General features: G+C 42.3%; 1 long non-coding RNA gene across 1 annotated transcript; it reads left to right on the top strand.

The window, feature by feature from the left end:
• The first annotated feature begins 33950 nt into the window (after positions 1-33950).
• LOC307199866 lies at positions 33951-97834 on the top strand. Its single transcript, XR_013832251.1, has 3 exons — positions 33951-34016; positions 96988-97128; positions 97757-97834. It is a non-coding gene; the product is annotated as an uncharacterized lncRNA (long non-coding RNA).
• The last annotated feature ends 46345 nt before the right edge of the window (positions 97835-144179 follow it).

Genomic DNA, 144179 nt, shown 5'->3' with positions numbered 1-144179 from the left:
AGTGGATTCACTTCTGCATGCAGTATTTCATTGAATATGGATGCCCAATGCAGCTAAGGAGTTTTTTATGCTGGACTTCACTCACTGCACTAGGACCCATAGGTAGAATCCTGATATGCATTCAGATGTGCATTCAAGTGCTGACACCGTTGGTCCCTATTGTGTTGTGTCTAATGGAACATGCATACAACCATACATCTTGAGCCACATTCTATTGTAACTTGACGCGCATAAATACTTTTTGAAAGGCTCATGGAGCTGGACTGGGATGCTTCTGTGTACAATTTAATCCCACAGATCTGTAGGCTGTGGAATATACTGACTGACTGAGAAGAATAATTCAAATAACAGGGATCAAAGTTTCTAAGACAGATAACCCATAATGGTTTAATGTTCCATCCCACGCTAATGCTAACGCAGCTCAAGTCAGATTTACAGGAACCTGAAATTGCTTTAACTGCTTTGCTAAATATTGTGCCTATTATAGAACAAACTGGAGGAAAGATTTATCACATTTTTAGCAACCGTCTAAAAAGGCTTCATTGATCTCCTCCCTGCACTTTAGCTTTCCAGCACTTGTTTTCAGGCATTATAATATAGAAAGCTAGAAATTAAGAACTGCCAAAAACAAAATGAGGAAATTAGGTCAGAGGGAGAGAGAGAGAGAGAGAGAGAGAGAGAGAGAGAGAGAGGACGACAATTTTGGATCCTATATGCCTCTCCTTAGGATTCTGCTTTTGGATAATTTCAAAAAACTTGGTGCAATTTACAGTCCTTCTCTGCTGGCACAAGCTTTCCTGGGAAAATTCTCTGCTCTGTTTTCATTGGTCCTTATAGCTCCCATGAAAGCAAACAAGAGGCTCAGGCTCATGGGAGCTATTTGGCTTCATCTTTTTTTGTTTTGTATCTGTTGGGTACAAGCAACCTTGCATGCCTCCAGCCAGAAGAGGGCATGTTTAAGACTAACAGATAGTCAGGGAAAATACATTTTGTGGTGTTTCCTGCCAAACTCCCAAGCTCCATCCTTCCTCTTCCTTGCTCTCTCTATCTTCCCTCATGCAAGAGGCAGCCCTAGGAAACTAGCTCTCAGCCATGTAGGGAGCAGCGTGCAATGATTGAAAAAGAATGATTAAATAAAGCACAAGTTCAAACATTCATGAAAACCATACTTAAACCGTTCCAATCGGCATACAGTGCTGCAGAAGGAGGGGACAGTTGACCTAATATGTTGCTCATTGATCCCTGAAAGCCAGGCCAAAGAGGAATTTCTTAATCTGCTGTTGAAAAGCAGAAAGCAAGGGGCTTTGATGCATCTTGGAAGGGAGGGAATCCCATAACCTGGTGCCCATCAAAGGTGTCACCAGTGCCGGATTTACATATAAGCTAAACAAGCTATAGCTTAGGACCCCACTCTCTTGCAGGACCCTCCAAAAAAATAAAGAAGAAAATTGGAAATGGCCTTAGATACCTGTTAGGTCCATAAATTACCATACAGCATATATTCAACACAAAAAACAGCGACAATTTGTTGTTGACAAATGACAGCTGGACATATAAAGGGCCCCATTACCTTCAGTAGCTTAGGGCCTTATCAAACCTAAATCCAGCCCTGGGTGTCACAGATAAATTTTGTTGTCCAGGAGTGCTACACTTGGGAGAATGGCACCTTCTAAATTGGGTTGATGCCCTCCTCTTAGCATGCAAAACCAATTGTAAAATTCACCCACATTTTGATTTGCGGAGAAGGAGGACAGCTCCTGACAGACGTTGCTCCGTACTGTATATGCAAGCATAACATATGCTCCCAGATTGACAAGGGAAGATTCAAAATAAGCTTCAAGCACTTCCCTCTGGGCTGTCTTGTCTATTTCGCTCTCTGGGATAGACGAACACTGCCAGAACTGGCAGCCTCAGCTTGGCACCTTCCAGTGTAGTAACAGCGAAAATGTTACAATTCACAAAACAAACTCCACACATCTCAAACTGATATTGTATAACTCAGCACATCACCAGCAGCATGTGCAGCAGAGAGGTGTTGTGTATCATGCTGTAGATGCCTAGAAAAGCTGTCTCTCTCCTCTTCTTATTCTCCCCCAACCAAGAAAGCCCTTGGAAAAATCTCGCAACTGATTTGGTAGACCTGGGCCTTTGCTTATTTTCAGGTTCTGGGGCATTCTGCGCTTAGTGGAGGGCAAGGTACAGGCACACTTTTAGGGGACTTTTTCCAGTTCTTCAAGGAATAATTACTATTATTTGATAGCTTGCATTGAGTTGGAAGGTGGTGAGCAGCGGAGATGACTGCATCTGTCAGTTTTGTTTCCTCCCTGTTTCTTGTTTTTCCAACCTTCAGTTCACTTCATCACATCACTTCGTCACCATCTTAATATGCCTTTCTCCTTAAAGTCACATTTTTGAACGCAGTTTGCCCCAATACATACATTTTTATGCACACTTTCCCTTAATATTTTGGCATTTACTTCTGCTTGGAGAACTGCACCTCCAAATTCAGAGAAGTGTGAATTTGGAAAGGTAGCTCTTTTTTTGGTTTGTGTATTGTTTGAGGGTGTGTGGATTAGGTAGGGTCATATTCAGATGCAAACAATTTCTCCCTCACCTCTAGTGAGCCATGGACACACCTGTAAACTAGATACCTTAAGGATTGCTGCAGCCCTTATATTACAGTTCCACCACTGAGATCATCTAGTGGAATGCTGTCAGTTGCCCCCTGCCAATTTATAGAGGCCTAACTGGCCTGAAACAAAATTTGGTGGAGATTTAGGGCAGATCTGCACCATACAGTGAAAACATCCACAGCACATATTTAAATCACTCCCCCCAAAGAATTGTGGGAATTGTAGTTCGTTAAGCATACTGGAAACTGTAACTCTGTGAGAGGGAACTACATTTCCTATTTATTTATTTTTTTTAGTGTTTATAGAGAAAAAACAAAAATTAATATAAAATACATTTCCCTTCTTTTTTGTCGAAACTAAGGCTTTGATCTCAAGACAATAAAAACATGGGTGGGAGAGAAAGGAATAAAGAAAGAGAAATAAAGAAATAAAGTAATAGAAATAGGAAACAGGTTAAAAGAAATAAGAAAAAAGAAAAAAGAAGGTAAAGGACTTCCGATTCTTCGCCTACATAAAAACAATATTCAGTACATCCACTCCAAAATAACACCCAACAAAGCCACTTTCTATTCACAGACTATCTTCAATCCTCAAATCCAATTGTCATTATTTCTTTTTCCTTTTCAAGCAAAAACACCCAACTCTATCTGTTAATGGATGGCCATCCTGACTCGGCCCCAGACACACTGACCAGATGTTTGGAAGCTGTGGCTGGATGGTTACGTGGGAGCCGGTTGAAGCTAAATCCTTCAAAGACAGAGGTCCTGTGGCTGTGACGGGACGATATGGGATTGGGGGGGGGGGAACTCCCATCTCTTGCGGGGGGCGCAATTAGTGCCAGCACCGTCCGTTAAGAGTTTGGGTGAAATCTTCGACACCTCCCTTTCCATGGAGGCGCAGATTGCAGCTATAACAAAGGCGGCATTTTTCCATCTCTGCCAAGCTAAGCAGTTGGCTCCTTACCTCTCTCGCCCTGACCTAGCCACTGTGATCCACGCGACGGTCACCTCCAGACTGGATTATTGTAACTCGCTCTACGTGGGGCTGCCCTTGAGACTGACCCAGAAACTCCAGCGGGTGCAGAATGCTGCAGCGAGACTCCTTACGGGGTCTTCGCCGCGAGATCACATTCACCCGGTGCTATACCAGCTGCACTGGCTCCCGGTGGAGTACAGGATCAGGTTTAAGGTGCTGGTTTTAACCTTTAAAGCCCTATATGGCCTAGGACCCTCATACCTATGGGACCGTCTCTCCTGGTATGCCCCACAGAGAAACTTACGGTCTTCAAATAAAAACATCTTGAAGGTCCCAGGCCACAGAGAAGTTAGGCTGGCCTCAACTAGAGCCAGGACTTTTTAGGCTGTGGCTCCAACCTGGTGGAACACTCTGTCACAAGAGACTAGGGCCCTGCGGGACTTGACATCTTTCCGCAGGGCCTGCAAGACAGAGCTGTACCGCCAGGCCTTTGGCCAGGCCACAGCCTGACTCCCCCCCTTGGCAATCTTCGCAGAGCTCTGGCCCAATGGTGGCCAGTGGCTTGAATTTAATTAATTTTATAATGAATGATTTTAGAGTGTTGTTTGTGCTGTACTTTTGTACTGTTTTATTGTTGTTAGCTGCCCTGAGCCCGGCTTCGGCTGGGGAGGGCGGGATATAAATAAAATTTATTATTATTATTATTATTATTATTATTATTATTATTATTATCTACGAGAGGTTTCCAATCTTTAGCACGTGTTAACAATGACTTTTCTCTGACTAAACATGTCAATTTCGCCATCTTAGCTATGCCTGTTAGTTTTAACAGCCATTCTTCCATTGTTGGTCATAATGGGTCCTGCCATCTTTGTGCATACAAAAGTCTCGCAGCCGTAAACTACAGTTCCCAGGATTCTTTGCAGGAAGTCATGTGCTTTAAATGTGTGGTGTGGATCTGCCTATAGCTGGTCCCAGGCTGTGGAACGCTCTTCTAGCAGAGATTCGGTGGACATCTATTGAAGGCGCATGTAGTTGTTAAAAAAATTTCTGGAGCAGCCATTCATTTTTAAGTATTGGTCCATACTCTTTCTAGTGGGTTTGTAAATACAGTGGTACCTCGGTTTACGAACAGTCCTGTTAACGAACAATGCGGTTTACGAACTGCGCAAAACCGGAAGTAGTGTTCCAGTTTGCGAACTTTAACTTGGTTGTTGAATGGAAGCTGCAATGGTGGAAGGGCACCGGTGGCAGGAGGCCTCATTAGGGAAAGCGCGCCTCGGTTTAAGAATGGATTTGGTTTAAGAATGGACTTCAAGAACGGATTAAGTTAGTAAACTGAGGTACCACTGTAATGTTTTCTTTTGCTTTAAACTGACCTGATATTCTATGAGAGAGCAGTATATTGGCACTTCTGTAAACAAATAAGTAGACCAATGACCTGTGGATCTAAACCAACACGCTGGATGGAGAGAGTTCTTAATGCCCTTTATCTATTGAAAATGTGTGCAGTTCAAATTGTAAGCTTCCCCTGTGTCAAAGGGGCAAATGCGACTTTGCAAGGTAAGTCAGCCCTGCATCACACATCCGAGACCATGCTTAATGAGAGAGTTGCAGAAGAGAGAGCGCTGTACGAGTACTTCAGTCAGGATTGATGAAAAAAGCAGCCAGCCAAACCCCTGCCACTATCCTCTCCTCTACTTTGTACCAGCCCACTTCAAGCCTGGCTTGGATTTTTAATGCCTCTCAGCATACGCATGCCATGCAACTTCTTCTGGTTTAATTAGAGATCTGTGAGGAGTGGATTCTCTAGAGATGAAAATCCCGTGCTCACCCCAACCACTAATTATCCGCCTTTACTTTGAACAGGTATTTGATATTAGAAGCTACTGTTCTTGGGGGAGGGAGGGGGAAAATATATATATATATGTGATGACCTTTGATGAAACGTAACACAAAGTGAATGAATGTAGTAGGAGCTAGTGAAAATGCGATTAGCTTGGTCCCAGCAACACTGATCCACAAACCAGTCAGAAAAATAAAAAGAAACGGGGAAGGAATTCACGCTGGCCTAACCTTGTTCTCGTAAGCCCCAATATCAATTATATTTATAAGCCAGGAGAAGCTGTTGTTCATAAACAACGGGGGTTCATAGCTTAGTATGTTTCTGCTAATGAATTAAATGCTGATTGCACTGTTGGCTTAATGGAGCTTCTGAATCAGGCTGAGATTGAACCACTGCATACAACAAATATATTTAATCTTTCTTTTTTCTTTTTTAAAAAGGCATATGCTCCAAAACGATAACAACTTTAAGGGCTGCCAAAAGAGCAAAACAATAGTGTAAAGATGAGTGTGGTATTAAAAATGGGTTTTGCCCATGTTTATTTTGAATATATGCAAGTATATTAATGTGTTTGCCACAATGTATATTCTTTGTATAGAAGGTCTTGTTTTATGTATGCGACTGCAATAATAACATACCCTACAACATTTCTCTGAGAAAAATAAAGACGTCCCATTCTATAATGATAATTTTACTATTTATACCCCACACCTTTTACTGGGTTGCACCAGCCACTCTGGGCAGCTTCCAACATATATTAAAACATAATAAAACATTAAACTTTTTTTTTTAAGCTTACTTATACAGGATTGCCTTCAGATGGTCAGATAACTCCATAACCTCCAACATTTCTCCAATGAAAACAGGGACATCCTACGGAATGGGTCTACTCTGGGGCACTCCAGGATCAAATCTGAAACCAAAATGGCTTCTCTAAATCAGGGACATCCTTGGAAGATAGGGACACTTGGAGGGTCTATAATAAGTTGTATCCACTGTTAGTTTTATTCAGAGTAGACCCATCGGAATTAACAGAGATGAGTAACTTAGATTCATTAATGCTAGATAATGCTTTTTTTTTGCAACTCACCTTAACTAAAGGGGCATTGATGCATGCCTATAATATGGGACACCAAGTGATGTATACAGCTTGGTCAGTTCTGTGTATCACTACAGTTTCCACAATGCCACATGGCTCTGAATCCACCACAGGCATGTAGCAGCACTCAGTGGGGGTTGGGGTTGGGGGGGGGAAGCTAGGACCAGGTTATATGAGGGCCACCAAATCCTTTATGTACCCAGTAGATCACTGTGGGCTGTAGAAGAGTTTCTCCTAAAGGTTCCAAAGAGATCAGAAGTTCTCTTCACAGTAACTCAGAGCAGGGTTTTTAGTGTGGCTGCCCCTGCTGCTGTTGGGATAGGACAAGCACTCACTGTCTGCACTTTCTTGAAACAGCTGAAGACAATTCTGTTCTGACAAGATTTCCCACCGGATGAACATGTCTCTGCCATGGGTGACTCCTTTTATTGTTTTTCAATATATCTGCTCTTATTTTTCTGTGCTATTTTAACTGTTTTTTTTTGTTTTTTTTTAAAAGGCTGTTTTTGTTACTTTGTGTACATTGCCTTGAGACATATATTTAGAAGGATATTAATTGATTAATAATATACAGCCTAATTAACCATGTTCTCTGGGCAGGTCACAAATTTATAATTCAGTAAAATAAAAATAGGCTCACCGTGGGGGGGGGGGACCAACACAAAAGATCGATTTATAGGGTGCCCACAGCTGAATTTTTTACATTTGGCAATACTTGTTGCTGATCTTTATTCTGTAGTTAAGAAAGCTGTGACTTTTAATGCTTAACTTGTGTAAGGCCTTATATCTTCACTCCAGTTGGGAGTATGGATGGCAGTGGGTTTATCTCTGCAGATTCAACAATGACTTTTCCTACAACCATTGAAGATTAAGAAAGAGACAAAAGAGTATTCTTCAATTGTTGTTTTTTCCAATACATGGAGGAAAACCCATCTTCTTTTAACATTGCACCTTTGCTCAAGGGCCTAATGTCTTAACAGGCAGGATGCCAACGGGGTCTGCGCTGCTATACTCTTTCTATATAAACAAGGAACGAAGAAACAATGGTCCTACTGTAGATAGGGCCAAGGCTGCAAGAATCAGAGTTTAGACAGTGACTTTGGTGCGTTGAAAGGCATAATCCTCTCCGGTGGTCAAGTCAGTGCCAAGATGCCAAGCAAGTCAGGCTTGCAGAGACAGGCTTACAGATGGACCAGTTGATGAAGCAGCAGAACAGAAAGCGAGCAGGGAAGCAGGTGTCCTATGGGTTGTATAGAACAGTTGGGGAATGCATGCAGCGTGAAGAACAGAATTGAAAGCTGAAACCAGGGGACGTACTTCTAAGTAGGGGAAGGAAGGATAAAGCAGGTAAGAAAGGTCTCCTAACTAAGGTGATTAAGATGGTTCTCTACCAGAAGAGCTGTCAGAGGACAGCTATCTTATTTGAAAGACCCCTCTGCTGAAAGGGCTGTTGGGTCCAGGTTTGGTTTAAAGGCCATAAGAAGGGAGAGGAAGGGCCTTGAAATTGCATAGCAACAGTTATCACCTGAAGAGCAGCTGAGCAGCAACTCATCTTCCCTATGGTGTATTTCTATTTAAATTATAGTAATTATTTCTTAATTGTGAATATGTATAGATGCAAATTATATACATTTTTTTGTGCAAATCTTCTTTTATAACAGCACAACTGTGGTCACCATATCTCTGACAGTTGTCTTGTTAGGCCTAGGTTTGATTCTAATTCTTTTTGCTAGCCTGGACCATGATTAGTTTTCTTCCTGTTTTGGATAGCACAGCATTAACAGCATAGGGGTGACTTGCTTTTTCTTAATAACTGGATTAAATAAATATGAGGCTCTTCTCCTCGTATGATATAGTTCATATGAGCCTGCTCTAGACGTGGTCACATTCCTTCTCAAAGTGTGGGTTCCAGGTTTGGGGGTCCTCCTGGATCCATGGCTGGCTTTTGAGGCATAGAAGGCCTCGGTGGCGCAAGGTCTCTTCCATCAGCTTTGGCTGGTCTTCAGCTGGTCTGGATAAAATGAAAGGTATTGTTTTTAAATAAAAAAAAAATATTTCACCCCTTACAAAATGTGTTTCTGCTTTTAGTAATTTTTGTACTCATTGGAAGTTTAGAAGTACAGAAAAATATTACCAACAGCCCTCCATATGTTCAAGTAGAAACAATTGAACCATCCCTATCTGAGCAAGTATTTAGGAAGCTGGTAAAAAACAACAACCACCTCCTTGGTTTTTCAAAAAGCTTAGTTCTTGAACGTTTTGGCTCCTGAACGTTGCAAACCCAGAAGTGACCCAGAAGGAGCTTCCTGCAGCCAATCAGAAGCCGCGCTTTGGTTTCTGAATCTTTTGGAAGTCAAATAGACTTCTGGAATGGATTCTGTTCGACTTCTAAGGTACGACTGTACTGGCAATGGCATCAACAGGTGTTCTTGTACACTATTGTACAATTATCCAGATCCAATGAGAGGGAAAGGATCCATTGTCTGTGATCTCCTTTGTGCAGCCAAATCTTCAAATGTGAATTAGAGTCCAGGAGCAGCAGTAGCCAAGCCTTTCACATTTCACATAGTGAATCATCAGATTCACCGGTGGGTGAATCAAACACCAATCTGACCTGAATCTGATGAATCTGTCATTTTCAGTTTCTCATGTTTCCAATCTTCTTTTCATTCATTTTTTAAAATAAGAAATTCAACAAAAAAAGAAAAGCTAAAGAGAGAAAAGTGTGAAAGAACCCCCTCCCCAATCAGCTCACATTAAAAATGCAATAGCCAACAATCCATCCATCTCAATTTAAACATATTGATCAATATAAACCAACTGAAAGACCAAAGTATCCACACAAAGTTTATAAGAAATGTGTTTGTATGTAGCAAGGGCAGTGAGGTCCTTAGACCATTGCAATGGTATTTACCTTCCCTGGCTCGAAAACCACAATGTTTTCAGTTTTAAGGTGAGTTCTCCACAGTTCTGCATCAGTTTGTGATTTATTTATCTATTTTTTAAAAAGCCCTTAAAAACTTTCCCTAACATTACATCTGTAAACTGCTTAGTGGTTTTGGCCAATTAAGCTTTCAATTGTAGAAACTTAGAGGGTTGTGTTCTTGTTTTTGCCAATAAATCTTGACTAATATACAAATAAAATGAAAACACTAATAATAATACACAATTTTGGCTAATATATCTTTTTTTGGCAGCAATTTCCCCAAATATAATGGATCTTGGTATGGTATGTTCAATAACACATGCGTTTTAGGCACACTTTTCCCCAATATACACAATGATTGTACACATTGTGGGTTTGGAGAACTACATCAGCAAATTCAGAGGAGTGTGAATTTCAAAGCACAGTTCTATTCAAAGCATAGTATATGTTTTTGCAGGATTGGACAAATTCATGGAGGTTAAGGCTACTAGCCATGTCTTCCTCCTCCAGTGTTAGGGCATTATGCTTTTGCATGCTAGGCTACTGGGAGTTCCTGGTGGGCAGAATGCTGTTGTCCTCCTGCCCTTCTCCTCCCAAGCATCTGGGGGGCCACTGATGCAGTCAGTTCATCTAATGTTCTTACATTTTGGCTCATGTATTGCTTTAAGAAATACAAATAACCTCAGTTCATATTAAAATGTAAACCGAACCAAAGAATTAGAATTAGAATTAGAATTAGAATTAGAATTAGAATTAGAATTAGAATTAGAATTAGAATTAGAATTTATATACCACCCTATACCCAGAGGTCTCAGGGCGGTTCACAGAATAAAATCAAAATACAAAACCACAAAATACATACAGTCATACCCCATGTTGCATCCGCTTCTGGTTACATGTTTTTGTGTTGTGTCCTGCGGCAACCCGGAAGTACTGGAACGGGTTACTTCCAAGTTTTGTCACTCACGCATGCACAGAAGCTCTAAGTCGCTTGCGTCAGTTCCATGTTATGGACAGGCCTCCGGAATGGATCCCATCCGTAGCACAAGGTTCCACTGTAATCAAAAGAAAAACAGCAACGCAATAACCCCCCACCCCCCAAAAAACACATTTTAAAAGGGCATAGGATCGTCACAACATTTAAAGTAAGACAATTAACAAACCTGTATTTGTTGGAAAGACCATGATCTCAGAAATGTTTGCAGCAATATTTATTGGCAACCAAATTGGGCAGGTGCCTTTCTGATACAAAGGCAAAAATAGATTTGAAATAAGAGTGGGAAAGGGAAAAATTAGCTTTAGTTGTGGAGCTAGTCTGACCCATTCCAAAGAGCCAAGTAGGGCAAAATTACCTCCTTCTTCAACCCATATGGAAGTTTTAAAGCCATGCAGAACTTTTCACCCGTTAACGTGCTGACCAGAGCAAAGAAAGTTAATTCCTTGATAATGCCTCATCCAATTTCCATCTCTTCTCTGAGGTGGAAAAACTCTCGATAAGAAGCTGCAATGAATTTCCAATGTCGGTTAGGGGTGGGCTTCTCTCCCCTCCCCCCACAGAAACACACCAAAAAATGGAAAGCTTAATCAATATTGAAATAGCTTCTTCCAAAACAATGCAGATGTTCTGAATAACTTATCCTTATTTAACCAATCTGCCTTTATTTTCCAAAAGGTTTACCATTCTGAAACCCCCCACTGCCCATGTGTAAATGAATTAGTCATAATGCTAAAGCAAATGCCTCAGCTCACTTTGTGAAAATAGCGAATGGTGGGTTGATGAGTCCCCTTGCAGGGGATGGAGATGTTTGCTAGATATTTGGTTAGATGAGTTATTTGCCTTCAGGCAGAGCTGCCATTTCACTCTTCATGTTCTCACTGGGCAGGTCCATTTAAAGCACACATTAAAAGCACACAATATCCTCCAATGAATCCTGGGAATTGTAGTTTGTTAAGGGTGCCGGGAATCATAGGTTTGTGGGGGGGGGGACGACTACAGTTCCAGTGTTCCCTGTGAAGAGGGATTGTTAAACTACTCTGAGATACGTAGCTCTGGGAGGACAATAAGTTTTGGTTTAAAATATTGCATGATACTGAATGTTAGTCAGAGTAGACTGAAACAAATGGAGTTTAAGAACTAAATCCCAATGATTTTAGTCAGTGTCCCCTGAATGTGACCTAGCTTGATCTCACCCAGTGGTTGACTAAACCTAGCCACCATTTATGGATCTGAAGGTGGATTTTTGCTGTTTGCTTTGGGTAAACAGGATCATTCACTCCTAGCTTGTTCCCTGCCTGCCTCCAATTCACGTTATATTTCATATATTGTCAATTTTTCAAGCACTTACTGTTTTTAATATTTGATTAATCAGGAAGAGTGCATCTATGTTAATGGAATGTTGTGAGTTTGACCCGAGTTCCGATTAGTTTATGGAGTCTAACTTCATTAGAGAAACTTTCAAGGGCAAGTATGGGATCTGGCCTAATTGAAAGAGAAACGCAAGCTTTTCCAAAAGGACCTAGATATTTCCTTCTGCCTTAATTCTAAACCTAAACGAAATGCAATTTTTTAAATATGCAGATTGTTCCATCCAACACGCTCTCTTTCTCTGCCTTGACAATGAACCTTGATTAAAGATCAGACCAAACAATCTTTAAGATGCAGCGGGCTTCGGTGATAGACAGATGGTGGCTTTCATGATGTCAGGAAGTGTCAAATATTATGGTTGGCTGTACAGTGATGGCTACTTTCCAAGCAGATTGAGCAACAGACAGAAAGAGCAAGAATACCATTTGTTGTAGCTAGAACCATTGTGAACAGAAGGAACCGAAGGCATAGCACACTTTGACACATCCCCCTGCCCCATATGCAAAAACAGTTTAGGGTTTGTTATGTTACATTAGCCCTTTCATTATTCAAAAAAACATGTGAAAACTATAGAAGCTGGTTATTTTTTGTTGATGATGTTGTTGCTTCGTTTTGCTTAAGGAAAAGGTTTCTGTTGTGACTCTCTGAGAAATGTGTCTATTTGCATTGCAGAGAGTAATTAGACTGGCTGGCTGGTCCTAGCAAGCTGCTCTTAATTCAAAGTGAAAACTTTTTTTCATTGAATTTTGAGACAGTTTCCTTAACACTGGTTCTCTTTGGCCAAGCAGGGAGATATGGTGAATATGGACAGAGGTGGATTTAGGGAGTGGGAAGACAGAATCATAGAAATGTTGAGTTGGAAGGGGCCCCAAGGATCATCTAGTCCAACCCCCTGCCATGCAGTAATCTCAGCTAAAGCATTCAGAACAGATGGCCATCTACTCTCTGCTTAAAAACCTCCAAGGAAGGAGAGTCCACAACTGCCCAAGGGAGCCCGTTCCACTGTTGAACAGCTCTTACCGTCAGAAAGTTTTTTCTGATTTTTAATTGGAATCTCCTTTCTCGTAACTTGAAGCCATGGGTTCGAGTCCTACCCTCCAGAGATGCACTACAGGTGATGTTGAAAACAGGGTGTTTTGTTCTGATCCAGTGAGGTTCTTTTTAAAAACATTCTTAAGGCCAGCTGTAGCGTTATTGCTTTCCTTGTTGTAAACACATGGCAAATAAGCAAATGAAAGAGGAAAAAGTAATGTAAAGAAGGGGGGAAATGAGAGAATCTCTGGGAGGTAAGAAGCTGGAAACTAGGGCAGATGTCTCGCGTGCTCATTTATATATATATTTTTATTGTACTCATCTCCGCAATCTACATATAGATTTGCACTCCCCTCATGCCTATTTGTTTTCCCAAAGTATTGTCTGTGCTCCCCAAATAGTCTGAGGGAAAGTAATTGTTTACATTTACATGAAATAAACCTCTTTCCATGAGAATGAATGTCTATATCTAGTAAAATTCTTTTCTTCTCTCTTGCCTCTGTCAACTCAATTATGGATTAGCTGGAAGCTTAAACCCACCACGCAAGAGCTATTTACACTTCTAAAGCAAAGCAGCATTTGTAACCAGGACACCATCTTCAGTCCACAAGGAAGGAGTTTTGAAAATAACTCCTTTTGCTGTAGGATGAAGTACCGTCTTGAATTACTGAAATGGAAGACTTGAGAAATGGCATGTACGTGCTTGTGCGCACACACACACATGCACACACACACAGATACACAAATTTGCTAGTTCATTGCTTTTCCTGTGGCTGTTGGGTTCTCGTGGAAAGAGCTGGCTCTTTTTATTGTCTGTCATTCATCTATAGAGTGATTATGTGTCCTCATGTACAGAGGCAGTCCTATTGGAAAGGCTGTCAGGGGACGCTGTTTGAAAGTATCACCTTTTGGAAGGACTGCCTGGTCAAAGTCCGGTTAAAAGGTCACATCCACACAATAGACCACACACAACTGACCACTGTTGCTAAGTGCATCTAGGTGACTGACAGGGAAGGGAGTCCACCTGAGGGCACATTGCCAATGGCCCTACAAACCTTGAGTTGGCCCTGCATGTGCTCTACCACTGGGCTACAGTGGTCCTTACATATCTTATTTCTGAAGGGGCGGAGGAAGGGGGTGCAGTGGCGGTGGACTGCCCGGGTGTCTTCACTGAAGGGGGTGACATTTGGTGCACTGCCCTCCGGCTACTCCCAAGCCTACCCTGAGCTGTCAGGGGAAGGGGTGAGCTGTGCTGCTTTGCCGGCAGCATTCCCCCTTCCTCCTCCAGTTGGGGGAGGCTTGGGAGTTGTGGGCAGGCGGCGTGCCGAATGTCCTCCATTGGCGGCTTGCTCCACCCCCAGCTGCAGGGCGCATGGGGCTATCCCGTGCCTGGAAGGGCACCCTCTGTGCCCCGCCGCCCTTGGGAGCGCGCCTGCCCTGGGCAGCGTGGGCATATGTTCTGCCGCTGTCTAAAGATAAGATATAAAAATAAAGCTGGATAAGAAAACCCTGGTAATTGCTTCCTCACTCCTGTTCCATTACTAAAACCATGTTCTCGCCCTTAACTCCATTCCCCAAGCTGCATCTCACACAGCTCTGTCATGGGGTTAAGAAGGCCGATCCCTTCGTATCCATCCATGCGATTCCTTCTTGGTCATCACCAATTGACACATCCGAGTATAGAAAATTTGGTTGTGGGGAGATGTTCCCAGTAATGCTTTGCTTGGAATTACTCTATGTCATGGACATAGCTTATGTTTAGAGTGTGACCATTTGTCATGCATGAGCTCAGTATGAAATTTTGTTCCAGGTCATATTGGCGGGTGCTCCTACTTTCATTTCTACCTGAAATTTGTGAATTGGTTCCCCTTTCATGAGTCATACATAGCAAGCTGTTTATGCCCTGATCCTCTGTTATTGGGACACTGCAGTTTTCATTGGTGTGTGTGTGTGTGCATTAGCAACACAAACTCAATCCAGCTCACATCTTAAAGTTTATCTCAATTTGTTCTATCATCTACAACGCTTCTGAGATAGTCTCTCTGGAGAAAGCATACACATAGAAAGTGTAGTGTAGTGGTTAAGAGCGATAGACTCATAATCTGGGGAACCAGGTTTGTGTCCTCGCTCCTCCACATGCAGCTGCTGGGTGACCTTGGGCCAGTCACACTTCTTTGAAGTCTCTCAGCCCCACTCACCTCACAGAGTGTTTGTTGTGGGGGAGGAAGGGAAAGGAGAATGTTAGCTGCTTTGAGACTCCTTAAAGGGAGTGAAAGGCGGGATATCAAATCCAAACTCTTCTTCTTCTACTACTTTATGACTGTTTCCTAGTCATCCTTTTGTTTGATTTTATTGCTCTTAATGAAATTAGTTCCACTGCATACTGCTATATTGCTTACGCTAACCCAATCCACTGACTCACGCTAATTTCCATCATTTGTGAATACGTGTTACAACAACATGGACATCGCGAAGTCCCAGATGCTCTTGACAGCCATGAGAATAGTCTGACCTTCAACCTGAACAGAACTGCTGCATACAGTTTTGATTTGTGCTGGGGTGATGATGGAGGAATAAGAACTGGGGGTGGGGAGACCAATATTAAGATAAGCTTACAGGGCTGGCACCTAGAAAGCTCTAAGAAATAAATTACCCTTGTCAAAATTATTAGGTTGCTATCTTGGGCTGCAATCCGAAACACACGTTGGGGGAGGAAGCTCTGTGGGACATAGTGGGAGATACTTCTGAGAAAGCAAGCATAGGATTGCATAGCATACATATGTACAAAAGTATCTGTACATATGTACATATGTATGCTATATGGGATGTGGGTGGGGCTGTGGTCTCAACCACAGAGCCTAGGGCTTGCTAATCAGAAGGTTGAGGGTTCGAATCCCCATGATGGGATGAGCTCCCGTTGCTCGGTCCCTGCTCCTGCCAACTTAGCAGTTTGAAAGCACATCAAAGTGCAAGTAGATAGATAGGTACCACTCCTCAGGAAGGTAAATTGTGTTTCCGTGCACTGCTCTGATTCCCCAGAAGTGGCCTAGTCATGCTGGCCACATGACCCGGAAGCTGCCTGCAGACAAATGCCGGCTCCCTCGGCCTATACAGCGTGATGAGCGCCGCAACCCCAGAGTCGGCCACGACTGGACCTAATATGTGTACATATGTGAATACTTTATTGGGGCACGTTATGCAGGACATTCAAGATGAATGCATTTCTTTCTTTTTTCCCATTATGATGAAAATCAAACACTGTTGCAGAAGCAATGGCCAGATTCTCTTGCAGTCTCTTGCAATGCATTTTTGGATGTTTGCTCCCTTTACACCCTCAATACAAGAACCCCAAAACTATCTTTGGGCAGTGCTTTGCCCTTCCAAATGATCACTTGTCACTGTTGAATTCCCATTATTTTAGAATGAAAAGCATAGCTTCTAGAAAGTGCTGAACTTACAGGAAAATGTTTTCTGATCTTTCAAAGGAAAATATAAGGTTTTCTTTGGCATAGTTTCATTTTAGTTGGGTAAACTAAATCCTGGATGGGCAACTTTAGTGAAGAGACCAAAAATCATTTTGTTATACATTATACATTAGAAAACATATACTGGAAATTATTATTCTATGCTTGGAAAGTACTGGACATTTTTTCAATGATGAATATATCTGACATTTTCAAAGATGATTTAAAGCAAAGTTTACTTGCAAGCTGTAACCTGAGACCACCAGGAGCGATAACACAGTTTTATTATTCTTAATAGCACCGAGTCAGTCCACAGATACTTCATCCCACAAATTTTCTCTGTTATAAAAATGCATAATGTTAATCTCTGCAATCCGTTATAAACTGACCATAAACCAATGTTTATGGTCAGTTAATCATTGTATTACTTTGCTTTAGGTAATTTAGTACATTACCATAATGCAACAATCTACTTAATATAAATTTTAAAGTGAGCCCAGTGAAAGTTGCAGAGCATTAATATATTATGTCTTCTAACCAGAAGCTCAAAAGCACAAACTGAAGTTTGAGTGGAGCTCAGCTCTTCTTTGATGGAACTTTATTTTATTATGATAGGCACAGAGCCAAAGCACTGGGGTTATTTATCATCTGTATTGCAGTACAGCCTACTGGCGTCAACCTGAATTGGATCCCCAATGGATCTGTCCCACTTTAACTTGGTCTGAGCAAGGATGCATTTTTAAATCGCAGCACTGAATTTTGGGAATGGCAGGATCCGCCCTGCAAAAATATTAGTGTGTAAGATACTGGACAAAGTTGTAAAGGTAAAAGGTAAAGGACCCCTGGATGGTTAAGTCCAGTCAAAGGCGATTATGGGGTTGTGGTCTCATCTCACTTTCAGGCCGAGGGAACCAGTGTTTGTCCACAAACAGCTTTCTGGGTCATGTGGCCAGCATGACGAAACTGCTTCTGGTGCAATGGGACACCATGATGGAAACCAGAGTGCACCGAAACTCCATTTACCTGCCCGCTGCAGTGGTACCTATTTATCTACTCGTATTGGCATGCTTTTGAACTGCTAGGTTGGCAGGAGCTGGAACAGAGCAACGGGAGCTCATCCTGTTGTGGGGATTTGAACCGCCAACCTTCTGATTGGCAAGCCCAAGAGGCTCAGTGGTTTAAAATGCATACAAAGAGACTAAGAGCCTGCTGGATCAGGCCAATGGCTCATCTAGTCCTGCCTCCTGTTCTCAGAGTGGCAAACCAGTGGGAAGCCCAGAAGAAGAACCAAAACACAACAGCACTCTCTCCACCTGAGATTCCCAGAAGTGGTATTCAGCGGCATACTGCTTTGAAGAGTGGAGACAGAACATAGCCATTATGGTGAGCATCCACTGATGGGCTTTAACTCCATGAAATTGTTTAATTGTCTTTTGAAGTCAAGTTGGCAGCTATCACTGCTTCTTCCACTGAAAATTGGAGGTGAGATGTTACTCAGGTGACTCCGTGCATTATAAAGCTTAAGTCCAAATGATGTACAGAAGTACCTCTGGTTACAGATGCTTCAGGTTACAGACGCTTCAGGTTACAGATTCCGCTAACCCAGAAATAGTACCTCAGGTTAAGAACGTTGCTTCAGGATGAGAACAAAAATCGTGTGGCGGCAGTAGGAGGCCCCATTAGCTATAGTGGTACCTCAGGTTAAGAACAGTTTCAGGTTAAGAACAGACCTCCAGAGCGAATTAAGTTCTTATCCCAAGGTACCACTGTACCATGAAATTTTCCCTACTTGAGATATTGATCTTGGTCTGAATGGGGAAGGAATTACAAATGTCAACAGATCCACCCTAGACACGTTAACACCACATGGCCTCAACCTGGGATATAGTTCTTGGCTTCAGCGTATGAAGCACTTCTGAGCGTTTCATCCCCAATGTTTTGTAAACTGCTTAGAGTTGTTTTTTTCTTTAACATCCAAGTGGTATATAAATATTGTTAAATAAAAAAACCTAAAAAGCTCTGTAACTGCCACCTTGATTTCCGTTTTTTTACCAGAGCAGCTTATGAAGGTGGAAGCTGAATCCTTTTCCTGCATTAAATAAATCTGTTGTGTTAATCATGTGTGTGCGCGCGCACGTGTACAGTGTATGTACACACACACATCTTGAAAATAAGTAAAATAAATACCCAAACCACTACAAGAATGAATACAACTGTGTTTTCCTTCCTGAGACCCCTTTTCTTTTTCTAACTGGCCTTGTTAGTCCAAAATGTGTCTTTTGGGGGTCTTCAAAAAATAAAAATAAAAAGCTGGAAGAACCAAAAATGTGCAGACCAGGTTTCTGTCCATACGGTTTTATTTGTGTTCTGCTGGTGGGGTTATAGTCATACAGTAACTAACATAATTTTTTAGTTTTATTATCACCTCTAAAAAGAGTCAGAAATGTGAAAATTGAAGCCAGAAGGTTTGTATCACAGGATTAATTAGGCAAGGCCAAGTGGAGTCACACTCCCTCTGGCAGTGAGTGCCTCAAGAAGGTGCCTGCCTTCAATTATAGAGCACACAAAGCAATTAAAAACCCTGTTTCTTTTTCCTGAGGTGTTACTTGTTACTTGATAAATCTTTTTTTTTTTAACCATTCTCTGGAGATCTGAACTGGCTGGAGGTGCAATCTTGGAGGGTAGATATTCATGAAAAATTGATTCAGTGGTAGCCTAAATGCAGTCGGTTCAAAATCAGCTTGAAAGGAATGCGCACCATAATCCTTGACTGACATTTTACTGGCCATTTTTTAAAAAAAATGGTACTCACAGAGAGTCCAAAGGACTAGGCAATCTAAAGTCCAGATATTTTTTATTTTATTTTTTTGAGAATTTGCACCTGGAAGTCCTGCTAATATTGTCTGTTGTGAACCTTTTGCTTAACCTACACACAAAACCAGTCTCTTAGTATCTTGGGAAGAGATGCCTGTCAGTGGCAGAGTATGTGTTTTGCATGGAGAAGGCCTCAGGTACAATCCCTGGAATCTCCCAGATAGGGCTGGGAATGTCCCGTCTGAAACCCTGCTGTGTTGCTGCCTGTGTTGTACAGTGTACAGTATACAGTGTACAAAATACTAAGTTAGATGCAACAATGGCATGAAGCACTGTAAGGCAGAGGAGACTAGGAGCAGATATGATAGCCATCTTCAAATATATCAAGAGCTGTCACATGGATGATGGAACAAGCTTGTTTTCTTCTGCTCTAGAAGGTAGGAACTGAACCAATGGATTCAAGTTACTTTCTGAAAGTCAGAGCTGTACCTTCCTCAGGAGGTAGTGGACTCTCTTTCCTGGGATATTTTTAAGCAGAGGTTAGATGGGCATCTGTTATGGATGCTTTAACTGGGATTCCTGCATTGCAAAGTTGGACTAGATGACTTTGAATTGTGCTTGGAAATGTACTGGGAGCCATTGTAGATCCTTTAGGGCTGGTGTTATATGGTCCCAGCAGCTGCTCCCAGTCATTAGACTGACAGCCGCATTCTGGATTAGTTGTAGTTTCAGAGTCCTCTTCAAAGGTAGCCCCATGTAGAGCCAATTGTAGTAGTCCAATGGTTAAATATATGGAAGAAAACTATAGTATAACACTAAAATACAAAGCTTCATGCTCTAGAAGGCATTACGGATGTTATCCAAAATTATTCATACCCAAGAGTAGACCCCTTGGAATTGACATACTGCTCTGAGTATGAGTAATGATGGGTACAGCCATATATCTCCTGCAAACAGGACAATATGAAACATAATAATGGTATCATAAGAATAAGAAAAGAACAACAGAACGAAATTACACTTATGTGTGAATAACTGTATTTTGGGCTGCCACTATTGAAATCTACTAGAAATGCATTGTGACATTTGAAGAATATTCTCAGATATTCTTATACAAATCTTATACAAATTTATTTAAAGAGATAGAGAGAAACATGAATAAACACAGCTATACTTTGAAATTTCTGCTTACCTGAATTTTGCAAAGCAGTTCTCTAGCCAACCAGTGTTTACAAAAATTCATATATTAAAGTGTACATAAAAAGAAATATATATTAGTGAAGATAACATACAAAAATGGAGCCTTGAGTCTGACAACCCTTTCAATAGAGGACTCCTTCAAACAGAGGACTGCCCTCTGATAGCCATTTTAATACAGGACTACCTTTTGTAGAATTAGGACACATAGAAACTCTTACCAGCAGAGATGCAGTTTAGCTCAACCTTGGGGTCAATAAAGACTTGTCGCTGAGCTGTCTTGCATATAGCTTTAAATGGCTAGGTCAGAAAAGGCAAATGTTAAATTTACAGCAACAGAATGGCTTCCAAACTGTTGATTTCGACAATAATTATTGTAACCAACTGCAAGATATGTTGCTGTACAAACATCACATTCTCCACCCTTAATTCTAGTTGATTAATTAAAGAGGATGGAGGAGCACAGTTAATCATGGCCCTTTTGACGTTCTTAATCACATTTGAAAAGAGTTTGACCGAATTGTTGAGCAAACTATTCAGATTGTTACATTCTGTATTTTGCTCGGGAGTATTTCCTGTACTATTTTGTGGGTGGGATGAAGTATCAGTTCTGTCCGCCTGCTCTTAAAGCTTTCGGGGAAGATGACTCAATCAGTGCAATTATTGACAGTATTCTTAGTATAACTGGGCAAAGAAGAATTTCACTTTAAATCAAACTTTTGACTATTTTTTAAAAGTCAAATTCAACAACAAATAATATGTAATACATAACAGTCTGGTTGTGCAAGCATCTCAATGCACTCATGACCTCTTATTTCCTTTTCAAGTAGATTTCTATTTCTCCCATTAGAACACATGCTTAGGTCAAACAGTACAGTGGTACCTCAGGTTACATATGCTTCAGGTTACAGTCTCTGCTAACCCAGAAATATTACCTCAGGTTAAGAACTTTGCTTCAGGATGAGAACAGAAATCATGTTCTGGCGGCGCGGCAGCAGCAGGAAGCCCGATTGGCTAAAGTGGTGCTTCAGGTTAAGAACAGTTTCAGGTTAAGAACGGACCTCCAGAACGAATTAAGTACTTAACCCGAGGTATCACTGTAAAGCCAAGTCCCAATGCATTGATTTAGAAGTTTGTCCCATTGGTTTTAATAGCCCTAACTTCAAACTTGCTATGCATAGTTTTGCAGCTCTTGACTTAGAAGAAATCCATTAAAAGGAAGAACTTTTACCAAAGAAAGGGCAGTACTTTTTTTTTTTACCCAAGACAGCTTTTGGGGACTCTGCTGATTAACAAAGCTGTCTGTGAAATTCATGATGCCACTGCAGAATCAGCTCCGAAAGAGAGAGGAAAAAGTCAATTTGGAGTTCAGAAAATGGACATTTTTGGCTAAAGGGATCCTTCCCTCCAATAAAAAGGAAGACATTATGAAATCTATTAGAAATGAGTTATGTTCTGCAGACACTGGCTTTTCTTGTAATAATTAGTATTTCATTTTAATAGCATGTTTTACATTTTACTCCTTGAGAAACCATAATTCATGGAACAACCAGGCACATTCACCAAAAAATAATGTCTTGCAGAAATGCTCCCCTCAGACCGAGGGCCTAACTACACTACTATTATGTGCAAACACATGTCATGGAAGGAGAATCATTTTTAGGAGCGTCTATTTAAAAAGAGAAGTAGCAAAGGATAGGGATACTTAACCCCTTTCCTCCTTGCCATTTTGATGTTCCAGTTGTAGGAATGGTGCTATCTGTTATATCGTCCTTACTTTTTGCCCTTGACTCACCATTTGTGCCAGTTTGTCACTAAGCACTTATTCTTTGCAGACTCAAATCAAATAATATTCACCAAGCCATTTTAGACTGCCCATATTGGAGTACTCTTTTCCGCAGCATAGTTTAATTTCATTGGGAACCCCACATGATTGACAGATGAGAAAACTAAAGGCACAACCTTTTATAGACGATCCTAGCAATTTTGAACCATAGTCACAGTTAGTGTAGAGTTTTGCAAACTAGAAGTTCATTGGTATCCATAAATTTTTGTGCACTGGCCAATGCCTACAGAGAAAAGGCTTACAGTGATGTATGTGTACATTCAGAGTTGATGAAGATGCTTTATGCAAGGAAACAACGCCCAATTCATCATGCAGGAAAGAATAATGAGTTGGGCCATGTTCACACAATACACTTAAAGTGTTATGACACATACCACTTTTAAAAATCATGGCCTCCCTCAAAGAGCTGTAGTTTGTTATGGGTCCTGGAAATTGTTAGGAGGTCCCTGTTCCCTTCATAGAGCTACAGTTCTCAGAGTTTCCTGTGAAGGGAAATTGATTGTTAAACCACTCTGATAGGGGCCTTGTAAATACTCTTACCACCTTTAGCAAACCACAGTTCCCAGAATTCTTTGCAGGAAGCCATGCCTGTTTAAAGTGGCATCATAGTGCGAGATAAATGCAAACTGCAACACCATCACTTATTTTGAGAACTGGAGCCACAAAGTGAAAACCTTGATGTGAACCTTCTCTCTAGGGAATTGTGTTTTTGTTCTGACTTTTCTAGTAATTCTGTAAGCAGTATGAGTCCTCATCATGGCTAAAACAAGAATTATTAAAATATATTTGATTTCATGACAATGTCTGTTCCACAGAATTTATTTCATTTGATCAACATGGAACGGATAAAATTGCAGAACTATTATTCTCGATTAAACTCTATCTGGAGATGTCATTAACTGTGAACTTCTCTAAATGCCTTGGGACTGGTGGGCAGACATTGTGGGGGTGGGAGTCGAGAGAAGCCAGAAGGTGCAGCCACCTATATACTATCAATAAAAGTCAACAGTGTAAACGGTAGGAAAGAGGCACAATTTGTTTGGAATTTTAATGCTAATATTATATTCAAAAATGAAGAGGATATTTTGTAGTTTTAAAAAAATACTCCTCCATGCATAAGTGTGAATGTCTGGCTTGCCACAATTCTGGCTGCAAATCCCAGGAAATGCAGAATATGAAAATTTGATTAGGAAGAGCTCACTGGATTATAGGGTAGCAAATTTTATTCAATTTCTTTACAAAATAACATTTAGACACTAATTCAATAGGCTGCTGTATGTGCTTTGCGAAGTATTGCCGAGACAGGTTTGAAACTCTTTTTGATGTGTGCAGAATATTTTTCCTGTGTTCTAATGCACATGTCTTCATCCCACTCCTGTTCAAGTCAACAAGTTGGGTTGCATTACTTTTAACAAATATCCACAGTGATTTTGGTGTCTCTAATGGGTTCACAATTCAAAGCACACTAGTAATAACAACCATCTATAAATATCCCATAGATCACAGCAGAAAATTGGATTCTTTACAAATGAGCTATGACCCTTCCATTATGTAAGGTGATGCCATCTACTGACAGCTGGGCCGCAATAGCAATAGAATCATGTGACAATCTCTTGCTGGATTGCACCACTGCAGGTGAGGGTTTCATGTCTGAATGCTCTTCGATGATGAAAATAAAAAATAGCATGTGGCATGCCAGATAAACGAGTTATAGCTTTATAAGACTGTAATTAAACATATGACCCACCCAGTCCTGCATTCTGATGGTACAGTCCAGAAAGAACCACTCCACCCAGTGGGAAAGGAGATTGACAGATGCCCAGGGTTCCTACATCACCTTATTCCTCCTTTCCTGGTGAGAGACCAGAGTAAACAGACCTTTGATATTCACCCATCCATGCCTTGAGGCCCACGTTTCAACCTCAGCTTTTAAAATGAGTAATTAGTAATGAACCCACCATCAGTGCTAGGAAATAGGCAAGCCTTACACATGCCAACTCTTTCATTGCCCCCCCCACACACTGCATACCTCAAATCATCCATAACAAGATGTACATAGGAGCATAAAGAAGAGCCCTGCTGAATTCCATCTAAAATGGCATCCTATTCTCACAGTGGCCAATCAGATGCCTTTGGGAAGCCTGCATGTAGGACCTGAGCACAACTGGGTGTCCCCCACTTGGGATTCCCAGTACAGTGGTACCTCAGGTTACAGACGCTTCAGGTTACAGATGCTTCAGGTTACAGCCTCCGCTAACCCAGAAATAGTACCTCGGGTTAAGAACTTTGCTTCAGGATGAGAACTGAAATCGCGTGGTGGCAGTAGGAGGCCCCATTAGCTAAAGTGGTACCTCAGGTTAAGAACAGTTTCAGGTTAAGAACGGACCTCCAGAATGAATTAAGTTCTTAACCCAAGGTACCACTGTAACTGGTATTCTGAAACGTATTACCTCTTATAGTGGGCATAGAACTTGGCCATTGGGCTAATACAGATCCAGAAGAATGGCATTATCAGCCACTTTGTAATCTACAGAATCAGACAGCACACTGTGTAATCAGATGGCAGGTACTTGACCTCAGAAGCCTGCATTTTGGACAGTCTTGTTGCTGAATGCGTGGTATCAAAAGGCCCAAGCTGTGCAAATTTTGAACACCACTTCCAATAGGACTTTTCATTGGCCTTGTTCATGGCAGAGTGTCATACAAAGGACCTAGGGTTTTCTCCCTCCCACACAGTGTCTTTCTTAATGCCTGGATGCTCTTTTGCAATACATTGAATTGCCTAACATTCCCGAAGATCAGTAGAGAGTGCAGGAAAGCTTTTATTTCATGCCTCATTTCCCTCAATATCCTTGGACTGACTTACCACATTCGTGTTCCCTTGACTGTTACTGAAAGAGAAGCTTACTTAATAAATTAGTATTTTTCACCCAGTGGACACACATGCTAATATAACTCTATTATTGTAATGCCAATCTTCAGCCCTCCTTCCCATGTTCTGCAATGCACAAGATTTAACAGCGGAGGAAAAGTTGGGCAGCCAATGCATTTGTATGCTACGTATGTTGCAGTGGAAGCTGAAGCAGTCCTGATGTTCTCCAGAGGAAGCAAGCAAACAAAACCTATTGATTTAATTACAAATAATTGATGGGTCATCTAAAGAGGAAACTTCTGGTGCCCTACATAATGCCCAGATGCACATATAGTCTGAGAGCCTGTCATGCTGACTCTTCCTGTTTTGTCAATATCCATATAACACTTGACCTGGATTGGTCAGGAAGTTATGAATGAAGATGTCAGACTTCATTCCTGGAAGGCAGACGCAAGTGAGATGAAGCACTGCAAGGTGAGGTACAGCAGACACAACAACAACAAATAAGTTGTCAGGTGGTATAGGGTAAGCTTGAGGTGGAACTTCTTGTCATATAAATCTTTCCAGCCAATCGGCAGTTACTAGCTGGAGTTCTGAAATGCCTCTTTCTTCTGTACTTCTCAGCAAGTCCAACCGGTGTTGCTTTTGCTTGGCCCAGGGACTGATTTCTGAATATTTACAGGGAGGCATTATAAGAATATTTCCCATTTTCATACCATCTTTGAAATGCTTTCAGGCTAATTACGCACACACACACACAGGATGTTCTATGTAAATAGCAAATGCTTTGTCTCGAACTGCTGGGTTTACTGTCACAATTGGGGTTTACAGTTCAAGGGGTAAATTTCTCAAAACCAAGCATACGAAAAAATGGTTCAAGCGGTACCTCTGCCAGACATTGGATGGTCCATCAGCCCACTGCAATGCTGTACAGGAGAATCTTTCTGACCTCTGTGAGAGACTTCTTTGGGAACACGGGGGAAAGATCAGTTCCATGAGCTTCTTTCTGCTTATGCAACCATTGGAAGCAATTTTGAGAAACAGCAACAAGAAGAATCTGAGGCTGATTAATTGGGGAAAATTTCAGAGTTGGTTGAAACTTTTTTTAAACTTATTAATTTAGGCAAGTGACAGATTAAACACTGCGCCCATATATATATGTACACACACATACACTTACTCATGCCTTCCTAATACAAATATTTGATGAATTGACAGGGGCAAACCCTCAAGGTAAGTTATATTCTCTCCTGAGAAATAAGGACCAACGTTATGAATAGAATGACCTTTTTTGCAGGAAATGGAGAGGAGACTCTCTCAAACATCGAAATGAACCTCTGCCATCAAGCAAATTCCATCCTCTGTACAGGCACAGAGCGAAAATTGTGTTGGCCAATGCGAAAACAGGAGAACACCCAAAATGAACCCGCAAAGGATATTGTATTGCAAGATGCTGGGGGGGGGAGAGAATTTTATTTTCAAAATAGCCTAGCAGGTTTCAGCCAATTAATGTTCAAAGGTCTTCTTCAGGGGTTATAAAAACAAAGACAATACATCAAACGAATACTCAGCATTTAAAAACAAACACAATTGATTATATATGAAGTGCATATAAGCCAATGTATACTAGTTAAAATGGGAAAACAGCCTGCATATTATTTCACTTACATATATCTCCCATTTCTATTAACTGATGACTGAAATTATTGTCAACAAATTATATTTTTAAAAAAGAATTATACATTTTTAAAAGAAGAATACACAAATGTTGTCAATATGTGATAGGTAATCAAAGACTTTCACTCGAACTTCTCAGTAAGTCCACATGGGGCCAGAGTTTTCAACCTCAACATCCAATCCATATTGTTTCTTAACAATAACTCACCATCATTTGAACACAGCTTTTTCAATGCCCCCGGGACGCAGGTGGCGCTGTGGGTTAAAGCCTCAGCGCCTAGGACTTGCCGATCGAAAGGTCGGCGGTTCGAATCCCTGCGGCGGGGTGCGCTCCCGCTGCTCGGTCCCAGCGCCTGCCAACCTAGCAGTTCGAAAGCACCTCCGGGTGCAAGTAGATAAATAGGGACCGCTTACCAGCGGGAAGGTAAACGGCGTTTCCGTGTGCGGCTCTGGCTTGCCAGAGCAGCGATGTCACGCTGGCCACGTGACCCGGAAGTGTCTCCGGACAGCGCTGGCCCCTGGCCTCTTAAGTGAGATGGGCGCACAACCCCAGAGTCTGTCAAGACTGGCCCGTACGGGCAGGGGTACCTTTACCTTTTACCTTTTTTCAATGCCCCAACCTTAAACCTGTTACAGGATTATCTTGTTCCACAAAGTGACTGATTAAAGGTGTATCATTTTTTTTAATAAAGAAAATCTGATATTACAAAGATGTTCCCCTATTAAAGAACCCTAGATGTTTTCCCCACATTGATTATTTAGCAATTGTACTGAATGGCATAAAAACACAGGCAAGGTTACAGGTTGTGAAGTGTCTCAAAACATATATTTTGTAGTCTATGCTCTCTAAACTCACTTCTCACCAACTTGTCCCTCATGTTCCTGGTGATTTTGAATGAAATCATCGGCATATCCTGATATGTGCTTTCTGTGTTCCTAGTTCTTCCAGTACCACATTGTGTATTCTTAAAAATCAGATCTACCTTCCATCCTTACTTTGACTGACAGGCTCTAAGTATGTTCTTTGAATCCTTACTGAATCCAAATTGCAAATATCTAGCTTTGGACAACAGCTACTTCTTAGGCAGAGTGGTGGTGGGGGGGGACCGCCTTACATATTCTGAGAACTATACATTCCCCTTATGATTCTCTTTTGTTTCTTATCATTCATCCCTTTTCTATTTTGGGCTTCTACTTGAATCAAATGCTTAGTGTTTATGGAACGATGCTATTCTGCTGATAAAGTATTACAGAATGCTGTGGCAACAATCTAGGACTCAGCGGGGAAGCTGTAAAGAGAGCTATTTTTGTAATGTTTAAAATTATACTAAATTAATAAAAAATAAAAGCTCCTGCTGGGCTTCCAGCTTTAAAATAGCATATTGTCGTTGTATAATTGATCAGAGAATCAGGACTCTGTTAATTTGCTACGCACATAATGGCGGAGATCATAGCATTTTTCATTACAGGTAGTTGGGGGAATTTAGCAAACAGTTTACAGCAGCGCGTGAGAGGAGTTGGTAAATGAAGGAAACTCTGAAGTGTATTTTCTTAAGATTTTCGAAGAACTTTGCACACATTCGACATGATGTAATATTACAAGCATGCTGTCAGGGGCTCAGGAGCAGAGGCACAGGGAAGAGAGGAGATGGAGAGCGAAGGGGAAGAATCCGAGGGGAGCGTAGGAGAAGAGGACAGTGGACCGAGGGATTCCATGAGCCTCTCCAGCGAATCGGAAGATTCACAGAAGGGGGCGCCAGGGGTAGGGGGTTCCCAAGGGGAATGCCCCAGGAGCAAGGGGGCAGCAGGGACTCCCAGAGCAGTAGCTGGAAATCAGGACCAGCTTCCCCACCAGAGCAGAGTGGGGGGGAAGAGTCCCAAGGATCGGGGCCAGTGCATTCCCCACCAGGGAGAGAAGATAAGGCAGGGCTGACCACGCCTCCATCAGAAAGTCGGACAACGGAGGAGAGGTCAGATCCGGCCAGTGTCCCAGAAGAGGGAAGCAGTGACCGAAGTAGTGTAACGGTTAGGAGAAAGGTCACTGGGCTGGCGCGAGAGGCAAGTTCAAATGTACAGGAACGCGGGACAGCAGAGAATGAGGATTGGGAACCGGGTCCTAAAGCCTGCCGGAGGGAGGGGGAGGAGCTAAGCGACTCAGCGTCAGAAGAGTCCAGAAAGGGCAATGCCCCAGCGGGCAGGAGGACCCAGAGGAGGAGAGAGCAGCGTAAAAGGTGGAGCAGGGCTAGGATCTTAAACTGGTGTCATAGGGGAGGAGACTCAGACGGGACTTCGCCGATCTAGGGTTTAAGACGTAGGGCTGCACGCTGTGGCTTTGAAATGGAAACTGAACTTCAATAAAGACTTTTGTACATTACTACAGCCTAGCGTTGGTCCTCTGTGAGCTGGGACCTAGAGGCAGCTCTGACACATGCTAATGTATTGCTTCCCAAAACTACCACAAATATTTCTACTGGCGAAGAACTGAGTGCTCTTTTGAGTGAGAAGAAGGTTCTTTCACTCCAAACAGGTGTCATAGACAGTTACCAGTGTTGATTGTTTGCTGGGACACTGGATGTGGGGCCTCACTCTTACAGCCAGTGGTGGGCCTACATTTTGGGGGCCCTGAAGCTTGAACTGTTAGAGGGGCCCATTCACAACCAGAATAGCCACTGTTATCTTCTTCAGTGAGGTTGTTTGCAACAACCTTTACAGCACCTGTGCTATTGACTCTCAAACGTTGGGCTTGTCAAAATATAGACAACAAAAAATTAACCAATTTGGGTTGTGCGACTCAAATTGTGTCTACTAGACCCATTTTTTTGAATATATATAAAAAGCAATGTGGACTAAAATTGCTTCCGGGGCCCCTCATTGAAGAAGGGTCCTGAAGCTTAAACTTCATTAGTTTCATAGTGGACCCTCCCCTGCTTATAACACCCTTTTTGTGGGATTGATCTGGAAGAGTGATTAAACTTACCCAGCATTTTTTCAAAAACAAAAAGGAACTCAAAACAACTTAAAACAATAAATTATGCATACAATGAAACCAAGATAAAACGAAAACAATAAAACCTAAGACCTGCGTCATGTGACAGTTCAAATATAATGCTGAAAGGTCAGGGAAACGGAATAAACTGCTGTGCAAATGCAGCCCAAATATGTAGATATACCATGCATGTAGCTTTCTCTGGTTGATTAAAGTCTGGTTGATGCAGCCTGACCTTGCTGTGCACCTTCAGTTTGCCCCCAAACATTCTGAAAGGGTCATCATCCTGATTTTTCAGAACACTCTCCATCTTTTCCCCTGGGAGCTGGAGTTCACCCATATGTATTTCTTTTCATGGTTATTAATTACAGATGAACTTCCTTCACACTTGACTGCAGAACCCAGACTAAAATGGGCATTTATTGAATAACAGCTCATGTGCTGCTTAGGCAGATTCTGATGCCTTCCCTCCCACTTTGCTGTGTCCGTCATCCTTTAACTCCTCAGCCTTGTCAAAAAACAACAACAAAGCTATAGCCAGCTTCACTAATTGCCAGTTCCATCCCTAAATCAGCAGTTCATGCTCTCTCTATGCAAACTATCCAACAGAATGGCAAGGCAGGCAGACAGACAAAAGGATCTCGAACTCTTGCGGGCAATAATAACATGGCTTCTGCTGCTAACAATCAATCTTCGACAGAAACAAAGATGCAGATCTTAGAGGGTAGATACCATCCATCAGCCCAAGAAATTTTCAAAGGGGTCCTGCTGGCATAGGAAGCTGGAGTTCAGATAAATGATGTTCTTCCTTCCATGCCCAAAGCAGCTTACAAACCAGAAATACATTAAAATAACGGCACTAACAACTGCCTTTTGTAGGAGACAAAACCAACGAAAAAGAGCAAGTACATACTCACTCATATATCTCATACATGCACGAGGCTCAGAGAGCAATAAAAAAGACCGTGCTGTTTTTATGTTATTTAAGCTAAACCACAGCCTGATCTTCATGTTATTCAACTCCCATCAGCCCCAGCAAGCATGACCAATGATCAGGGGTGACAGAACTTCTGGAAAGGACAATATTGGCTCACTTGGATCCTGATGGATTGGACGAAATGTCTACTAGACCAACTTCTTGTTTCTCATAGTGGCCAACTAGATGTCTCTATGAAACCCATAACCAGAGCAACAGGTGCTACTGAAGGAGCTTGCACATGTAATCTCAGAGCTTCTTTGTATAATCTTTAAGAATTCTTGGAGAACAGGTGAGGTCCCTGAAGGACTGGAGGTGAGCAAATCTTGTCCCCATCTTCAAAAGTGGGGGAAAGAAGATCCAGGTAACTACCGACCGATCAGCTTGACGTCAGTACCAGGAACAGATCATTCAACAGTCTATGAGAAGTTAGGAAAGGAAGCTGTAATTACTAAGACCCAGCATGGGTTTCTCAAAAACAAGTCATAACAGATGAATCTCATCTCTTTTTTTGATAGAGTTACAAGTTCGGTGGACAGGGTGGGGACCTAGTTTTTTCTCTGTCTTTCTTTCTACACACACAGCCCTCCCCTCACCACTATTATTTCACTCTTCCAGAAGAATTAGTGGCCTTATGTTTCTTCCCTACCACAAAGGAATTCTGTAGTTACCTCTAGCTCTGCAAGCTTTGTGCCGATATCTTTTCTGCTCTTCTAGGAAAATGTGACATCTTGATCCTCGATGAAGAGGGCATTGCAGAAACTTTCCTGCTTAACTGTTTCCAGAATTGTGCCCTGGCTGAGGCTTGTTTATGAGGCAACTTCAACTGTTTAAGATATGAAAAGCCAGCCTTGACGGGAGTGAATATGACACAGTATAAAGGCTGAATTTATCAGAGCAAATGTGCCTAAGAGTGATAAATAAAACACTACTTAAATTTCAAACACATCCTTAAACAGCACAGATATGAAACTAATATGACAGTTCTTCGTCTTTTGTCAAGACAGCTGCATTCAAAAGATCCTTTTTAAAAAGAAAGTAACAGAAGTGAAATCTCTGGAAATTGTATAATGATTATATCTCAGAATGATGGCAGCGGGGGGGGGGGGGGGGGATAAAGTCTCTCAGAGCAAAACCTGATTTTACATTAGGAAGGTGCTTTATACCTAGTCAGGTGATTGGCCCACCCAATTCAGTCTTGAAAAAGGGACCTACTGAATGCAGAGCAGGTTCTCTATCACTGAGTTACAGCCCTTCCTATGGTATTTATGATTATTTACGTTCATCAGTTGCTTTACACCATGAAGAATCTCCCAAAATGACTTGACAAGATAAAATACAACACATGAAATCACACTACCACGCTACCCACTGAGCACACTCCAGGTTATGCAGCCAGCTCTAGCAAGAGAAGTGTTGCTATCAGTACAAGAAACCGCAACAGAATAGGCCACCCATAGACAGGGCTACAGAACACTCATTTAGCCATTTGAAATATGTATCTATTTGGCACAGCCCCTCTAGAGAAATACACATGCAAAATATATGTCATTTTTCTCCCAAAGCCACACAACTCTTGGCAATAGGCTCGCCACCCCAAGGACCTTGCTATGGTTATGCTGTTTATCACCTCTGCCATTTTCTATTGCTCCTCATGACAGATAAATTATAACTACTTCCCAAAACTCTTACTATTAATAGGTTAGATTTACTATTATTATTGCAAGCGTAGATGCCTACTCTTTGATTTTGGTCTTTAACGAGAGACCACTGAGAGGCAAGCAGCAGCTTTTCAGTGAACTGCAGAGACCTGTGAGTCATTAATAAGAGGGACAGAAGCCTGTTCTGCACACATACTACCATAGATACACCTAGTCATTGTTAAAATTGCAGAAGGGAAGGGCGTCTCTTACAAAGACCTACTTTTTATTGACTGATGCAGAGAGGTATATATCCTTTAGAACATCCAAATTCTTTGCCAAGGCTGTAATACACTGGGTCGACATATTCACTGAGCTATCTACGATGACTCCAAAGTTTCCAGGTCAATCACTGCCAGCTTAGACCCCATGAACATACATTTTCCTTGCATCACTTTTACACATGTTTACACTGAATTCCATTTGCCATTTTACCACCCAGTCACTCTGTTTGGAGATTTTCACCATCATTTTTTGTTTTAATGACCCTGACATTTGCACTTGCTGTACACATCAGAGAGAGGGCGAAGACATCTTCATTCAATATCCATTGATTTGTTTTTCCATGCCTGCAAACCCTTGGACTCCTATTAAATGACTCAGGACCACAATACCCCAAGGACTGCATCTTTCCATATGAACGTACCTGGACCCTGAGATCATCTTCTGAGGCCCTTCTTCATGTGCCTCTTCCTCGAGAAGTCTGGAGGGTGGCAACACAAAAACGGGCCTTCTCTGCAGTGGCTCCCCGTCTATGGAATGCTCTCCCCAGGGAATTTCGCCTGGCACCTTCATTATTTACCTTTAGGTGTCAGGCAAAAATGTTCCTTTTTAACCATGGCCTTTGGTTGATTCGATTTACATCCTATGCCCTTTTAAAATGTGGGGGTTGGGTTGTTGTTTTTATTTTGATTATGTATTTTGTGGTTTTATATTTGGATTTTATTATGTGAGACCTCTGGGTATAGGGCAGTATATAAATTCAATTAATAATAATAATAATAATAATAATAATAATGCTGTCGTCTGTGCATGCACTGACATCTGTGCATGCGTAATAGGATATCTCAAATGTTCACACTTCAGCTTACGTTTTCAAATCAGATGGAAGCTGGTTTGAGGGTAAACTTATCAGACAGCAGTATTTCTCAAGAAACGACAGGATACATATGGATTGTGCCTAATGTCATGTGTACTCAGCTTCAAACACCAGCTGTGGGAGCACACTGGAGCCAGAGTAAATGGTAATGTGTACACAACCTAAGTCTGGGGGTGTTTTCAAACTTTTCTGCTGCCGCTTCTCTTTGCGAAAGCAGGGAGACCTTATGCAAGAGAAGCTGATCTGGACATAACGATTCCTTGCTTATAATAATGACTGCATTGACTCCAATTATTTATGCTTAATGACTGCTTTAAGCTGATTATTTCTTTGGTGGGGTGGGGCAGAACAGTGAGGGGGCCTGTCCTTCCCTTTCAGGTAAACAGGACTTTATGACAGGAAACCAGAGCAGGCTAATGTAAACAACGTATTTTGCCTACCTTTGTGTTTCAGCTCAGTAGCTCGATACAACCACATTCCTCCACAGACACGTCTTCCCTTATTGAAAGGTAATGGTGGGAACCAACCTAAGGACATGCAAAATGCAAGATTTTTTAATCAATGAGAAGCTATTAATTTAACCAACTCTTCCTGTAATAATATTGAGACAGACTGTCTGCCTGTTTTTACATTATAGCTAGCTTTGCAATCTGTGTGGAACGTAATGAGGTGTGTAATTTTTGTGAATTTATTGATTGTGAATAAGTAGTAAGAATTTAAAGCTGACAGATTGTAGCACTTTTCTCACTTAGTTCTTTAAAAATTAGCTCGTTTAGTATCAGCTGTTGACTTTTGCCACCGCATATGGAATTCATTTTGATGGGGAGTTTTTTGGCGGGTGGGGGGAAGATAAGTTATATTCGAATAGAGTCTTGCTCTTATTCAACAGATCAGGGAAAAGCTTGAAATGTATGTAAAATCTCCACTGCTGCTTCAAGTGCTCCACTTAACAGCATGATCCTATGCATGCTTTCTAAAAAGTAAGTCTCATGGTGCTTACTCCTAGGAAAAGGAATGCAGGATTGCCGCCTAAATAATGGAATATAGGGGCACAGCCTGGTGGCATTACAAGTGTTGGCTTAATAGTGTATAAAATAATGGATGAGCTCATCTGTACATAGAGAACATAAGATGAGTCTGTTGGTTCAGGCCAATGGCCCATCTAGTCCAGCATCTCCCAGTGGCCAACTAGATGCCTATGGGAAGTTTGCAAGCTGAATATAAACAACAGCACTCTACTGTTCGAGCAACAGACCCTTGCTCCAAATCTCTTATTTATGTCACACAGGGACGCAGGTGGCGCTGTGGGTTAAAGCCTCAGCGCCTAGGGCTTGCCGATCGAAAGGTCGGCGGTTTGAATCCCTGCGGCGGGGTGCGCTCCCGCTGCTCGGTCCCAGCGCCTGCCAACCTAGCAGTTCGAAAGCACCTCCGGGTGCAAGTAGATAAATAGGGACCGCTTACCAGCGGGAAGGTAAACGGCGTTTCCGTGTGCGGCTCTGGCTCGCCAGAGCAGCGATGTCACGCTGGCCACGTGACCCGGAAGTGTCTCCGGACAGCGCTGGCCCCTGGCCTCTTAAGTGAGATGGGCGCACAACCCCAGAGTCTGTCAAGACTGGCCCGTACGGGCAGGGGTACCTTTACCTTTACCTTTAGGCTGACAGAGATGAGAAATAAAACCATTTTTGTGGTAGCAACCTCGTCATGAAACTCCCTTTCCTGGGGAGCCTTTCCAGACAGACGCCTTGTGATTTTATTGATTTATTTTGACAAATATTGGCAGTCTATTAACAGTGTTCTCTGGCTGGTTCAGTTCTCTGAATAGGGGGTTAGCTACCTCTGGTCTAGTTGTAATGGTCTAGTTGTTACCTGCTGTCAGGGATTGGGCTCAAGAGGGGGAGATGGAGGAGGAGGAGTGGTGGAGTGGTGGAGATCACCCCCCCCTTCTCCTGATGCTGCAGGAGAGGGGGAAGGCAGCTCTAAATTACAGCAGGGCTTTGAGGAGTTTGAGGAAGGTCACAGCTCAGAGATAGACAAACGGAGAAGTTGGGCAGTGCTGGAAGAAGAAGGGGGGACTGCAAAGGGGCAGCTAGATGACACGTTGTCACTGGAGAGCATTTCTGATCCCCCTTCTCCCAGAATGTGATGTTTGTTAAGAGTACAGGAACAAAGGACTCAGAGACATTTGGCCACAAGTGGCCACCGTGAGGGAAGATGCTGTTGCTAGGATTGAGGGAGGAGGAGCCTAGTTTGGAGCAACACCATTGTTGAGGCTTGTTGCGTTCTTTTGCCTCTCGCTATTTGGATTGAATAAAACTCATTAAAAATACAGTCATACCTCGGGTTGCGAGCGTGATCTGAGCGGGAGGCACGTTCGCAACCTGCAGCGTTCGCAACCCGCAGCGCAGCATCTGCGCACACATGCGCGTGATGCAATTCGGTGCTTCTGAGCATGCTCTTGACATCATTTTGTGCTTCTGCGCATGCACCGAAACCTGGAAGTAACCCATTCCGGTACTTCCGGGTTCAGCGCAGTCCGCAACCCGAAAACGCGCAACCTGCATAGTTCGCAGGCCAAGGTATGGCTGTACCTTGTTTTCTCTGCTGCAACTGGGGGAGGAATAGCTTTCCTAAGCCTTGGCAGAGCCTTGACACCTGCTTAACCCCTTCAGGCAGGGAAACCTGAAGAAGAACCTCTGGTCAAAATGTGGAGGTGGAGGTGATCCTTCAGGAAACTTGGCTCCAAGTCATTTAGAAAATGGGGCAGTGGGAACAGTTCACAGAAGCTGACTGCATCAAATTTGCGTAGGAGTGGGTGAATTTGTCCATTTTGGTTTCTCTTGTTTTCACATTGTTCCAGTCTTAACATTCAGTTCTCCACATTTCCACCTCGGTCTGAGTTTTCTATTTTTAAAGCATTTCTCCTAATATGCACATTTTTATTTTTTTTATGTGATTTTGCCTATTACGAACATTTTTGCAAAACATTTCCCCTAGCACATGCTTAAAACATTCGTGTTTAAATAAGCCTACCCAGTCGCTTAGAAAGCTGAGGTAATTTCAATCTGTTTTTGTATTTCAGCTTTTGTACGTTTTAAAGTAGGTGTTGTGGGTTTTTCTTCATCTCAGTGTTTTTGCTCTCAAAAAAATGCTTTGAGATTTATTTATTTTTTTACAAGCAAGCGGTGTAAACATTCTATGAAATATAAATAAATAAATAAATAAATGTATGCATGTCATTTTCACGAATATACGGTACACATTTTTATGCACACTTTACCACAGTATATGGATCTTTGTACACATTACTTGTCTGGAGAACTGCACTGCAAAATTCAGAGAAGTGTGGATTTTGAAGGATGGTTGCATTTCAGCTCTTTTACTGTTTCAGAAAGCATGAGTTGCGTAGATTTGCCTTTAAAAGTGAATCAAATTCCTCCTTTATTGCTAGGTATGACACACAAGGCAATATCAGCAAGCCAGCTCTAGTTTAGAGCATAAAATGATTCCAACTAATAGCTGGATAGGCAGACTTTAAAAAAATATGAGCACATACCTAATGTATAACTACATCATTTTAAGAAGAAGATTTTCTAAATCAGTTTAAACTGCTCCCCCCCCATCCATGCTAAGTTATGGCATATTTCTACAATAAACTTAAAAATAAGTATTCAAAGAAGGAACCTGCTGTCAGCAGATGGTTACAGGATTTTGCAGTTCTTGATTGATCTATTATCTCTGCAATATTTCTCTGATCTTTTCATCTGCATTCTGCACACCATCTAACACCTTATGACATTATGTGTGATAGCTGTGGTACTTCTATAGCTAGCACTTATATTTTCTGACAGGTACAGATCTGTCTCGAAACAATTTTTGCAAAGTCTTGAACATTTTAATGTATTTTTGTCAGGATTTTCAAACCTGATATTAAGTGAGTAGTCAACAGCTGTTGATTCATATTGTATGTGTGTGCGTGTTTTAAAACACACACACACACACACACACACACACACACTTTCTTTTCTTTTCTTGCTTTTTGATGTATCTTTTCTCAGATATCAAGGAATGCCAGCACAACTTTGCAATTAACTCATATATTACTTTCTGCATAATGCACTTGAAGTCCTAATTAAAGAGTTTAATCAGATAGAGTGAGCTCTGCTTTTGTCCGTTGAACTCATGCACTCTGTTGGTAGCTGAGTGGTACACCGTGTGTTTATTTAAGCACCACATGTATGCCCAGTATGTTTTCATTTGTGTAAGGGACATGCATGCAGAAGTATGTTGTCATGATTTATTAAAAACACTTATATGCTGTCTTTTATCATAATGAAAATCATTGCAAACAGGTCAAAACTTTAGCAGGATTTTAAATACACTTGTAATGTAATAGAAACTACAGATAATTTAGGAGAAGTATTGACTTATGCAGATGAAAACAGAATTAAGAAGACCCATGGATGGGATAGGGGGAAATTCAGAGTAATCTTGATATATGAATGTGTATGACATTTTGATGTAACTTTATCCTTTTTCTTTTTTGTTCTTCTTTCTTTCCTTTCTTTTTGAAAATCAAATAAAAAAATAAAAAAGTCATAATCAAACTTTGTATTTTTATCTCTAGTTATTCTGAAATAAAAGTGAGGTCAGAGTTGCCGAAATAGTTTTTTATGAAATCTCTGGTGCTTCCCCTTTTTTCTTGATGGGTTGTTATTTTCTAATAAACATATACAAGTGCAGATCACTTAATATCAGTAGACAGAGGAAAAACATGGTGGAAATTGTACCACTGATGAGCTAATCAAAAAGATTTAACGAGATTGCCACTGAGTCACAGATTCGAAGGTGCCTGTTTACATGACAAATTAAAACTGAACAGGCTACTGTACAATGCTGACCTGATATGTTTAAAAGAGCACTAAAAGAATAAGCAGGTAAAACTATTATGAGATGAACAAGAGTTAATGTGACCAGGCATATAATATAAACTACATCTAAAAAATCTGCTGGATATAAATCAATGGGTCATGAAAATTTAAGGAAATTTAACTTGCCTAACTCCCTTTCCTATTTAATAGGATCCATTAAATAGGAAACAGTATAGCTAGCTAATGAAAAGAACACCAAAGTTATCACGTTCTGTTGTGTCCTCCCTGGGTCCTTTTGTCCTTTGATTGCACTGGTAGATAATATTATTTTGTTCCCAAGGAAATATGTCCCTTTGATTAGGTTGTAGATATTCTCTCATTTGTCATTGTTCTATCGAGCTCTGCCATATAACAGCAGGAACCCTTGATTATTTAATTGCTTGTAAGAACTCATTAAATCTTACTATCAATCATGGGACATATGGTAAATATCACCCAATGGTACAAGAGATTGTTACAGAGACCTGTCACTAGGGTATACCATTTGCTTTTATATTATGAGTCTATTGTTTGGTTGCCCGGTCACAATTATTTTTAATTACTAATGATTTACAGAGAATTGTTCATCTACTGATATGAGCATGTTCTTAGAAAGAACACAAAAAACACTGGCAATTTAAAAAGTAGGCGTTTCTGGACAGCTGATATATTATAGCAGCTAAGAGAATTAACTTTGATCCATGAACTTGCTGGTTCAAGGCTCACCTCAGCCATGACCTCACTAAGTAGGGCTTCTTCTGCAACGCAGGAATGAGGAATATGGCTTTGCAGGCCTGTTTTTAAGTATTACTATGTTAGCATATGTGATGTCTTTTGAGCATGCTTAAATTATTGCACATTTTCATTCATTTTATGGATGCTGGTCCTGGGCCAATGAATATCTGATCTTTATACCAACTTGCTGGCTTGAATGTGGATGGAGAGTTGAATAAAAAGTAAAGCCAAGGAGGTCACAACGACAGGCCAAAGGTGCCCACCTTCCAGGAAGATAACTGCCAATACCATATTGGCCCGAATATAAGCCGCACCTTGAAAATTCAAGGGAGGGGGGAAAAAGAAGACAATACCCAAATATAAGCTGCTCCCTTAAAATTACGCAGGCACTCACACCTGTAAATGGCAAAAATCTACAGCGATATCGTAAAAGCCAATTTTTGTAAGGTTGCAAATTTAAGTCACACTTTAACTTTTCATGGTCGGAATTTGGAAAAAAGTATTTCATTTAATTGAACATATTAATATTATTATTATTTATTCAACTTATACACTGCCCTAAACCCAAAGGTCTCAGGACGGTTCACAAAAAAACCACAACGTATAAAATCAAACCAAAAGTAATAACCCAATAACGTGCCCCCTCCCAAGCCACATTGGGTGTCAACCAAAGGCCTGGTTAAAAAGGAACGCTTTTGCCTGGCGCCTAAAGGTGTATATGTGATTTCTGAACATGAAGGAAATCTAGAGAGTTCTGAGGAAAGAGATTGGGTTGTACACAGCCCCCCCCCATCCCAAATCTAGGACTGGAATGAGTAGCTTAATTTTATGCCAATGACCTTTTACTTTGAAGTAAAAAATAAATAGAAATTGGTGACACTCTGGTTAAACATTCAATTTTATCCATTTTGAAGGCAGTTAAGCAACGCAGTCATCCTAGATCGCACCTTTTGCCTTCCGCTGGGACATGCTAGGCCTGATGAGTGGTTTTTATTGATAATTTGAAAGTAGTTACCAGATCACTTGGCTTCTTTTCTCTGGTACCAAATGGACTGCTTCAAAAGTGGGTTGAGGACTATTGTTTTAACTACTTTTAAGATCACTGTGTAAGAGATTTATCGCAAACAATCATTTTGAAAAAGGGTGCCCACTAATAAGATATCATCCAATATAATATTATAGTATTATGTTAACCTCAAATATAACTTTAATCACAAATTGTTACTGTGTCTAAGACATCAAAACATTTTATACAGTGTGAAATGATTTCAAATTTATAGATGGCAGTACTACTTAGGAGGCAATCATACTACAGAGCTGATGTATATGCTTCACTCTTAACAGTCGAATGGCTTTAACTAAAGGGACTCCTACCATCATCTATTGATGAGAACTTCTTTACATTACAGTAACATTATTACTTTATAGAGTTGGGCCAAAGAGGTCAACCCAGGAGTAATGAATAATGCCTTTCAGTAAAACCAGAGAATGATTGTTTGCGTGGCAATCTCTCGGTGAAAGTTTTCCAAAGAGGCTGTGAGCTTATGCCACAAAGTACAGAAAGTCTTCCAGGAAGCAAGTGCTGAAGCTTAGATCAGGGAGCAGAACCCATTAAAAGCCATTAAAGAAACCCAAACTATAGTCTGAAGGTAAAAAATAGATTGATCTCCTGTAGCTGTAAAAGCAATAGAATTTCCATTTATTAATTAAAAGTGCATTTTATGTAGTTTGATGTGATAAATTGTTTGACTGTTTAGATTAATTCTTTCAGAAATGCCCCAAAGGCTATTAACATTGATAAATTATGCACTACTCCTTGTTAGGTTTGATAGACAGCTTTCACAGGTAGGCTGCATTTTTCTTTGGGGATATAGGTGGTTATCTGTACTTAGCAGCAGTGAGAATTGCAGCTTGTCCTGCTTTCTCAGCTAGGAAGAAACAAAAGATCCCAATCCACATCAACACTCTTTTGGGTGCGATTCTCGTTTCATCCTTTGAGGATGAAAGGTCCTTAGTCTTAGGCTATCCCGTCTGGAATCTCCCATCTTGCCCAGTAATGTATTCTGGAGAACAAATGGATGATTTGGTACAAATCTCATAGGAGCCCTGTTCACATATTACTCACACAGGGATTAGTCATGATTCACCTTCAACCCTGATATCATGGAATGCACCTAGACCAGGGGTCGGCAACCCGCGGCTCCGGAGCCGCATGCGGCTCTTTTACACCTTTGTCGCGGCTCCGCAGATCCTCGGGGACCCTGAGCAGAAAAGCAGAAGTGCCAGAAAGAGGAGAGGGATGGAGCTGGGCAGCCGAGCCGGGCAAAGCAAGGCGGCGGCGGCAGCGGAGCTTGAGAGGCGGCGGCTGCTGGGATGGAGGAGGAGGCGGCAGCGGCCAGAGAAGGGCTGCTGCTGCTGCTGCTGCTTCTGCTGACGGAGGGAAGTTCTGCCTCACCTGAGGCGAGGGAGAGAGAGCGCGCTCGCTCGAGGGAAATGGCGGGGCAGGGTGTGTGTGTGTGTGTGTGGTGGCGGTGGTGCTTCGGGATCCTTTTCCGTGCCTTGCTTCTGAGTGGCCGCCGAGTTGAGGGAGAGCACCTGAGGTGAACCACAAAATGGGCCCGCCCTCCCTGTCAGGGAGGAAGGGGTGAATTATGTCAGTGACAAGGAGGGGGGTCCTGAGGTAGCCAGCAGGTGCCGTGATGCGGCATCTCGGCCTCAGAGAGAGGCGGGGGAGCATGAGAGCAATTGCAGAGGGAGGGGGGGCTGTTAGGCACCAAAATCCTGCATGCGGGATTTCCCCCGTTCTCTTGTGCCTATGCAATTGCTGCCCTTCTCCCTTTCCCCTCGAGATTTGCTGCAGAGACAAGCAAATGAAGAAGAAAGGAAAGAGTATTAGCTGACATGTCCCCGGATCCCATGGAAAGCACCACAGATTCCTTTGCTTACCAGCTCTTTTTATTTTAAGTTGGCTTCAAACCTGTAATTGTGTAGGTGTATGTATGTATACATATACACACATAAATATTCATATCTCTTCCCTCTCACCTTCCTTTCACCCAGTTTCTCTGGCACTGGTTTATAAATGCTGCTATGTAAAAATGATGAGAAAGTTGCACCAGCAGAAGGAATGGATATGTGCTGTTAGTAAAAAGAGAGGGAGTTGAACTGCAGGGAGGGACAGACACTTTTCTATGTATTAATTTGTATAATGCCCTCTATGCACATGGTGCTTTGCAAAAAATGGATATGAGAGGTACCATACCCCTCTTTGCTATCTGAAATAGACTCAGGGAAAAGAGAGAGAATGGGGGAAGGGGAAGAATGTGTGGTTATTTACATTTGGCTTGTTTTGTGGCTCCCAGTTTTTTTCTTCTTCTTCGGAAACAGGTCCAAGTGGTTCTTTTTGTCTTAAAGGCTGCAGACCCCTGACCTAGACGATGCCAGAGAACTTGCGACCCTCTAGATGCTATTGGACTCCAACTCCTATCATCTGTAACTATTGACAATGCTGGCTCATAGAATCATGGGATTTGGAGTCCCACTTCATCTGGAGGGCCACAGGTTCTCGATCCTTCCATTAGGGCATCAAGGCAGATGCTCTTGCATTAGGGTAACCTGCTCTTTGAGGTCCCACTCCGTAAGATCTCAAATGCTGGGTGAATATTTGGGAAATATTCAATGACTGGCAAATATTAAAGAGCAAAAATCTGCATTTTTGAGAATTTTGGGGAGCAAATTCATTTCAGCTCCAGTTGGAACTGATTGTTTCAAATCAACCCGTGAAGTGTAGCTGTATTCACTGCCATCTTTTAGATGCCCATTCAAAATTATGTTTATCCAGGTAGTTATGCAGGTATTGAAATGCAATTTTACAGGAACTCCAGTGTAATTTCAGGAGGGATGGTGCCACAAAGATCTTGATTGTGGCTGTACAATGCGTCATTTATCAAACAATCCATCCAAAATTGGTACGGAAAATGCAATATTTAGGGCTTTCATGTTTAATGTACTGTCTCTTATTGTTTACATTGTTGATTTTAACCAACGGGTTGTACATCCCCCTGTGTGCAGTTTAGTATCTGGCATCCACTGTCATTTGAGGCCAAATGTACGAATGGCAAATGTACCATTTTGGCAGCAGCACATGGCTGCCTATTGATTCTGAATTGTTAGCTGTTGCTGGCTTGTTGGCACAATTGAATACTAGTCCCAAATGAGTATTTTGTGCTGTCGAATGCTTTCCAGTACACAAAGCAGCCAGCCAAGAAGAGAATGATAATTCTGGAACCTTTTCCTCATGTTTTGTGCTGTTTTTTTAAAGTTCAGCATGAGTTGGACCATTGTAAAGCTAAACTTTCATAATACAGTGTATATTTCTAATTGTCAAGTGTCTGTGCTTTCAGGAAACCTTTATATGTTTTATAATGTAATAGATAATATTGGGGGGAGGGGGGAACAAGCTTTGTCTTGTCCGTCTAGTTAGCTAACCAAGCTGAAACAAAGAGCAATGGATGAGTGTTATAATAGCCTAATTCATCCTTGCATCGCACATATCAACACATTGCTATTGACATTTCTATGAACTGAAGCCCCATTGAGCAAAATAGTTTTGCATGTATATTTAAGGTGAAAATGCAGTCATTCTGCTCTTTCTCCCAAGGCAGGGGTAGCCAATGTACTGCCCTCCAGATGTTGTTGGATTTCAGCTTCCTTCAGCTGCAGCTAGCATGACTTATGGTGAGGGATTATGGAAGAGTTAAACAGCATTTCAGAGGGCCCTATGAAGTGAGAAGTGAGAGCTGGACCATAAAGAAGGCTGATCTCCGAAGAATTGATTCTTTTGAATTATGGTGCTGGAGGAGACTCTTGAGAGTCCCATGGACTGCAAGAAGAACAAACCTCTCCATTCTGAAGGAAATCAGCCCTGAGTGTTCACTGGAAGGACAGATCCTGAAGCTGAGGCTCCAGTACTTAGGCCACCTCATGAGAAGAGAAGACTCCCTGGAAAAGACCCTGATGTTGGGAAAGATGGAGGGCACAAGGAGAAGGGGACAACAGAGGACGAGATGGTTGGACAGTGTTCTTGAAGCTACAAACATGAGTCTGACCAAACTGCAGGAGGCAGTGGAAGACAGGAGTGCCTGGCGTGCTCTGGTCCATGGGGTCACGAAGAGTCGGACACGACTAAACGACTAAACAACAACATGTGTCTACCCTTAGAGAATCTCAATGCAGTATATCTCACTTTGTCCTCAAAACAGCCCTGTGAAGTTTGTTAATGATTCTGTCTATTTTGTTTTCAAAACGAGTCTATCATGCATGCTGAATTTTTCTAGAGCTTCTGCTTTTTTATTTGGTTATCCCTTCAAAAGAGCACTTTTGGGGTTTGCTGGACTCTTTAGTTATTGCAGTTAACTGCTAGAAAATTTCTCCCTTTCAGCTTTGAGATTGGCATGTCTAGTTGTGGACTGAGGGCTGGATTAGATGGATCTCCGTTTGAAAGCGGTGCCTTTGTTTTTCTCTTCCTTGGATACCAACCCATTGCATTTTAACTTACTAGAAGTTGGGTGGTTTTTGTTTTTGTTTTTGAAATTAGCTCTCCTTTCTAAATCCAATAGACGAACCAGTTCTTCTTAATATGGGAGTCTACCTATAAAGACTGAAAGAGTCAGACAAGTGCATCCTTCAAATCTCTCAGTTTTTTAACATGGAAAAATATGACACAGTCAGAAAGCAGGTGAGTTTGGAGTTGCATCATTTTTCCCATTAGGCATAAATGATAAAAGATAAGAACAGAGCTGGAGTCAGGACTTGGAATCTTTGGGCAACACCCACGGTCTCATCACCTCACCCTTGACATTCCCTTTTGAATCAAAATTCTTCCTGGCACTGCATGCTCCGTAAGGTAGATAGATCTAGCCACCATTTAAATTTTCCCCAGTGCTTCAGAGTGCCATGGCATCACAAGAATCAGATGATATTTATATTGCAGCTAGACTGCCCATGACTGCTTAGAGCAGGATGGGGAATCTTAGATATAGGTTCTGAATTTGGCCCTCTCGTTCTCCCCATCCAGCTCTGGGGATTCTCTTCCAGCCAACCTCCCCCGGACAACACCCTTTACTCTCCCTACTGTAGACCCGAATCAAGTGATCCTGCCTGTCTGGAACGTGTCCTTAACATACCCCACAAGTGTCCTGGAAGAGCTTTGTCATCTTGTTTTTTTATCGTGAGAGAACAGCGGCCATTTTGGCTGCTGCGATTTTGCCTGATTTTGCAGTGCGACCCCCTGCACCATAAAAATTGCTTTCTTCGGGGTCACAACACCCCCAAAGCACGTGGCTTTTGCCACTGTGTCTCAAAAAAAATGCTTTATGTGTGTGTGAGGGGTAGGAAACTGTGGCGTGAAGTCGCATGGGATCACAACAACCAAAATGCCTGCCATGCTCTCACGATAAAAAATGGGAAGATGGTTCCTGTGAATATGGCACCCAGGATTTTGGTTTCAAAGTGGAGAATGGAAAGTGTTTGTGTAACGCTTTGGCTTTGGTATTGGTAGAATCCAGTCTAGGACAAAGACTAGAGGCGCATCCATTGTTTTGTTTACTTATGCATCTGGCTCTGCCTACCACAGACATGTGGCCCCTGGCAGTGGTTAAGCTATGTGCTCTGGTTTCAGTGGGATTTACCTTCATTTATTTCTTTGTGCTGGATGAGGACCTTCATGAGGGTGTCTTGTGTTGTGATGGTATGTGCCCAATGACACAACTTGCCTTTCCACACTCCCTTTCTCCTAATACGTGCACCAGCACTTCAAAAGTCACCCTAGTTGCTCAAAACTCTCTAATTGAAAAACTCCGCAACTCTCTGTGACCCCCTTTTAAAGTACGTATCAACAAACAACACAAACAGGACTTGTCAGCGCAGCAGAAAATAAAGCTGCCTGTTACATGCACAGTGTATCTTTAATGATGTTTAAAAAGGAGCTAAACATCTCCATGGGAATTCTAAAAACACTTATCTCTGAGGCAGTTATTTAGCTTCACAAGGCTTTGTTGTTTAACAAGCTGGAGAAATGGGTCACCTAATGTTATATTAATCAGTAAATTAATATTTTAATTTGATTTTCTTTATAGTTGAGATGCTTGCAGCATCTCCAGTGTTTTCTCTCTGTATGTGCTGGTGTTAAGTGGTATCATTATCATATTGTACCTTGGGGTGGTGAGATAACAGGGTCCAGTGATAGCTCTATTCTTGGGAGAAAAGGAGGCTCATCCTAACACATGTGCTCTTTTTAATGGTGTGCGAGGACTCTTACAAATCAAAGTTCTTTCAGATGACTCATAAGCTTTCTAGCCTAGGGATGGGGTAATAATTTAGAAGGGTGCTAGAATATGCTCGAATTACAGCGATCTATAAGGGTGACCATTTACATATTGCTATTTATATATTGCCCCCAAGAGGACCTGCGCGACCAAAAAAGTGGACATAGTTTTGCATAAAATTTGCATATGCTAATTTATATGCATCGGTGAAATAATTACTACAATTCACACTGAAATACAGTATATCTCACTGTAGAGGGGATGATTGTGTCTGTTGGGCCTGACTCAGTCTACTGTCCAGGAGCTAACAGTTGGGCCCCGGCTGTCCTGTCTTAATGTCCTTTATCTTTATCATTGGACCAGAGAGCCCTTCTGACAAAGAAGAAGAAGAAGAGTTTGGATTTGATATCCCGCTTTATCACTCCCCTTCAGGAGTCTCAAAGCAGCCAACATTCTCCTTTCCCTTCCTCCCCCACAACAAACACTCTGTGAGGAGAGTGGGGCTGAGAGACTTCAAAGAAGTGTGACTAGCCCAAGGTCACCCAGCAGCTGCATGTGGAGGAGCGGAGACGCGAACCCGGTTCACTAGATTATGAGTCTACCACTCTTAACCACTACACCACACTGGCACACTGGATTGTCTTCTCTAGAATAGGACTCATGGCCATACTAAGTGGGTAGAGGTCCTATCAAACATGTCTGCCTGGAATTCATTCATGTCCCACTCTTTTCCTCCCTCTCTCTCTCTCTTTCTCTCTCTTTGCTGACCTGTTCCTTTTGCGCTTTCCTTTGGAGGACGAGGGGGAAGAGAAATTGGCTGCAAAAAAAAGCCACCTCATTGGATACAGAGCCACTCCACAGGCAGAAAATGAAACTCTTAGCATGTTTTCCATCAATGGAATCATCAGGTTTGACTGCACACCCAACGATTCCCTGCAGGGAATGGCATTTTAAGTGCAATCCAAACCCAGGGTACACCAGAAAGAAAGAGTTTAGATTTGGTGGGTCTTGGGCTTTCCTGGGACTGAGCTGTGTTAAGTCTCTTGTTTCTGGCTCAGCCAGGCCTCAGCCAGCAGAATTTGAGACTGTATAGTTTATCCTGGCATAAGTCCCCCAAAAGGGACATTGCAGGGGTGTGGCAGGATAGGACAAGGGGATATTTGTGCCTATTGCAAGAGTCCTTTCAGCTCAGCCATGTGACCTGGCAATGCAGTGAAACTTAGGAAGTGTAAGTAAAATTCCTCCAAATTTCTCCTAAACAGATTCTGGAATAGGGGTAATATGAACTGGCATAATTTATGCCAGCTTTCTAGAGTTAGCATCACTCTGTCTGTATGTAACTGGTGACCAAGAAGGAAGCCACATGGGACCTTTCCGTGACTGCAAATAACACACAGCTTTGTGCTGGGAACCACACTGCACAGCACTAGCATTCTGCCAGGATTTCTGGGATTTGTAGTCCTAGAATCCAGCAGGAAATGATGTTTTGCTGGGGTGTGGGTTTTGTCCCAGCACAAAAGAGATTTGTAAAGAAGGAGGAGGTGTCAGCAAAAGGAGGAGGTGTCTCAAAACCCACTCAAGGCTTCACACCCCTTTGCTTGAAAGGTACACAAAGCCTTGACACCCACCCACCCCTTGGGGAGAAGTTGTGAGATACTCATGCATCCCTACTAAAAAGTAGACAAATTAGCATCATTTGAAGAAAGAAACTGCACATCATTTCTTTTATTTTTTAATTTTTTTATTGGATTATTATGCAGATACAAACGAAACAAAGTATACAAACATTTCAACTGAATACAGAAAGAAAAGAAAAGAAAAGAAAACAGAGCAAACACAAAAACTAAGAACATAAGTATAATACAAGGTAACTATAATAGACATCCCAGAATGTCATTTCTCTACTGACATGCTGACCCTTCTGGGGTGAATTTCTTTTTATTATGTTTTTGGGTTTTTTGACTTCCATTGACCTCACGGTGGTTCATTTCCTATAACTAAAACAATTTCTCTGTATTTCAATATATTCCTCATCTTGGTATAAGGAGACATTTTCCCACTTACGGGTTTATTCTAAACACAACCAAATCTGCACACCATTTCTATGCCTCATAGCACAGCCCCATTTTGTTATCACTTCATTATCAATCTCCTTTAGTCTAAACAATCCCAAATAAGATTAAAATATCTTTGCAGCACAGATTTAAGCTCCTTAACATATCAATGCCATTACATTGTTCTCCCCATTGATATTTTTGGATACTGAAAGTAAATCAATATTATTAATATAAACCCCAAATTGATTCACTTTTCCTATTAAAAATGTGAAGGCTGAAAAAAAGTCAGGAGCTAATGATTTCTCTTAAGTCTGCAGCAACCCTTTAATTAAATCGGAAGTGGTGGGTGGGGGGAATACATTTAAAGAAATATCTAAGCCTCACTTAGGTCAACCAATTTTTAGAAGTGAATGTTCTATCATTAATAAACTGGAGGAAGATCAGAGTAATAAAAGAACAAAAAGATGGAAGTGCATTGAAATGATAAAACAATATGTAATCCCCAGCTTTCAGTGTCATTCAGAATCTAGCATTTCATTACTTCAACTGCACTGACATTTTCATAATCTATTTGAATTATGCAGGAATATAGAGACTGTGGTGTCCCAGATGTTGCTGGACTTCAACACCCATCAGCCCCAGCCACTGAACAGGGATGGTGGGAGCTGTAGTCCCGCAACATCTCAAAGGTCTCCTGTTCCCCTCCCTTGTAATAACAGCATTTGCACAACAATCCTTACCTGTCTTAACCCACCCAAGTACCAACCTTGACCGAGCCCACCTCTGACCCCTGAGCAGAAAGATGAGAAGCTAACATGGATAGAGCACTTAGAAGTAGCAACAGAAGTGGCAACCAGTTGCTTGCTAGATAACGCCAATTCCAGCGTATATGCAGAACTGAACTAAGGCCTCAGCCTTTCTGAGGGCCATATTTAATAAATCAGGCTGGTCAATAAATAATTTTGCACAGCTGTCTTCACAAATTCTAAGCTATCCCTCCCCAACATCCTTATAAGCATTGATTGTGAGCTGTTGAAGCAGCACTTCATGTTCATTTCCTTTGATGTACTTTTATTTTACACGGGGGAGCATTTGCACCAGTCTTGTATTGTTGCATTCCTGCCTTAAGCCATGTGAAAAACATTTTATATATTTATAAAAACTCATACCTTCTTGAACGCAGCAGTAACTTCTGCATCCAGCCTTCAGCAACTTTGCGCTATATTTCCAGAAATGCGGGCCAAAAAGGAAAGGACGCAAAACCAGTATTTATTTTAACTGATATTTTAAAACTACTGGCAATCTGTTCTAGTCAAAGCAGTATGGTACAGTATTCATTTATAAAAATGCCAGGTGTAAAATGATGGCAAGCATGTATATTAAATTAATCACTTAAGTGTTGGGGGGGGGGGGAGGATCAGAATTACTATACAGTGCTGAAAGCCTCTAAGTCAATCCTTACTGTCAAGCTTAATGTGATACAATATACTTGTACAGAGGAATAGGAAGGAAATGTCTACACCGCATGCTGAAATAAAGAGAACCAACTAGCCATTTACACTCATTTATTTAGTAACCTTCGGGATGAGATCATCGAATATCATCTCCCTTTTGGAGTCGTATAACACACATTCCACTATAACACTGTTCCAACTCATTACTCTGTACAGCTCAGTGTCTCCAGCAGGTTCCTGTACTCATCAGACCTTTATGTGGAAACTGTAGTAGTTCAGCCATGTCCCATAGAACAATATTATAGAGGGTGCACTGCATTTTAACTCTTGCTAAGGGCCAAGCTTAAACAATGCTATATTCATCCATGGATGAACAAATATGGTATAGACCTGGGATATCCAATATGGGGCCCATGAGATGCTGTGGACCAGAACTCCCATCAGCCCCAGTCAGCATGGTCAATGGATGGAGATGATGAGAGCTGTAGTCCAACAACACTGGAAGGGCACCATTTTGGCTATCTCATGTCTAGATGAAGTTGGAATAAGGCAGCTTCCTGGATGCCTTAGTCTAAGAAAATCAATGAAACTAGAGCTGAGCCAATATTTCCCAGAAGACACTCCACCCCCCCCCCCGATAATATCCTTTTTTTCCTCAGCTCTCTAGAAAAACAAGGCCACTTGGCAGAATTTTCTCCACCATGTTTTTTTTTTTTTTGTGGCAAAGCGTGTTCTCCTTCATGGAGAGCACGTGTTGCGGTGGGGGCCGCCAGGACACTCCAAAGCTGGGGACAGGCTAACTGATCGTTGGCCACTGATGCGATTGGGGCTTCCCTTGTTGTTGGGAAGAAGTTAATGTTGCCATTTGTTGATTGACAGCCAGAAATGCTAAAACTCCTTGCACGAGGCTAGGGCTTCCTCTTTTCGACCGTGCATCGGATTGCCCGCCCCCCCTCCCTAGAATTAAGGGTTGTTCGCTTTGACCTTGCTATGCCTGTCATGGGGTCGTGAGGGGCAGTGGTTGAGTGCCTGCCCTTGGTAGGTTGAGTGCCTGCCCCTCTAATGCTGCTGCTGCAAGGGATTCCATTAAAGGAATTGGGGGCTAACTATTGCTTGTGCACTCTGTCAAGGGGGCTCGGGCCATAGCAATGAGCTCCTGGTTGCATTTGGGGTGAGGGCAGGTTCCCTGCTCCGTCACTACCCCCAAGTGTATTCCCCTATTCTGACTTTCGCATCGTGCGGAATGTCAGTCTGTCCCCCATGGTGGGGGAAGATAGTCGCAACCAATGCCTAAGCAACCACTCACAAATTTGTATTTTAATAAAGTTGTGGCCAAAATCTTAAACAAAAAATTCTGTGTGATGTGTGAGTTATTGGGGTGGCCCTGGGGACCTCAACACGCAAGTGTTATTTTCTTCTTCCCCGATGCCCCAGAATGGATACTATGCCCAGGGCATCCTGGAAGATGCCAGATGATGGCTGCAATTACAGTTCCTGCTACTTGCAGAAATGATGTGAAAAGGTCCTCCCAATTTCTCTGCCCACAAATAGGGTGAAGAATTTTGAGCCCTTTTTTCTGCATAACTGTAACCAAGCAAGCATTGCTACACATACATTGGGAGTGAATTTACACTGAAAGCTGAACACAACTTGATTTGGGTGAACACTTTTTCATGTTCACCTCTCAGTCTAATATCTCTAAGAGCCTCTTTCACATACATTCACCGTTGCATGCATCCCTATGTTGCAATCGTACACAACCACGCTCCACAAGTCATAGAGTTAGCTGTTCTTGTGGTTCTTTCCCATCACTGCCCATCTTGGTGAGGTGCTGACGGAGAGGGAAAGGTCTGTGGCAGCTTTCCTCAATCTGGGGCCCTACAACTTCTGTCACCCCTGACCATTAGCTGTGCTGGCTGGGGTTGATGGAACTCGTAGTCCAAAACTTCTGGAGGGCCCCTAGTTAAGGAAGGTTGGCTTATGCAATGGACCCAAACAACGTGGTTATGGTAATTCACAAACATAGCGCAGCTGAGTAGGAATCACAGCATGAGGAACTGCTTCCCAATCTCTGAATTTCCTCCTCCACAAATAATAACCTGTAGCCAACCAGAGCATTGCTGTCAACTTTTCCCTTTTCTTGCAAGGAATCCTTTTCAGAATAAGGGAATTTCCCTTTAAAAAAAATGGAAATGTTGACAGCTATGAACCAGAGTAACTCTTGATAATAGTACAAGGAAGGAGTAAAAACCATTTGCCTATTGGAATGGCTTAGGTTGTTTTGCAGTGCAAAGATGCTTTTGCAGAGCTTTGTAGATTGCACATGGTTGTAACTGGTCTTCGTATCTCAGGATAATGCTTAATTTTATGCAGCATCCGTGCAATTAGAGATGGGTGAATAATTCATAGTGTATAAATTATCCCCCCCAACGAATTCATTTTTCTTTGTTTATAAAATCTTTGTGCAAACTCTTGTATCTTGATTAAATGTGTTCAGTACAAACAACTTTTCATATGAGCTGTTTGGGAGGTTCGTTTTCTTGCAAGCGCTGTTCGGTTATAGTCACAGTGTCATTTCTGTGGCTGTCAATTATAGTGTACTTATTTTACCTTATTTAAATTACTTACCTGCTACTTATTGGGCAGCAATTTCAGAGCGGGTTACAACTAAAATGGTTCCAAGTTCACAATGCATTTGCTAGAAACAAGCCAGGAAAGTCACAACCAACTAACTACAAACATCACTACTGGTATTAAGAGTCCACTAAAAACCCAGGCAACTAATGATGTCTTCAACTGGCATCTAAAACTTTGAAAAGTAGGCAACAGTCATGTCACAACTGGGAAAGAGTTCAAAAACTGGGGCACCACCACCAAGAAGGTTCTCCTTGCATTGCCATTTAACAGACTGAACAGGGATAAGGCTGAAAAAAATCTTTGACTAGCCCGACAAAATAGTTAATATGTGTACCGCATATATATATCAGGGATTGGGCCCCTCGGCCCACCAGAGATATTGATAGGAGTACTCCACCTCCTATCAGCTCCAGCCAGCATTGCCAGTGGTCAAGGATAATGGGAGTTGTAGTCCAACAACATCTATAAGGTCACTGGTCTCCCATTCCTGATATATGTTTATATATGTATCTGTTATGCATCTCTACCAACTTTTTCATTTGGCCTCACCCACCTTTAGCATGCAGTCCCCTGGATGGTTTCCAGTGGTGCAGTGGTGTAAAAGAAGATAAGCAGGTCCAGAATAACTTGCACAGAAGCACATGGATGTCCTGAAATTCAGAAAACAGGAAGGCACAATAAACTTAGATCGAACTTCTCTGATTGGACCAATTTGAAGGTCAGACTGCAACAAAGACAAAGCCTTTGTATGTAGAGCCATTGTATGTATAAACATATACACCTCAACCAGATTTAGCCTGAAAACAAACCCACTTGCTTTATTAAATCACCATGCCTTTAGTACATTAAAAAATGAAATAAATGGATGAAATTGGTATTAGCAGATTTCTTCACCATCTGTGAGTCCTATTGGAATCACTTGTTCTTAAAATGCATCCTTAATTACTTCTACACATAATGCATTTGTCAGAAGACTAATTGGAAAAATGACTTCATTGAATGAGTCATACCATGACCTCTGAGGTCCTCATTAGACTTCCTGAAAAGACTAAAGGCCAAGGCAGTCATTTTAAGCACAGCTATTTGCTGGTAAAGATCTTCCACTAGTAATGCTGATAACCAACTATGAACAGTGGTGGTGTGTGAACTAATGCCTGGAATGTTGTTTGTTTGTTTGTTTCTGCTTTATTTTTTAGGAAACTGAAGCACACATTATACAGGAAAATTGGTTTCCAGGTGGAGAAATCGAAATTAGAAACAGAACTGTTAGAACCCAATACTAAGAATTTATCAAGAATGTATAACTTGCTGTTGAAGTGGAATACAATAGATGAGGCAGTGAAGCCAGCTATGATTAGATGGGCACAGGACATAGGCCATGACATTATGTTTGCTGACTGGGAGCAGTTGTGGACCACAGGTATTAAATTCACGGCATGTAATGCCCTACGAGAAAACATTATGAAAATGATTTACAGGTGGTACATGACCCCAGTCAAACTTGCGAAGATTTATCATTTGCCCAATAACAAATGTTGGAAATGTAAAGAGACTGAAGGTACCTTCTTCCACCTTTGGTGGACCTGCCCAAAGATTAAGGCCTTCTGGGAAATGATTTATAATGAGATTAAGAAAGTACTTAAATGCACCTTTCACAAGAAACCAGAGGCATTTCTCTTGGGTATGGTCGGCCAGCTGGTGTCGAAGAAGGATAAGAATTTCTTTTTGTACGCTACTACGGCAGCAAGGATTCTCCTAGCAAAGTATTGGAAGACACAAGAGTTACCCACGCTGGAGGAATGGCAGGCGAAAGTGATCGACTTTATGGGACTGGCAGAAATGACCGGCAGAATCTGTGACCAAGAGAAAGAGACTGTGGAAGAAGATTGGAAGAAGTTTAAAATATATCTTAAGAGCTATTATAAAATTGAGGAGTGCTAAAATGCTGAGGGAGAGGAAGACGTAGAATTGTAGCGGTAAATTGTGTTTAGTTTGGGGGGAAATTGAAAAGGAGAATGAATTTATATTTAATTGGCTAAAAAGGGTTGTTGAACAATTGTTAAAATAAAGGATGCAAAAAGGGGAAGGTATGGGGAAGTCCGAGAAAAGAGGTTTATGGAAATAAGGTAAAGAAATTATGATTTTTTGTGTTTGTTTTTATGTTGTTTTTGTGTTTGTTAAAAATTGGAAATTAATAAAAATTTTATTAAAAAAAAAAAAAGCACACATTATATCCTTACACAAAACATGTTCTTGTTGAGAACCCTTCCCACCATGGTAGATGTGGTCAATGGGAGCTCTTATGCTTAAGGATTGTCTTCAAATTAGTAAATCTATTTAGGAATGGCACCTATCAGTCTTCAAACAGGTTGTTAGAGAGCTTCCTGTTACAGATGGATGAATATGTTAATTTATGCTTCACACGGTTTCTCATTTTTCCAATCATAACTTCAGTTCTCGACATTTCTACATCAGTTTGCATTTTTTTTAAGTCCTCTTGAAAAGTTGTCAGCATATTTGTGCAAATTTCACCTGCTGTACACAATGTTATATCAATTTCCTCTAAAATATAAATATTGTTGCACAGCAATTTTCCCCAATATAATGTATTTTGTATGTTACAGTGGTACCTCGAGTTACAGACGCTTCAGGTTGCAGACTCTGCCAACCCAGAAATAGTACCTCGGGTTAAGAACTTTACTTCAGGATGAGAACAGAAATCACATGGTGGCGGTGTGGTGGCAGTGGGAGGCCCCTTTAGCTAAAGTGGTACCTCAGGTTAAGAACGGACCTCCAGAACGAATTAAGTTCTTAACCCGAGGTACCACTGTATTTTCACTATCAGATGCATCTATCTGCACACTTTACCACGATATATGGATTTTTGGATATTGTACATTACTTGGCGCTCTCTCTCTCTCTCTCTCTCTCTCTCTCCTCTCTTTCTCCCCAGGCTTCCACCAGCAGATTTATTTTCATAAGCCTCAGAGGCAGTATGGACATGATGCTTAATTTTATCCTGAAAGCTCACCAGTTTGACCTTTTATGAAGGTCCACTAAATATTTATCTGCATCTGAAACTTGGAAGGACTGCACATTTCACATCTCTATGTCTCTTGTTGCTCAACACACCTCATAAAATATTTGACCTTGAAGTATGGATGGATGAAGGGAACAGTTATACAGTTGACAGGTTACTACAGACATGCAGGAATGAAATAGGAGGCTGGGCGGAGGGGAGAGCACAACACTCTCTCGCACAATCTTTAACCAAACATTAGTCTGGGAGAGAAGATGAAGCGAGGCTACTGACAACAAGCTGTAGATGTTGACATTCTCATCACCACAGAGCAGGCAGAATTGCATCTACACAATGCCTCTTGCTTACATGATGAAAAGCGGAGGGTGGGGGGGGGGAACAGATTTTTTGCTGAAGAAAATGGATGGAAGTAAACCATTTTCCAGCATCTTAAACTGCCAGAGCAGTTTTTGACAACTTTGAATTGCCTCAAAATTTTGGATTAAGAGAAGGATAACTCCCCAAATGGATTAAAAGAAAGATAACATCTCCAAACTCCGCAGTTGTTCAAAAATGTACACTGCCATACAAGGCATTTTATAGCATTTTATAACATTCAGACCATTTATTTAAGTTATTTTTTTAAGTGTTTATTTTAACTACCTTCAAAGGTACTTTGTATGCTACTTTTTCAGATAAACTTAGTCCAAAATGTCTGGAGGGCACCGGGTTGGTGAAGACTGGTGTCATAGATCTGAATTGCATTATATTTCTGCAACGAAGAACTTCTGCTGTAAATAATTTGAATGTAGGACTTCGGTTTGGATGATAAATTGTGTAGGCTGTTGGGTTGAACCTTTCACTTTTTGAAATGAGATGCCCCATAAGTGAAACTTAAGCAGCAACTGTTAATATTGCAGGAACCTGTTTGTCTTACAAAATAAAACCATGTGAGATAAGAACCTAGTGCTTTGTATTTCCCAGTTTCTTGTATTTTTTTACCCTTCCCTTTCATTTTTGTTTTTAAAAAGTCCTTTTGTTGGTTTTGTCTGTTTATAACCAGTATCTATATTTTAGTATTTTACCCCCTTTGAATTTTGTTTTATTTTAAGTGACAAGATTTCATCTCAGTTTGTTAAAGAGAACCAGCTGTTTTCCTCCAAGATAATTTTCTGGAGCTGTTGTTTGCCATAATTACACTGCAATTACACAGTCATATCCATAAAAGCAGATGAGGGTTTTCTATGTGTCCTTCTAAGTCATTGGAAGTCACAAAAATGATAGATGTGGGTTTGTCATAGCTTGACTGTTGCCCTCTGTTGGCAAGATGTCAAATCTTTTTCTTGAGTGTGTGTTTTAGGGAGAGAGAGAGAGAGAAAGCAGGAAGAAATAACTTTTCAAACATATTCACATATCCTGCCTTAGTCATGGGCTCTTCCTGATGGCAATGGAATCTTATGTGGTTAGACTATGTCCAGTCTTTATTGAGCATCCATTCTGATTTGTTTTCAGAGAAGTTAAATGGAAATGGAAATTTTTCCTGATTTGCTTGCATGCGTTGCATGTCAACTCGTTAATCAATCATTCATCCCACACTTTTCAGTGCATTTTTTCCATCACTTTCCTAATCGGAAAAGTTTCTTTGTTAGAAAAAAAAGGAGTGGATTTGTTGTGACAGGGTGACCGAGCACCGCTATCCACTTCAAGTACTTTCTTTCTTACTTTCTTTGATGATCACTTGTAGCTGAGTAAGATTGTCTTCCATAAACACGGTTTTAAAAGTGAGTCCGTAAGTGACTGTGGAGGCCAATTCTCAATCCAAACATCCTTCCACAGTGGGGACATAGGTTTCCAGGCAGGAGTTGATCACGGTGTGGATTTGCCAAGTGTGCCTTCCTCTTAGCACATTTCTCCCTTGTGTCCTGAGTTTGAGTGTCTTCAAACCCCATGACACCTTTGGTAAAGGGTGTTCTCCAATGTCAAATGACTTGTGCTAGAGTGGGATGTCCGTAGTTGATCTTGTTTGATCTTGGGACCATCAGCTAATCCCCACCCCCCGAAAAAAGCTCAACAACTCTGGCTCCCTAAAAAAGAAGTGGGAGTAGATCGCAGTCTCTTGGAAGTTGGACAGCCCTGTGCTAGAGGAACCCAGTGTAAGGATACCTGATTACACAGTGGGAATTGCTCCAACTGCTCCCCATCTTCCATGTGCATAATGTGCCATCCCCAAATCTATTCCAGAGAGTTAGGGAAAACCCCAGAAGATATTTGCTGGAGGGATAGAACGGGGAGAAGGTTCTGTCGTGCAAGGAAAATCCTCACACTAAGGGAACCTTAGCCTTATTACGTCACTGAATACAAGCCGAAAGTTCCAGAATGTGCTTGAATGGATGGTGTGAATCACTTGGGGAGCCTACATGTTTAGAGCAGGCTCCCTGCTCCCTGTCTTCTCCATCAGCATGTGGACTGCAGAAAGGCTGGTTTAGAGATATGTGATGGCGTGGACCTCAGTGGGCCTCACTCTCTCCATGAGGACCTTAATAAGGGCTTAAGTTTCAGCGACGTTCTTGGAGGAATGAGATTTTCATCATTATTTCTGACAAATGGGAATGCTCCTTTCTAAGGTGGAGTGGGGTGGTTAGGCGGCGAGGATTTAGTTGGGAGATAGGCTTCTGTAGGCCCCTACAAATGTGAGCTTTGTGGAAGGAGGCACAGGAAAAAGAATAAGTGCATTAAATTCACAGGTCACACCATCCGTTTAAACAAGAGTTGAGGAATATGATTATTTTAAATAAAAAACAACATTTATACTGGAATGAAATACTCTGGCCTTGCAGGCAGCTGAAATACCAAAGGATAAATGTGCCTCTGTTAGCCTACCAACTCTCAACATGCTACTAAACTCACATAAATAGTGGAAGAGATTAAAGAAAACCATGGCTTTAGTTTTATTGCTGAATGAATAAAGGGCCCTTCCACTTATTTATCATTTTCAATTAATGCATTTCCAGTTACCACTTGGATGAATGAGTTATGGGTAAAACAGTAATGATTTGTTCCGAAAGGCCGATTTACACATTACAGCCAGCACATGTAAGATGCTTTGAATTGCTTCACGTGAAAGTTATTCCCACATACTGTTTGTACTTCGTGGCTTATCCCACAATCTTTCCCTCAATGGTATTTATGTATGTGACTACAGCGGCAAGGATTCTCTAAGCACAGAAATGGAAGAACACCCTCAAAGGAAGAATGGTTGATGAAAATCTTGAAACCTAAAAAAATTGTTATGTCAGATACTGTATGTATGTATGTACATATTACTTAATATCAAAATAGGCTGCTAAGCAGTTTACAAGTATACAAACTAATTACAAATACAATAAAATATAAACATTCATAATTAAAATTACACAACAAAACAATTAAGTCCACTTTGCATTGCCACTTTTCGGTAGTAGTAGTAGTAGTAATAATAATAATAATAATAATATTTTTTATTTATACCCCATCCTCCCTGGCCAAAACCAGGCTCAGAGCGGCTAACATCAAATGTATAACACATTAACATAGAATCAGGCAATCAATTAAAATACATCCTAAAATCAGATCAGGATCAGAATAAAATCCAATCAGATGGCAAACCGCAAACTAGGGTTGGGGACCTTAAATGCTCACCATTTATACTGAGATTATATACTGATTTTTTATATATATAAACAAAACAAAACAAACCCCTGAAAGTATTATTTAAAATTTAAGATTATGAAGAAATGCACTCTGTCTAAATCCCTCATACCAGGTCTTCAAAGGCTGCGAAGGTGCCTGAAAAAGCCTTAAAATATTACACTCTCATTTTAAAAAGTGTATTTGTGGGTTTTCATCAAACAGCAACTGATCTGGTGGCAATTGACAGTCAAAATTAACAATTTTAAGATCTTTTTTAAAAGCAGCCTTTCACATAATGGAACATCATGTTGAATCTGCTACAGAAGCTTAGATCTGAGGGAAGAAACATAGTATTTGTTATGTTCTCCTATTCTCTATCTTAATCCCCATACTTCCTCTTGTCTTGCCTACATCCCATCTTGCCACGTAAATTGTTATAGGTTGCTGCATCATGTTTTTTGAGTTTATTTTTTTAAAAAGTGTTATGGGTTGTGTTAGTCTATTTTTGTCCTGCCTTAAAAAAAAAAACCCACCTTGCTTGATTTTGCTGCTAACCACCTTGTGGCTTGTGCAAAGGGTACTATGTAAGTAATCAAAATAAATAAACAATTCTATATAAACTGTGCTGGGAGCAAGCTCCACTGAGCACAGTGGGACTAACTTCTGATTAAAAATGCACAACATTTCACTGTTGATGGAATAGGGAGATTAGCACACAGAAAAAGGAGTAAACCAGCATTGCACCACCAACTGAAATGCATTCAGAAATCCATGCACACAGTTAGGCATTGCAGAACCACACAGGGTTCTGGAGTAAGCAGGAGAAATGGGGGCATTTGTTTTATTTTCTGTGCAAGTGCAAGCCCTTCAAGGGTATATTTAGGTAATTTTAGAGTCTGGACTCCCTCTTTAGATGTTAATATGGACGGGGGGGGGGGGGGGTCCTAGCCATTTTCCTGGTTGAGGAAAAGGACAAGGTGTCCTGTTTCATGTCAACCAGCTTCAAATCCACCTGATAGTTTTCTCATCCAGCCCATATGTTACCAGCTTCTCCATAAGAATATCGCAGGGGAATTTGTCAAAAGCCTTACTGATATAAAGCTGGATGTGCCTATGAAATATGTCTTGCTGCTGTTGAGGGTAGGAGATCATTGTTTGCCAGGAACTCAAAGAAAGGATTGAGAGATTTCCATGAGCTAGATATTTCCCCTTCTTTGCACACAATCAATCAACTGCTTAACAAAAATGTGCTGGTCTGTTGTCCAAGCCAACACCATAACACTAGAACCCCGAAACTCACCCCACCAACTTCATTGTTTCCATTCCTTCACCTCAGGCATCCTGAAAGTGCCTTGCAGTTGTTTCAGCCACTGAATCAGGTTATACACTACAGCAATGATTTAATCATCTTCTAAGCATTTTTTACTTCCCTTTTCTGGAACCACTCCAGGTTAATCAAAGCAATGATTTTAATGACTTCTCCAAAGTTCCAAGGTGGATGACCCTTTGCTATTTTACCCAGAAAAGTCAAGGATTCCATGGTATTTACCTCCCTGCTTAGCATCGAAGGACCAAAAGTGTCCAGATTTGCCATAAACCTCAGGACCTTAACAATACAATTTAGGCATCTACATCTGTTCTGTTTAGAAAATCTGGCCCCACGGCCATATTATTTGAGACATGTTGCCGTGACTCATCCTCTTCAGAACACACTTCTTGAAAGGTCATGGCACAGAATAAGTTAAGATGAGGATAGAGGTCAATTGCTGAACAATTGGCCATGTTAGAGTGTAAGACAAAGGCAAGCCGAGGCTTTAATTTATAGATATAAAGACAAGATAGGGTAATTGGTTCTTAATAATGTCATCGCTAGCTCTTATTAGGATAATTGTTCCAAAACCTTTTATTAATAGGGCCCTCTAAAAGGGAGATCAGTAGATCCATTGCTTCACTTGCTTGGAGGTATTCTTGGAAGAAACATTCTAAGAAACATGGGAAGCTACCTTATACCAAGTCCTTCTACCCACCAAGCTCAGCTACAGCTTTTCGAGGGGGTGGAACTGGCTGTCAGCTCCCTGCTTCTTAGTAAAACTCAACAGGGAGAAGGGTGGAGGGAAAACAGACTCGGACTGCCATTGGTAGGGTTGCAAAATCTCAGTTTTTGAGCTGTTAAGGACGCCCAATTCCTAGCTATGTCCGGATGTATGGCAACCCTAGGTGATTTCGGTTCCACCTACTGTTGGCTTCCCTGCCTACTGTCCTGTGAATAATAATAATAATAATAAATTGTAGTAGTACCCCACCCATCTGACTAGGTTGCCTCAGTCACTCTGGGAAACTTCCAGCAGATATAAGAACACAATATAAAACATCAAACATGAAAAAAAATTGCTACACAGTGCTTCCTTCAGGTGTCTTCTAAAAGTTGTATATTTATTTATCTCCTTAACATCAGATGGGAGGGCATTCCACAGGGCGGGTGCCCCAACTGAGGAGGCTCTCTGCCTGGTTCCCTGTAACTTCACTTTTCTCAGTGAGGAAACTGCCAGAAGGTGCTTGGAGCTGGACCTCCATGTCTGGGCTGAATGATGGGGGTGGTCACCAGACACCACTTAACACTACCCACTGCTTAGGTGTGCACAACAGAAGAGACTCATTTGTATACGCAACTGCTGTATGGATGTGTGGAGATCTTTTGACTCCTTGTGTTCACTTTCTTTCAACTTAGGATACAACTAGATGAGATGATAAGAGATCCATGATTTCATTCACAGTGGGTTATTTAGACGGCAATTGCAGCTGCAGGTGGTGGTGAGATTTGGATCAGGACCTAAGCACTGAGAAAATAGTGTGTGTGTGTGTGTGTGTGTGTGTGTGTGTGTGTAGAGTTAACTCCCCCTTCTCAAGCAACCACAGTCCTGATCTGAATTGCTCCTGTGGAGATCTAATCGCATATCTCCCACCAACACGTCAAGTAAAGTTGTGACCTCAATTGTTGTTCATTAATGGCAAGAGAGAGATGCAGAGTTTATCTCTGCAGAGCTTGCACAGCCAGGTTATTTAAGGCATAATAGTTCCCTTCCCTGGGTTGGGATGACCAAACACATTTACTTCAGGGAAAGGGAGATAACAAGTGTTATCCTACTTCAACTCTAGGAACAAGAATATTGTTCTCTCCAGGTGACATTGCATCTCAAAACCCATATCAATCTGACCATTGGGTAACATATATAACATTTACTCTTCAGTTTCAAAATGGAGGTCATTGAGCAGCATTAGAGGAGAAATTATTATGACCACTTGATGACTTATTAGTTCAAGAGAGGTACATTTTTAAATTAAAGATAATAAGAGATCAAGTGACAAATCTGTTGGTTTAATTAAAGCCATAGCATGATCATTTGATGGATTGAATTCTGGTGCTCTCTATACAGGAAGAAGATTTCTTTAATATTTAGAAATCTTCTTCATTGCCCTTTGAGCAGGAAAAAAATAGTGTGCTGTTCTATTTATATATTTTAATCAGTAACAGTATTTCTAGACTGGGCTGTAACAAAGTGCAGCAAGGAATAACACACCTTTAAATGCAATAAACAATAGAAGCAAAATTCAGCATAAAAGCACAAGATGAGGCTAAACACAAATTTAGAAATTAATCTAAAAGCTGATAAGGGTTATAAAAAGTATGCAGTGAAATCCTAGGCATGTTTATGAAGCAGACATGTCCTAGATGAGGGCAAAATCAGACCAAACTGTCTTCTGTAACGGAAAGGGGGGCAAAGAAACATAATAGCTGCTAAGTCTGGATAGCCTATGATGAGAAGAATCACAGAATCGTAGAGCAGGAATATGCAGTTGTCCCATACAGGGATTGAACCTACAACCTTGGTGTTATCAACACCATGCTCTAGCCAACTGAGCTATCCAGACTCACTAGAACCCCTTCTGTGAATATTAGAGGGTATGGTGGGCTCTGGGGCCATTCTGAGCCTAAACAACACCCTAAGCAAAGCGTTGAGTAATCTCACACCCTAAGCAGAAGAACTCGTGGCAAATGAAGAAATAATTTTTAATGGCCTAAATATTAGGATGAACTTCCTGTCCGTGCATATAGAAGACATAAATACACAGTGCTCCAGGCAGCTTGACTGATATTGAGCATTATATTACAGCCTGCACTTTAGAGGAAGTACTGCCACTTATTAAAATGTATTCTTCGGTTTAGTCATAGCTTAGGAGTTAATAGTGAATTAATCATCCATGCACCAGGGGAGAGTGTTTTGATCAATACTCAAAATATATCCTCGCTAACACATTTGATGGGTACCTCTTGGATGCAACTGCTTTATGCACCAAGTCCTCTTCCTCTGCCCCCGGTAAAAGAGCAAACCAATAAGCATTAGAGTCTTTACATGTTATAAAAGGGTAGTCTCAGCAGCAGCTGCTTTGACTGGTCTAGCCAAAATGTGCCCACCTATTCCATCCACAGCCAGGCTGTTTGCACATCTAATCCATTATTAACATAGTGCACAAATAATAATGGATCTCAGATTAATTTTTCATGAGCCACACGAAGCTCTGGAGATGTGCCTACCACAAAGAAACAACTGCATTTATGTAAATTAGTAAAGAGACAGGAAAAGAGAAACGACACCCTTAGCAAAGCTGGGGCAAAGAAGCAAGAACATCACTTTAATATGTTTAAACATTGACATTAACTCTGTAAAGGTCCCGATCCCACCCACCCCCACCTCCCACCACTTTCTGGTTTGCTACTAACACGCAAATTGCAATAGCAATGTGGACAACCCTCAGGGTACCGTATTTTTCGCACCATAGGACGCACCGGACAATAGGACACACCTTGTTTTAGAGGGGGAGAACAAGAAAAAAAAATTCTCCCCCTCTCTGCCCAGCGCTCCTTCAGTGAAGCGGCAGGAGGCGCTGCGCAGAGAGGGGGGGAATTTTCCCCCTCTTGTTTTTCCGCTCTAAAACAAGATGCCATTTAAGGTGCGTTCAGGCGGCTACCTTGGAAGCCTGGAGAGCTCCAGCCGGGAGAAGGTTGTGGGGCTATGGCGTCTTCGCTCCATAGGACGCACACACATTTCCCCTTCATTTTTGAAGGGGGAAAAGTGCGTCATATAGAGCGAAAAATACGGTAAATTCAATAAGTAAATAAAAATAAATAAATGTGCCAATATTCACAAATGGTGCTTTCAGGTGAGAGTTAGCAGGCAGCTGTTCCTGCACACCCCAACATCCTTGCATAGAATACGGGACTTGCTGGTTTTATGTTTTCTGAATGGAGGTCAGGGATCTCCAAGGTCCCTTCTAGCTATGATTCTTATTCTCTGCTTACATAAATGCCTGATTGGGTGAGGGGCTCAGTAAGACTCCTTAGTAAGGAGGAGCTCCATCCTCCTTACAATTTCATTGCTGGATCTCCATTAGTACTTGAAGGGCACTTTCCCCATATACAGTGGTGTCCCGCAAGACGAACGCCTCGCAAGACGGAAAACCCGCTAGACGAAAGGGTTTTCCGTTTTGGAGGCGCTTCACAAAACGAATTTCCCTATGGGCTTGCTTCGCAAGACAAAAATGTCTTGCGAGTTCCTGCGGGGTTTTTCCCTTTCCCCCCCCCTTTTCCTAAGCCCTAAGCCGCTTATCAGCTGATCTGCTAAAAGCCGCTAAACCGCTAATAGCGCTAATCCGCTAAGCTGTCAATGGGCTTGCTTCGCAAGATGAAAAAACCGCTATACGAAGAGCCTCACGGAACGGATTAATTTTGTCTTGCAAGGCACCACTGTACCATATTTTTCTGTGTATAAGACGAGGTTATTTTTAATTATAAAATTAGGTAAAAAATATGGGGCTGTCTTATACACGGATAGTGCATAGGGGGGATGTGTGATTGGCTGCTGCCGTGAGCCTGAGATTGTCGATGGCTATTGGGCATGTTATCGGTGGCTGTAGCAAGGGCTGTTGTTGATTGGCTGTTTCTGCGTAAATTGGGCAGGTGATTGGCGGCTTCTGCCGGCGAGGGGACAGGCGATAAGCAGCCATTGTTCATGCAGGTGAGCGATTTTCGTCAATCCCCCCCACAACAACTCTGGGCAACCCTCCCCAAACAAAAACAACTCTGAGCATTTTCTTAATTTTGAGTCCCCTAAAATAGGGGGTGTCTTATACATGGGGGGTGTTATACATGGGGAAATATGGTATATAATAATAATAATAATAATAATAATAATAATAATAATAATAATGGTAGTAGTAGTAGTAGTAGTAGTAGTAGAATCCCAAACAGGAAATTTAAAATAAGGGTGGTATCCTAAAATTATTTAGAGTTGAAGTATTAATTTGAATTGCACTGTTATTTCTTTTTCCAGAAATCTAACATGTGGGACAAATACATAAACCCCGCTAAATGTGCTTTCCCTCTTCTGAATCCTCCGCTCCAATATTTTTCTGATGTCACCACAATCTGTACTTGGGTGACATGAGTGTCTGATTGAAATTTGGGAGTCAGCTTTGCATCCAAAGATAAGATTACATTTCCCACATTCTATTTTAGCCTTTATGTTCAGGTTTTGGTTGCGAAGCACTGGAACTTTAGCTGGAGACTAGATGGCAGAGTGGGGTGCAGATCCCTCACCAAGTGAGTGCATGGCGCCATGTGGCACCGAGCCTGATGTGTCATCCATTTGTTTGGTAGGCTTTGTGCAAATAATTAAGCGTTGCTATGCCAAAAAAAAAAAAAAAAAACTGTGCTGAAGCAGAGCAAGGCAATAATTGCAAACTTGTGAATATCAATTGTCAGGACTCTGTCAAAGTCAAGACTAAAAAATGATTGTTCACCTACGGACTTTAGACTGTAACTTATCATTTAAGAGTGTGTAGAATTATCTTAACACATTGGGAACAGTTAATCAGAGCCAACAAAAGGGGGGGCAGCAAAGTTACCTATTCCCACCCTACTCAGTTTCATTATTTTAGAAAGCTTTTTTGACTTTTTTCTCCATCCCTGACCACCCCTAAATTATGCAATCTGGGTTGGAGTGCTCAGCTTATTTGATTCAAAGTGAAAGAAAATTCCATGCTTAAGAGCAGCTTAAGAGGACCTGCAGCTCAGTGGTGGAGCACTTGCTCTGAATACAAAAGATCCCAGGTTTCAATCCCTGGCATCTCCACCAAAGGCTGGGAAAGACATCTGTCTACAAACCTGGAGATCCATGTTCAATCTGTGTAGATCAGGGTAGTCAACAGCATGTCCTCAAGATGTTGTGGACTGCAGGTCCCATCATCCCAGACCATTGGCTAAACTGACTCGGGCTGATGGGAACAACACCTGGTAGCAGGGCTGGATTTAGGTTTGATGAGGCCCTAAGATACTGAAGCTAATGGGGCCCTTTATATGTCCAGCTGTCCTTTGCCTACAACAAATTGTCACAGTTTTTTGTGTTGAACATATGCTATATGATAATTTATGGACCTAATAGGCATCTAAAAGTCATTTGCACATAACAAAATATGTATTTTACCAAAGTAATTGTTGAACTGAAATATAATTAAGAAGTATATTAATAGTGAAATAAAATTAAGAAGAAATATATTAATAGTGAAATAATTATTAAGCTATAACTTAAAATGATTGGGGCCCCCAATACTGTACTTACATCATAGGAGCCTACACAACACAAAACACTGTTGCTGTATGTAGGTTTTATTTTATTTGTTTTTTATCTTATATTTTGGAAGTGTATATCCAGGTTTTTTTCCTTTAAATTTTTTGGGGGGCCCCCAAGAGAGTGGCTATAGCTTGTTTAGCTTATACGTAAATCCAGCACTGCCTGGTAGGCACCACACTGGGTACCCGTCATTCAGACCATATTGAGCTGGGCAGAGGTTGTGGTTCGGGATTGCAGGGGGGTTAAATCCCATTACTATTTCTGCAGCAGAACCCCAGCAGCGCCAGTGTTTTCAGCATCCCAGAGCTGCCCAATCGGAATGAATGGGGAGCTTGTTAGTTGATTAGAGCTAATCAGAGTGAGCGGAGGTGAGTCAGCCAATGAGGACTGGCTCCTAGGGTTGCTCTGGAGAAGGCATGCGGGAAGAATAACAAGGAGGAGTTGTTCCGTATTCTCCAAAACTAAGCATTTAGGAATATGGAAAACACAAGGTTTTGAGAGAACAGTGTGCATATTCTGTTATGTACGTAAAGGAAAGGTGAACTTAAGCCACTCTGAAAGAAGATAATGGAGCACTCCAAATCATTTGCTCATGTATGTGCACAGAAAATAGCAGCTCTAGCTGAAAGGCAGACACATGGAAGTCTGCATTGATTGTTACAAAGCATCCTAATCATTATTGTATAATAATAAGCTTGTACAGTGGTACCTTGGGTTAAGAACTTAATTCTTTCTGGAGGTCCGTTCTTTTTTTTTAAATACATTTTTATTAAGATTTTAAAAATTACAGAAAAAACAAGAGAAAATAATAACAATCAAAGAAAAAAAGAAAAAACTACATATAAAATACATATATAAAAAATCATCAAAAACCAGAATAAACAGAAGAAAAAAGATAAAAAACAAGTCAAACCTGTACATCACTTGCTTACATTCACTTATTTCCTTGACCTCCCCACACCTCCCATTTTTGTATTCTAATTCAATTTGTTATTTCAGCAAATCCTTCCAACCTTATTTTAATCTTAATCATTTGTCTTAATATACTATAATTTTACATTCTCTCTTTCACCAACTCATTTTAACTTAAACCTTTATGTCATTTCTACTAAAACCACATAATTTTCTTTTCCCAACATCTTTCTAGCAATCCTTAATTTTGCAATATTTTTGAAGATAAACTTTGATTTTTTTCCAATCTTCTTCCACCGACTCTTCTCCCGTTCTGGAGGTCCATTCTTAACCTGAAACTGTTCTTAACCTGAAGCATTACTTTAGCCAATAGGGCCACCCGCTGCTGCCACACCTGAAGCAAAGTTCTTAACCCGAGGTACTATTTCTGGGTTAGCAGAGTCTGTAACCTGAAGCGTCTTTAACCTGAGGTACCACTGTATGCTTTTTGCATCAAGACTATTTGACACTGTGGCAGAATGGCTAACCCCTTTAATCCATTGGGAGGGGGGAAAGATATTACAATGCTAGAGCTACTAAGAATAACAGCATGTAGGATTCTCTGAAAAGGGCCCTATCCTGCTTGTTCTGAACCGTTTGTAGAAGTACTCATGTACTTCTTAAAACCCCGATCATGTTAATAATGGAACATAATATTTTTCCTTGCTTAAATATTTGTTCACCTTTCCAATCTCTTCCATGAAATCTTTGGGAAAGGAGACCACAGCTAAGTAGGAGTCCATCTGCCTTGCACATAGAAATCCCTAGGTTCAATTCCTGGTGTCTATAAGTAAGGCTAGGAAAATCCTGAAACCTCAGAGAGGTGCTTCCAGTCAGAGTTGTCAACAAAGAGCTACATGGACCAATGGTCTGTCTTGGCACGAGGCAGCTTCCAATGTTCCCATGTTCTAGAAGCATGTTGGTTACATTCTGCTATTGTCTGGTTTGGGAACAGAAGACCCGGCAATGTCTGTGCTGAGTTCTCGTCTTCCTCCGCCTTATTTCTCTTCTCCCTCCTTCCATCCCCACCTCTTTCCCTTTGATTCTCAACACAGAGAAAGAGACATGCAACGGGCAATTCCTAGTAATTAAAAATGTCTTTAGAAGCATAACATTTTCCCACAGTTAACTTTCTGAGTTTGTGCTTCCTAAGTGCAGATAAATACCCCCTGGAGCTCTGCCAACGTTTACAATCTTGTGCCATCATCACCAGCCAGCTGACTTTGCTTGAGCTACTTTAAACTTGCCTGCATGTACGTGCATTTGCGAATTTAGAGAAAAGAAAGAAAAAGTCACCTATAATTTCTTTGTGTCATCAGAACTTTGATGTTGCAGACCTATAGAGTTCCATTACATCAGGAAGGTGGCGGAGGGGGGAATATGGGGCGGGGGAATTTCTAGGATCACTTAGTAAAGTACATCCAGCCTCATCCTCTGACATAGTTCTTTATCAGTAGGTAATAAGACAGATAATTTAACTGTACAAGCTCTAATTGGTCTAATTCACTAACTGACCTCTCACCACTTGATTCACTAGTACAATTGAGCTCTGATAAAGCCTTTAATTGTAAATTGCACACAGCTGTGAGCTGCTTCTCATGCTGGCACAAAAACACTATCATCGACTGTTTCATCTCTGCGACCTGCTAATTTGGAGCATATGTAACTGTTTTTAATGCTGAAGGCTTGACATACCACAAACAGCAGATGTTGCAGCTGCCCCTGAGACGCTTTATTTAATTCAATTACGTCTTTTGGAGATATGTTTAAAAAAAAATAAAAAGGAGGAGGAGGAAAGAAAAAAATGAGGCGAGATGTGAGAGGGCAAGAGAATGTTAAAAAATGGGGAGCCCCTGGTTGAGGCCCAGGTGGCTCGATAGGCAAATGATTGGGTGAATGTCTAAATGATCTTTTTAATTGAGTAGACTGACGGCTAATCAGGGTCATGAAGTGTTATCACACTGATGAGCAGAGTGGAGCCCTGGGCTGCTCTGCAATTAATGCTGCTTTTGTGAAAGAAGAGTGGGGAGAGGGGGGAGAGGAAAGATAATGTTATACCATCTGGCAATTGTTTATGATAAAAGCAGCAGTTTGCTACAAATTCAAGTTAAATGCTATTCATAAGACTGTTTCTGCTGCTCATGCTATGACTGTGGCTCAGGGCAAGGGCGTGCAGAGCCCAGGCCTTTGTCTAATGCGCCCTCTCTCACTCTATCTCCCAACATTTAGGTCTGTATGGGTTAATTCATCATGGCGTTGCTTGTGGAGATCCTCCGGGAGGCCAGTAGACTATAGTTTGCCCTAGACTTTAGGACTGGAAGCACAATCGTCACGCCAACATGCTGGGGTGAGAAAACACCCTACATAGTTACTGTTGTCAAGGAGAGAATGGCCTCTTCCAGTGCTATGAGGATGCAAACTTAGGTAGCATCAGCAAAGAGGAAATGAACCGCCCAAAAAAGGTACCTGATAACAGCGCCTGAGTAGGCACTGACCTATGGGCACCAGGAGGGCTGCACTGAGGAGGAATGGTGGGAACCACCCCCTCCCCCTGCTCCTGCTCCTGAATCTTCCCAGGAGCAGGAGGGCAGTATAGATTTGGAACAGTGGTTTGCAGAGGGACATAGTTCAGAAGGCAGAAGCTGGGAAATACTGGATGGGGAACAGCTAGGAGAAGAAGCACTGGGAGAGAGAGGGCTAACAGATTCACAGTCTCCGGAGAGCATTGCCCCTCCCTTCTCCAAAGTCATGGAGAGCACAGAAAGCACAGAGGGTACAAGTTCAGATTACAAGACGTAGAAGTGACATAGATTAAATAGGGATGGCAGGATGTGGGTTCTTTAATGGGGAGTACCGCCATTTTTAGGAGGTTCTTCATTCTCTTGCTGTGGTTATAAAAGTTTCTAACTGGTAAGAAGGCTCCTTTTCCTTTGTTCTGCTTATCTACTACCACGGGGGAGGAAGCCGATTTCCCGAAGCCTGCCACCACACCTTTTAGGGGCCCCACAGCAACAGATCAAATAATATTGATCTTGAAAGAAAATTACAACCAAGCTTTCTTAGTTCAATGTTATCCCACTAGAGCGTGCACACGAGAAACCTCCAGATACAAAGATTTCTGTGAGTTAGTGTGAGTTTCCGCCAACACCAGCTTCTTGTAGAATATTTGGGAGTATTAGGAGATAATTTGTGAAGGCCTCCCCCCCCCCCCGATTTTGACTGCCTAGAGGCCTGGTAATGTTAACGGAATGCACCAATGCCAGGGATGTGGCCAGATGAATGTGCTCAGTGGTGGGTATCTACCTTGTATGCAGAAGGTTGCAGGTTCAATCCACAGGGTCTCCAGATACAGCTGGGAATGTCTCCTGTCTGCAATCCTGGAGAGCCACTGTCAGTCAGGAATAGATAATAATGAGCTAGAAGGACCATTGGCCTCAGCACCAGGCAGCTTTCTATGCTCCTATGGGGTATTGCCACTCAGCACAGTCCCAGTTCACTTCTCCTTCTCCCCAATAAGAGGTTGGAACACATGAAAAGGACTACAATTTATATTGCGTTTCTATCTGAAAATTTCACTTTCTGCTTCTTTCTTATGTGTTAAGTGTACGGAAGCAAAATCATATTGGCATGGGGAAAGTTTTGCATCCGTCAGCCTTGAAAGAGAAGTAAAATAACTTTAGAAGTTGAAGAAATGTGTTGTTTTTATTGCATCTAAGAGACATATTTCATTAAAGTAAAGTCGAGATGTATTCATGTGCAAGCCTGGGCTTAATACAGAGATTTTAGCATGATGCAAAGAGTATCTAGGTATTATTTTGCATTATCGCATAAAGTATGGGTGTTAAGTCAGAGTCTTCTTTCCAGCTCTGTGGTCTTACCACATAGCTGATAGGCTGTCTGTGTTGTCAAAGAATACTTAACAAGCCTTCCTTCCCATAAATTACAACTCTAATGTTTATATTAAATTGTGTTTTGTGTCCATATATATCATAGGAAAGTCTAGATACTATTGTAAAACATGTAAGAGTTTCTTTTAGGGGGGAAACCCAGGAGTATGTTAATGTTTGTTACAATAAACAAATTAATTTAGAAAGTACACAATAGGATAATCACTGCATACCCATCAACTGCCCTCGAAAAAACAGGACAATCTGTTTTTTCTTGCGAGATGACAGCGGCCCAAATGGTCGCCGTGATTTCACACGCATGTTTTTCAGGCATGGTACTTTTTGCGGGATAGCAATCTTGTGTGGCCTTGCATTTTTGGGTGCTGTGCCCAAAGAAAGCACTTGGGGGGCACAATTTCACATGGGTCACGTGACACATGGTGGTGTAGACCTGGAAAATGGTGTCCTGGATTTGGGCTGCGTCATGTTGGAAGATTTGTCACTGTATCTGTTTAATTCTTTTTTTCAGTTCTGTTGATTGCAATCACTGGGGCTCAAACTAGTGGTGGGGTCAATTTCCCTGGTCATGCTTAACACAGAGCTCAGAAAACCAAATTGCATGACCAGGCTGTGACAGCCCCAGCCCCCAGGGATCATAAGGTGTTATGGAATTAAAATTAGGCCACAACTTTATTAAACTTCCGAATGTAGGAAGACCTTGGCTTAGGCCTTGGGTGTGTATCCTTCCCAGCCCCCCAGCCGGAGGGAACTGGGGCTCATCAGGATAAATGGGATATGGGGGTGCACTGCGAGATGTGTGTGTACACAGGCAGCCCAGCCCATACCCCCGCACACAAGGTAGTTAACTGACAACCTTTCAGTGTATGGTCAGAGACACCCATTATATAACCCCTTTTAAGAGGGGACCCTGGAATCGCCGCCGCAGAGGAGGGGTGAGTCACCACTTCATGCCCCCCCCCCACCATTATAGGGAAGAGAAAACCAAATTATTAGCTAGATTTCTTCAGAGCCCAGTTCCAAACCTAACCCCACTGAGTTCCTGACAATGCAACTGAGGGTGTAATGAGATCTGATCCTACTTTCAAGCTCTCCAAACACATTTGCTTCACCCGCCTATCCAGGACTGTCTCCAGGCACCCCCTTTAACAGCACCGGATCCACAAGACTGGATTCCCTGTACAATACAAAATCCTTAAAATGCTCATACCATTAACACAATAAGGACAAGTCCTACCCCACCCCACTGAAAGATGAGCACCCAAATAAAGGCTAGCTTAACTAACAAAGACCTGAGTAAACAGAAATGTCAGTCTGGAGCTTAAAAAAAATGGCAGTGAGGGCACCAGGTGCATTTTCCACAAACAGGGAGCCACCACTGAAAAGGCCCATCCTCCTGTGGCCTTTCCCCTCAACACCTCCCTTGGATGAGACACAAAGAGAAAAATAACCATGATGGAATGAAGCAGGTGGAATCCTGAACAGAAGCACTCTGCAGTGCAACAGTTTGTAGCAGCTTTTTCTTGTTCCCTGTAATGCTATCTGTAACAGATTAATAATTTTGCAACATAACTTGTTCAAGCTGATTCTGGAGAAGAAGGCCCTGTCTGTTGTTGTTATATGAATTTCAGAAATTATAAGAACCAGTTTTCAAACTAATTAAGCCAACACATTATTTGGAGTGGTTTTTATGCTCATTTGCCCCATAAAATGAATCAGGGATCACGTCTCTCAAAGCTGAATTGGATGCAGATCTCTCTATTTTGGAGTCTTTCACTTTGTGCTGTCCACAACAACAGGCCACTGTCAAATGGCGGGGGGGGGGGGACGACACCTCGGTCACACATGGCCATATAAGGCTCAGCACTGGAATAAATCTTCAAATATAAAAAATAAAATGAAATCCGGATGGGAACATAATACCAAAGGGATTAACTCAATACTTTGCAATAATTTTTCATAGTTCTTGGAAACTTGAAGTCTAAGATATATGTAAATTCTGTCAAAGTGATAAAAAACATATACTCAGAGGAATGTATCTACCAAATGAGCATTTTAAGTTTGCATCAAAGTGAATGGTGGGGTTTTCCATTAGCAGAAAAGCCTGAAAAGCAAAGGCAGGGGACCTGTCTCCCCCCAGATGTTGTTGGGAGTCCAAGTCCCAACATTTATTTAGATAATTTGCATACGTCTAAACGTTTGTAGGGGAGAGGATGCTAAATGGTTTACAAGTATCCCAAGATATTACAAGCAATTTTTTTTTAAATAAACCAGAAAATGATGAATACATTATAAAAACAATCTGCAACTGAACAGGAAAACAATTCCTAAACAGGAGAAAAGACCTGAGTTGGGGTGGGGTGGCAGGTGCTTAAAACAGGGGTGGGTAGCTGCGTTCAGTCTGAGAGCCCCATTCATCTTGTCCAGCCTTCTAGGGACTATACCCCACAGGTGGGTGTGGCTACCCCACACTCTCTCAGGGCACAGAGCCTCCCTGCTTCCACTTCTCAACTGATTTCTGCATGGAAGGTGGTGTAACTGCCTGCTCTTTGGTAGACAATCAGTCTAAAAGCAGGGGAGGGTTGATCTGCATCCTCATCAGGGTGTTGGTGTAGTGGAATTCTACTCAATATTGATCCAGAGTAGAGCCTCAACGTAGAGTTAGCAGAGTAAAAACTTAAAAATGTCGTAGGATTCCTCCAAAATAGACCAGAGACAATTGTATTTCATCCAGCAGAACTTTGCTGCTACTGAAGGCAAATGAGCATAATGGTCACAAATCCAGTACATTCAGGATTGGCACTGTTGCAGCAGACTTAACTTAATCCCATTTGCAGCAGACTTAACTTAAACTTACAATAACTTTTATTATAAGTCTAATACAGAACACCACACCAGAAGGAAAAGAGAAAGAAAAAGTGAAACCCAGGCTTCTTACTTTTATAGTCACCATGACCTGCCCAGAAAGAGATAACAGAACCAGTTTAAACCAGCTGTACTCAGCTTCTCTGAAGGAATAACCCAAACACCATGAAGTATTTTTCCCACAGAGAAGCTTCCAGAAGCCTCCTCAATTAAGTAGAATAGGAAAGATCTCTACACATTAGACCAAAACTTTCTGCACTAAGAAATGTAGACAGACAGTTGGGATGAGCACTGAGGATTCAATTTATATGCCCACCCCAGCACGATGTCTACTTCAATTTATTTTTGCTGCTGCCATGAAAACAACTGGGACCACTGGGAGCCAGAAACAATTGCTCAGGGGGAGAAACCCAGCCCTCTGGGTCAGCCACGCCAGTAGAAAATATCCAACCAGTTATCTTCCTGGCCGTTGGCCATACTAGTTGGGGCTTATGGGAGTTTGAGTCGAACAACAACTGGAGGGCCACAGTTTCCCCACACTTAGCAGTAATGATTTAAGATCCAGTGGGAGTCGTTGAAACTCTATCTGATTACCTCACTGGTTTATGGGGCCAATGTGTTTCCTTCAGTGTGTACCCACAAGGGTATCCTTACTGATTAAGGTCCCCCCCCCCCCTCAGAATAGAGTACTGCAGAACCATATCTTTCAATGTGGGCTGGTAGCTATTGCATAAGTTGAGTGCACTGCATTTTTACTACAATCTCCTACAGAATTACTGGATTGTTTTCCATCCATTTTGGTGTGGCAATGGGTGTTGGATTAAAAAGAAAAAGAGTATGAAAGGCCACAGGTTCACAGATGGTGTAATTGCCACAGGGAGGGGTGGCCGAAACTGTAGCATGGCTACAGCTTCACATTTTTATGCTTAAAGGTAAAGGGACTCTGGGGTTGCAGTGCTCATCTCGCTTTATTGGCCGAGGGAGCCGGCGTACAGCTTCCGGGTCATGTGGCCAGCATGACTAAGATGCTTCTGGCGAACCAGAACAGCGCACGGAAATGCCGTTTACCTTCCCGCCAGAATGGTACCTATTATTCTACTTGCACTTTGACGTGCTTTCGAACTGCTAGGTTGGCAGGAGCAGGGACTGAGCAATGGGAGCTCACCCCGTCGCGGGGATTCGAACCACCGACCTTCTGATTGGCAAGTCCTAGGCTCTGTGGTTTAACCCACAACTCCACCCGCGTCCCTATTTTTATGCTTATAGGAAGACAAATGGGTGCACAGCAAAGCAATCTCACAGCTAGCTTCTCAGATACATCTCTTTGCATAGGATCACTCAACCCTATACTTATTAGGGTATGGACACTGGGTACATACTGTGGCTTCAATCCTTCTCTTGAATTGTGTAGCTCAAGGCCTGGGGGGTGTCCAGTGGCCCTTTAAATCTCATTTTTGGAGCCTCATAAAATGAGAGAGAGAAAGAGATCTTAAGGTCTTTTCATCTGTGCTAATCCCTGCTTGCCACTCATCAAAAGGTCACAGAGGAAACAGATCTCAGCTCAGCTGCAGCACAGCCAACTTGGCAGAGAAGCCTGGCTGGGCCCCAGAAGTCCTCTGTACCCTTTGGGCAAAGTGTATGTTGAGGGATGCATAGATCTCGTGTGTGTGTGTGTGTGTTGGCGGGGAGTTGCTGTTAATAAGCTCTCCTCACCATGCCGATCTTGATGCCTAATTCATCAGGCACTTTCAAGTGTGATCAGATCATCAACAGCCCCACACTGAATTTTTTAGCTCCAGGCTTGCACATGTTAATCTTCCCTGCCTGGCAGTGGTGAACAGAGTTCAGTAGCCCAAGTATGTTCAGCAAACATAACAGAAATCCTGCTCCAGTCATACACGTTCTCGCTCTCATTTGCTTCTTTTAAATGGTTAACATGCTAATTTCCTTTGTTGATGTAAATTAGTAATTAATAAATCAAATGATTCCAGCTGCTCTTCAGCCAATAGCTCCAAATGCTCTTCATCTGACTATGGTCCCATGCCTGGGCACAGATGGCTTTTATGGCCAGGAGGTGGACCAGAGTAAAGACTTCTCCACTCCAGTCCTCCACCCAGACTCTGCCCACTAGCTTGTCCCTGACAGGGCATTTACATTTGTGGATAGTAGGCTATCCCATCATCCCTAGCGGCCAGCCAGGGAATGCCCAAACAGCTGGTCACATTGGAGGAGGTCTACACCGCCCAGGGGAACGAGGAGCCACTGCAGTGTATCACAACTGCCACCCACCCCTGAGCTGGGTAAATGGCCATTCTATCAAAAATTTAATACTCTTAATATTGTTTGAATCTTTAAGAAAACGGTTTCAAGTAACGTTCTCATTTGAGCCATTGACCTATCATATATTTCTTTTAGAACAGAATGTGTGTTCACAACTACACTTGCTCTCAATCTATGCACTGCTGTGCACGTTTTGGGACTGGAGAACTGCATCACAAAATCCAGAGAACTCAAAAATTAAAATGCAAACTGCGCTGAATTTCTCTCCCTGCTCTATTTTCAGTCAGCTGCTTTTCCTTCTCACCTGCTACCAGATGCTTTTAGCTGGAGATGGCAGGCACTGAACCTGGGACTTTCTGGGGGCAACACTGAGTTGTGATCTCTCTGGAATCTGTCTCTTCATGGGCTGGATATGGTAATCAGGACCTTTGTTGATGGAAAGGCCTTCTTACACCCTGGGCAGGCAAATCCCTCTATTTGTTTTCCATGAAAAAAAATGCCTATTTGCTAAGCTGGTTGGAGCACTGAATAGAATGTATTAGTTAAGAATCCCCTAAATAGATTGTAAATTTTGCAGCTAGCAAAACCATCATATTAAAAAATGAATTGAATTATGAACTCTCCCATTAAATCTAGCTAAAAAAATACATCAGCTCCTAAGATAATGGAAAATTCTATAAATGTGAGTTTCACTGACTGGGTTCATGATTTTTCAATTATGCCTTTAAGAGTCAGTATATCTTAAGATATCCTTATTTTATTGAGCTGCAATCAAGCATAGCACAGCACAGCACTGAGGACATTGTGGAGTTGTTACACTTTAAGCAAGACCTACAAAAATATTTTGATGCAGGAACCATATTCTTAGGAATCCTAAAAACCAGACTTTCCTACCTTGGTGGGTTTTCAGTTCATGTGCCATGCAAAAAGAAGGTAGAGTCAAAACCTTTTGCCTCTTCATTTGGATTTTAGTCCAGAGGTAGACAACATAGTCCCCTCCACATGTCGTTGAACTACAGCTCCCCACATTTCATTTTCCCTAATGTATACAATTTTAGAAATGAATTTTCCCTAATATAAATGCATTTCTGAATGTTACTTCTACCAATATATGCATACTATATCTGCGTATGGGCATTTTTGTACACCTTACTTAGCTGGATAACTGCACTGCAACATTTGGAGAAATGCAAATTTCAAACAATGGCTGCGCTTCTGTTCTTTGAGGGCACTACATTGGATAACCCTGGTCTAGCCCACTGGCTCCATCAGCCTCAGAGGGCAGGCCAGTCTAATAGGTCCCCTGCCTCTGCAGGGAGGGGAAAGGTGTTGAAAGCTTAAACCTCAACAGGAAGTGATCTGACCATGACAAAGGACTGATGTCAATACCCCCCACTTTCAGAGCACCCTCTTCCTGCCCAGTTAAGAAAACAAGGTCCAAAGTGGGGCCAGCCACATTGGTTGGGCCAGTGACATGTTGGGACATTCCCATGGTCGTCATGGCAGCCAGCAGTCTGGGAACCTCAATACTGCCCCCAAAACCAGCTCTGTCAGGGAGACTGCTGGTAGGTGGTAAGCCAGCAGAATCCGTAATCTGTCCCAATTTCCCAACACCAGGAACATACACTCCCCAACCAACTGGACAGAGAGCCTGGAGAGAGAGAATTTATGTAGACCACAGCAATCTCCCTCCCACCTGATATTTCAATATTTGTGTGGAATATTTCTGTATAATTTTCCAACCAATCGGCCATGTCTTCATTCAGGATGATCCATTCCATTCTCCCACTTTTGGATTTTCCAACTTTTTGCCCCCTGTCCCCTAAATATCTCCCCCAAACCTTGGGGCTTCCCCAGGTCACCTGAAATCTTCACCCTAGATGTGTATTCTACATACAGATTGGCTTTTGGAGAATTAGTTCACAGCTAACATAGGATGCTAGTCAACAGAAATTAGCTATTATAAGCATATATATATTTTTATATAGCTTTCCTGTCCAGATCCAGGGGCTCTGGTGTGCAGATGGAGCTTGGAAATGCACAAGGAGATTCCACAATCATGTTCTGCCACGTTGTCAGATAATTGCACCTTGTCAGATAACATTGTATCAGAAAATGTTTTATGTATACAATTAGAATACATGCATGGACAGAGTACTCCCTGATGTTAAAGGGGATGGAGGAAAAAATATGCTTGTGTGAAAATCTGGGCACTCTGGGAGACCCTGGATGCTTTTGGATGGAGATGGAGATGCTTTGGACTGCTAATGTGGACCAGGTGCTTGAACATTCTGATCAATGGCTGAGCTGAAGATTGTTTTCAGATGCAAAGCACTTTTATAAAGGGAGATTCAAAAGCCAGTGAGCTTTGTTAGTACACTTGGCTAGAGTGCTCAACTCACACTGCAGAGGCCTTAGTTGAAAGGCCAGGATTTTTATTGACTTGTGCTGTATTTATGATGTTCTTTGTGTACAGACTACTCTTTCTGTTTATTGTTTTTAGTTTTGATTGGATTTTTGTTGTTGTTGATGATGATTTTTAAATTTGTGAACCACCCAGAGGATATGCTTACTTAGATAGCACATAAAGGTAAAGGTAAAGGTACCCCTGCCCGTACGGGCCAGTCTTGACAGACTCTGGGGTTGTGCGCCCATCTCACTTAAGAGGCCAGGGGCCAGCGCTGTCCGGAGACACTTCCGGGTCACGTGGCCAGCGTGACATCGCTGCTCTGGCCAGAGCCAGAGCCAGAGCCGCAGACGGAAACGCCGTTTACCTTCCCGCTGGTAAGCGGTCCCTATTTATCTACTTGCACCCGGAGGTGCTTTCGAACTGCTAGGTTGGCAGGCGCTGGGACCGAGCAGCAGGAGCGCACCCCGCCGCAGGGATTCGAACCGCCGACCTTTCGATCGGCAAGCCCTAGGCGCTGAGGCTTTAACCCACAGCACCACCTGCGTCCCTTTAGATAGCACATATCTGCCGATAAATAAACAAAATCCCCATTTAGTCCATGTGCTGGCTAGAGCACTGAACTTATTGGGTGACCTTATGGTGTTGTCTGGCCCAAGGCAAGGTGGTTCTTTTAAAATGAGATTCAGAAGCAATACAAAATACACAAGTGAGTGAGAAGATTAAAGATTTTATTCTACAACAGCAAGCAATGTATACATACCAAGCAAGCACTTCAACCTGCTACTTGGAAGCCCTCAAGAAGCGGCAAAGCAACTCTCCCAGTAGCCTCAGTTTGCACGGCCCTAAGGCCTATCAGTCCATGCATGAGCTTCAAAGAAACTCTGCCCAAACCGTCCATAGGTGATAGATAACCTATGTAGCTTGCCAGACTGGCTACGTGCAGCTCATCCATAAGCCACCCCCTCCCAATGTCTCACTTTCTCAAAACAATGCCCAACATGAAAGAAAGTACCCAGCACTATCCTCCCAAACTGATTAAGGCAACTGTATGTGGGGCTTCATCTCCTCCCAACCTTCTCAGAACATCAAAGACTGTTCTCAAACCATCAAAAAACTTCACAAGAGCAAGGGAGGGGGAAGGAAAAGAGGCATGAAGTTATGTCAGACCATGACTCCTCGAAACATTTTGTCTTTCAGATGCATTTCCCATAAAGGTGGTCACAACGTACTTCACAGGGCAGCTATTCCAGTGTTCCTCTTGCAGACTAAAGCTTACTAGATGCAGACATGGGGGGTTTGATTGACACCAACAGCCTTTTCCCCTCCCCAACCAGATTGCTTTGTTTACTATCTAGCCTCATGAAGAGTTTGGGGAAACTCAAAAGCTTGCATACTATTTTATTATATTTTGGCTGCCTAATGAAGGTATTGTTCTAATATAGACTTTGAAGAAGTGTATTTTAAAGCAGAAGTGGAAAATCTATGGTTCACCAGATGATTGGCTATATCTCCCAACATCACTGACCATTGATCATGAAGGATTGAGAGCACCATGGGACCTCCATGGGGACAGCAGTCCAAACTTTGGATCCACCATAATGAAAGAAGTTTAGATGGAGAAAGGTGTTCCTCCTTTGAGTCCTGCCCTGCGAGACCACTCTTCACCAGTGAAGGGGGGTGGGACTCATGGTGGGGAAATCCCCAGAGGTGAGGAGTGTCCCAATGCACTTATCCCAATGGCAGGTTAAAGCTACAGCAGCAACCCAATGGGGCATTTCAGGGGAGGGAACAGACATGTGTTGACCCTGCTACCATCATGTGATGGCAACAGGTCCAATCCAGGTCTCTTCTCTTCACTAGCCTTCCGCCCCACTATATGACGTAAGTGTAACTCAGAATCAACTCAGTTTTGCAATTCTGACTTTCAGTGTTCTATCTGATACTGTGCATGTCTACTCAAAAGAAAGGCCCATTGGATTCAGTGGGACTTATGATCAAGTGAGTGTGCATGAGATTGCAATGTTAAGGAATTTATTCTCTGACCCAAAAGTGGAAGAAAATGTGTCTTATAAACATCCCAGATTTTGACTTTGCAGGAAGGAAGTCCCCCTCCCGCCCCCCCTCCCTCCCTCTCCCTCTCCTCCTTTCTTGGCAACAGTGTTTAAAATATCCTGAAGATCAGATTTCTTATGAAAATCTCATTTGAGTTCCCTCCTTAGTATCTTTCCTGTTTACAGTTCTGAGGAAGAGTAAGAAACTCTCTCTTTAAAAGTGAACTCTCTCTATCAAGCATTCAAATGTTCCGCTTAGAACTGTCAAGCCACACATAAAATATTGATACCTCACATTGGCAGGGTTAATATAGTGCTATTTTAATTGCAAACACACTGTGGGTGATTAGTCAAACTTAGTGTGTCTTGAATTCTAAGATAAAAAGATCCTTCTGGCTGGACCACCTATGTAATTACTATTATGACCCTTCTCTGTTAAGAAGATTGGTCTAGCAAGAGTATTAGAGATCTTTCATTAACCTATTCTGAACCATTCTGCAAACTGTTATTGAATAAAAGACTCCAGCATCTGAGAGCAGACAGGGAAAAGGAATTCTTCTTTTGCTGAACTGTAGAATGATGGGCGAAAAAGTTAAAGATCTGTATGAAACAAAGTGATAAAACAAGCCTTCTAATACTTTGCCGTAATTTATTTTTAACCTTTGCTCATTCAAGATGAATTGCATCCTCTTTTTTTAGGATGCATTTCCATGGGTGGAAAGAGGAGTGCAGTTTTATGTTAACTGATACAGCTGGAAAATGAAAGCAAATTACATCTGGAAGTGCTTTTTTGTCTTTTATTAGTAATCTTCTTTTGTGGTGGTGGGGAGATCAGAATGGGGAGGAAGAGGGAAGAGAGGGACCCGAGTGGTTTTCTTCGCATTTAAGCAAGTTTTATTCTGAGAGCGAGATCATTCTGGACTTCCAGAAAACTGTGTGAATGAATGGGAGAAGCAGCTTTGTATTGCGAATGTGTCAGGAAGTCAGGAGGACTTTGCCAGGCACATTTGCTACCTATTAACACACTTTAAACACCTTTGGTTGTTCTACAGTCAGGATGGTTACAGGGTAGAGCGATGCTAATCAATGTTAATGATTGTGAGAACACTCCAGGTGAACTCATCTGAAAAGTGCATACATTAACATAGCGATATGTGAATACTCCTGTAAACCTGACACTGAAAGCAAGCGGGTAGATTCTTCCCTTCTTCTTACCAGCTGCCACCCCAAAAGAAGAAAAACTCATCTGGATCAGACTGAAGTCCATTTAGCTAAACTTCCAGGCATCCCACAATGGTGGCGGTTTACCCCACTGTTGTTAATACAACATTAGGCTTGTCAGACAATTAGCCTACCTATGAAAGCAAAGGCAGAAAGAAGGGGAACATCTCTCCTTTCACCCCGGGCTAAACCACCCTGGCTGAATGCCATCACAACTAGTGAGTGATGGAAGGCAATCTCCCCACTCCTTAGTTAGGGAAACTGTGAAGTTGGATACTTGACCTGTGCCTACCAGCTCCCCTCTTCAGCATACAGCACAGGGGAGAGAATGATGATATTCAGCAAGGTGGTGATATCATGTGCATCTAGACCAAGAATGGAGAACCTGTGGCCTTCCACAGGTTGTTGGACAACAACTCCCATCAACATTAGTTGTGCTGGCTGAGGATAATGGGAACTGGAGTCCAATAATGTCAGAAGGTCCAGCCCTGTTCTAGACAACACAGAGAAGCCTATGACTACTACTAAACAGAAGTTTCCTTCTGCTTCTGCTAGATTGAAATTTGAACGTATATTGTATATTGGCTTGGCAGCTCCGAAAGAGCCCATTGATCATTTAGAGTTATAATGTAGTGCAACGCAACTCCTTCTACATGTCTTCTCATCAGCACTTACTCTTGGATAACGTCTGACGGCGCAACAAGCTTCTGTGCCCAAAGATTTACAGGCCCTGTTTCATCATAGATAGATGTTCCACCTCCTTCTTCAATAATACACTATACCTTATGTTACCTCTAGAGAGGTCCGTCAGTAAAAACTTAAAGCTATTGTTAATCATCCGCTAATACCCCCGAAGGGCAATTCAATTGTTAGGAATTCTAGAGATGTGATGATTACTGTTGTGCTGAATTATTAACAGGTTTGTATCAAAGCGCAAGCTTAAGTTGCTTTGGTCTTGTGTAAAAATTCCTCTGATCTTTGGCAATCATAATTTATTTACAGCTTCCATACGTTCTACCCTTTGCAAAGGAATAGGGACATCTTTTAACTATGGCCAAGAGGCATTGGATTTTTATACTCAGCACTGTCTCCATGTTGGGAAGTGCAGCCAGCTTTCCTGTGTGAAAGGCAGGTTATCTAAACATGTTCTTCCCCCGAGAGAGACAGATTCATAATATTTATTCTGAAATACAAATACTGGGGCTCTTTGCTCCATGAGAATTGTCCTTAGGTATAGTAAATACAGTTCAGGTTAAAATGAAATCAGTGCATAGCGATTGCTAATGTTTACATTTGCAGGGAGGACATGTGAGAGAGGGAATATGTTATAGAATTAAATCAGAGTCTCTTTCACGGAGAGAAAGTGCCTTCTGGCATTTGGGTTGCAGCGAAAAAATTGGCTGTAAAGCATAAGCTTATACAGAACACGTTTGTGTTTGTTGTGGAGGCTTTCCCAAAAGCTGAGTTTGGTTCAGAAGAGCAAATTAATACCAAATACCATACACACACAAACACACACACACAAAACATCTTAGGAGAGTGCATTTAGCTCAGTTCTATGAAACTGCACCTTGGTTTTTGTTCTCCTGTTTGAACAGGCAGGATATGGTGTGTGGGAAGGGCCAAATAGCATCACGGTACTTTTGACTTGCTGACCTGAAAGGGGCACTTACTAGAAAGCATTCTTATTATTTCAAATCTTTTTTTCCCCAGACACATTGAAAATAAATGTGGGATGTGGGAGGGAAGAGGAACACATCTCATGAAGTCCTGAGTGTTCATAGCATCATTGTGCCACAAGGTACCTAAACGGCTTTGGGTCCAACCGATAAATTTTGTAGGAAAGGTGAGATATAATAGTAATGAAAACCATAAAAGTAAACGATTTGCAAGAGAGAGATTATACATGTGACCAGTTAGCATGCTAAGGAATGAAGCCAGCCTTATTTACTAGATGGGGCTGCTGCATTTTCAGGTGGGACTTCAAAGAAACAAATGGACAAGCACTGAATTCCTCATGGGCAACACAAATTTGTAAAGCCCAGTTGCCATTGCTGAGCTCATGTGCCTACTGGTCCCGAAAGGTTAGTATCCTCTGCTCTAAGAACCATCCACATAGCTGTGTCTTTCTCAATCTAGCACAAGCCTGTCCTAACAAAATACAATCAGAGCCGTCTTTCCCATAGGGCTTAGTGGCTTGTTGCACCAGGGCGCCGGCTTCTCAGGGGCACCCCAGTGAGTGGGGGAGCTACACGGCTTTGCTGGCGGCCTCCCCTTTCCTTGCACACCACCAGCTTTGCCCCACCAACCATCTATCCTTCCTACCCTCCCTGGCCCGCCCCCCTCTGCAGCGGGCACATTGGCGCTACTGCTGCTGCTTGTGCTGCTCCCACAAGCGCTCTGCGGCAGTGGCATGGGCTGCGTCGGACGAGGAGCCACTCCTCAACTCTGAGGCAGCAGCTGAGGATGGGCCTCCTCCTCTCCCTCAGCCGCGGGAATCCCCTCAGCTACCGCCCGCCAAGCCTCTGTCGACATTGTCTGAGGAAGTGGCGGGAGCGGTGGTGGTGGGAGTGGTTCCCAAGGGGCCTCCTCCATGTCACCGGTGCCAGCCGCCGCCGCCCCTGCCCCACTCCTGGGCAGCAGCGAGAGTGGGCTGTTGTCAGGTAGTGGAAGAGGAGGAGTCACCCCGGTAGTGGAAGAGGAGGAGTCACAAGTGAGCATGGGGTTCCGGCAGTCTGGCCAGCTGTGCTGCATCCACCACATCGGCGGTGTCTTCTGTGGGCCATGGCTCCTGGGGCTATGAGGTGGTCCATGAGGTGGGCCCCAAGTTCTAAATTCTGGGAAAGGGAGGGGCACTGGAGGGATCTTTGCACCACAGCACCGGATATACTTAAGATGGCCCTGAATACAATAAGGGGTTCTTAAAGCATCGCCCCATTTTCTTAATACAATCTTCACCAACCTGGTGCCCTTTGGATGTTGTGGCTGGCTCTGGCTGGAGTTGTAGTCCAAAAGATTCAGAGGGCACCATGTTGGGGGGCTAAAGATATGGAATCAGTTTAGCTGTAGCAGTTCCCACCTCCGTTTTTACCTCTGTAGCTAACACAACAGCAGCATCCCAAGTTCCAGCTGTTATGTCCTATTAACTTCAGAGGGATTCAGCCAGCAGAATGCAGATACTTTCATTTAGCAGTTTTGCGGATCAAGCTGTTATTAACTTAGCAGAAAGTTCAAATGGTCTTTTAATGTAAAAAATAATCAACAGCCTTGTGCAGCTCTGAAGTGATGTTCCTCTGCTGATAACCTGTTAAAGATTGCAGAAGGCACCCAAAGAGAACAGATGCCTGTTTCAAATGGGAGCATGGATCAGATAAGTTTCACCTTCCAGGCACAATGCTAGTCTCATAACCACACTGTAGATCTCACTTCAAGTTTGCCTCATTTAATTAAACTATTTACACAACTAAGCAATAACATCACTGCAGTTCTCCTGATATTTGGGTTATCACCCAGATTAAATTATATCACTTCATGTTTCTCACATTTTACGACTATGTTTACCTGCTGTTACAAGATTCCCTACTCAGCTTTGAGCTGAGTTTCAGTCTCAGTCTACATTAGTATTAATAAGCAACAACAGCTCTAGAACTCAGGTGTGTTCTATTGAACCTGGACTGTGGAATTCAGGTTTCACAAATGCGTTAGCAATTTAAAGCAGAGATATGGAATTGATTGCCCTCCAGATGTTGTTTGCTCTCATCATTCCTCACAACTAGCCATGCTGGTGAGGCTGGTGGGAGTTGGAATCCAACAATATTTGCTATGAGTAGGCTCTGTGTGGGGGCCTAATGATGGGATAAATATGGATTTCCAGCACTAAGCAGATCTATTTAAAACCTGGTTTGTATAAACAGCAGCTCCCCCCATTCACCATAGGCTGGATCTAGACTAGGGGGTAGACCAATCTCTCAATTATGGTTTTTCTTAGTTTCTAATTTTTCCAATCATCAGTTTGCCCCATTTCTGCATACTTTTGCAATTTTCTAAACTAAAAAGTCGGCATGAACATTCACATGTGATTTCATTCACATTTCTGCCAATATTTGAATGTTCGGATGCAATTTTGCCTAGTATATGCATATTTTACCAGCTATTTTCCCTTATCAGAATGTATTTTTGTACATTATTTTCTTTAACGTGTGCATTTTTGTATGCACTTTTTGCTAATATACACATTTCTGTATACTTTTTGTTGTTGCTGGAGAACTGCACCTGAGAAGTCTGTTTCGTTCATGTATTATTTCAGGAAGTGTGAATTTGGTAAGTATGCTTTAAAATGTGAACCAACCAGTTTCTCCCCAATACTCAGTTACAACCACCTAATTCCATGAATTTCAATGGTAGTGAAATTCCATGAACTTAGCTTGGATGCAATCCACAGTTCCTTTTGCTCACCTGCAACTAACTTGATATGACGTCTATAAACTGGAACTTTGGTATTTTTGTTACAGACAGACAAAATTTTCTTCTAGAAATTAGCTCTGGAACTTCCTTTCGGAGCCTTAAGCTTCATGTTGGGAATGTTATTTAAGTTTTTATCAGTTCAAGTTCCCATGTTCTTAGGTAATGTGATTTTATCTGTGCTGACACATGATTATGCTGAGCCATATCGATTTGATTTTGTTTTATAAATATGCCTATATTTATTCTAAACTGTTCTCAGCTAATTCCACCCGCCCCCCTCAACTGAGGCTTTTAAAGAACGATCTATATTTTGCAGGCGTCTTCAATTTCCATTGTTATGTCTGATCCCAAATCACTTTGCTTGCAAGGATTGGTACATGAAATGTGAGGAAGTCCCCTTCAACACTGTGCAGTGTGAAGGCACCATTTGCTGCCCTGAGCCTTTCTATTGCCTTTCAGTGAAAACATGTATTTTCTGAACTAATAGGCTGGCTGTACTGAAGTTGCTTTTTCATTCAAACCTGGAGTTTCTCAGGAGTTCCTATAAACAGAAAGCATCTGCTAGATGCCTTTGCTTTTGGCTCACTATTGTTCATACATTTCAAGCAGCAGTTTGTTTCAAGTATGAGTATCTGAACTTTATTATGCCAGCCCAATGCTGCTGTGCCATCAAAATTAGATTGACTGCAAAGTTAGAAATCAAATACGATCTAGAAATGAAATAGTAGCTGGAGGTCAAGATTGATTTAATATTTGAGACTTCAGGACAATATATATATATGATTTATTGGTACCTGTAGTATTGTTGATTGTAATGAGATTATAAATTTCGCTGATAAGAGCACAGTCTGAGGCAATCCTCAGATGGACCAGTATTACAAATTAATAAATGTGGGTTTTTATTTGAAGCTCATTCAGTTGTTAATGGATAGATCAGTGTCATTCAGCAGAGCACTTTGACCTCTATAGTCATGTAAGTCTGTTTAGCATAACTGGTTGAATTCCATAAGGACATAAGAGTACTGATAGATGAGGCCAAAGACTCATCCAGTATAACATCCTGTTTCCACAGTAGCTAATCAGATGCCTCTGGAAGCCATCAAGCAACATATGAAGGCGACAGCTTTCACCTAGCATTGCTCCACAGAACACGTCAATCTGAGGCACACTGCCTTTTATCAGGAAAGTAGCATGTTGTTGTTGTTTAGTCGTTTAGTCATGTCCAGCTCTTTGTGACCCCATGAACCAGAGCACGCCAGGCATTCCTGTCTCCCACTGCGTCCTGCAGTTTGGTCAGACTCATGCTGGTAGCTTCAAGAACACTGTCCAACCATCTCGTCCTCTGCCGTCCCTTTCTCCTTGTGCCCTCCATCTTTCCCAACATCAGGGTCTTTTCCAGGGAGTCTTCTCTTCTCATGAGGTGGCCAAAGTATTGGAGTCTCAGTTTCACGATCTGTCCTTCCAGTGAGCACTCAGGGCTGATTTCCTTCAGAATGGAGAGGTTTGATCTTCTTGCAGTCCGTGGGACTCTCAAGAGTCTCCTCCAGCACCATAATTCAAAAGCATCAATTCTTCAGCGATCAGCCTTCTTTATGGTCCAGCTCTCACTTCCATACATAACTACTGGGAAAACCATAGCTTTAACTATACAGACCTTTGTTGGCAAGGTGATGTCTCTGCATACAGTCACCATAACTAGACCTCATTGATAGGCTTATCCTCCGTGAATTGACTCAGACCTCTTTTTAAGTCATCTAAGATGGAGGTCAGTGCCATCCCACTTTCTTCACAGCATGCATATTTTTTCTGAACCTCAACCATGTTTTCATTTCCTTGCTTTTTTTCTAAACTAAAAAGCCCACAAGTTGTAAACATTCTTAAAGGGGAGTTGTTTCAGCACACTTTCATACTCAAATTTTGCACATTTTTAAAGCGATGTGATTTCCCCCAAAATAATGTGCTTCATTATATGCAGTTTTTTTGCCCACATTACCTGGCTAGAGAATTGCACAGCGAAATTTGGAGAAGTGTGTGAATTTTGAGGGATGGGTGTGTTTCAGTTGGTGTATTGTTTCAGGTTGTGCGAATTAGGTTAGGTTCACCTCTAAATGTGAAGTAAATTTCTCCCCTATCCCTAACTCCAAGACCCTTTCCCAAAAACTTCCCTCAATCTTTCAATCAACACGGTAGCCATTGTGTCAACTGTCAAGACACGCCATGGAGCCCTGCTCTTAGAAATGGTGAGGCGCAAGGCAAAGGTGGAGATGTGGGCAAGACCATTCCACAGACTGGCGTGAAAAGTATGATCAGGAAAATATCAAGGAAGAGCAACTTCTTGAGGGATCACACCATACATACAATACATAGTAGTGATGTCTGAAGGAATCATCTCCTGTTCCACCTTGTATTCATCCCATGTAGCGCTGTAATAGTTCAGCTGCAATTAATCTTCTACCCAAAACTACTTTATCTGTCTCACTGGCCGCTGAGATGAAATTATGCAACTTACATAGTTTATGTAATTAATTACATAAATTACATTATCGCTATGTTATCCCACCCCATTGATTTCAATGCAAAGGAAATGCAAGTCATATGCGGGGGGTGGAAATGTAATCAGTCACGTATTGTTTGCTGACTGGAGGCAGCATCAACAGTGAATATCAATTGTATTCACTGGATCTGTTTCCATTCAGGACATGGGACGAATAAGCAAACTGGCCATTTCTGTCCCCCTCTCTGTTTTCACTGAAATTCTCCTAAATCCCTAGGAGCAAGTACCTCAGAATTCACAGGTACTCTTTGCCATGAGAAAAAGCAAGTTATGAGATCAGAGCAATCCAGTGATGAACCTGACAAATTAATAAAGAGTACTTTATTGAACTTACCTGTTTGTGTACATCACTTTTCAATTCCAATCAGCAAGTGCCCAAATAGTGTTCCTCTGCCTTCAAAGAGAATGACATATGGTTTTTCTTTCATTTTAAAAACACAAGTTTCTAGACCTCATCATTATGGAGAATGGTTCCAGATTTAATGCACAGGACCACCAACCCCAATAAATATTCTTGTTTTCTAAACATCTAGCCCCAATTGCCTGTCCCCCCCCCAAAAAAAAAAAAATCTACGCTGGCAAACTTGTGAGAATAGCAAAAACTATGTGTTTACATCAAATCTGAATTTTCTAGATTCCTAATGGAAAGTATTTTTGTTGTTTGAAAAATATCAAGAGGGACATCCATTTTAATATATGCTTGCAGTTTAGCCTGTTTAAAGCGATTAAAACTACATTTACAAACACACTCTGGTTGTATAGCTTACTGAGAGGGAATCATCAGCTTGTCTGGTGAGATTTTAATCATTTCATTTTTAATGTAAATATTTGGCTAATAGATATAAAAAGGTATTTATTCTCTCTACAGTTGGCTCTCCTCCCCAGGATTAGTATAACGTGACAGATGGCTGATGTCATCTTTGCTTGGAAGAACTCAGCTGGCAATAATAGCATGGTACATTTCTAGGGATTTGTGGTACTGTGTGCATAAAGCAAGATTTTTAACAAAAAAAAAGAAGCCCAAAAGGGAATTCCCAAAAGTAAATATCTGCCTGCGCTAGCCTACTGTTCCTTGTTGGAATCTATATAAAACTCCATCAATATTGACACTATTCTTGAAGATGAATTGCAAATGCTACATATTGCAATGCTGCGGGTCTTTTGGCTCAGCGTCTTTGCTTCCCCTCCTGCTTTTGAGTGAGAATAACAAAAACTGGTGTTTCTGTATGGAAGAAAATCTGTTATGTATATTTGGGAAGTTTATTCATTTATTCATTTCAGTTATTCATATCTCCTCTTCCAGGATACAAATCTTTACAAGGCGGCTTACAGGAAACTGATATTTTGAAAACGCAATACATTATGTCAGCATATAAAACAGGGGCGGTGAAACTTTTCCAGCCTGAGGGCCACTTCCCCTCATAGGTAACCTTCCAGGGGCCACATATCAGCGGTGAGAGTGGCAAAAGTGGGCCTGCCCAGGCATGTACCACTCTCCATCCTCCGTCAAGGTACGCAAGAGGTATTCTCACAATTCAAGGAAATGTTCTGGCCAGGTAAAAGCACAAGAGAAGGGTACAGAACAAGGGTTGTGAGGAGTGTGGCTCAGGAAGAGGCCTGAGGGCCTGATAGAGAGATCTGGAGGGCCAGTTATGCGTTCCTTGATGTGAAACGGCATCTACTGCACCCTGCATGGTGCTTTTGTGCTCATGCGCACTCATTACATATCCGTGTACTAGAAACAAGATTAGACCATTTCACTACTTAGAAAGTTTATTTTTAGACACCCTGTGGAGGTCGTCTTGATCATTAAACCCACTTTCGGAACTGCAGCTTTGTGAGGGGAGGAGGGGCCTCTTAACATGCTTTAAATGTGTGTTGCAGGTGGGACCTGTGACTTGTTGGGAGTTGATAACCTAACAACATTTAAACAAGGCGTGAGCAGAAAAGGGGCACAGATGTGCAAAAAAAAGGGACAGCTGGAATATAAGACAAACAATCAACATTATTGGGACTTGATACCGGAAAAGTATTTTTAAAGGTGGCTTCTGAGTTGAGATGCTTCTTTCAGTTCAGGAAAACCTTCCGTTTCCTGTAGCCAAGCTGGGGCCAAACGCTTTGCTCTGCTTTCCTTTGGATCACAACAGTGAAGCCGAGAGATAGGGTCTTGTCATTTGGGCATGCCAGGACTGAGCATACACACTGCTCAGACTTGTGCTCCAGGGAGGTCACATTGTTGCTGCTATCACAGCAGTTTGGCTTCACCCCCAGAGGCATACTCCATTGTCTCTTGAGACACATGGGTGCCAGCATAAGCCATGGAATTAAAGTTCAGGCCTAGAAGCTGTGGATCTTTCAGACATCATCTTCGAAGAGGGGTGGTTTTCTGAAATGGTAGGATCCAGTATAGTTAATTTCCCAACACTTGCAATACATATTTACTCATTGTTAGGCTTTGGGGAATCAGCTTCCTTCCCCTATGGCAGTAGAAAAGAAGATCAAAGGAAAGGAACATCTTACCAGTTAGAAACTTTAATAATCACAGCGAGAGAACAAAGAACATATCTCCTAGAAATGGTGGTGCTCCAAATTAAGCATCACACCACCTTCCGTCCCTATTAAACTACGTCGCTCCTACACCTTGTAATATGAGCTTGTACCCTCTGTGCTTTCTTCTCTGAGACTTTCTGAGCTCTTCTTGACCTTGGGCTGAGTGGAGGAGTGCTGCCCAGAGACTGTGAATCTGTTAACCCTCTCTCTCCCAGTGTTTCTTCTCCTAGCTGTTCCCCATCCAGTATTTCCCAGCTTCTGCCTTCTGAACTATGTCTCTCTGCAAACCACTATTCCAAATCTATACTGTCCTCCTGCTCCTGGGATGATTCAGGGTCCGGATCAGGAGCAGGGGAAGGGGGTGGCTCCCACCATTCCTCCTCAAAGAGGCTTATGACAAAGATAGCACCAATATCTCCCCAAAATCAACCATTGTGGCCACCAGCTTCTGCCAACCTGCCCAAAATGTGGTGTGGATATTGAGCAGGCCAGGTGCTCCATTCCTCTCATTTCCTGGTGGAAACGGTTGAGGTGTAACAGTGATGTGACAGGCATTTCCATACAAGGAAACAACTAAGGCAGTTACTAACAAGGCAGTTACCAATGAGGCAGTTACCAACTCTGATAAGCTTCTGTGTGAGGCCTGTGTATTCGTGCAAACATTTGGGTGGCTAATAGCATTAAAATAATTCAACTGGCTGCTGTAAGTGGAAACTGATGAAACTCTACTGTGATGATTATATTTTATTTGATCTCCTGTAGTGATGTGAATTTGTTATAAACTGCCCGGGAATCGTAGTGACGAAGGGGGGTAATGGAAATAACCACAAAAATACCGTATTTTTCGCTCTATAGGACGCACTTTCCCCCTTCAAAAATGAAGGGGAAATGTGTGTGCGTCCTATGGAGCGAAGATGCCATAGCCCCGCGACCCTCTTCCGGCATAGGTGACTGTGGCAGGAGCCTCTATAGCCGCGCAACACCTCTCCAGCTGGGAGAGCGTGCGCGCGGGGCAAAAGAAGCCATAGCCCTGCGACCCTCTCCCAGCTGGAGAGGTGACGCGCGGCTATGGCATGAGCCTCTTTAGCCGCGCGTAACCTCTCCAGCCGGGAGAGCGCGCGGGGGGCAAAAGAAGCCGCCCGCAACCCTCTCCCGGCTGGAGAGGTGACGCACGACTATGGCAGCAGCCTCTCCGCTGCGCCTTTCCGCTGCTCCCTGACCTGCTCTTTGGGGTGGTGGTGGGATTCCCCCCGCCAGCCCCAAAGAGCAGGCCAAAAGGAACCTGAAGCCTGGAGAGCGAGAGGGGTCGGTGCACACCGACCCCTCTCACTCTCCAGGCTTCCAAGGTAGCCCCCTGAACGCACCTTAAATGGCACCTTGTTTTAGAGCGGACAAACAAGAGGGGGAAAATTCTCCCTCTCTCTGCGCAGCGCCTCCTGCCACTTAACTGAAGGGGCGCTGGGCAGAGAGGGGGAGAATTTTTTTTTCTTGTTCTCCCCCCTCTAAAACAAGGTGCGTCCTATTGTCCGGTGCGTCCTATGGTGCGAAAAATACGGTAAGTAAAAGTGCAAACACATTTCCACTGCTCGTAGTGCAACTGGTGACACCACCACTGCCCTGTAGGGCAGGAGGATGAGCACGCAACTACCAATACCGTGCAGGTCTGTGTCCCCTCTTCCCTTTGCCGCCCCTTCACTAATCTGCTTCTTCCTTTACCTCCTAACAATTGGAAGGAGAGGAGGACAAGGACAGAACAGCATAATACTGCCAACTAGATGAAGGGATGAAACTTAACAGTGTGGTGCTGTCTTGTATTCCTTCATCTCAGTGTTCTGTAGCATCCAGGCCTGTAGATTTGGTGACCCAGGTCCAGTAAAACAAGGCATTATCTAGAGATCTGACAAACCTACTCTAGGAATATGGGGAGCTGCCTTCTACTGAGTCTATTAGTCCATGCAGCTTATTATTGTCTCTATGGATGAGCAGATTCTTCAGGGTTTCAGGAAAGAGATCTTTCACAGCCCTGCTTGGAGATGTAAGGGATGGAACCTGGAACTTCCAGCATGTCAAGCAAATGCTCTATGACTGAGCTGCCTGCTCTATTTCTATTATGGGAGTCAAGTCTAGGGCTGGGGAAGACCTTGGTTTTAGTTGGCATTCAAAAGTGAACCTACCTAATTCATACTTTCCAAAACAATGTGTTTTGGACACTACCATGCTTCAAAATTTGAATGTCTCTGAATTTTGCAATTCAGTTTTCTAGCCAAGTTACCTGTGCAAAAATGCATGCACCGGGGTAAAATGTGCAGAAAAATGCATATATATTAGCGAAAATTGCATATAAAATACTTTGAATGGGGGGGGGAAATGCTTTGGAAAATTGTGTCTATCAGACAAAATTGCATACCAAAATGCAAATATTAAGAACTGTTGGAATCCATCTGTCTTGGGAGACAATAGAGGACTGAACCTTTAGAAATGAAGCCAAATAGTTAGAAGGTTACAGTGCCTGGTGTGGCTATAGAGACCGATGTGGAGAGAAATGTTTTCTTTCAGCACTCCTTCCTCCTCTGGTCACTGCTGTGGATACACAACCTGACTGGTTCTCTCCAGGCACTGCGGTCATCAGCAAGGGATTCTCATATGACGGGGTTAATGTTGCCAGTCTTCATGTCACGTTTGCAGATACCTTTGTAATGCAGAGTTGGTCTGCCAACAGGCCTGCTGCCTGAAGCCAGTCCTCATAGAGCAAATCCTTGGAGATCGTGCCATCTTCCATTCTGTGCACATGACCACGCCAGTATAGACGTCGCTCTGACAGGAGTGCAAACACGCTGGGAATGTGGAATTTGTGCTAAAATACTGATGAATTTTCATGAGAATTATTTTTTTTTTTATAAATCGCAAACTGATGTGGAAATGTGGGGAACGAACCAAATTTAAGGTTGGAGAATTGAGAAACTGAAATTGACAAATTCCTCATGCCTATTCAAACCAGACTTCAGGCTTCATGAGAGCTAATTACTTCTTCATCAAGTTGCTCTAAAGGGCTTCGTCTTCTTGTATTCCCTCTTGTCATTTTTGCAATCCCTTCACATTCTATCAACTAGTGTCTGTCAGACGGCTGCAAGCAACTCCTATAGCCAGTTGCCAGGAACATACAAAGACAAGGAAAAGTTCTTACCATCCACTTTCTATTCAATATTCACAGAGAGAGGCTATAGAACCCAGCCTCTTGGATAATTTCATTGTCCCGAGTAAATCTCCACCCTGCTTCTCTCCCATTTCCTCATTTGTCATCAGCATCACCCCCTCTATGGTTGCCGCTTACGGTTGCCATCTGTCTTTGAGCTCTTTGCTCTCCTACTTTTAAGGCTCGCCGGGTTCCTAGTGATAACATGTCAGCCAGCTGCTGCTCCAGCTCTGCCTGCTCCTCCTCTCCCATAATCTCCCAACTTTCCCCCTCATCTTCCTCTGAGCTGTGACCTCCCTCAAACCCCTGTTGTAATTCTGAACTGTCTTCCTCTTCTCTGGAAGGGTCAGGCTGGGGAGGCGGTCTCCACCATTCCTCCTCTGCCCAGTCCCCGACATCATCAAACTAATGTTTGTCCTTTGGCAGCAAAGATGGAATGGTGTTGTTACTCTCAAGATTAGCCCAGATAAAACCTCGACTGCTGAAATACACCTTGAGATCTGTGCTAGATTTAAGATTAACACCACTGACATTTTCATGCCAGTTATGAACTAAAATAACAGAGGAATCTGGGGCAGCATCTGACAAAACAGCACAAAGTTCTGTTCCGGCCAATATCTATTGCTCCACCATCTATTCCCAAATTAATAACAGCCATGAATGTATTGCAGAAGGAAAAAGGTATCTTTAAAACATTAAATCCTTTCAAAACAACATTGTGATAAATGAAATGCATGCATTGTTTTTGCAGTACATTTATTCTGATGTTTCAAAGTCTATGTTTTGTTCCAAAGGGTATCATATTACAATGATATATGTGGCAGGCAGGGTGTGAAAGAGACTAATGCCTTGAGACAAATGCTTTTGCTTGTCATATTAAGCTCTCTTTATATACCTGAGAAATTCACAAATAAAATATGGCCATGACATTTATTTGATGATTTTTTAAATTTCTTTTTCTTTTAAAAAAAAGCACCCTAAAATGAAAATCCTGCACATGCCTTCCTTAAGAAACATTTCATCCGAGAGGTAAAAATAAAAATTACAAACTAATGAACAATAACTGACCTGTGCTGCCTTATTAGGACTTGTTCAAATTCTGGCCATCATGCTAGCAAATTTTAATCAGGTCAGCTTTTATAAAAATGGAGTGCCATTCCCAAAGAGGTGCCTCTGGCACCCTCACTATGTAGTTTTCCTCTTATGCTGAAGACACACCTCTTTACTCTGGCCTTTGACTCCTGAGGCATATTTTTCAGGACCTAGACTGTAAACTTGCATTTTTTAATGGTTGTAACCCACCCAGGGACCATATGGTTAAGGGCAGATAAGAACTCTAGCAGGAGAAGTAATAGTAAAAATAAAAAAGTGGTTGTCACTCTCTGTCTTTGTTGCACTCAGGGATACTCTTTGAAGAAGCCAACACAGAAAAAGAGAATTCAGTTAGGCAGACTTTTTTTTTCAGCGGCACTGTGTAGTTCTTTTCTAAGTGTGATTAAATAATCATAAGAACGCCTCTGAGGGCTAATCTGCTTTATTTCCCAGATTTTCACCTTGGGGACATATTGTCCCTTGTCACTGAAACCTCAGGGACAGAAGGGGACTCCACAGGATGCCTCAGCAGGAAGCCACGATCCTGATGAAACAGTGTTCAGCTAATGAAGGCATGGCCCATGGCCTCTGCTGGTATGCCATATGTTTGAAGAAATGCTAATGACTACAATTCAAATACCTTTTTCATCTTAACTATATGTAAATGTGTTTATAAATGCTTGCTTATAAATATACTATCACATTTTAAAAAGCTAAGTGCTAATGTTGCTTTCAACATCTATAATACACAATAATTAAAACTTTAGCAATTCTGCTTAATTATACCTTATGGGAAACTGTACAGTAATTTATAGAAATTAAGCTGAAAACAACAACAAAAGATCAACAAACAACAAAAAAAGAAAGCGGAGAAGAACCTGAATAATAAATCTCTTAGATCATTAATATACAAGGGGTGGGGGGAGCCTGCAACAAAATTGCTGAGAAGAAGAAAAAATATGACAGAGGGCCCATTTCTCACAGAACAGAGATCTGAAAGGAGAAGATTGGCGAGAGACTGAAAGTCATCTGTTGAAGAACAGTGTGAATTATGTCAGTTTATAGAGACCCCGATGTGTCGGGAGAATGTGTGTGTGTGTATAAGAGTTCCCCACAAAGCAAAACAAGTGTTTGGTAACTGGAGAACTTTGTTTCAGCACAGAGTGCTTATTCATCATCCCTCCCTCCCGCCAAAGCTTTATTTTTGTATCCTCCACTACAGGTGATCCTTAGGAGCAAATGGTACTTTGCGATGAATCATCTCCTACACACCATTGGCCAAAACTGACATCTCCATTGCAGCAACAGAAACGTAATTTTGGCAAAGCAGTTGGTTACTATTTTGGTACACAGGGTATGCTACAGTTCCCTCCTCTCAACCACACACATACAAACACGGCACACTAGATAATCTCTAAGTGGCCAGAGAAATAAGAACCTGTACTTACATATTACTGGTTATCATGTGTTGTGTGTGCAGTATTACACACTTAATCCTTTGGCTCACACAAAACTAATTTAGGAATACCAATCATATATTTTGATAAACTACTGGCCACAGATGTTATTCACAACTACTTTTTAGGAATATCTACTTCGCAAGAAAGTTTTGTCACTGGCAGGGGTAAATGTGGTTTGGTATCTCTGCCAAAATGGTATTGTACATATTAGCTCCCCAAAAGAAAGGATCCATTTTAGTGGATGAGCAATTTTAGATGCTAAAAAATAAATGAAAGGAAGGCATTTGGTCCAGAGATCAAATTATAAACAAGCCCTGCCAAACAGAACATATAAGAAGCTACCATATACCAGCACAAACCACTGGTCCATCTAGCTCCAAATTGTCCATGCCCACTAAGCAATGACTACAGCATGTCACATGGGAATATTAAGAAATGGAACTTGAGACTTCCTGAATGCAGTGCAACCTCAACAAAATAGGACAGTTCAATTCTTTACTGAGCTGGAAAGTTTCTGTTTGCAAGGTTCATAACTGCTCTCTGAGCTTTACAAATTGAAACAGAAACAGCTGAATCACCCAATTTTTTATTATTATTTTTTTAAATTAAAACCTGGAGGCAGGCAGCCATCTCAGAAGGTCCTTTGTAAAGAAGAAAGTCTTTGCCTGCAGACAGACATCCATGAGATTAAACAGATCCTCTGTATGAGGATTAAACAGACCTCTGTACGAGCAGAGGCCCAAAAGGTAAAAGGTAAAGGTAAAAGGCAAAGGACCTCTGGATGGTTAAGTCCAGTCAAAGGCAACTATGGGGTTGTGGCACTCATCATGCTTTCAGGCTGAGTTTGTCCACAGACAGCTTTCCGGGTCATGTGGCCAGCATGACTAAACCGCTTCTGGTGCAATGGGACACCATGACGGAAATAAGAGCACATGGGAACGCTGCTTACCTTCCCATCACAGTGGTACCTGTTCATCTACTTACACTGGTATACTTTCGAACTATTAGTCAGATACAGGCAAACTTGGCCCTCCAGATGTTTTGAGACTACAGTTCCCATCATCCCTGACCACTGGTGCTGTTAGCTAGGGATGATGGGAGTTGTAGCCCCAAAACATCTGGAGGGCTGAGTTTGCCTATGCCTGTCTAGGTTGACAGGAGCTGGAACAGAGCAATGGGAGCTCACTCCGTCCCAGGGATTCGAACCGCTGACCTTCTGATTGGCAAGCCCAACAGGCTTCTCCAAAATCATGTTTCCCATAGTGGTCAAATAGATGTCTACAGGAAGCATGAAAGCAGGACAGGAGTGCACTAACCCTCTCCTACTATTCTTCCCTAGGGACTGGCATTCAGAGTGATGCTACATAATTAAGAACATAAGAAAAGCCTTGTAGGTTCAGGCCAAAGACCATCTGGCTCAGCATTCTGTTCTTACACAGGCCAACCAACACTCTCCCCATATGTGGTTCCCAGCAGCTAGTATTCAGAGACATATTGCCGCCAATTGTGTAGGCAGAACTTAGCCATTGTGGACAGTAGCCCTTGATAGACTCGTCCTCTGTGAATTTTTCAATTCCCTTTGGAAAGCCACCCGCAAGCAATAATAAATTTATTTGGTTGCAAGGGTGAATTCAAGGAATGCAATAATGGGCAGGGCAGGGTCTCCAAGCAACTTTTTGTATCTTAAACCCCCCCACAAATAAACGTGAGCTTCCTAAAGCACTTACATGCTGCCGTTCCTCCCAGTCACAACATTCGGTGCAAAGCATCAGGGAGCCAGAGTTCATTTCAGTGGAGGAACCCTGAAAGCTAATTATCTCCCGAGAACTTGCTAGAATCTTAAGGGTTATGCGCAAGATGTTAACTAATCACACAGCTCCCAGATATTTGTAACATGCAGTGTGAGGTTGCATTTAAATGAGAGCTAGGCATGATTACTGATGTGTTGTTTGTTAGTGCTGCACAGCAAGCAAAATGCTACATTACACAGTGCCAAATTCACAATACTTGCTAGTTTATGCTTCAGAGAGAAGAGAAAGCATGCAACGATTAATCAGGGTGCAGTGTTCCACAGGCGGTATTCAATAATAAGAATAATAAACTAAGAAGTACTTGGGGGAGAAAATAGACTACAAAATTAATTACAAATTGAAAATATCATGCAAATGAATGCAAGGCAAAGAGGTGAGATATGAATATTTTTGTACAAAATATGATTCCAATTATTATCTTATTCTTTTGACTCATAAGAGCACCAAGAATAGTAGGGAAAGGACCTACAAGCTGCATATTACATTAGTTTAATACTAACAGGTAAAAATCATGTTGTGAGTGGGTGGCCAAACAAGTGCATTTTATGAGCACGTTAGCCATAAACCATTGCCTTCATTGTATGTTAAAAGTAACGTGAAAGCTTTTATTTGTGTTACATGAAAACAGGATTGATCACATAGCAAAATAAATAATAAGCATAAATAAAACCTTAAGAGGTCATTGCGGCAAGCCTAAGCTTTTTATCAAAGTCCTTTCAGTTTCAGTAGAGAAGTTACACATGACCATTATTCAGTTCCTTGTATTTTTGTTTACTGAAAACTGGTGAGCATTAACTGTTTGCAGAAGTATCGAGTGTGCATGCTCTGCACATGAAGAAGCTGCATGTACAACACCAGGACTTTCCTTCAGCCAGAATTCACAGGAACTCAGTTCCGGCACCTCTCAGGCGGGCGCCATTGCCATTGTAAGAGAACAAGGGAGGCATTCATGGTGAGTTCCAGCACCTCTTTTTCTGAATTTTTAACACTGTGCAACACCTTTTGTGGACCTTTGTGTGTAAGTCATGGCTGCCCCCAAATTATTGTTTTAAGAGTGCAGGGAGTTGTTAGGAGACCACATTTTTCTTGAAGAGCTACAGTACTCAGAGTGGACAAAAATCCTTCCCTAGCTGTCAGGGGAATATGAGTCTCTCCTAACAACTTTCAACACCCTTAGCAAATAAAAAATAATAATTAAAAAATTGCTGTTATTTTTTACCTATGTAATTTTGAACTGTGATAAAAAAGGTAAAGGTAAAGGGACCCCTGACCATTAGGTCCAGTCGTGGCCAATTCTGGGGTTGTGGCGTTCATCTCACTTTATTGGCTGAGGGAGCCAGCATATAGCTTCCGGGTCATGTGGTCAGCATGACTAAGCCGCTTCTGGCGAACCAGAGCAGCGCACGGAAAGGCCGTTTATCTTCCTGCTGGAGTGGTACCTATTTATCTGCTTGCACTTTGACGTGCTTTCGAATTGCTAGGTTGGCAGGACCTGGGACCGAGCAACAGGAGCTCACCCCGTTGTGGGGATTCGAACTGCTGACCTTCTGATCTTAATGCTGTATTCTTAGTTTTAGATTTTGATTTATGTGGAAATTGTTTTCCATTTGGTTTTGTATTTTTTGATGTGGTTTATTTATTTATGACTTTTGTAATTATGTAAATCTTGTCATGTAAGCCACCTTGAGCATTGTTTTTAACTGTGGAAAGGCGGCATACAAATAAAATGATGATGATGATGATGATGATGATGAAAATACTGCTTTAAATATATAGTGCAGATGGGCCTTAATGAAGTTGCTGGGTTCAACCCTAATTTTAACCTTGAGAGTCCTAGGTGGCTTAGAACCACCTGCTTGCCTATTAAAAATCACTTTCAGAGGCCCTGCTTAGAGTACCCCTCCTTTTGAAGCAATGCCCCCCCTTTGTTCACCAGACTCCATCCCCAGTGACTTTCAGAAAGAGATGAACTTTACCTCAGCTTTTTACACAAGTTGATTCTGTTTCCCTCAGTTTTTGAACCACTTATGGTGGTTTTTATTTTGCCATATTTTGTTGCCTATAGTTGCTCACTTTTATTATGGCATCTTTATATTGTTAGCTCCCTCGTGAACCAGCTTTGACTGAGAGGTGGAATTTAAATATTTTCAATAAATGCATAAACAAATAAGGATTTTGAAAGGGAGGAAATCATATGAAAACCTGCCAAATATATGACGAACTATTATCTGGCCAACATTTCTGAGTAGATATTTGGTCAACACTTGCATGTTCCAAATTATTTTGTCCTTCTGAAACGTGATTTGAATAATCATGCCCTTTCAGAGAGCTAGTTTAGACTTTTGCAAGTTGGAAACTTAGAGCGCAGTAGGATTTGGAGGGGGGAAGCTAATATTTAAGTGAGCCAAAAAGTCAACAATACCTGTTCTGAATAGCCAGGGAACATGGTTATATCAGTAAATAAAGACTGTAGCTACATTAAAACTTGGTAAATGCTTCCAGAGAAGATGAAGTATGGAATACTAGTCCATTGATCAACAAAGCAGCATCTCTTCTGAATGGAGAGCTAAGGCTGTGTCACTGTGACTCAACCCATCACTATAAAAATCAAATAAAAATCAAATCAATCAATAAGCACACTACTTAGTGGCAGAGCACACAGCAGAAGAAGAGAAATCCAACAGACTGATTTACCTTTACCCCTGTGTCAACTTGTCAACCTTTTAATCCCAGAAGGGTAAATCAGACGATGTATAAATTATCCTCAGCCGTGCTGACAGCTGCTGCCCCTTGTCTCCCGATCTAGGCAAAATTCACAGATTCAGTTTCATTATTATTTAAACAACAAACAAAACACACACTGTTCTTTGCAGTAAAGATGCAGGGGGCTGACACTTTATGTAAATATATGCTATATATTGGGAAGAGCCAGTTCATCTGCCTCTGGTTCTCTCCATCCCCTCTCCTGCTTTAGGACTGCAGTTTTAAACTGAGGATGCTCATACCCTCAAACAGAGCGCTAAGGCTCAGGAAGGTCTCCTACCCCAGGAGAATGTTGGCAGCTGTATTACCTAACAGAGTTATGTTTCAGCTCTGGGTTTTTAGCACTGTCTGAACCAACAAGAATACTGACCCAGGGTTTTGGAGGTCAGGTCCCTGACACTGAGTATGAGGTTCATAATTGCGTGGACAGGCAGAGTTCCCAGATCCCGCGCGGTCCCCCCGTCATGTGGAATAACGACTCAAGACAACATGCTATGGGATTAAATTGGCCACAACTTTATTAAATTTCAAATGTTGGAGCCACTCCTTGGCTCAGGCATTGGGCGTTCTCCCTCCCCAGTCCCCAGCCAGGGACCTAGGGAGCATCAGGGTTATCCAGTGTGTGTGGGGGGGGATGGGCTGGCTCTGGAGAACATATGTTCAAGCAGAGATAGCCGCCCCCGTTACGCCGCCGCAGCAGGGGAGAGCAATGACGACCTTTTGGCGTACGGTCAAAGCCTCCCTTCAGAAAACCCCTTTAACGGGGAACCCTGGTATCGCCACCGCAAAGAGGAAGATGGACTAAAGGATTCCGCCCAAGGCCTGATACCGCCAAAGTTGTGATGTTTTGCTATGGGAAAGGTGAAACCTGCCAATGCAGGGAAATTCCTTTCCGGCCCTTTAACAGTGACCTTAACGTAGCAGCGACCGCATACCTGTGAAGAAAAGTTAACCTGCAAAACCTGTGAAGAAAAGTTAACCTGCAAAAGAAGACATTAACTGAGGGTGGGTAGAGTGGGAGAAGCTCTGGAGCCAAGTGAGGATTCCCAGGTAAGATCCTCCCTCTATTGTGTGGGCAGGTAATCCCTCCCCTACCTGGCCTGGTCTCCTTGGCAACGCTTCCCCCAGGTGGGATTGGACAACTGACTGAGGTAGGCAGAGACCTTCAGGTATCCCACCTGAGGGAAGGCAAAGCCAACCCTATGCTGTTGGAGCCGCTCCAGATCTAGGGGCTGCACGCGTCCACGCAAAGGGCGCCCCCCGTTTTAAGCGGGGAGCAGTCATTGTGACATGGTGCTAATCTGATGGTCGTAGGGTCTGCTGGATAGCAGTGGGAAAGCAACATCAATGAAAGTAATTCAAAGGCAGCCTGCAAGCATAGATGAAAAGTGCATCAATAGTGAGATGCTGCAGCAAAACTTTACAAAGTGTGAACAATTTGTAGAAAAAGATAGTGGCCAGGATTCAACTAACACATTCTGTCAGTCAAAGCCATATGCAAGGATTTCTGCCTGAGGAGTGGGGTTTCCACTACTCTACTCTTCCTGGGTACCCCCCCCCCCAACATTGGCTTGATGGACTTGAAGGTAGTGTGGGCCTAGGCAAAACACCACACATATATAGATATATTTGCTGCAGCAGATCAGTGTGCATTTTTCAATATAGGAATGTTTCAACTGCATCTACCCATAGGACATATTTGAAGCATTAGAAGCGTACAATTATCTGTAGCTGGAAAAAGAAAGTGTGGGTGTGGTCTCTACCCAGGTTTACCTGGATAATAGAAAATCTCATCAGCCAAGATTTGAGTAGTGGAGACTTGTTTCATGACCAGACCTATATTACTGGCAAAGACGGTTCTGGAAAACCCTTAGTTGGTGTAACAGGAACACAAAGCTCCTTGCAGTACTTTGGGCCTTTTTGAATAACCTAAACCATTTCAGTATGGACAGTCTTATGTAGATACAACTCAGTATTCTCCCTGCCACCACTATCACTTTGTACATTCCCCACTTTCCACAACTGCTGAAGTCTTCATTTACACCACACAAATTATCCTTAGCAGCATGTAGGAAGCAATCAGCAAGGTGCAGCTGGCAATAGGTCTATTTTCATTAGTGGAAGAATGGAGCCAGGGGACATGACATTTGTCCAGTATAGTATGGGAGTACTCTATTAGGAAAATCGACCCTGGAGAATGGTTAGGCTTGCTGAGGTAAATGAAAAACAGGAATGCATATAATAGATTGTAAATGTTGGTGTTGGTTTTGTGCATGTTTATGATGATAGTGGGGGGGGGAGGGAATAGGAACCCTGAGATATTGTAAAATGCTCTGTAAGAAGTTGCACGCTTTCAAGCTGTTTTGTATTTCCACCTTGAAGAAACACGGGGCTCAGTCCAATCCCATCATGCATGCAGCCCTCATAGGGAGGGAACAAACCTCTCTGTTTTCTATTTCAGCTGTCTCCTGAACTTCTTGTGCTTTCTGTTGGACATTTTCTAACTGCTGCAGAAACTGATGGAGCACACATAGGGCTGCTCCTCAAGCAAGCAGATCATCAGCTGATGACTGGCTCCTGACCAACATTAAGTCACATGTCGCATAGCAACACAGGAAGATGCATTGCGTGTTCAGACCTTTAAACCTCCCCCTTAAATAAATTCAGACAAGACTCAAATTTTGGTTTGGTTTTTGGCAGAATTTAGGCCACAACCTTTTTGATTACAGCCAATTCTCCAGCCAATCAACCAAGTGGGGGAAATGCCTGCCATGCCCCTGTCCCAATGACAGACGACACTACGGCATAGCACAGCCCTAAATATAGGGAGAGGTAGGTGGGTGTTCCGATGTACGCACCAAAAGAGGAAGCTCTGGGTCACGTGCATAGGTATATATAGGTCCCTTGATATGTTTAGCTTGCCTCCCATTGGCCTGATTAAACCCAGCATCGAGGGACCTACCAATTGGGTGTTGTGGCTATTCAATCAAACCCACCCACAACACAGGGTTTGGTTGCCAGGTCTCACCGCAACACGTGCCCTCTTTAAGGGAGGACCCGATTTACCATTGGTAAATCTAGTATAGCATTGTCTACACTGACTAACTGGGGCTGTCCAGGGTTTCAGACAGAGGACATTCCAAGCCCTTTGTGGAGGTGCCAAGGAGTGAACTTGGGACTTTTTGTATGCAGTGCAGAAGCTCTACCACCGAGCTACGGTACTTCACTGGGTTGTCTTGTATGTAGCTGCTCAGTCTGTTTTCTGTCCATCAGTTTGTGATGCAGCAAGCTGGCACTGAAGGGCATCGAGACAAGCCACTATTGGTTTTGAAATGGATGAAATGGCCCCTTCTCACAGTTCCCCTCACAAGAGTTGCTCACGGCATGAGGATGAGGAAGAGTGCCTTGTGAGCAGCTTTGAAACTCCTTGCGTGGGTGGCTACAACTTTGATGACCTTCCTGTTGGGATGCTGCCGGGAGACGGGGGCAACTGGCAGGCCCCCAGCTGGCTCCAGCCACCAGCCAGCAGCCGGGCGAAACTCCGGTTCTCAGAACAACATCAAAACTGCGACTTACGCCTCAGAAGCCTTCAGAAGCTTAAGCACGCAAGCCAGCAGAGATAAGAACTCTTTGCAATGGAACAGGCGGACAGAGACATGTGTAAGCATATTTGCAGCATTTATTCAGCAGCAGGACAAAGGAAAAACATGTCTGCTTCCCTTCGTGTCCAAGCAAAACAGCAGTATAGCAAAAGCAACATACAACGGAAGTTCCCAGCAGACTGTGCTGGAAGTAAACAGGCATGTGACACACAACAGTCATGCCTGTTCCTTTTAAAGTGGAATGGAACTATATCCTAACACTTCCACCACCAACTTAAAACATTTTTGTTTATCCAGGCTTACAGCTGATTCAGTTAAGCCTACTCTGGGTCACAGGAGAGTGTTGTCACCATTTTATACGTGTTCTACTGTTTTAAATTCTGTGTTGTTGTTTTTTCATTGTTTTATTGATTCAGTTGGAAACAACTTTGTGACCAACCAGTGGTGAAAAGAGACCTTGTCCTTCAGCGTAACTGAAATATAGTAATTTTTTTTTGGTACAAACATATTATATAAGCAGAGAGACATCGACACAAGTAAAATAAATGCTACTCGTGTATAAAGAAGAGCAGGGCAGGTAAAGTGCCATAAATCTTTCTATGTGGTAAGAAACTGCTTTTTAAAAGTTTCTTTTCGCAGATGAAATGAGCTCTTTACATATAAATTATATTGTAATAACAGAGCTCCCTGGTGGAAAAGAGTTCCTTCTCCTGCTGGCAAAAATTAAAATAATCACAGATGGCTAATGATCAAAAATACTGACTGACAGCTCTGAAGTGCAAGGGGTGCAAAATATTCTCAAAGCTGCCGTTTGCTTATGGTCTGGGCTGGCTTTAGGCACTCACAAAATCTGGGGTTGTGTGTGATGCCGGTCCAAAACTTTTATTCATCACAGTAATAGGTTATTATGATAACATGTTCTCATGAATACACAACATCGTGCATACATGTTCAATTGCACTGGTGGTTTTTGTGTTTGTAATATCAGAGCAAAAAGGTTGATTTCTCTGTGTGTAATGTATTGCCTTATGCATAAATGTAATCTGGAATCCAACAATGCAAATGGCAATCAGTCTATGCCTTGGTTGGTCTGAGATTCAGAACCAAGCCAGAGTCCCAATGACTCTGTCTGGGACATAATCGTTTGTACAACGAATGAGATGCTTGGGGAATGAAACTATGGAATTTGAATGCATTCCAGTTAATATAAGGAGACAGATACCAGTTGAGTGAATGGGGTGCTTGAAAAATTTACTGTGCTCTTAAATCTAGGAGCATGGGATTGCTTGTGGACCTGGCATTGCTCCTGGGGCAGCGAGTGGCAAGTTTAAACCCTACTCAGGCATTAAATCTCCTTATGCTTAAAAATGCGTGAGGGGAGAGCCAGGAAGTCTTCTTCATTGCTTCACCAATGCCCTGTGATGGTCTATAGCCAGGAACCTCATGGAATGATAGGGTAGACATCCTGCACGCTGTAGAATCCAACAAGACCAGGTTTCTAAATAGTGTGGGGAGACTTCATGTATGAAGCAAGCTCCCCAAGGCAGACCTTCACCCCTGCAATGCCTGGAGGGCAGCAGGACGATGTAAAGGAGGCAGCGGCATATCTAGCCACTCAGTTGCCTGGTGCGGGGGGGGGGGGTGTCCTGCAGCTGGGAGTGGGGTGAGCTGCCCATGGGGGCGGGGTAAGCCTCTCTGCTGCCTAGAGCCTCTCTGCTGTCTCCCCCTCAACTGTAGGGCAGCTGAGGAAGAGGCAGAGGGCAGACGCAAGTCCCATGCTGCCATTTTAGGCAGTGCAGAACCTGCAGGAGCCTAAGCCACCAAATCATTCCTAAAAAGTTTTGTGAGCCAATTTTTAATATTTTTTTAAATTCATTTTGTCACACACACACACCCAAGTGATGACACCCGGGGTGGGCCACAACTCTCACCCCTTCCTCTGCTACTGGAATGGTGGGGTGGGACAAGGGCATCCCCACTCTTTCCTCATCACATGAGCTCTTTAACACCTTTAAGTAAAGGACATGAGGCAGGAGTTGGTAATGCAGGTGAGCTGTGCATAAGCAAGCTGCCAGCTAGCTCTGCGAAGGCTCTTTTTATTAGCACAATATGCTATGCAAAACCAGTCAGATACATTTTGGACTGTGACTTTTACACATCTTCCAATCCTGAGATCGTGGGGTGGTACAAAGTTACTTTGGCACCTGTTTCCACTGCATCACTTTCCCCTTGCACAATGTATGACGAAGGAGAGAAAGGTCACAGACAGGGCACAGCAGACCACTAAGAAAGCAAAGTTTAGATAGAGGGCATGATGCTCAGACAACTGTGGCTTGTCTGCGGGTGGAAGTGTGCTCCACACCCGGCAGGTTTAAAAAAATGAATGAACCCCCTTTCTCCCTATTAGGAACCTGTTTTATGCTCAGTCGAAGTAATTGTCCAAGGGTTTCAGTCTGTGGCCTCTCCAAGCCCTATTTGCAGATGTCAGGGATTGAATCTGAGGCCTTCTGCATGCAAAGCAGATGCTCTACCATTGAGCTGCAGCCTTTCCCCAATTATACTTCTCTTCACCGAGATGTACTGAAATAATTTCAAAACCTGTATTTGATGTGTATTAGTGTTACCGTATTTGCTCAAATCTTAAACTCACCTTTTTTGGCCAATTTACATTGCGAAAATTAAGGTGCATGTTAGATTTGATGGCACATTTACATTCACCAGCAAATGCTTTTTTTGTTTTTTGTTTTTTGTTTAAGGTTCTGAAAATTGAGATGTGTATTAGATTTGATGGCACATTAGACTTGAGTAAATATGGTAGTAATATTAGCATTCCACTTTCTCTGTGGCGTTACAACACATTTTAGGTTGCAAATACTCTATCTTTGAATTTGGGAGTGAATAAGTTTCTGTCGTGCTTGGGAAATTGTCCTGTGTAACTCAAAAGACTGCATAGCTTTCGGGCGATATTTGCATGAGAAAAGATGGACTCGCTGTTTTTGTCATTGAGAGAGGATTCTTATTTATTTAAAAGCATTTAAAAACCACTTAATGATTTTAAATATCTGTAAGTGGTATACAACATTAAAAACAAACAATATAATTAGAATGAAAATACAGCCTGGAACCAATAAAACAGTAGTATATAAAACAAAACAAAAATTCCACACAGAAAACAGGGTCCAATCTTATGGGTCCAGGAAAATCTGGGCAAAAAAATGTATTTAGAAAATATCTGAAACAACCCCCCTCAAGGAATAAAAAAATCTCTTCTCCTTCTTTTCTAATGTAAAAGTAAGAGAGTGAAAAGACACAGGCCAACCTCTACAATTCATTGTTTAAAAAGATCTGCATGGTACAGATTTCCAAATTTGCAAGGAAACCCACAAGAAGAAATGTTACTTGTTTACAGGGATGCTGAAAGGTGCCAGTTAGCAACCTGAGCAAAACAACACTTCTAAAGAGTTTGTGCTGTGTGTGTTCATTTTATAAATAAATAAATGAAAGCTAAATGAATCCTCACAAGCAAAACCATTTTGCGGAACTGAACAACAATAAATAAGTATTTAAAAAGCGTGCCAGAGGCAACAGAAAACTTTGGTGTTCATTTCCATTTCTTTCAAGTGCTTTTGATGAATGGTGTGACAATAGAATCCTAATTAAAGTCAAAATCCTGAATACTAAATAAATTAGAAGTGCCACTACATTCATCTTTCCTCAATGATAATGCCGCCACTTCTGATTCCTTGTGATGCTCCCTCACCGTAATCGCCCTTAGCGAAAGGCTTCACCACCTCCAGGCAAGGAGCCGAGATAATTTGCCCTAACAAACAGAAAATGAGAGACAAAACATCCTAGCGGCACCCGTGTCCTGCTCCCAGTTCATTTCTTAGAAAGCTGCAAATCTGGAGCACTTGACAGTTTTCTCTCTTTCTGGAAAGCAATGAATAAATGCATGCCTGTTCACAAAGGGCTGACGACCAAGGTCAGAAATGATCAAATCTGCGTTCCTATAATTGGGTACTAACATCCATAAGACTCGCATAAGTGAAGCTGGCCAGGTTTTCTGAGGTGCTGATCGCTCACACCTTCCGTTGATTTTGTGAGAAGCATGCATGGCTTGAACAGCTGGTCACGTTATGTTCTGTTGTATAACATCAGGCAAGCAACCCAGCTTTTAAATGTTTTCCCTCCCCTAAGTGATGCAACACTCTGGAGTCCAACTTTGACCTTCCACCCTCTTCAGAGAGAGTCTCACTTGCCTGCATCAATTAGCAAAGGGGGGGGGGGGACACAGATTATGAGAACATCTGCAACCTTGCATGAGGAGAGAAGCGGTTTAGGATTATTCTTAGCATATTATACGATTGGCAGGTGGAGCTGTGTTTCAAGATATTATTAAAGATTTTCTCGCTTCTTAGAAGCTACAGACTTCTCTCTCTCTTCCCTCCCATTTTCAGGGCAAGTGCAAACCACAGTTGAAGAACATCCAAATCCTTTGGTTCCCTGGGAAGCCATCTAATAAATTATTATTATTATTATTATTATTATTATTATTATTATTATTAACCAGCCCATCTGGCTGGGTTTCCTCAGCCACTCTGGGTGGCTTCCAACTGAATATTAAAAACACAATACAGCATCAAATGTTAAAAACTTCCCTAAAAGGGCCGCCTTCAGATGTCTTTTAAAAGTAAGATAGTTGCTTATTGCCTTGACATCTGATGGGAGGGCGTTTCACAGGATGGGCGCCACTACCAAGAAGGCCCTCTGCCTGGTTCCCTGTAACCTCACTTCTCACAGAGGGAACCGCCAGAAGGCCCTTGGTGCTGGACCTCAGTGAATGATGGGGGTGAAGACGCTCCTCCAGGTATACAGGACCAAGGCCATTTAGGGCTTTAAAGGTCAGCACCAACACTTTCAATTGTGGTCAGAAATGTACTGGGAGCCAATGCAGATCTCTCAGGACCGGTGTTATATGGTTTCAGCTGTTGCTCCCAGTCACCAGTCTAGCTGCTGCATTCTGGATTAATTGCAGTTTCTTAGTCACCTTCAAAGGTAGCCCCACGTAGAACGCATTGCTGTAATCCAAGTGGGAGATAACTAGAACATGCACCACTCTGGCAAGACAGTCTGCGGACAGGTAGGGTGATGAATTCAAACTCTCTAGCAGCACTTAAGTGACCTCCCCGGAGCACAAGCCTGGGCAGTGTGTATGGAGGGCCTGGGCTGCCAAGATGACAAAACCCGTCCTCTTAGCCTCGCTGATGTGGTCCAAAGGAAACCAGAGCAAAATGTTTGGCACCAGCTTGGCTGCAGAAGTTGCTGGAAGAAGGTATACAAGACACCATCCAACTGTCTTAGGGACTCCACTCTGGATTTCTGTAGAGTTTACTGCTTAGCCTTTTATTTTCCCATAGATGTCCCAGCGGACATCTTTAGATGTCCCCCAGCGGAGGTTTAAGATCAGAGTTTTCCTTCTCCTAACCCTAACCCCTAATGTACACCTGTAATTTTAGAAACTGTAATTTGAGAAGAAACACAGTCTGTGCCACTGGTAAGGAAGACTGTAACTTGTATGCCTGCTCAGTTAGATATCGAGCTGCTAACAGTTGATGGGCAACTGTTGAAGGCCCTTGCTGTCCTATCTTATGGTTCTTTCTTTTTAAACTAGATTTGGACTGGACAGCAATTTAACTTGAGGGCTCCTGTGGCCCTCAAGATACTGTTGGGCATCTTCACTGGCCAGTGGTCAAAGAAGCTCAGAGTTGGAGTTCAGAAAAATCTGGAAGGCCACAAGTTCCCAACACCAAAATAAAGGGTTGACTTCTGACATAGAGAAATGTCATTTTTATTTAAGAACCATATTGTCAGGAAAGCAGTGTTTAATGTCTGGACAAAATACAAAGACTTACTGGAAAACAAAACTCCGAGGTGGCTTTCACCTCTGGAAGCTAAGGCCCGAAAGAGACTCAATATGGAGGCCAAATGGCCAAAATATTGGGAAATATTAGAAAAAGACGGAGACAATTGGAAATTGCAGAGTTTGGAGAAAATGAAAGATAAAGTGCGAGACTGGTTACATTACGCTCAGATTAAAGAAGTTTTTAAAAATGACAAAAAGGTAGGGTTCCAGGTGGAGAAATCGAAGTTGGAAACAGAATTGTTAGAACCAAAAACTAAGGTATTATCAAGAATGTATAACTTGCTGCTGAAATGGAATACACAAGACGAAATGGTTAAATCGGTTATGATAAAGTGGGCTCAGGATATTGGGCATAATATTATGTTTGAGGACTGGGAAAAGTTGTGGACCACAGGGCTGAACTTCACTGCATGTAATGCTTTGAAGGAAAATGTAATGAAAATGATATATAGATGGTACATGACTCCAGTTAAACTTGCCAAAATATACCATTTGTCTGATAATAAATGTTGGAAATGTAAAGAACACGAAGGAACATTCTTTCATCTCTGGTGGACCTGTCCTAGAGTGAAGGCCTTCTGGGAAATGATATATAATGAGTTGAAAAAGGTATTTAAGTATACCTTCACTAAGAAACCAGAGGCCTTCCTTCTGGGCATTGTCGGCCAGAAGGTGTTAAAGAAGGACCGAACATTCTTTATGTATGCAACAACGGCAGCAAGGATACTCATCGCTAAGAGCTGGAAAACTCAAGATCTACCCACACTGGAAGAGTGGCAGATGCAGCTGATGGACTATATGCAACTGGCCGAGATGACTGGCAGAATTCGAGACCTGGGAGAAGAGAGGGTTGAAGAAGACTGGAAGAAATTCAAGATTTATTTACAAAAGTATTGTAATTTGGTTGAATGCTAAGAAGGATGCTAGATCATAAATAATTGCCTACCATTGAATTAGATCTGAACTTGATGACAAGTGAGATTGAGGGAAACATAAAATTTTTGGAGATTAGATTAAATTAACGGAACAAGATTCAAGAATATAAATAAGATGATAAATTGCTGGAAAAAAATTTATAATGATGTAAGTGGGAGTGGGAGACGTGAGGGAGTCCAAAGAAGTTCTGAAAAATGTGTTATGATCCATGCTATATTGTTTACTATTTTTGCATTTTGTATCTAAAAAATCTCAATAAATATTTATAAAAAAAAGAGAGAAATGTCATTTTTAATGTAGGACACAGGGCCACCTTATGACTAAGAGCAATCAGCTAGATGGTATAGTTTGAGCATGGCTCTATCCTTAGAGAACCTTTTGAGCAAAGCTTACTTCTTGCAGCAAGCTGATCCCATGGCACTATCCTAATAATGAAGCCTGAGGTTAGTGGGTAGAGCCAGGGGGTCTGTAAGGGATCCCCGAGGTTGTCATCAAACGCTTCACACTCTGGCAGGAAAGCAACACCCTCTATGTATTTTTGTGGTGTTTAATATTTATGCGACACATTGCATGCCATTTATCAACACAGATAAGTCAGCTTTCTTTATCATTTAGCTTAACAGAGCAAAAAAGCATTTAAATAATGTGTCTGCAATTGTATTCTATGGAGATAATCAGTAGCTTATTAACCTTAATCATAACAACACATTATCGCTATTTGGTTTCATGTCACCTAATTTGCAGAACAATGGTGAAGAGCATACTCAACACATATGAATATATTCTCAAGATACTGGCACTGCATAAATTCAGTGACCCTCACTTGAAATGTCAGGGACTTAAGAATAAGCTATATCACACAATAAATGGAGAGACAAGGAAACAGAGGAGGGGGAGAGGAAGAAATCAAGTAATCAGAGAGTTCGCAAAGAGCAAACACTTGATAAGAGTCAGAACAAAGTGGGATCGTAATCAGAAAGTCAACCGGAATGCAGAGCAAAGGTCAGCAACTCTTAAACATGTTTGTGTAGCTTCAATTAAACTAACAAGCAATGGCATCTGCTTAGGTCAGGTTTAAACACTGGAGGTTTGGTAAATGAACTGCACACTCACTCTTGGCTTTAGGGTAGGATTTTGAACATTTATTTGTGAAATGACAGGAAAGAAAAGCTGGAGCGCATTGATGACAAATACCATCTTCAACTCTTTGCAAAAGAGGGCCATGATAGCACACCAGTTGGGGCCGTGGTAGTTGGTGCCACATTCAAGGCCACACACTTGAAGCACTGCGATTCCACAAAAGAATTCTGGGAGTTGCAGGTTGCTAAGGATGCTGAGAGTTGTTAGAAGACTCCACTGCCCTCCCAGAGCTATGGTTTCTGGAGTGATTTGACAAACAATCCCACTTCAGAAGGAACTTTGGGAATCACAGCTCTGGGACAGCAGTAGGGATATCCTACCAACTTTAGCACCCTTAGCAAACTGCCGTCCTCAGTATCCTTTGGCGGAAGCCAGGTCTGTTCAAAGTAGCCTCATAATTCTTTCAATGTATGGTGTGAATGTGGCCTCAACATTCTTTTGGCAATGAAATTCCATCATGGAGTTTCATCCACGAAACTCTGCAGTCCACACACTGCAGTCCAATAGGAAACAGAGTCCAAAGTGGTGGTGATATGTATGTGAGGAAGGAAGAACCACAATGAAATCAGAATGTAATAAGAGCCCTTGTGGGAAGAGGGCAGGTATAGTGAAAGGGTCTGAGGTATTGTGCGTTTAGCCCAGGGGTGAGAAACCTCAGGCTCTGGGGTCAAAGCTGCCCCCCGGACCTCTCTATCTGGTCCTTGGAACTCTGCATAGGCTAGACTACTTATCCACAAATCGCACACCTCAATAATAATAATATTACAATAACAATTTATTATTGTTATTATTGCCCATCTGATTGGGTTGCCCCAGCAACACTGGGAGGCTTATAGCACATATAAAAACATAGTAAAACCTTCAACCTTAAAAAGTTTCCCAATACAGGGATGCCTTCAGATGTCTCCTAAGTGTTATATAATTACTCATCTCCTTAATATCTGATGGAAGGGCATTCCACAGGGTGGGCACCATTACTGAGAAGGCCCTCTGCCTGGTTCCCTGTAGCATCACTTCTCGCAGTGCAAGAACTGGCAGAATTGAATTGTACAGTTCAAGCAACCTGTTTATTCAGCACTCACCCCAATAATAATGATAATTTTATCATTTATACCCTGGCCATCTGGCTGGGTTGCCCCAGACACACTTCCAACACATATAAAAACATAATAAAACATCAAACATTAAAAACTTCGCAATACATGGCTGCCTTCAGATGTCTTCTAAAGTTGAGTAGTTCTTTATCTCCTTGACATTTGATGGGAGGGTGTTCCACAAGGAAAGTGCCACTGCCAAAATGGCCCAAAGACTAGTTCCCTGTAACTTGACTTCTTGCAGTGAGGGAACTGCCTTGGAGCTGGACCTCGGTGTCCAGGCTGAATAATGCGAGTGGAGATGCTCTTTCAGGTATACTGGGCCTAGTCCATTTACTGCTTTAAAGGTCAGCATGAACACTTTGACTTGTGCTCAGAAAAGTACTGGGAGCCAGCATAGATCCTTTAGGACCGGTCTTACATGGTTCCAGCAGCCACTCCCAGTCACCAGTCTAGCTGCCACATTCTGCATTAGTTGTAGCTTCTCAGTCACCTTCAAAGGTAGCCACACGTAGAGCACATTGCAGTAGTCCAAGTGGGAGATAACCAGAGCATGTGCCACTCTGGCGAGACAGTGCACAGGCAGGTAGGGTCTCAGCTGGCATACCAGATGGAGCCTGTTTCGTACGCCTCATGGTTTTGCCTGGCTGCAATGTCTCCTTGAATTCTGATATCTTGCCACACTAAAGGCTTGGTGTGAGGGATCTCAGCAGTGTGGGGGATCACCAAAAGCACACCATGAGATTACAAGGCACACACAACCAATGCACTGTCCTGCCCATCTGCTGACTACAGGTGGGTGTGGTTTTGGAAGAATGGCCTCCTGGGCCAAAGTGGACCCCCTAGTGGACTAAGTTTGGTCCACAGAACAGCGGTGTCCCATCGCTGCCATAGAATGTTTCCACTGGTGGAGACGGTGGTTTGTACAGCAAAATACATTCCCTTTAGGATTTATCATTCCCTTTAGAAACCGAGCATAAAATTCAAGACTGTATATCAAGTTGAATTTCTCTTCGAAACGCTGACATCTGTCCCTCATTACGAATTATGTTATGTTGCTCACTCATTTGAATAATAAAGTTGGTTTCTTATCAAATTTCAACATGTCTCAGCTTAATAAAGAAATTATGTTTTTATTCAGTGTTTCTGTTGATATCTTAAGTATCACATGCACTGCTATGTAGTGACAAAACCCAAAGCATTTTGGCGGCGATTCAATATAAAAAATGCGGAGGTGTTGATTTTATTACCACTCTGGCAATACATTTGAAAGTGTGCTAATGACTATTAATGGCCTCGTGCACAGCCAAAAGAATTCTTGAAGTCAGTTTTCTCTCTCTGATCTTCTACATTAGAAACAGATTCTGATATATTTCTAATAAGTATCAAGGGGGCTTTTTTTTTTTTTTTGCTTCATAAACAAACACAAGTCCTAATTAATTAAGCTTTCATTTAACGTGTAATTAAAAACAGAAGAAAACTGCACTCAGCGGATGAACAAAGCTTAGTGTTTGTTTCACAAAGTGTCACTCTGAGGTCAAACCACAGCCATTGTTGAATTAAAAATAGAGCCATTCCAACTCATTCATTTGGGTAGTTTTTCATTGTAACACAGGAACACAGAAAGCTGCCAAGTTAGGCCACTGGGCAATCTTGTTCAGTATTGTCTACACTGACAGTGGCTTTCCAGGATTTTGGACTGGGGCCTCTTCAAGCCCCACCAGGAGATGAACCTGGGACCATTTATGTACAAAAGAGATGCTTTACCCCTGAACCACAACCCTTCCCCAAAATGCAATATTAATACTTAGAAGCCACAGAAATGACTTCTTAAGACGTTCCAGGCAGTGAAATCCAAAGACTTGCAAGAGCTGTATGTCCACTGCCAGTGTTGTTTCTGGGCTCAATTTAGAGCGTTGGTGTTGGCTTCTAAAACCCCTAAAACCAGGCGAAATCCATCTTCAAATATCTAAAAGGCTGTTGCATGAAATGGAGCAAGATTGTTTTCTCCTACTCTGGAGGGCAGGACCCAAACCAATGGATTCAAGTTACAAGAAAAGACTAAACATCAGGAGGAACTTTCTGGTGGTAACAGCTGTTTGGCAGTGGAACAGACTCCATCAAGAGGTTGTGGGCTCTCCTTGGAGGTTTTGAAGCAGAGGAACTGGCTAGACATTGAGGGGTGGCAGCTGGCTTCTGATGAGTAAAAGGAGGGATGGAGACTGACTCGGAAGAAGGGATCAATGAACTGGGGAAACCAGTCGGGAGATGAGAGTCAGAGGCAGGAAAAGCTGCAGGATTGGAGGGTGAAGAGATAGGTCAGGCTGGTGTAGAGTCAAGGGCTTCCACACCTCCTCCTCTTGCTCTGACCTCTCCTGCTCCAGTGTCCCCCAGGACCAGAAGAGGATTGAAGAGGGAGGAGCAGAAGGTTACACGCAGGCAGAGTCTTCACCTACTTGCACACAGCTCAGGTGGGGGAGACACATAAGCTTAGGTTGGGGGTGGGGCCTCTCTGTTGGGGTCATTGCCTCATTGGGTGCACAACTAGAAGGAGCAGATGGACTTGGCTTTTTCTAAAGTATACTTCTGACAATAAAGAGTTTGGACATTCTTGCCTGACAGGTTGGGTGGCCATCTGTCACTGGCGTCCAGTGAAATGTGGGCATGGTTAAGTATGTATCAATGCAGATGAGGCCAAGATTGTCCAAGCAGAACCTAAGCAGGAAGAGCAAATAGTCTCTCATGAATTTTCGAGGGGCGTTTACAGGTGCCATAAGGAATAGCGGTGGGCAGATTGGCACCTGCATGGTGACCTCTGTTTTCATTAGCAACCTCCTGATTTATAATGCATTCATTTAGTAATGCTACCTCTTAATGTTTTGTTGTTTTCATTATTGTTGTGCATTGCTCCTAATGAATGCATATTTTATTGTCTTGTTCAATATTGCATTCTCTCTTATAAGACTTTTGGTAGCTATTTTGATAGAAAAGCAGGATATATAAATTATATAATTATAAACAGACAAATACTAAACTAATGTTAGGATCTCTCCACCCCTCACCCACCCCCACTCCATATTCTGAACAGCAACATGTTTCTGATATTTTTCCTCCCTTGAAGAAGTTTTTCTGATTCCCCACGGGACCTAGATCAACAAGGAAATAATTGAGAAAATGGAAGCTTCTGTTTTGAAAAAGCGCAACTGCAGCAAGACAACAGAAAACAGATGCCAGTTATTTGCCAATGGCTGCTGAAGAACAGAGTAGTTTATGACATTTACTTTGCCTTAGCAGAGCTGAAGTTCATGTCAGAGAAACACAGTCCACCAGCAGCCACCAGCAGCTTCTGAAATGAGCCACCAGCAGCTTCTGAAATGGACAAATCCAGAAAAGTTGTGACATACAGGACGGGCTTCTTTTACATGGTCAGGGCACTATCTGAGTAAGTAGCCAATTCAAAGCACGGATGTCAGCTCAGAAAGAATTGGGCAGCAATTAGCAAAGATGGTGTTGAAGTTTGCAAGAACCTGTTTCAGTTTAAAAACTTCTCCAGCTCGTAATGCTCAGATGTATTTTCAGGCATGCTACATTTCCTACCAGAAATTCTTCTCTGGCACAGGGCATAAAGCAAGAGACTGCATCTGTGCAGCCTGCATTAATTAGACTGTATTATTTAAAAGGAAGTGCATGTTCAGACATTGTTTAGTGCTAATGCTTTACTTTCCATTAAACTTATTATTATTGCATTTACATTTGCTTTATACAAAAGAAAAAGTCTCAAAGTAACTTGACAGATTAAAATACGACGAATGAAGAGTATTTGAAAACCAGAAAAACTTTAAAACAATGAACAAAACAAAATGTGTAAAATGCTCATCTAGTGAAATATTAATAAGGGCAAGTCTTAGCCCCTCACAAAAAGATGAACACCACTGTAAAAACTTAGAATTTTAGAGCTGGAAGGGACCACGAGGGTCATCTAGTCCAACTCCCTGCAATGCAGGAATCTTTTGCCCAACCTGGGACTCAAACCCATGGCCCTGAGATTAAGAGTCTCATGCTGAACTGATTGAGCTATCACAGGGAGACACTCAGAAGGTATCTTACTTACCAAATACCTGGCTAAGCAAAGAAATCTTAGACTTGTGCCTAAAGACTGACAAAAATAGTTCCAGGTGCATCTCCCTGGGGAGAACATTCCATAAATGGGGGCCACTGCTGAAAATGCTGGTCCTCGTCTGGCCATCTTTTGTATCTCCCTCAGGTAGAGCACATGCAGGAGTCTCCAAAGAAGACCATAGTGATTCGTATATAATTGGCATGGCTGAAGATCTCCCTGTCACATGACCATTTATTTCTGATTCCCACAAATTCGGCACCTGTCAGAGACTGGGCAGAGGAGGGATGGTGGAGACCGCCTCCCCAGCCTGACCCTTCCAGGGAGGAGGAAGTGGAAGACAGTTCAGAATTACAACAGGGGTTTGAGGGAGGTCACAGCTCAGAGGCAGATGAGGGGGGAAGTTGGGAAATAATGGGGGAGGAGGAGAAGGAGAAGGAAGTGGGGGGGGCACAGTGTCTTTAGAAAGCATTCCAGACCCAGCCCTCTCTCCCAGAACCCGGTGAACCTTGAAAGTAGGAGAGCAAAGAGCTCAAAGACAGAGGGCACGTAGAAGTGATGAATGAGGAAGTGGGAGAGACGGGTGTGTGGGTGTGGGTGTGCCATTATCCAAGAGGCTGGGTTCTATAGCCTCTCTCTGTAAATACTAAATAAAAAGAAGACAGTAAGAAACATTCCCTTGTCTTTGTATGTTCCTGGCAACCAGCTGGGAGTTGCCGACAGCAGCCTGACAGTACAAATGCAAGCTCCTGATTGGAGCTCCCGAGTGCAGACCCCCCACCCCGCCTTGAAAATGGGACATGCAGTCAGCACTGAGCAGCTGATCGGTGCTGATCTCAAGCACCACTGGGTTCAGCTGCATGGGAGCTCCCTACTGCAGCCTATTCCTACCAAAATCAAGGACTGAGGTCCGTGCTGAATTTAAATTCAGCACCACTAACAGGAAGACCAGCTATCAGCAGGTCTTTGCAGCCTGGCTTGAGTTAATTCATTTCTATAAGACAGATCCTTACAAAAACATATATCAACATGGCTTAGAGAATCCCAGCTAAAATAATATAACAAAGAGAAGCAAACCCATGAAGTCTAAATTATAACTTTTTCTTTCAGAAATGTCCCAGATGTTTACATAATTCATGGTATTGCAGGTGAGAAGCCTGTATGCAAGGGTACTAAACTGGTGCTAATTTTGCACTCAGTAAAAACTGGAAAGCCTATTTCAGCCTCAGGATACCCAAACTTCCACTACAATATAAGATGTTATAAGCCCCCCCGCCCCCATGCAGCTTGGGGTTTTTCCCCCCTTCTCTTCTTTTCAGGAAAAATAACACAGCTTATCAAATTACATCACCATGTCCTCCAAGGGACGCAAAAGGACATGTTAACTCCAAAAGGCAGGTAGGATCATGGGATGCCCATATACTAAATTATGGTGAAGGCTGACCATTGTTTTGAATCATTATGGCTCTAAAGTACACTATTTTGTGATTCAATTGACTTGTAAGTGGATACCTGTCATCTCTTGTCAGCTCTAGAGTAATGTTCAACTTGGGAACAGAGCAGAGTGAAGCAAAGAGAGAGAGAGGGAGAGAGAGAGACGAATGCTTATAAAGCTTTAATAGAAGGTTTTTCTCTTTATAGCAATGAAGAACTAGCGGACTGGAAAGCTCAGAGGATTGATTGTTGGCTGTAGGAATGTTCACTTCTAGATAAACATTCTGAATATGCCCCATATCTACACTAACATGACAGTTCTTTTTCTTGGCCTAGGGGAAAAATATGATAGTAATCTTTTTTCTACATGAATGATTGCAAAAAACCCCACAATACCTATTACAATTGCCATTCATGTTAACAGGCTACCATGGAGAATTAGGACAAAACTCACAAACCACAGCTGGAAATGAGAGTGAGGAATATGTGTATATTACTGAAAATAACATCCAAGCTGCATTTATTTTGGGGGAATTTGCTCTGCAAAAAAATTGTGTATTGGGCAAAAGTGCATGAAAATATGTGCATATTAAGAGAAATTCACAACCAAATGCTGATGAATTTTCAGGAGGACTTTAAAAGAAAAACACACAAACAGGTTTGGAAATATGAAGAATATGAAGAATTTAAGACCTGAAAAATGAGAAACAGGGAAATTATCAGTTTCACCCATCAGTCTGGCTGCATGATAGCATGGTAAAAGGAGGCAGGAGCACACCACACACCAATTAACCATAGAAGGCATAAGCCAACAAGTGCAGAGAATAGTTAAGTTGTCTAACAGAACATCCCTGGGGGAAGTGGTGTCATCAAAGGAACATGCAATAGAACAGCATTCTCCTCTGGTTTTCCTTTTCACAGGGAAGGTAACTCCTCCAGACATGGCTAACATATAGGTGGGGGGCAATCAGGCTTACTTGCACCCATGATGAATGAAATGCAGTTGTGGTCTTTGTGTAGAAAGAATGACCTACGTTTCTATCTTTTTAGTTTTCTTGCAAAAGGATTTTCTTGCACTTCTCTTTCCTCCTTTCCCTGGAATTAAATTATGATAGTAAATGGTGAAATCATTGATTGGAAGTGCCAGATCCCAAACGTTGTCTCCCACTTCTTTAATTTACACCCCCTCCCCAAACCCCTCTTAGTGGAATCGATCTAGCATTTTTTGCTTGCTCAGAACGGAGAAATTAACACAGGCAGCTACTTTATGGCACGTTAGATGATTGGTCGGTTATCTCTTGATTGGCAATGGTGCTCTAGGCTCTGAGGGCAGAACCATGCCATACATGACTTCCCCCAAGTCATGCTGGCAACTGTTGTTTCGCCTTCACAAAGCTACAGTCCTCATTTCCCTTAAACTACAGTTATTGTTATTTGTTTGGGCAGTGCTATTTTTCTAGAAAAAGAGGTGCCAGAACTCACCATGAACTCACCTTGTTCACTTATAATGGCAATGGTGTCCACTTGAGAGGTGCCGGAACTGAGTTCCGGAGAGTTCCGGCTAAAGAAGCCCTGCTTTGGGGCAAGGTATGTACTTTTAATGTGTGTCGGATGTGCTTTAAATGTGAGGTGTGCATCTGTCCTTGAGAATGAGGTCTTTCCCAACCATATTACCTCACATTATTTTAAATGGAGATGTGAGGGATTCAAATTGAGGTAGGGAGAGCAAATGCTCGGCCACTGAGCTGAGCCTTCTGGTTACCTTTGGAGGCAAGAGAAGGCTTCTGCTTATGAAAGAAATCCGTACCACACAATGGAGTGATAGCCAGCAACTTGGATGTCTTGAAAAGAGGATTCATGGAGAATTATCCTGTCAGTGGCTAACAGCCACAATGACTACATTTTGTCTCCACTATATTTCTGATTCCAGAAAAACATCTACTTCTGCTTCATTGACTATGCAAAAGCCTTTGACTGTGTCAACCACAGCAAACTATGGCAAGTTCTTAAAGAAATGGGAGTGCCTGATCACCTTATCTGTCTCCTGAGAAATCTCTATGTGGGACAAGAAGCTACAGTTAGAACTGGAGATGGACTGCAAGAAGATCAAAGCTATCCATTCCGAAGGAAATCAGCCTTGAGTGCTCACTGGAAGGACAGATCCTGAAGCTGAGGCTCCAATATTTTGGCCACCTCATGAGAAGAGAAGACTCCCTGGAAAAGACCCTGATGTTGGGAAAGATTGAGGGCACAAAAAGAAGGGGACAACAGAGGACGAGATGGCTGGACAATGTTCTCAAAGCTACTAACATGAATTTGATCAAACTGCAGGAGGCAGTGGAAGACAGGAGTGCCTGGCGTGCTCTGGTCCATGGGGTCACGAAGAGTCGGACATGACTAAACAACAAAAATGTTTCTGATTCCCAGTTGCTGGGAATCAAAAACTGGGGGAAGCACTAGTGCCCTCAAGTCTTGGCTTGTGGGCTCCCCACAAATGGTGGCCATTGTGAGAACAGGATGCAAGGCAAAATCGGCCGCTGGCCTGATCCAGAAGGGCCCTTTGTAACGTTCTCCTTCTGATGCAACTGTCAAATCCATTCACTGGTTCCAATTGAGCCTTGTTTGCAGGGATGTCACAAATTTGCTCCTCTTAAATTCACAGCTCTGTTGGCACCACACAGGTTTTTGTGTTAATTAAAGAAATGGTATTAAGAGCTATCGCTTTTGGCACTTTCCTTCTGTGCCACTGTTTTATTTATAGCTCTTTTCCTAGACCATGCCACTATTTTATTTATGCTATAAATATATAAATATTAATGCAAGGAAAAAGTTTCCATTGTGCTATTTAAAAAAGGAGGGAAAACGAAATAAAAGGACGCTTTGTGTGATCCATGCTTATGAATGCCAAAAGTCATATTTAGCAGCAGTTGAAACCCAGGATAGCTGAATTCATTTGCTCTTTGCCATCTCCATCATAACTATGTTACAAACTGGGTAAAAAGTGGGGGGGCACTTCATTTTCACCATTTTCCTGGCATTCATTCTTTCTTGGTTGCCTCCAGAGTATCAATATTTTGTGGGAAGGATTCAACTGTCTCCCAGAAATTAAATTAAAGTGAGAGCTGTGCACAGCCCCTTGATCCGATTTTGGGGTCCAATTAGGCAATTTGAATTAACCTTGGCCCAGTTAGGAAAGCCATCAGGAAATACACTAAAAGGTGTGGGACTTTAATTGATTGATGGAGAGATGTATAACTTCTGTGCAAACAAAGCAGGCTGAATACTTATTGCAATATAAACTTTCCCACAAACAATCCAGAACAAATGCTCCATACAGAGCTGACACAGTGGTACCTTGGGTTACAACGCTTCAGGTTACAGATGCTACAGGTTACAGACTCTGCTAACCCAGAACTATTACCTCGGGTTAAGAACTTTGCTTCAGGATGAGAACATAAATCACGTGGTGGTGCGGCAGCAGCAGGAGGCCCCATTAGCTAAAGTGGTACCTCAGGTTAAGAACAGTTTCAGGTTAAGAACAGACCTCCAGAACGAATAGGTTCTTAACCTGAGGTACCACTGTATTATACAACCTCTACACAGGCTTCCTGCAGGCAAATCAGGATCCAAGCTCAATATTCAGATCATTTGGAGGAGCCATTTTTTCTTTGGCCCCTTCAAACTGTAGTTTGCCGACACTTCTCTACCCTCCCCATGGAGGGAAAATAGGCAGCAGATAAGCAATGTTGACTCAGATTGATTATCAATCAACAATATATTGCCCCCACAATACTGTAGAAGGTTGAGGTCTTCATTCTGCTTCATTGGATGTCTACAAGTTCTAGTGCTATGAGAGAGAGAAAGAACTTTTCTTTCTCCATTTTCTCCACATTTCTGATATGTAACTATTCCCTGCATGCAGCCTGCATGTGCCTCACAACTGAAAAATATTTCTAGTTTGTACACCCCCACCACCGGGTCGCGGGTGGCGCTGTGGGCAAAAGCCTCAGCGCCTAGGACTTGCTGATCAAAAGGTCGGCGGTTCGAATCCCTGCGGCAGGGTGCGCTCCCGTTGCTCGGTCCCAGCGCCTGCCAACCTAGCAGTTCGAAAGCACCCCCGGGTGCAAGTAGATAAATAGGGACCGCTTACTGGCGGGAAGGTAAACGGCATTTCTGTGTGCTGCGCTGGCTCGCCAGATGCAGCTTTGTCACGCTGGCCACGTGACCCGGAAGTGTCTCTGGACAGCGCTGGCCCCCGGCCTCTTGAGTGAGATGGGCGCACAACCCCAGAGTCTGTCAAGACTGGCCCGTATGGGCAGGGGTACCTTTACCTTTACCTTTACCCCCACCACCATTTTAAGGCTTTAATGTTGCACATTCAAAATGTAATACGTGAAGCAACCATCAGTTACAAAACTCCTATTGAGCCCACATAATTGTGAAGAGGAAGGATCTTGCAGGAAAATGGTGGCAAACAAAACAAATGCTGATGTCTCAAGTGAGTAACTCAAGCTACATGAGATGGGAAATGCCTCAAAGATCTCTAGCCAAATAAACATGGGGGGAGGGATGCCTTGAGAACTTTAAATATGGAAATAGGTACATTTGGTGAAGGAAACGTCTCTACTTTTTAAACCTTTGTTGATTATTCTGGGTGGAATAGGTTTACTAACTGAGGCTTATTTGTTTAGTTATGAAAATATATACCCCACTCTTCCTCTCAAAGGAGCCCCGGGTGGCAAACACACATGATGATAAAACAATTACGGTAACCTATCTAAAAAAACAATTCCAGTTCACACAGAGACTGGGAAAGACCTTCACAGGCATCGCAGGAGGAGGGAGATGATTCCCAAGGGAGATTGCCACAACATAAAAGCCCCAAATCCAGCTTGTGTGGTATGGATCTCTTGGTAGCATGGTATCTTGCAGGAGGCCCTCGCTTGCAGAAGGTAAGATGATCTTTCAGGGATCCTGGTCTCAAGCTGTATAGCGTTCTGTAAACTAGGACCAAGGGTCCCTTCCCTTCTTACTAGGGCCAACATTTAGAACAGTCTCGCTGCACCATTCAGAGACCAATTCCTGCCTTCATTTATCATCATCTCCCATGGTGCTGCATGAAGCAGGTTGTTTCATCTTGCTCCACGACAGGGCTTGCCATGGACTTACTTCTGAGTAAAGCGCAGAGGCTCATACTGTGATTTTTGGGCATGTGACATAAGGTCGCCCTCGATACCTATCCCTTTCCATTCCTTTTGCATTTATCTATTACATCTCTCATCTCCCTATCATCTACATGCAACCTGTCTATCATCTTTGCATATATATTCAATTACTTCTCCTCAGAAAATGGAGTGTGCTGTCAAGCTTCACTAATTTGGGGTGTGTGCGGATCTGTTTTAGTAGGTAAGGGAAACTCTCCAGCTTGACTTTTATTTTGTGTTTCCTATACCTTGACTGAATGGAAGTACATTAGCTGAGTCTCAAAGCATTTAGCACACACGTTTTTATCTAATGGTTGTAAATAATACATAAATACTCCAATTTTATCTTAGCTTAGGACCACATTTAGTACTGAGCCCAGTTTTATTAACACTTTTATTGGATCCGTTAATAAATTAAACACACCATTTCTCTATAAAGTGGTCAGCTCCCCCTAGCTGTCAGTGGGGGGAAAGCAGCACCGACTCATGAGACTTAGCCACACTTCTCTTTCCAAGCGCAGCCAGTGCTTTAAAGCTCTGTCCCCAAGTGCCCTTCTTTTCGTCCCAGTGCTTTCCCATGAAAGCCCACTCTGCAACCTGCAGAAAATTCAAATTGAATGAGTGCTAGAGTGTTTTTCATGGGGAAAGTTCTGGGGCAAAAACAAAACAAAAAATCCAACACTCAAAAACAGAGCTTATAAGTGTGGACTTGTACCTGGAAAGAGATGGAAAAAGGTAAGTGTGGCTAAGCCCACAGACCAAATATTTTCAACATAGGAGTTGCATCTCTGGCCCATTCAGTATTCCCAGTGAGAAGTCTGGTAGGCCTCTTAACATTTGCACCTGGGTATCGCCCCCCCCCCATTGCAGCAGTGTAGGGTGAGGATTGATGTTTTGAAAAAGGAGAGGAGGGGGGAAGCCCCTTCTGAATTGCAGACTTCCCCCAACTCATTGCTCCAAATTGCAACCTAAAAATGTTCTAAACCAATCATTTTCAAGTAGCCCCTTTAATGCCAGAACAATCAAACTAATTTCAAAAGTGTGCAGAAAAAAGTTTTTGTTTTATGAGAAAAGGGAGTGGGGAGTGGTTTGCAGAGGAGGAATAGAGAAGTATGTGTGTTGGGGGTGTTTGCCTCAAGTTTTGATGATACGCTTTGTAGCCAGGTGTTCAGAAGGACTCATCTCTCCGTTAGTTGACAAATTGAAGGAGAGCTCTTCCAAATTGCTGAGGTTCTGGCAGTTCTCAGCAACTATCTTCACCTGCAACCTCTTGCTAGGCAAGCTCAGGAGATGGAGAGTTGATTCACACACAGACCCCTGCCAGGCGCATGGTTTTGTCTACTCGGGAATTTCGGGGTTAGAACCCAAGATAGTGCGGCCACCTCCACATCATCAGAAAAAGGTAGAAATGCATTACCAAAAGAGGAGGGAGGTTTGAATAAAATATGCTCCTGTTACTTCACATGGTTCAAAGTAAACGTAGAAATATTGCTGTAATTTAAGTAGAAATACAATATAAGTCACCATGGTGAGTGAAAACTGACCAGTGCCGGATTACCACATAGGCCCCACACCTTTTGGGGAACCCATGACAACTGATCAAAACAGTGTTGAAAATTGAAAATTACAATCAAGCTTTCTTAGTTCAATGTTATCCCATCAGAGAGAGTGCATGAGAAACCTCCACATACATTCGTAAGTTCAAAAACATATGAGGAGATAATTTGTGAGCCCCCCCAAAAACTGTCTGTCATGGGACCTCCACTGGGTTTAATCTGGCACTGTGACCAAGTGACCTTTTCCTAGCTCAGTGAGCTGTCCAGGTGCTGACCAGAGTTCCCTGGAACTGGCTTGATGGTTAAACCACTCTAGGAATTGTTGCTCTACCAGGAAAATAGGGATCTCCCAACAGCTCTCAGCACCCAGAGCCAACTACAGGTCCCAGAATTCCTTGGCAGAAGCCATGACTATTTAAAGTAGTATCATAGTGCTTTAAATATATACAGTGGTACCTTGGGTTACATACGCTTCAGGTTACATATGCTTCAGGTTCCAGACTCGCTAACCCAGAAATATTACCTCGGGTTAAGAACTTTGCTTCAGGATGAGAACAGAAATCGTGCAGCGGCGGCAGCAGCAGGAGGCCCCATTAGCTAAAGTGGTGCTTCAGGTTAAGAATAGTTTCAGGTTAAGAACGGACCTTTGGAACAAATTAGGTACTTAACCCAAGGTACCACAGTATTGTGAATGTGGCCTTTAACACATAGGAACAGAGGAGCCGAATGGGGTTAGAATCTCCCTTCATGCTACACACAGGGGCATTGGTGGTACCAGGTGCGACATAATACCTCTCCTTTGAGCTTTGAACCCTCATATGTTCTTTTGAATTTCTGAACAGGGCTCATATCTTTCTCAGGAACTAGGACAAGACAAGGATGAGTTCCATGAAAAGGCAGCAATCACTATTTCAGCTACAATGGGCTGGTTTTATTTTAGCACCTGCAGACTTACTGTTTGGAGTTAGACTGCATAAGGTGGACAAATTTGATTTAAAGGATATCCAGAATATTAAAAGTGTGCAGGGAAACTAAATTACAGTGAGGTGGAAAAAAGGAAAGGAGCAAGTCACAGGGGCCCCCTCAGGCCACACAACAGTCAAAACACAGTTTAAGATCTTAATGCTGCCTGTTCCAACTTTGAATACACTCCAATCATAATTAATTTTGATGATCTTAAGCTAAATTAAAACCAATAGGTAGCCCTGCATGGGGGACAGGTATGAGGGCACCATAATTGAGCCACCCAACATCGTGCCCTGTAGGTAACCCGAACTTAATTTAAAAGCACCCTTGCTCTACAGCAATAGAAGCAAAATGGCAGGTGATCACCCAGAATCAGAAGTAGCTGTTGTACTCGTGCCCAGTCACAGCAAATTTGTGTGAACATGGTGCTTTTCATTAGGCAATCAATAATATATTTTATTAGTTCCAGAACACTGCACACAGCCCACTTGAACTCATCTCACTGCACTGTTTTGAGTGTGAATACCACAATTAACCCAAGGAAAAAAATAAATTAGTTTTTCTGAAATCGGGAGGTTTTCAAGTTGCAAAAGTCCAATTACAAATTAGCAAGCTGTGAATAATCAGATTAAAAAAAAAGTCCCCTCAGCCTCAAAGCTGCAAGTGCTTGAGTTGAAAAGTCCCCTAAGATTTAGAAAGTTAGAAGTTGTGCAGTAATTGATGGCAAATGGATGGGCAACAGAAATGTTATTCCCCCCATTATTGTTACATGCTGCACCAGATCCTCTTTGAACATCTATGCTGCCTGTAAAATGCATGGAATTAGCATCCACCACCAAGATCAAGGACTTCCACCGCCATCATTAGCTACCTGCAGATACAACAGCTCAAAGATTGGGATGGTTGAGTACCAACACTCCTCTAAGAGGCAGTGGGGAGACATTGTAGGAGACATTTCCCTGTGGCTTGTCTCAATGCCACCCTGGAAAAATCTGGATGTCAAACCAGGGCAAGGGCTGGAGACTACAGGATTCACAATGGCTCCTCTGTTCTTTGCTATGTTACAGAATCCGGTGTGACCAATAGCCAGCATGCACCGCAGTGACGTCTCTACATGTACAATACCTTCGAAATGCATGCATGCAAAAATATTGCTAGTTCACTGCAAAAATATCAGTTGTACAAAGAGGCAAAAAAAGAGAGAAAAGAACCAGGAGCCCATGCAGGGCAAATTAAGACAAGCTCTCTGCATGTCTTTTATTTCTGGGATAGTAAAAGTTTAAAACTGAGTGCATTTTGGGATATAAATAGACGAGAATATACACATAAAGGACTTTAGACAACAGCTCAACATGGGAACTGTAAAATACCATGCATTAGCGTTTACTAGCGTAGAATCACACTATTATGTTTCTGAATAACCACCCAGTCAGTCACTGAACAAAGGACTCTGTATTTGGAAACTGTAGTTTGATTTGATCCATTGGCAAAACTTGCCAAATGCTGCTATTTTTAATGATGTAATTGTTGCACTTGTGAGTTAAAATGGCAGGCATTGGGGGGAGGGGATGGATTCAGTTTTAAATGATGCAAACATCATCATCCCCCCCCCCAAAAAAAACCCTACACATTTAAAAGCATTTTATTGCTTTTGTACCAGGGTTGGTGTAATGTATAAGAATAAAGAGGTTAATCATTCTAAGCCAGTATAGGAAGGTATCTAGAAGTACTTGCAGTCAGGCCCTGGGATTTGCCCAAGTTTGTGATGTGCTGAGTTTCCATAAGGCATCACAGAGTATTCAGCACACCAGTCCATTATAAGGAAGAGGAGCCCTTGGCCCACCTTCCATATCCCTTACAATCTTTCATTCCCTGATTGCCTACACAATGAACTGGAGTGAGGATTATGTACGCCCCTTCAAGGGCTCTTGTTATGTGCTAGAAGGTGGAAATGTGCATTTGAATCAATAAATAACACTGTTTACATAAATAGTATTTGTGGATATAAATCCCAGGGTGGATCAAGACACATCAATGAAGTGTTTCAGTTCAATGCGTTGTAAACTTTGTATGAGAAATAGGGTTGGCAAAAACAGAATTCCACAGTGCCATCTGATGTCACAGTGTTATAATGCATATACAACACATATAGGGAGTGGGTGGCGCTGTGGTCAAAACCACTGAGCCTCTTGGGCTTGCTTATCAGAAGGTTAGCGGTTCGAATCCTTGCAATGCAGTGAGCTCCCGTTGCTCTGTCCCAGCTTCTGCCAACCCAGCAGTTCAAAAGCACACCAGTGCAAATAGATAAATAGGTCCCACTGCAGCGGGAAGGTAAATGGCATTTCTGTGTGCTCTGGCTTCCATCACAGTGTCCCATTGCGCCAGAAGCAGATTAGTCATGCTGGCCACATGACCCAGAAAGCTGTCTGTGGACAAATGCTGGCTCCTTCAGCCTGAAGCAAGATGAGCACTGCAACCCCATAGTCGCCTTTGACTGGACTTAACCGTCCAGGGGTCCCTTACTTTTACCTTTACCTTATACAATGCACATAAAACACTTTTTCTTTGCCAACATAGCTGAGTCCCCAGACTCTAGATAACATTGACCACACCTTTGGAATTCTATAATATTTAATATTCAGAATATATAACTTCCAAAGTGCACCTTTCCTGCTAAATTGTTTTATATTGTTATGGGTTTGTGGGTTCCAGACCCCTCTAATTAATCCCTGGATCCAGCAAGTGTTAGAATTTAATCTAGGCTAAGGGGGTTAAACTGGGTGCCCAAACCCTTTAATACCTGGATCCAGCAATATTAGAATCTAATCTAGCCAATATAGCTTCCCATGAGGTGAAAGCCTGGGTGATGGTTCATTAAGTGAGATTAAGGGGCTCAGCGAGAGATGGCCAATTCCTCAACATATAAAGCCAGAGATTAGAGTTGAGAGAGTGTGGTGTAACCTGGAAGAAAAGCAACAAGCTGGAGAGAAGGTCTGTTCTTTGTTTGAATCTAAGGCTGTGCCTATGGGAGAAAGAAGACACTTTGGTGGTGTTAATGTTGTGAACCTCTCCACTGCAGGCTCAGGTTGTATATATGTGCAAATAAGCAATACATCATTCAGACACCACAGTCTCCACTGGGCCTCGTTCCCAAAAGGAAACACGAACCCTGGCTAATTGTCTGAACCCCCTGGAATCTCACACCACTCAGAGATCAGGCTTGCCTGCAACAATATGGAAGCTTTCCGGTAGAATATACTGTTAACTTTCAAGTTTTTGTCCAAGAGTATCTTATAGCACGTGGACGGGAATGCACAGAATTATAATGAGTTATATGTGCACTGGTTTTCTGGGAGCTTGAACTTAAACATTCTTTCCCCATTGTTACTCCTCTTAGTATCTGATTTTATTTTAATTTCCTACCTTCCGACTTGCTTGCTTGAAGGTGAAATATTAATGGTACAGAGCCCTGCAGTTGTCATCAGTCAGTTAGTTAACATATACGACTTAATACTAATTTAATTTACGTCTTGTCATCTTGTCATTTTTTTTAAAAAAAAGAACAAAAAAAAAGACCCTACCAGAGTTATGTTATAAAGAACAAGAGCATATCCTGGAAACAAAAAAGAAAGAAATGGAAATGGCCTCCATTCTAACACACACACACACACATATATGTTATAAATTAGGATATTGTTAGCACTGATGGTTTGTATCAAATTCAGTGACCTACTTAGTGGTTATTCTTTCATTGTTTTAAAGGCGTTGTGAATTAGAGCAGTAGAGTCCTCTTTGCACCACCAGATCCTTGGAATGATGTCTGAGCTGTTAACCTTAAGTTTCTAAATGAAAGGCACAGAGATTTAATGGATATGATGTCATTCCTCTATATCACATATGCCAGAACTCTGGACAGAATGTATTGGAAAATCAGACTCCATATGAAAACCATTTATTAGCTACTTAAAGTTGCAAAAGACCAAACCATACCTGGATAGGAGAATCTGGAATGAAGTTAAACTTTTTCCATACTACTGATTGTCCTGAAGCTGTATCGAAACATTAAACTTATAATTTCCATCAGCCTCTGATTTGCTTAATTTAACACTGGGAATGAATCAGTGAGTAAAAGTTAAGGAAATGGGACCTGATCTCATTTAGGTGCTCATCTCATGTAGGCTACAATCCTAAACAGTGCTATCCTATTCTCCTCTGGTGTTGATATTGGGTGGGTGAGGTTAAGATAACCTCTATGCCACCAAGCAAATTTTCTTACGCCTGCCAATTCAACCTCCATTGTGGTATGGATAACTGCTGTGAAAGCTTTTCACATTAGTTCTCTACAACCAAATTTTTAGCATGCATGCATGATATATATATATAAATAGATACGCCAATTGCTTTGCAGTGTACGTTATTTACATATTCATTAATACAGGTGCCTCTTTACTTGTTTCTGAAGTGCTGTTTGTTGTCAAAGGCACCCTCTAGGTATTAAGATTGCCATTCTAACCATGCTTACTCAGAAGTCGGTGCCATTGAATTTAAAGAGGCTTATTCTCTGGTTAGTGGGGTTAGGATTTCAGCCTTAATCTGCTTCTTATTGTGAATTTTAAAAACTAATAGGATGCCTCGCTCATTGCTGGTCTTTTCATAAGGAAAAAGTGGTCTCTTTTGTTGACTGTGGATTTTATTTGTACTCCCAAATTAAAGTTCTAGCCTCTTCATTAAAGTGGGGACAACCAACTGGATTTGACTGGACATTTTGAGCACCCCATATTTTCCTTTTAAAAGTAAGATTAAATTTAAAATTCATTTCTCCCCCAGAAGTTGATTTATAACTAAATTGTTCCTCCCTGGTCCAAATCACTTTGAAGATAAAGAAATGTAGAAAGCAGGGGCCTAGAAGCTTCCATGCTTTGGAGTGGAAATTGCACTTTATGCAAATTCATTTCCTCTTTTCTTGACAATGCATAAATGGCCACACTACCTGCTCTACAGCCTCAAGGGGTTGATTTAAATTGTGGTTAGGTCTCTTGGTTGCCTGGATTGACGATAGAGAGAGGTGAGTATGTTTCAAAATATCTGGCTTTTGGATAGCAAGAATGGCTTCACCCACTTTTCGCTCCTGGCCCTGCCCACTAGTGGCATGAACCCCTGGAATATTGCCTACAAGGGAATATTCAGGCTGAAAAGTATTCCCCATTGCTGAGGTATAGAATGGGGAACTGAGAGTAGAGTTCCATCAAAACTTCTTGTCCTCTGCCTCCATTCATTTTATACATTAAAAGGTCCAACCATCTCCCACCCATCATTACTCTGCCGCCATTAACCTGTTCCAGCAAGAATGCCCTCAAATCCTCTTCTAAAAGAGCAGTATTCTTTCTTGATACCTGTATTATCTTAGTTACCATGCCATGTAGTGTCATGGAGGAAGAAGTGATTGAAAACCCCAAGGCACAGTAAGCAATTAAAAAGGTAAAATTGAATTTGCATTAAAGAAAGGCAGAGCCTATATGCCATTGAAACTTTAAAAAATGGGGAGGGTGGCTCTAAATTGGCAAAGGGTGTAAAAAGTAGAAAAACACAAGATGCTAAATGTTTCCACCACTTGTTGAAAAGTCAGCTTAGTTATTCAGGCTTCGGGGGCCCATTTGTTTGATGGGCTCCATTTTAGTTGCTTGTGGATGCTCCTGCTTTTTTAAAAAATTGCTGCCTATTGTATTGCTTTGAATGAACCTGCATTTTAGTTGCTTGCAAATGGCTGGCTTTACAAGAAATTAGGCTGTGTATACACTATACCTTTCAGTCACATTTGAAGCCCATTTGAAGGATTCAACACAAGAGTGTCGGGAGAATGTTACCTGATTTGGTAAAACCCCTGGAGGATTTCTTCTCCACATTTATTTCTATTTGTTTAACTGCAGGGGGGGGGCAGAGAAAATCAGAACCCATAAGGCAACTGAAGCTAAAAAGCTAAAAGGCCTTCTAAAGGCTAATCTTTTAAAGTCAGTGTCTCTTCTAAAGCAGTGACCTCTTTGGAGAATACGAAGCAGCAAATGTCACCAACCCACGAGAAGTCCCCTTTAGATTTCATTGTCATTTCAATTATAGAGTCATCTCCATTTTGACAAGAGGGGGCTATTTATTGATTTGGATGTTGACAGCTTACCTGCTATTCACGATGCAATAAATGAAAACGTGATTTACATTAGCATGGCTTCTATTTAAAACTGCAGGAGCTCTAGCCCAGAGTGGCTGGGGAAACTCAGCCAGATGGGCGGCGTATAAATAATAATTTATTATTATTATTATTATCATTATTATTATTATTATTATTATTATTATTATTATATAAGCTTATGAAGACGACTGCTGGTCTGCAACAGCGAAGTGGTGGTGCTAGCGGTGTTTTTTCTGATATGCTAAGGTGCATCATAGGTATGACACGTGATGTGCTGCACATGTCTGGAATCTCTAGTGACTGTTATTCTGAAAGGGAAAACCAGTGAGCTCATGTCACAGTGCTCTTTCCGGTCTCATAACAGCCAACAGGAAAGCCCCATTGTGCTTGAAGGCTTCTCAGGACGGCAGCCAAAAATAGAGTATATATCACATTGTTGACTCATTGCAGTCCTGAAGTTCTGCTCTTCAGGCAAAGTTTTGTGAGCCTGGCAACTCCTCCCATGTCTTCATACACGAGCAAGATATATTTGGCAGGCTGTGTTGGAGAATCCATTTGCAAGAGAGTTTCTTTTTCTAGAAAAAGACATGGAAGCTCTACACCAGGGATGGGGCCCCTCAGCTATGAGGACCCTATGCAGCCCTCCAGATGTCTCTATCAAGCCTTATAAAGGGGGCTAGGTACATCACCGCCAGCTCCTTAGAGCAAACATTGGTTAGAGGGGTAATAAATGAAATACAATGCTGAGCAACGCAGATATCTTTTCCAAAACTTTCAAATTCAACCCATTATGCTTGCCAGGCAGAAGTACATGGGTCATAGGTTTTCTGCCGTCTATATGCTATACCCTTCCCTGAGGGGGAAAAAGGACTGATTGGTTCTCAGTTTCTAAGGTCAAAATCCAGTTTATTTTCATTTGTGTTGGAAACTAACCTAATCGAGTTTAATGAGCATGGGTCCCTGTATTCAGAAGACTAATTCAACCAGATGCCCTGTACCAGATCCTTGGATAACATTAACAGGGTTCGTTGCTTCGTGCATTTCAATGGAGCAATGCCCATTTGCACCAGCTCAATATGCCAGACTTGTGCCAGGCAGTCAGAATGTAGAAATGATCAGACATCTATGAATAATCCTTATTGATCTTTTCCTTAAAATACATATTTACAGAAATGTGAAAGTTAAATAGAGAAATCACAGAAAGTCATAGGTCATCTCTCCCTCCCCCACAGCCCACAAAAGCCGAGGCGTTTTGAAGCACTTGAAAACCACCTGGAAAATGTCAGCTGGCGAAACTTTGTTCTTCCTACATTCTGAAAATTCAGAAAGGGGGGGGGGGATTTATTAATCCTTCCAAGAATCTGCACTTCAGAATGATGCCTGGAGAATGAGCATGAGTAATCACAGCCCCAGAAACAATATTACAAGAAAGTTGGGAGTGTTTAGAAAAGTTAATGGCATCTGTGCCAATAACAGTGATAGACTATATGACAGAATAGATTTGGGGCCTGTAAGTGCATATTGTGTATATATCGATGTGTATGTATTATACACATACACATGCAGAAGTAACATTCTGTTTATCTGGAACTGTTGTTTTAATCATTTTTGATTACCCTGAGGCAGAGTGACATTTGGTGCACATTTTTTTAAGTTAAAGAGATGATTTTTTAACACCTTGTAGCAGGTGGAGGCAAAACACAGCCAAGTGCTTATAAGATTGCAACTACACACGTGTGAGATACGGTGCTGATGGTAGCTGTCTAACAACAGGTTTCAGGGGAGGAGGCAATCACTCATCCTCTGTTTCTTTCTGGATTTTCTGTCAGTCAGGGCCAGCCCGGGACACATAGCTGCCTGATTGTCAGGGCCTGGTTGGCTGAGGAGGAGAGCTGGGAGCACCAGCTCAAGAGCCCCTCAGGGAGGACTCAAACTGGTTGGATGAAGAAGCGTGGTGGGAGACTACTTCACAAGAGCCCCCCAGGGAGGGCTCTGAATATGACACCTTAGGTTTCACATGATTTTCCCAAAGACTCAAAAACCCCCGAAGATTTTCTCCTATACACTGCAAGAGGAGATTAGCAAATGGTGAAGAAGAATGCCATCAGTTCGTTGTTGTTGTTGTTGTTGTTAAACAACTTCTTCTTCTTCTTCTTCTTCTTCTTCTTCTTCTTCTTCTTCTTCTTCTTCTTCTTCTTCTGTTATCATCACAACATAAAATCACAATTTAAAACACGAAATACAGAATAAAAAATACTCAATAATCCCCCTCTTAAAACACATTCTAAAGGAGCATTTCTTCATTGGAACAGAGAGTTTTGCTGACCATTTCCATTTCATCCACAACAATAGATTGATGTAAAAAATTGCATTGAACTTTAACTTTCCACTCCACTGTATTCGAATAACAGATATAGATAGATAGATGATAGATGATAGATAGATGATAGATAGACAGACAATATCTATCATCTATCTATCTATCTTAATGTTTTCAATACTAATTTAAGAAACAAAGATGTACTGATTTTCCCGCAGACTTAAAAAAACCGCAATCTTATGTAGAAATAGGGAGAACTGAACTTAAATCTGGAAAAAAAGATGAGAAACGGAGAAAAACCAAAGCTGACAAATTTGTCTATCCTTATCTATCTATATCTGACCAAATCTGAAAACAGATTTATCATAGACTTCATCTTATGTTATCTCTACCACGGCAATGCTCACCAGTTTGGCTTGGGGAGTTCTTCCCTCCCAACTGATACCTCTGTAACAAATGTGCTCCGATTCTAAAGGACTTAAATGTGACTTGGCGAGATGTTAGTTAAGAAAGCCATATCATGCTCTTTGGCTGATCACCAGGTTATTGCTCGAATTTTGACCTCACTGAAAACAACTGTATTGGTCATGGGAAAAGAAAACTCTAATAAATGATCTGCAATGGCAAGTTCTGCCTTGCCAGGACAGTTGAGTCAAATGGCTTTCTTCCCTATTTTATTTTGACAATTTGTAAGGCAAGTTCTCCACCCAGTGGCTACAATACGCTTTGAACGCACAATCCAGTATCTGACAGGCCATTTCCTGAGTTCCTTTCCGGCTAGGGAAAACCATTAAGATGTGGAAGCAATGGGGTGGGGGGTGGACAGAAAATAACCTAGCTTTTTTAGTCATGAAACACTACATAAATTCATCGCAGATCTATGAAGATTCAGAGCTGCATTTGAGGGAGAAAATACAGACATCATCTAGATTCAGCATCTAAGTTTTACATATACAGTGGTGCCTCGCAAGACGAAATTAATCCGTTCCATGAGGCTCTTCGTATAGCGGTTTTTTCGTCTTGCAAAGCAAGCCCATTGACAGCTTAGCGGATTAGCGCTATTAGCGGTTTAGCGGCTTTTAGCGGATCAGCTGATAAGCGGCTTAGGGCTTAGGAAAAGGGGGGGAAAGGGAAAAAAACCCGCAGGAACTCGCAAGACATTTTCGTCTTGCGAAGCAAGCCCATAGGGAAATTTGTTTTGCGAAGCGCCTCCAAAACGGAAAACCCTTTCGTCTAGCGGGTTTTCCGTCTTGCGAGGCATTCGTCTTGCGGGGCACCACTGTGGCCTTGGCTGGGGAGGGCGGGGTATAAATAAAAAATTATTATTATTATTATTATTATTATTATTATTATTATTATCTGCATTGTCCTAAGGGGCATAAGATTCTACTTTATTGTCATTCCATTGGTCCATTGATGTCAATATTCTGTATATTTACTTGCAGTAACTCTCCCGCGTTTTCAGAGAACAGTCTTCCTAGTCTGTACATGGAAGTGCCAGGAGTTGAACCGGGCACCTTCGGCATTCAAAGCAGATGTCCTACCATTGTGCTACAACCTTCCTCTATATGTAGAACCGTTTACGGTGGAACCTCGGTTGTCGAACGCCTCCATAGTCAAACATTTTGACTTTCGCATGCCGAAAACCCGGAAGTAACTGCTCCAGTTTTTGAACGATTTTGGGGAGCCGAATGTGCTACATGGCTTCCATTTTGAGTTTCCGTGTTGTATTGAAGCTTCCGTATTGAGTTTTCAGTTTTTAAACATTTTGGAAGTCGAATGGTCTTCCAGAGCAGATTATGTTCAAAAACCGAGGTTCCACAGTCTTTCTGAGCTGAAAAAGGATCCAAACTCTTCTGACATTATTATCTAATTTATTAAACTTGGGTTAGAGCGTTGAGTTTATAGAATTCCCACCGCTGTGCCACGCATGGGTGTAGCCAGGATTTATGGGGGGGGGGGATTGCATCATCATCCTCTGACTCTGTCTAGCAGATTTGGAATGAAATGACTGAACAACAGTTGTTTTAAATGACTTTCTTTTGACCCCAAGTGCTCAGAAAAACCTGTCAAAATCTTTCCAAAACTTCTACTTTTATTTAATCATTTATATTTATTTGCTTGATTTAGGGGGGAGGGACAGTTGCCCCCCTGCCTACATCCATGCCACATATTACTTTTCTGTCCTTAGGAACAATGTGCCCTCTGTATAGGCCAACAGAAATACCTATTTTCGTTGCAAGAATTGGAGGAGATAACAGGGCTCAGAGGTCAGGAATTTGCTCCAGGTTCAATCCCAGGCATCTCATGGGAGGACTGGAAAAGAAAGCTGTGTGTAACTCTGGCTAGCCACTGTTGGTCAATGTCAGAACTTGCCGTAGCTATATTTTCCTATGTAATTTGTTGGCCAGTCTAGTCTAGTGCCCTGCTCTCACAGTGTCCAGCCAGGTATGCCGGTGGGAAGCCCACAAGCAGAAACTGAGTTCAACAGTACTCTGTTCCCTGGGTGGTTCCCAGAAACTGGCATTCAGAAAGATACTGCCTCAATCAGTGGAGACCCAGGGCCCACGTACCTACGGGACCGCCTTTCCTGGTATGCCCCATGGAGGACCTTGAGCTCCACAAATGACAACATTTTGGAGGGCCCAAGTCACAAGGTGGTTAGGTTGGTCTCAACTAGGGCCAGGGCCTTTTCAGTACTGGCCCCAACTTGGTGGAATGTTCTGTCAGAAGAGACTAGGGCCTTGTGGGGCTTGACATCTTTCTGCAGGGCCTGCAAGACAGAGCTGTTCCACCTGGCCTTTGGTTTGGACTCAGTCTGACCCTTATGTTTCCCTGCCCTTATGGTTTTGACTTTTAAAATGAGGCTGCATTTTAAATTGCATTTTAACCTGTATTTTAAATTGTTCTTTTCTTTTTCTTTCTTTTTCTTATTATGTTTTTACTGTGATTTTATTGGTGTTAGCCGCCCTGATGCACCATACAAAATCTCTTTTCAACATAAGCAGCTAAACTTTCCATTAACTGGGCAACTCTTGGCTGCAGCTCTTCACTTCCTTAGAAGTTCTGCTCTGTTTGCTGAGGAAACCATGACCCGTGAGGCAGCTCTGCCACCCAGCGGCTGTACAATGGAAGTTACCAAACTAACTTTTTCTAAAAATGCAAACCACTTGGAGGTTTTTTTTCGGGGGGGGGGGTGGGGTTTGGGCGTTGGTAATGTTTTTATCGGCTTTTAATACAAAAATAACAATGACAAATAACAATGGGGAGAATTGCATAAAGCAATTCCACAGCTGGTAAATGGTTTGATTATAGTTATAAATTATTTATTACCCACCAATATAGATTAAATAAAATTATTCATTATCCAACACTTTATGCATGGGGTCACCTCCGTGTGGAACATAGTGTTGTTGTTATTATTACTACAATCCTTAACCTTTATATCCCAGCTTTCTTTCAAGGTGCCCTACCTGGCTTTCCTCCTCCTGATTTTATCCTTACAACAACCTTTTGAAGTCGGTTAAGCTGAGAGACACTGACTGACCCAAGGAAAACCCAGTGGGGATTTGAATCCAGGTCCCCACAGTCCTGGTCCAACACTCTAACCACTACACCACACTGGTTCTGGTGCTACAGCAAGTGGGGGGGAACCATTTATTTATTTCATCAGCTTTTCCTCTAGAACACGGGTCAGCAACCTTTTTCAGCCGTGGGCCGGTCCACTGTCTCTCAGACCATGTGGTGGGCTGGACTATATTTTAATAAAAAATAATAATGAATGAATTCCTACGCCCCACAAATAACCCAGAGATGCATTTTAAATAAAAGGGCACATTCTACTCATGTAAAAACATACTGATTCCCGGATTGTCCGCGGGCTGGATTGAGAAGGTGATTGGGCCGCATCCAGCCCATGGCCCTTAGTTTGCCCATCCCTGCTCTAGAATCACTTATGAGCCGACGGTGCGTACCTGGGATGTCTCCTTTGATTGCATCCATTAATTCCCTGGAATTAATAGGGGCTTTCCATCCATCCAAGGTAGTCAAATGTGCAACGAAAGACATTGATAATGCATCGCAAGGAGGAAGTGGCTGGTGTTGGTCCACAGAGCAGGATTAGAAGCACCAGGTGAAAATTGCCAGGAAGCATAAACCTCCTACAGCTAGGAAGGATCTGTTTGACAGTGGAACAGCCTTGTCTCAGGAGGTGATAGTCTGTCCCCTCATTTAATCCCCACAACAACCCTGTGAAGTTGGTTAAGGTGTGTTAGAGGAAAATCCTTGGGCTCACTTGGATTACCAAACAAAGACACCAACCAGGAACAAAGGAGCAAAACAACAGCCAGTAGGCCTGGTCTTTATTCAAACGACTGTTGCAACAGGTCTTCCACCCACCGCATGGGAGAAGCCCAGAACAAAGGATGGCCCCCCCTTTTATCAGTTTTACAAAGATACCCACAACACCCCTAAAATTACATCATGCATACATCACAAATACATCATCAATTGGGAGGGTCTAGTGACAGAAACCTGAGCATCAGGTTTGTCTCTATCCTTCCCTTGACCTCCACCTCACACCCATCAAGTAAGACAAAAGAAGTTCCTGGTTTCAGAGATTATGGCTGCCCACATCCCAGACTCCCCCCTTGGTAGTCATTCCTTTCCTGAACAGAACAAAGTTGTAATGGTGCAAATCCATACCGGAGCGATTTTATATAACTTTCTGAAGTTTTCCTATTGAGCCAGTACATAGATACATTTATCAGTGAATTGTTACATTTGGTAATGTGCAGCAGAGGCCCTTTGAACAGAAATAGGAAAAACTGTGATGAAGTGTTTTGTGGGGACATTTGCCAAAGGGATTGTGTTGACATTAAAAGAGGATTCTGTACCACTGAAATCACTGGGATATGTTCGTCAGGACCAGGGACAGGGAAGAAATTCATTTGGTTCTCATTTAAATGTGAAACCTACCAAATTCACTCTTCCTGAATTTGGCAATGCTGTTCTCCGGTCAAAGAATGTATACAAAATATTGGTGAGAAGGTAAAGGTAGGTCAAGGACCCCTGGATGGTTTAATCCAGTCAAATTCAACTGTGGGGTGGGACGCTCATCACTGCTTTCAGGCCGAGGGAGCCAGCGTTTGTCTACAGACAGCTTTCCGAGTCATGTGGCCAGTGTGACTAAACCGCTTCTGGAGCAACAGAACACGTGACAGAAGCCAGAGTGCACAGAAATGCCATTTACCTGCTAAAATGCACCACATAACTAAAGCAATGTACAAAAGTGTGTTCTGTTATGGGGGAATGGCTTTCCCAAAGCTCTGGTGGAACTCATCTATTATGAGCGATATACAACCAGAATGTAATTCTGGCAAAACTGGGGGGGGGGGGGCAAAGAAGTGATCTGTCCTTTGGAGACAAAGTCTTGCCAAAACAGCTTTGAAATTGTTATGAGTGAATAAGCCCGCTCACGTTGCTCTTAGCAAAAATGAGCTTTAAGCTACTACATAAAAGTTGTTTAAGTTTGTGACGCCAAATAAAAATATTTCCCTCCATCTGTTCCTCAATGCTCTGGGTGGCAGTATAGCTCTAATCTACATCGTTCCTTATTACAAGACAACATGGCTGAGACTGATGCACTGAGAAGGAGGAGAGCAAACAGGTTAACTATGCCTACCGTGGTTGGGGGAAAGCAGACACTTTGTAATGTAGTTGATTATATTCTTGCTTTAAATGAAATAGTGCTTTCTTACCACTTTCTTGCCTGCATAGTCCCGTGGATGCAGAGCATTATTGCTCCATTTCTATTGGGGGAAAGCGAGTGCTGATAGTGTTGTGCTGAAGGAGCACATTGTTGCGCTGAGCTTGGATTATCCTGGTTTTTCCAGCCCATGGGATGAATGAGGTCTGGAAGGCAGGTTTCCTCATTTGGCCTGCAAAGCAGCTTTTGCTAAGCCAGGCCCACCTGCTTTACCTGTGTGACAGGTGAAAACACAGAAAAGGCTGGCAACCTGCTCAGCAGCTGAGCTAACCACTCAGGCACCCAGAGCAGCGCACATGCCCTGCACCCAGGGGCGGGTCGAGCTGCCTGGGGGGCGATTGGTGCGGTGGCAATCGGCGCAGTGGCAATCCACCCAGGGTGGTAATCGGCGCAGCAGTATTTCTTCTCCCCTGTTATTTTCTTCCTATTCTCCCTTTCTGCTTTTAACTTTCCTTATCAGTCTGTCCCCCTATCGGATTATTCCCCTTTCTTTTAACTAATCTATAAGATACCAGTTATACAATGTCAAATAGAATTATACAATACAATACAATGTAGTACCGTGCAGAGCTAAAGGGGGTTAGTCACAGTTCTCTCCAGCTGCAAGTTCTTTCTCCTCCGCCTGGTGGTGCTGCCAGCCGAATTTTAAGTCATGACCTTCCAAGTCCAGGATGTCTGCATTATCTAGTGTAATCCAGTCTTTTAACCAGCACAAACAGGCTGCCTCATAGTACATTTGCAGGTCTAGGAGACCTGCCAAATCAGGCTGTTCCTCTGTGGGCAGCTCTTCCCAATTTATTTTCACCAATGCATGTTTTGCTGAGAAACTGTTTCCAGGGCCAAAGCTGAATTGAAATCCCTCTTTATTAGATTCAACATCTAATAACTATCTTGCAGTGATGCAAAGCAATTCACACGGCCTTCCACGTGCACCAATATGCCTATATGGAACAAGCAAGATCTGCACCCAGTGGGACTAAACCACACTGAGCCAGTCTCAGAGGGGAAACTGGGCTGTTCCGTCTGGGCCTCTTAAACTTACATTTGATACACCACAGTTTCCTTTAAATTTTAAATAGATGCAAACAAACGTGAAGGACATTTCAGAGAGTCAGCATAGTTAAATGTGGAAGGGGAAACGAAGCTTTCCATCTGTCCCCATCTCACTTACTGATGTTGAATTTTCTTCTTCTGGGTATGGAATACCCTAGTTTTCTTAGAAAAGCTCTCTTTTGAGAGCTGGGGGCAATCTCAAAGATGCATCTGCTCAGCAAAGCCTTGCACTATTGACATGAAGGTGTATCTTTCGTCTTCCTAGTCTCATGTGGCCACTGCAGAGATACGGTGCAAAAGCAAAGAGGTTATTGA

The sequence above is a fragment of the Podarcis cretensis genome (genome assembly GCF_951804945.1).
Source record: "Podarcis cretensis genome assembly, chromosome: 12".
Taxonomy (NCBI): domain Eukaryota; kingdom Metazoa; phylum Chordata; class Lepidosauria; order Squamata; family Lacertidae; genus Podarcis; species Podarcis cretensis.
The sequence above is the reverse complement of the archived record's forward strand: the minus strand, read 5'-3'. Positions and strand labels throughout refer to the sequence as shown.